Below are 118414 nucleotides of genomic sequence, written 5' to 3'. Positions count from 1 at the left end.
TTAATCCTATGTAACATCCAGAGCCACAAAGTCTGTTTTTAATCCAACAGTGCCAAAGTATTTATTGTTATAATGCATTAATTCAACCCTACAGTTTTATAATAACAGCAATCCCAGAATCACCAGCTGAACCAAAGCAGGTCATGACACATAAACAGATGCAGTATATTGAAAAACAAAAAAAATATTACTCAGCAGCTTTTAATCTTTAATGTGCTCAGATACCTCGTAACATTTAAACACTCCGAAAACAAAAACAGCAGTGTCAGTATTAAACTCCAGAAACAAGCTGCCTGTGTGAGACGTTACCTTCTGACTTATTTTCTTCTCGTGAGATTTGTGAAAAATAAGTAAAATATAGAATAAAAACAGGCTAACAACAACATATCTAACTTTTAGCGCACGTCACGTAGTAAACTAAATTTAGGTTTGTTAAAAAGCTACTAGAAATCAGTGTACACGCTGACTTGTGCTTTTATGCATCATTTATACAAGGCCTAAAATATAAACAGGTTTCAAAGCTATAACGTTGAATTGCACAGCAGACGTGTAAATTCATGACGTTAAATATTCCTCAGATTGTGTTCATGAGACGTCTCAGAAGTAAGAAACGACAGAAAGTTGATAAAGCTGAAGTTTGGTTTACATTTTTTATTTTTAAAAAATGCTAATCATTGGTTGCTGCTTCTGCTTTTACAGCTCGGCTTCATGTTTAACGCTGACTGACGTCTTCGCCCTCTGAGAGCAGAGTGAATATCTGTGGTGTGATTCAGGAGTGTTTTAATATTAGTGGCACTTCTTTATCTTTATTTATGTTCACCCGGCGAGGTGGAATAAATGAATGTAAACTGACAGGAACGCTCTGATTTATGAGCGTCAGAGCAGCTTCCCCTGTTTGACGTATTACACATGTGACGAAATTATCATGTTATAGATTATATCTTAAAGTCAAAGGGATCTGCACAATTTAGGCGTGAAAAATATGGAAGCCCAGAGGACACTTTATTAAAATGATAACGTAAACTTGAAAATTAAAATGCAATCCCACAATTTTCCACATTTGTCTGTGTTATTTTAGTAAAAATGAAAATCAAAATGTAATAATTCAATTTGCATTTTCACATCTGCGTATGGGCATTCTGTGAGTGCATTAAAATGAAAATGGAAAAAAAAAGTTTGACATTTAAGTTTTAAAGATTTCACTGCTGTACAGTCAACAATATATAAATGTTAAATTAAATTTTAAAAATTTAAAATGCACTATAAACAGTATAACCTGATTTTCTATTTATACGATTCTATTTGTAAATAATTTTTATAACAATTTGAAAATAGTATTGATTATAAAACTAACTGTAAGCATAATTTATTAAGTAATACAGAAAGTAAATGGGTGAAAAACAAACCACAACAATAAAGATAAAAAACAACAATAAAACGGTTGAGAGATGTTGACAGTTATCTGCCCTCAAGACTGCACTAAGGCAAATTAAATTATAAATTAAGGATAAAAGAATAAAATAACCCAATGACAATATAATATAACAACATTAATAATTAAATTAAACATGATGAAAATAAAACAGTGTGCTAAAATTAATACAATAGATAAAAAATGAAAATGGCATTTGACATTTAATTTTCATAAAGTTAACGTGCTGTACAGTCAGATACAACTCTGAAAATTACATGTCAAATAGCTTGTTCATTTTCATTTTAATATGGTCATAGAACGCCCAAACAAGAATGAAAATTAAAATTGGTTATTTTTTTTGCTAATATAAGATACATATGTAGAGAACTTTAATGCTACTGTGGAATCACGTTTTTTAATTTTCAAGTTTGACATTATCATTTAAACAACGTCCTTCATGGGCCTCCATACAAACTGAAGCATTAAAAGGGAAATCTGGTCTGAACAAGACGACGTGTCCGAAACACTCTGCAGCTCCTCAGCTCATTATTTAAGTCAGTGCTGATCCCCATCTCTCGTGTGTTCCCTGATCCAAATGGGTATTTAAAAGATATAATGAAGGAATCAGTGCTTTATTAAATGAGCTGGCTTTTATTCAAACATGTGTCGTCAATAATAAAACTTCTGTCATGTTTGAGATGTTTGTCTGTTATTTTAAACCCACTTTCTTTTTGGGTGAGTAATTAGATTATGTTTGTTGTTGTTTTTGTCTTATTTTCCATCATAATTGCATTAAACCTCATCTGGAGACCTTTAAGCACTGAACAGGGATCAGTATTAGTTTATCCTAATCCTGTTTGCCTCATGGGACGAGGTACAGTGGAGCTGACATAAGCTCAGCGCCTAATGAGGATATCGACATTTAGTTAGAGCAGAGGGAACAAGGGATACACGGGGAGTAATGTCAGAGACAAAACATATCGACAGCCACAATCAGCAATCTCTTATGTTCATTTATATCATATTTACATCTTGTCTGCATGATCTTGCAGTGCTTTAGTCTTATCATTAAGTGCACTGTGGTCATTATCATGTCTATGAATTATATAACACACTGTGGTTTATAGGAAATGTTAGGCTACAGTGTGTATTTGGGTTGGAGGTCTGATCCTGGAGGTTATTGTGCTCGATTTTTTAAATTATTTTTAAGAAAACAATCCAAATCAGACATGTAAAATACACACAGAAAGACGTCTGAAGAGAGTGAACATGAACGCACCATCAAAACACATCTAGATTATTCTGTGAGGCACATAATTATAATTATAGATGTGTTTAACAGTCCGTCTGAGGTGGTGACGGTTTAAAAAACTGCTGAAAAGGGAAACCTGTTGTTTTCTAACTTGGTATAACTCTTTCTCAAACAAGTTTGTATTGTAAAATCAAAGTGGGGAAACACAGATAACTGTTTATTTCCAGACATAAACAGTCACATGTAGAAATATTGAGACTGAAAATTCTGTTATCATCCACGAAAACACTCACCGTTTTTTCATCTTTAAAAAATGAGTTCAGGTTTGATTTTTAAAAGGTTTTTTTCTTATTTTTGTTCACTTGTAAACATAAAACATTTGCAGACATGTTGATGTGGAACGTGTTAAACAGTTGTGCATCCGGCAGACGTGGAACAACATCATCATTCAGTTTGTTGTTTCTGACCATCTGATGAGAGTAACTCCAATAATTACTCTCTGTTTATCACTGTGTTTGGACTCTATGACACGTCCAACAGGTCGGAGGCCAGTTGGAGCATATTTGAATATTTATATTATAAATGATAATGACAGCCTCAGCTGCAAGAGTGTGCAATATTTGATTTCTGATACAACTGTGTGTGATTTTTCCCAACAATCATAATTTTGGCAGTTAGACAAGTTTATATATTAAACCCTGAAATATGTGTTAATGAAGGAACATGAACCTTTTTCTCTCTGAGTTAAATCAGCTAAAATACATTTGATTCATCTGACATTAATATGAACAACACTGTGAAGAGTTGTTAATCCTCCACAGGAATAGAGCGATGCAGAAAGTGAAGTATACTTTAAGGATTTTATTGTTGTATTAATCCTTGTAGTTAAAGCGGGGAAACCGGAGCACCCGGAGAAAACCCGTTGCCACACGTAAGATCATATTCAGTCCTGACGGCTTTTGTTTCTGTCCGTCAGGACAGAAACAAAAGCCGTGTGTCTGTCAGGACTGAATACAAACCTACGTGCTGTCCTGTGGCGTGTCGTGGCCTGAGAATGTGATGTTTCATTCTCTGTTGGCCCTCTCCTTGTACTGGCGGAGGTGTTTCGGTGTCACGAACTTCTTGAACCTCCGCCACAGAGAAACTTCCAGCTGTTGTTCAGGCACATCCTGGGGAGCGTTGTCCTCTCTGCTGTCTCCTGCTGGCTGGAGGTGGTTGGAGAGCGGCTCATAGGTGATCTGAGACATCATCTCTTGCTGCAGAGCATGGTTTATTCTCTGCTGTGCCCTCGTGGCCTCCCTCTGTACGGTCAGTTCACAGGTCAGCTTGAGGTTGGAGCTGATCTGTTTCTGCAGCTGCTCCTTCAGCTCCTCAAGCTGAGCTGCAAACACCTCCTCCTTCTCTCTTTGCAGGCAGGTCACCTCCTTCATCTGCTGTTCTAGGGCTTGCTTATCTTCTCTAAGCCTTTCAACCAGCATCAGGTCTTTGGTGAGGGTGTCCTTCAGCTGACCCCTGACCTCCTGCAGTTTTGTCTGCAAGATGTCAGCCTGCTGCTTTTCTGCCTGAAGCTGGTCCGTCAGCTTGGTTATTTCAGCTGACTGGTCCAGCTCAGAGGGAGGTGCAGTGGAGGGCACACTTCTCAGTCTCTCTATCTCCTCCTCACACTTCAACCTCAAGCTGCGCTCCTCATGCAGCTTCCTCGTTGCCTCCAGCCCCTTCTGCCTCTCGAAGTGTCTCGCTCGGTCAGCCATGAATCTCATGCGTCTCTCCTGGTTGAGCGCGTAGTGTGCATGCTGCAGGCGCTGGTGAAGTGGCACAAACACAGGTGGTCCTCCTCTGAACATCACTGGACCATGAGGTGGAAATGGGGGTCTCCTTCGTGGAGCTCTCCTGACATTGTAAGGGAGCTCCAGACGGTCACCTGCCTCATTATGTTCCTCTGACTCTGGCTTAGTGTTGAGCTCCAGAGGGTCACCTGCTGACTCATGCTGTTCCATCTGCATCTCCACCTGATGGCTTGGTGGTGCCTCAGCCTCTGGCTCAGTGGCGACCTCCTTGCCTACCTTCTGCTGGTTGGTGGTCTCAAGGCAGCTCCCACTGAGCTTGGCCAACAGCTTCTGTCTCTCCATCCTGAGGGCTCTGACCTCTGTGTCAACCCTCAGGGCCCACGCCTCTGGACTTGAGACCTCGTCCGTTGGGATGTGATCTCTGTTTGCGTCCATCTCTGAGCTGAAAGGTAATTTCAGTAGTCTCTCTGAAGATGTCTGCTGTTATCCAACCGTATGGCTCCAAATAATATCCTTGAAGCGTGTGTGTGGATAACAGCTGAATTTACAGTCGACCAGGTCTATTTACCAACTCTGAGTTTTGATGCGTGATGTCACGCTTACATCACAGTACATTTTTGCCATTAATTTCTATGCATGGCCTAAATGTGGGCGGTGTCAAACGTTTGACTCCGCCCACATTGAGGTCTAAGTTCGAAAAAAAACACTTAACTGTTGTAATGCGCATGCGCATGTTCACCGCTCCAGCTTGGACTAGTTGAACAGTACAGACGTCCCGCGGCTCACCGGGACCTGCAGACCAAGGGGAAGGAGTTGACTGAAGAAACGCGAGTCGTCACGCTGCCTACAGACTGTGTGAGTACCTGTAGTGCCGTATTTTAACAAAGCAAACCGGAAATTAGCACTATTAGTTTGGTTTGATGCCGCTCGCTCCGCCGTTGTGTCAAGCTAGCTCGGTGTTAGCATGCTAGCTTGTAGCACCAACAGTAAACATAAACATGCTGCCAGACTGTTTAACTTACACCACATGTGTGTATTAATGGCTCGCTCATGTGACTGGTTTCATTGCCTGTTGCTGTAGCCTGTAAAATCATTTGTTAGGCAATTTAGCCTCAGAAATAAGCTTAATAAAGGGAGGGGAGGCTACATACAGGGCTTAATAATGACAAAGCAAAGTGATGTGGAAACAAGATGTTTGACAAACAACAACAAACAATACAGAGAATGGTGCTGTGTGATATATGTTTATCCTTAGTCATGTATTTCATACTGCAATTACAGAAATTAGTTGTGCTCAAAGATATACACTCACCGGCCACTTTATTAGGGACACCTTGCTAGTACCAGGTGGGACCTCCTTTTTAATTCTTGGTGTCACAGATTCAACAAGGTGCTGGAAACATTCCTCAGAGATGTTGATCCATATTGACATGATGACATCACACAGTTGCTGCAGATTTGTCAGCTGCACATCCATGATGAGAATCTCCCGTTCCAGCACACCCCACAGGTGCTCTATTGGACTGAGATCTGGTGACTGTGGAGGCCATTGGAGTACAGTGAACTCATTGTCATGTTTGAGATGATGTGAGCTTTGTGACCAGGGGTCCGTTTCAGAAAGGAGGTTCAACAAACTCTGAGCCTAACCCTGAACTTTGAGTTGAGTAACTCTGAGGTGAGGTGATTTCAATCGGTTCAGTCAACACAAGAGTTTGTTCACTATGAGTTAAGCGCATGCACCACGACTTTAAAAAGCCATCATCAATGGAGCCCCGATACCACGATTCACCATGGCAACAAGCTACAAGAAAAGGTCTGCTTTTTCTTTACTCCTCTGGAGTTGGATATTTTAATGCGCTCATACAGCTAATTTGAAGCTGTTTTCAGGAAGAAGAGTAACACGGCTGCAGCAGCGAAGGAACGGGAGTCAGCGTGGGAGAAAATTACTGCTCGAGTCAATGCGAAAGTTTAAATTATTTTAAACATTTATGCAATCACAATATTAGGCTACAGATGCAGAACAGGTGGAATGGTGTAAAAGCTAAAATTAAGTTCACTTACATGCAATCCCACCTAATTATTTTTAAAGTGAAAATGGCTTAAATACAAGTTACTTTTAGGTGTGATTTGTTTTGACTAGAAATGAGACATTTTGACTAGAAATAAGACACATATTCTTGGTATGATTTTGAGTTTTTGCAGTGTGATGCAGTCTGACATTTTGAGACAGTCAATCTACCTGCACATTAATGCTGTGAATGGACTTCATATTCACATAGTCTAAAAGAAATTAAAATGACTAATCCCTGTCTGAGGTTGCAGCATCATGTCGTTAACTGAATATGATTTATAATCATAAATTTTAACTGATTTCTACATCATTCACCTGCAGTCCTGTGGAACTTCTCCTTGATGACCCTCACAGGTTTATGTCCAGGGAACACAACAAAAGAGTTTAACAGACGTTTCAGAGCTAGGGACAGTTTCTCACGGCTCTGCAGACAGTGGCCTTACTGATATATTCTGCATCTCCGATATTATACAGAAAACTCCTGTTTGCAAAAAACGAAGAGCAACACAAAGAATCTGGGTAGATGAAAGTACACGTCCACGGTTGGTGACGTTGGTTATGTCACGACGGATGAGGTTATGGATATGAACGCTGGACTGTGATGTGAAACTGCACCGTTCAAAAAGAAAATGTTCTGGAAATGATAATACGTCAGTTCTGGGCCTGTGAATAATCTCCCGACGAATGCGTAACTCCCTCCTCAGTAACACTGCCTCTTTGTCCACAGGGTCCTCCAAGAACGGACATGCCATGGTCGGAAAAAGTAGATTTAGAACTATAACACACTTGAGGATCCAACTTTACCTTCAGGACAGATGATCAAACTCGCTGAAACCCGCGCGACACTTAACGAATGAATTAATAAATCACACTGCGTGTGTGGCGTAAGAGGGAGGAGACAGCTAGAAACTCGAGGTTCATTGAAGAAAACCTGCTCCCAACCAGGTTAGGTTCAGAGTCAGTTGCCATAGTAACTGACACCGAGCTTCAGTTACCTCTCTTTCTGAAACAGGCTGGAGTTACTCCGCTTTCTCTGGTTTAAGTTACCTCCCTTTCTGAAACGGAAAACCCAGAGTTGCCCTCATTTCAGTGTTAACAGACTCAGAGTTTTCACTAAACCTGCTTTGTGAAACGGACCCATGGTGCGTTATCCTGCTGGAAGTAGCCATCAGAAGATGGGTACACTGTGGTCATAAAGGGATGGACACAGTCAGCAACAATACTCAGGTAGGCTGTGGTGTTTAAACCATGCCATGACCTCTGACCTCTGGCATCAACAAGGCATTTTGGCTCACTGGATATTTTCTCTTTTTGGGACCATCCTCTGTAAACCCTAGAGATGGTTGTGCTGAAAATCCCAGTAAATACTCAGAGCAGCCCGTCTGGCACCAACAACCATGCCACGTTCAAAGTCACTTCAATCACCTTTCTTCATCATTCTGATGCTCCGTTTGAACTTCAGCAGCTCGTCTTCACCATGTCTACATGACTAAGAGGCCGTTTACACGTTGCCGGCTATTTTCATAAACGGACATTTCACCGTCTCCGTTTTCAAAAAGATCTTCGTTTACACTTACCCGTGTATATATACACAAGAGCATGCCAAACCTGTAGGTGGCAGTGTAACGAGAAGCTCAAGCCTTCCATGTATCCATTGTCACCATAGCAACATAGGTCGCACTTTTTACACAGGCGCAAGTTCCGGCGCATACTGTGACATCGGCTGCCTATAACTCCGTTTATCTCCGTTTATCTCAGTTTACATGCAAACGTGCAACCGGAGTTTTCCAAAATCTCCACTCTGGCCGGAGTTTTTAGAAAGACTTGTTTTCAGAGGAGAAATCTCCGTTTGCGTGTAAACGAAGGGCACAAACGAAGGAAGATGTCTCCGTTTATCAAAATCACCGTGTACGTGTAAACGGCCTCTAAATGCATTGACCTGCTGCCACGTGATTGGCTGATTAGATATTTGCGTTAACGAGCAGTTGAACAGGTGTACCTAATAAAGTGGCTGGTGAGTGTCTATCAAAGTCTTGATGGACATTCACCTTCCCTCAGTGAAATCATATTTCCATTACTACCTGTTTTATTTACAGGTTTCCATCACATCAGACTTCTTCCTGCAACCAGAGGGACCCTGCAACACTTATGTATTTTTCTGTTTCATTGTAACTGTGTTTAAAGAGCATTTTTCATGTTTTCTTAAATTGTTGCTTAATAAATACAAATGGACTGTAGCATGTGTCACATGTCTTTTTTGTCTTTTTAGTGGAGGCTGTAAATGTGTTAGTATGATGAAGTATGTAACTTGTATGTTGTATGGTCCCCCTGGGGGACTCTGAGGTGTTCCCAGGCCAGATGAAATATATAATCCCTCCAGTGTGTTCTGGGTCTGCCCCGGGGCCTCCTACCAGTGGGACGTGCCCAGGAGGATCCTGATCAGATGGTCGAAGCACCTCAGCTGAGCCCTTTGGATGCGAAGAAGTTTAACATGTTTGATCAAATTCTTAATGAACGATTGATCAGAGAAATTATCATACAGACCAAAAACAGTGAAACTGAGAGTTATTATTCAGTTATACTCATCAGATTATCAGAAACAAGAGTCAAACTGAATGATAATGTTTTTCCACTTCTGCTGGATGCACAACTGTTTAACATGTTGGTGTTGGGATGGAGACGGTCAGCAACAATACTCAGGTAGGCTGTGGTGTTTAAACCATGCTCAGTTGGTACTAAGAAAATCTCCCCCACACCATTACACCAGCAGCAGCAGCCTGAAGCGTTGATACAAGGCAGGATGGATCCATGCTTCCATCTGAATGTGGTTTTTCCAATCTTCTATTGTCCAGTTTTGGCGAGAAAACCCGTGTGAATTGTAGCCTCAGTTTCCTGTTGTTAGCTGACAGGAGTGGCACCTGGTGTGGTCTTCTGCTGCTGTAGCCCATCTGCTTCAAGGTTGGACAATGTGTTGTTGCTTCAGAGATGGTCTTCTGCACACCTTGGTTGGAACCAGTGCTTATTTGACTTCCTGTTGCCTTTCTATCATCTTGAACCAGTCTGGCCATTCTCCTCTGACCTCTGGCATCAACAAGGCATTTTCACACAATTTGTCCCTCCAGCCATTCCCAACTGTCCGTTATGTTAGTGTTACCATAACCACACACTGTAGGATATCTCGCATGATAAGACAAATAACATTAATGTCACAATGTCTGGCACCCTTGTGTCTAGGCACAGATCTGGGAAAGGTTCAGTGAAGGTTCCCAAGAGCACAGCTGCCTCCATGATCCTTTAATGGAGGAAGTTGAAACGACCAGGACTCATCCTAAAGCTGGCCGCCCTGCCAAACTGAGATCAGGGAACCAAGGGCCATCATGGTAAGAGAGGTGACCGTGACCTGGATGGTCCCTCTGGATGAGCTCTAGGGTTCCTGTGTGGAGATGGGAGAAACTTCCAGAAGGACAACTATCAGCTTTATAGCAGAGTGGCCAGATGGATGTGGAAGACACATGAAAGCAGATTCAGCAGTGCTTCCTGCCCTGTGTCCTCCAACACAGCTGAGTTAAATGATCAGCTCATTATCAAATAGCTTCAGGAGTTCGAGTCGATCGTTTGAACCAGCTGTGATGGAGCAGTGAGGGATCTAAACTGTGCAGGATAAAAGCTACTCAGGAGGAGAGGTCAGGGAAAGGCTGATCGAAAGGAAACTAGCACAAGAAACAAGATTCTCTGGTCTGGTTTAACAGTTTTGCCTCAGTTTTAAACGTCGTGTCAACGCACACCAAACGTGACAATATTCAGGAAAAAGCATGGCGCAAGTTATTTATCATAATCTGGTTTTACTTGGCCTATCGACACAATTTAAAACTGGTATATAGTTTGAAGTTCGCACTTTCGACACAAGTTGAAACGGAGACTCAGTGAGGCTGTCTTGCTGCTACGTCATCTTTAATCGGTCATGTGATTTGGACGCACCGAGGTGTCCGTGAACTGAAAATGCATTGTACTGTACATGTTTCTCTCCTGAATAATAATTTACCATATTTTAGCTTGTTAAATTTGCACAAATGATAAAGTGAATGATGCTGTTGTTTTTTTGTGGAAACCGTTTTCCAGTGTAATTAAACATAAAGATCCTGTGAGACATTATAATGAGAAACTCTGTCAAAATAACAAGAAACAATATCTCATTATTTCGAGAAAGTTTCCAATTAAAACTTACAGGATCCTGTTTTTGTTCATCTCACTGGTGGAAAAGGGGTTCTGCAGTTTGTGGAACAGTTTCGTGCAACTGTGATAACCATTTCTTTCAACCCAAGAAAAAAAAACAGACGGTGACTCCTGTTAATTGCATATTACATCTTTATTCATTGATGCCTTAACCCCAGCATTAAGATTTATTCAACGCTACAACAGCAAAGATCTATTATGTCCTAAAAATGGCCGACAGGTCAGTTTTGCCCCTCTGGTATTATTCCTTTAGTTCTACATCTTAAAAATGCAATAATCCAAACTGTAACATGTTTAAGAAAAGGCTCACATGAAAACATCTCACACATAATGCTACTGTTAGAGAGGAGGCAGAGGAGGAGCTGAGAGGGAAGGTCAAAGAGTGCGTTCTTTGAAATGTACTTTACCCACACAGACGTGACTGGGCCCTTTGTATTAACACTGATGATACTGTTTTTAATGGTATTTAAATTAAATATTTGAGAATCCTAGAGTTGAATAGTACACTGAATATTCTGGAAACATTAAGAAGTCCTTCCATGATTTTTGAACACTTAAATGGAAAATCTGTAAAACCTAAATGACTGCAGAGATTTATGGGGAGATGGTTTCTGGCATTTTGGTACAGTAGCCTCAGTTTTAGCATAATTTTGAAACAATAAGTTAAGAACTTAATTCAAAGGGCTCAAAGACAGAAACTGACATTTTGGGAAATACAATTATTTGTTCTCTTGTTGAGAATTAGATGAGAAGATCGACACCACTCACAAATCTGCCAGATAAATTTAAAGCTAGGGTCAGGAGGTAATTAGCTTAACTTAGCATAAAAAGTGGAAACAGGAGGAAACAGCTAGCTTAGCGTAATTACTGAAAACTGGAGAAACAACTAGTTTAGCTTAGCATAATGTCTGTTTTAAGCTATTTTAGCTTAGGTTAGCCTAAATACTGGACAAGGCAGAAGCTATCTTAGCTTAGCATAATGGCTGGAAACAGGGCAAAACAGCTATCTTAGCATAAAGACAGAAAACAGGGAAACAGCTATCTTAGGTTTGCATTAAGACTGAAAACAGGGGAAACGGCTAATTTAGCTCAGCATAGCAACTGGAAACAGTTAGCTTAGTTTAGCTAAGCATAAATACTGGAAACAGAAGGAAGTAGCTATCTTAGCTTAGCATAATGACTGGTAACGGGGGAAACAGCTATCTAAGCTTAGCATAATTACTGGAAACGGAATGTGCGAGCTTGGCTTAGCGTTATGACAGGAAATGGGGAAACAGCTAGCTTAGCATAATGACTGCAAACAGGGGAACAGCTATCTAAGCTTAGCATAATTACTAGAAACAGAGGGAAGTAGCAACCTAAGCTTAGCATAATGACTGGAGACGGATGGAAACAGCTAGCTTAGCTTAGCTTGGCATAAATACTGGAAACAGGGAAACAGCTGTCTTAGCCTGGCATAATGACTGGGAACGGGGGGAAAAAGCTATCTTAGCTTAGCATAACGACTGGAAACAGGGAGACAGCTAGCCTACTGTAGCATTATGACAGGAAATAGAGGGAACCATCTTTCTTAGCTTAGCATAATTACTGGAAATGGAAACAGCGAGCTTAGCTAAGCATTATGATAGGAAATAGTTGGGCAGGACTGAAAACAGGAGAAAGCTGCTATTTTAGCATTCAGACTGAAAAATGGGAAATAGCTAGATTAGCATAAAGTCCAAATAATGGTGAAACAGCTGGCTTGTCTTAGCATAAAGACTAAAAATGGGGAAACCGCTATCTTGCGTTAGCATAAAGACTGGAAACAGGGAAACAGCTGGCCTGGTCGATCATTAAACATCACTAAAGACAAATTATTTGCTCAGTAATGAACACAAGATTAAAGTAAATCAGTGAGCTCAAGACATCGTGATTTTTGTTCTTGTTGGTCAGAGCCAGGCTAGTGGTTTCCCCCTTTTTAGTCTTTATGCTAAGCTAAGCTAACTAACATGTAGCTGTAGCATCATATCTATCAAAAAGATATGAGTGGTCTCCATCTTCTCATCTAATTTTTGTCAAGCAGACACATTTCCCAAAATGTCCCTTTAAGATGGAGCTGTCAATTTCATAATTAAAAAAAAAAGTCTATAATAATTTAAGATTATACCAGCAATAAAACAAACAGCACCTGTAAGAGGAGAAATGTGCTGTACAATAAAATAAATAAAAAATGTGTTTTAATGAAAACAAGAAAAAGTGATGATGCATGTCATATGTACGCTGGTAAGATTTTAATATTGCTACTTCATTCATAGAAGATCAACTGTATTAAAGCCTGTTACTGTATTTTAATTTAAAAAGTTAAAGGATAGTCCTCTGTATTTTTTTTTACTATCAATAAATCCAATTTTTTAATACAAGGTATTTCTAAAGATTTTACTCTTGAAAGATGCCTTGTTGGTTTTGGTCTTTTCATAGGATTTGTCGACGGTAACAAAAATATAGAATATAATAGGCTTATGCTTTAAACAGTCGCATTATTCTGTTTTAATCACTTCCAGGTGAAGAAACAGAAGAGGATTTAACTGTAACCTGCACTGCATGTGGCCATTTTTCTATGATATATGAATTTATAATTAGTAATTTGACCAAAGTGGTGTCATTACTCAACCTAAAATACTCTAAATTACACTGAGTGCCACTCTGATTTATGTCATTCCTATTTAAAAAAAAAAAAAAAAAAAAACATAATGCAAAGAATTGGAAATTTCATAAAATTAAAAAAAACACGTATACATATTAACCATTCGCTAAAAGAAAAATAATAATCATCTGTAGTTTTCTAGATGAGATGAAATCAAACAGAAATCAAGATAAATAAGTGGAGTATATTTGACCTTCTGGCTACAATTCATGAAAACACAAGCTCCTCAAAATATAAAGTAAAAAAAAAAAAAAAAAAAAAAATAAGCTGTTAAATACTTTGACATGGAACAATAAAGAACAATATTTTGTGAGTGAGAAAAACGGACGTGTAGAAAACCTGCAAAGATCTACAATATACAGTTGGAGTGTAACAGTTCACCAAACGCATGGTCACACCAGGAGGCTGCTGTTGTGTTAGCATTAAACATAAAATGTGTGTGACGTGTGCAGCAGATGCCTTTGTTCATCTGTTAAAGGGATAGTTCGACATTTTGGGAAATATTTGCTTTCTTGCAGAGAGTTTGACAAGATAGATACCACTCTCATGTCTGTCTGTTACATATGAAGCTACAGCCAGCAGGCTATTAGCTTAGCTTAGTTTAGCTTAGCATAAAGACTGGAAACAGGGGAACAGTTAGCCTGGCTCTGTCCAAAGATAACATAATCCACCTGTATTGTCAGACTGGATGGTTCTGCACCAAACTGAGCTACTTTTTATTCTTTTGGGGACAGTTTTGTGATGATTTTCGAGATATTTGGTCCTCGTTTCTGCAATAAAAAGCTAACGTTGCGTTCATGTGGTGTCAGAATAATCGGAAAAATTAGTTCCTGACTGGGAAAATTCACATTAACGCCCCTTTAAGTTAGAAAACAACTCAAAGTTGGTCAAAATGTTGGTACGAGTTGCAGAAACATGGCGGACAAAAGTAAATACTCAGTTGATGGAAATAAACTTTACATTAATTCACATATTGCATGTCACATTTTTGCTCACATGCTATATATAATATGGTATTAGGTTGTAATTGTTAATTGCTGTCTGCGTAGTGTGACCTAGATCATCAGGGAGGTAAAGCAATATTTTAGTAGTTTTAGGGGACATACTGGTGCAGCAACAAGTCCATGACAAAATCATTTTGTGACATGAAGCTTCCAACCATTGCCGTGTTGTTAAAATGTTTGGAATGGTAAAATACAACATAGCCTCTTTATAGCATTCATGTTGTTCGAACATTACGACTCATGAACACGCGAAGTCGAAGATCGCACGTGAATGCAAACTAAGCTCTACACCAATAACTTTGCCTCCCATCTCCTCCAATGACACGACGACTGAAACTGACACGATGCTGAGATCGGCATGAGTGAGAAACTTACAACATTTCAGTTCATAACAACAAGACTTGAACTTGTTTAATAATTAAAATTATTGTTTGGTCATAGCTTTGTGATAAAAGCCTCATCAAAGTTTACGTCTGTTCAGAGAAGTGAGGACTCTGTGGTTTGGCTAAAACAGAGGCTTAATTTGACCTCTTTCCCTCGTAATTCAGACACAGAAATTTACATAATTCAATTTTGAATAAATGTCATTCACTGGGCCGACTGCCGGCAACTTTTAAGGTGGAACGTTAACTTGTAATGTTACTCAATGCATGAGTTGATGACGTGAATCCATCAGCACACCTTAAATTTCACTGTGACAACTTTGAGCATCACTTTAGTTTTTATATGACACACACTTTTAGTAATGACTTTAAAAATATAGATTAATTTGGAGCAGATTATGTGAAGGTCATATATTCTAATCCTCACTTCCTGTGGGCTACAGCAACACTAAACCCCTGAGCTTGCCTGAGAAGGACTAAATGCACAAAGCTGCTATTTTTAAATATCCCATGGAGAGAGACTCTCACTGCAGCCTGTTCTATTTTGTTGTGAAAATGTGGGCGTGCAGCCTCGTTCTGTGGACGATAAACCAGGTGCAGACTTCCATCTGTGTCACCGCTGATGAGGAAATACAGCGAGTGCTGGACGGAGCAGTGAGTGACAACAACCCCGCCCACATTTAAGAGGACTGTCTGAACACACCGAGGGTCTAGGTACCATGTCTGAAGGCTTACTGCTGGTTCCAGAGGGACTGGACTGAAAGGGTTAATGGGCTCAGCGCTTTCCCAATATAAGTATGTCACAGTGAAATTAAAGTGAAGTGAAAAAAAGCCAAATGGAAGTTAAAATTTCGGCTTCTTTTAAGACAATTTGCCGGTTCACAGCTCTCATAGCTTTGATGTCAATCTTCTTGTCTTGCGAGAAAGTGAAAAAGTTTCCCAAAATGTCGAACTATTCCTTTAAACCACCCTTTGATTTGCAACAGCAAGCCAATAAATATATTTACACAGTGCAGTGATACAGACAGTGAAGAATCTATACTGAAGTGAAAATAAAAGAGAAACTAGATAATCATGTGAGCCAGTCAAGGTTATGGAGAAACCGAAACTCCTTTAATTCTTGAGTCTATTTATATTACTATTTATGTTATAAACTTTAATATACATTGTTTTAAACAGCCAGAACAGGATATACTGTGGGCAGAAAAACTTCTACATGATAATCCAAATGTATTAAATATTAAAAAACACATTAAGGTTTAAAAAAAGCATGAAAACAGAGGGAAATTATTAATGTGACTAATTTCTGTTTTCTTATGTTATCTTTAAGTCTCTATGTTCAACACTAATACTGTGATCCAGTGTTAAGTCATGTTCTCTTGTAATTAAGACCCAACAGATGCCAACAGAACCATGAGTTTGGTAAACGATTACACCTCCACTAAACGACAGCAGACTGTGTGAGTGCTAATGGCTGAAATCAAATTCTACTTGAACAGAATATAATCTGTAATTTGCATCAAATAGCTCTCGCTGATTCAAAAAAAGGGCTCCGGGGCCTCGTAAGTAGAAGTATTGCTAAGTATCTAAGGACTAATTAAGAAAAACGCAGTATAAAAATGCAGAGCATTAACTACCACCTGCATGCTGTTGAAGCATTGGTCTATAGGTAATACAAAATGTACAAAAGAAATGTGCTGCAAAACAACCAGAATGTTTCATATACACATAAATAAAAGTACAGGCGTCTTCTGACAAGGCAGATAGACGGTAATCGAAATGTGATAAGTACCCCGTAAACCCCGCCCACCCCTGAACACGTAACCCCCTCCCACTTCCTCAGTATCGGAACAAAAGGGTACACATTCTGTTTCTAAGGCAATTTGTACACTAGCTAATGAGAAACACAAGTGTTACTGTACGTTTCCCTTTTCTTTCTTTTTTTTTGTTTCTCCACCCCGAGGATCAATATTTGAGCCACGGGTGAGCTGCGATGGAGGCTTTGCTGCGGTCCCCATAGTCGTAGAGCAACTCCTCGCCCTCATCGATGTCCCGAGAGGCGACGAGGATGAGGTGAGGGACCCCGTTGATGTCGTGGAGTTTGGTTTGGCAGTTTCCGTTTTTACTGTGATTTATCAACCTACCCATTCGACCAGTCTCTTTTGTGGCATCCACGCTGTCGGAACAAAAGCAAACACAGTCAGAAAATGCTCAACACACCAGAACAGCTTCTATTCATTAATTCAACAGGACATACAACTGTTTTCCTTCATGAGCTGGATCTAAAAAAGTTATAATTCTTAAAGAGGAATTAGACAACCTTTCCAAGTGGTATTATTGTTGGCACCACAGTTGCAAATATAACCAGATCGCCTTCCATTTTCCTCCAGTTTCCACAGTTACTCTTGCTCTTCCACTGTCCACCATTTCCACTCTGAGGGCAGTAACTCCAAAGAACTTGCACTGATGCTCTTTGGTAACTGGGAACAGCTACTCATAGCTACCGGAGAAAACTGAAGTGCTATCCTCTTCTGTTGTGGTTGCACAGTGCTTGACGCACTTCCTTTGTGCACTTCCTTTAATTTCCCGGGAGAATGTAATAGTGAAAGTGAGGCCTAGCGCTGATTGTGTCATTATTTCAGGCTATTACACCATGCAGTCAACATTTGCTTCATAATGATCAGCTGACCCTGTCAAATCTGGAGTGACATCACTTTTCTTGTGCTGCTTTCAGACGCCTTTGTCAAGCATTTGAACTTAAAGGATAACTTTGGTATTTTTCAACCTGGGCCCTATTTCCCCATGTGTATGTGTGCGTATGATTCATAGGTACGACTCGTTCTAAAATTGGTTCAGTACGCCATTCACTATCAGCATTTTTCTGCAACAGCCGTTCAAAGTATTTCCTTTTGGTGGTTTTCACTGTGGCGGAGTCCGCCATTCCTGCATTGGTTTTAAACTGATATGCACGAAACAATCCACCATCATTTTATCTTATTGATAAAACCTGTTCTGACCAGTATTATTTTTAACATTTGGTGAGAATGAACTGAACTGATAATGGTCTCTGGTGTAAAATCAGTTTGTATTTGTGAGATTTTGTAACCGTCAGACTGAATTCTTTGATATGAACTGTCAATATTTACCAGTTTTTTTTGTCTGCCTTTTAAATTTCTGGTAAATACTCAACAGCTACAGTATGTTGTTCAGTGATACATGTAACTGTTGTGTTAAATCATAAACAGTACATCGGTTCCTCATACCAGTAAGTCTTGCAGAGGAACTGGAAGTAGTACATGTAGCAGCCAGTGGCAGGGTTTTGAGCGTATTCTGCCTCCCTCTTCTTGGCGTCGGTGATCTGCAGCAGGTCTCCGTGGTACTCCACCACGTACTCGCCTTTCTGGAAACACCGAGTGGCGAACACCGCTCTCCCCTTTCCTTCTATGTGCTGCACCTACAAAAAACAGTAAGAGGAGGTTTTCAATCACGACATAAAACTTTACGTTAACTAAAGCAATTCAGAACAGAGTTGTTTCAGCCTATCTGCATTTATTCTGAACATCTGATGAGATGTTGAACCACTTTTTCTACTTTACATTTATCTATTGAAGATAAAAAAAATAGTAACCAATTGTAAGTACCAATAGATAAATAAATGTATTAAAAAAATAGGAATAAATAGATGAATATAGAAATAAACAAATTTATAAAAAATAAGGAATAAATAAATAAATGTACGAATAAATATGTGAATAAATAATGAAATATATAAAAGAATAAATAAATGCCTAAATAAATACAGAAATGCATGAACGCATTTATAAATAAAATAAATATTGAAAGTAATAAATAAGTAAATGAAAGTTTATCAAACAGGACATAAATAAATAAATGTATTAATAAATATGTGAATGAATAAACAAATGTAGTAATACAGAAATAACCAAATAAATAAGGATTAAATAAATGTAAAAATAAATGTGAATAAATAAATGTTCTAATAAAGACAGAAATGAATGAATGTATGAATAAATAAATATGGAAATAAATACATAAATAAAAACTTAATAATTAAACAGAACATGAATTAAAAAAAAATGTATTTTCTTCTACATTTTTATTCCTACATTTTTGCACTACTACATTTATTTATTTCTCTATTTCTGTCTCTGCATTTTGATGAGGAAGGAGGTCCTAACCTCTGTATTGATTTCTTTATTTATGTTTTTAGAATAGAATAGAATAGAATAGAATAGAAAAGAACTTTAACTTTATTCAAGGGAAATTCTAAAAAACAACGACCACACTTCCCCTCATCAACAACAACACAGTGGGTATTAAAAGAGACATAAAATGAAATAAGTTACAATAAATGCATACATAGAAATTAAAAATCAAATTAAAATTAAATTAAAATTGCAAAAAATATATCAGTGATATATCAATTTCCATATTTATTTCAGCATTAATTTAGTCTTTTATTTCTGTATCTATTTTCTTATTCATTTATTTATTTTTGTATATATCAGAATTTATTTTTTAGCTTAATTTATTCTTGTCTATAGCTTGCATTAATTTCAATACTTTTCTCAGCCCCAAAACACACAGCAGCAGAACGTCTTTCCTGCTCCACATTTGATTTCGTTTTGTCTCCATTTGGGCCAATATCATGTTCTCTAATCCACATTTATTAATCCCTTTTACACAGAATAAACACATTAGTTTGTTGTTACTTACACTTGTTAACTTCTTCTTGATAAGTCTAGAAAAACGCACAAACATGCGTACCTCCATTCCTTCTTCTATTCCATTTGTGATGAGATCATCGATGAGCTTCTTTTCTTCACACTGGGAACAAAATGAAACATGAGATGATGTTACTGACGAAGAGCAAATGGGATTTCCCTCTCTGACACACACACATATCCAAAACATCCACAACAGACAAACAATGTAAATTAATTGACCTGAATATAAAAGACGTGGATTAAGAAAAACTACCTATTCCTGCACCCACTCAACAAAAAACTTTCAGGAAAAAAATATTATCTTATATTCATGCAAATGCAGTGATATCTGCTCCAACTATTGTATGACAAAGATAAATTCATCTTACCTTCAGCTCCGTTTTACTTTTTCTCGAGCTCCGTCTTATCGGATAGTAGTCAGTAACTTTCCGGTTCTGAGAGTTTTTCCCGCCTGCACTGTGGTGTGAAAACAAAACCAACAACTGTGTAAATAACACACACACACACACACACACACATCATGTTGTATGATAAGATCTCTGTCTTTAAACGCGTGTCAATAATCAGGACGTGTGTACATTCTTCGCGTGGACTTCTTTCCTTTGACCTTGAGGCGCACTCCTCTCCTCTGGATGCTGTGGAGAGCGCCGCCGTTGTTGCTGGTGTGGAGGGGAGCGTGTGCCAAGCTGTTACCCAGCGGCAGGGGGAGCTCGGTGGAGGAACGAAGGCAGGTCTGAGTGCAGTGGAGCTGCGGAGGCGACGGCTGTTCATCTGACCAGCAGGGTGAACACTGGCTGTAGCTGCTCTCCATCTCTGGGAAACCAGTCTTTGAGTCTTTTGGTGTCATGCTGATGGCGTTTGTTCTCCTGCCTGCCAGGAAACAGCGAATCATAAAGCATGTTATTACTGTTTCTGCCTCTTCTCACTGCTCGCTGTGACATAATCTGGCGAGATATGAAAATAAAAAGTGGTGCTTGCTCTCCTGCGGGGTGTTTACACTCTGAAACTGCTCTCCTCAGCTGGAGATCACGCTGTAGAGCTGCAGAGAACACACTCACCCTCTCCCTGCCTCTGAGCATCATTCTGCTGGAAGCATATTGGCGAGCACCGTCCCTCCTGTGTCACCTTGATTTCATCGTGAACTGGTGATATTGACTTGGTGCAGCTTAAGACAGTGACTGGATGGCTGTTGCATACAATCTCCTGTGGACGCAAAGAGAAAATGGATTTAGGCCGTAGTTTGTGCTGTATGCATTTTTTATTGATGCTCTGTCCAATGTTGTATGCTGTAATTTTTTAGTTCCCCTTTCTATACTGAGTCTGATACCTGAACTTGTGTATTGACAGATAACAAGGAAAAAATCAGATTGATGAAGCAGCAAAATACCACGTTTTCGGCAATCAGCGTGAATTTTGTTTGTTATCTTTGCCACTTGTGGAATTGTTTGTGTCATAGGAAGGTAGGTTGCGTCCTGTATCACATACTTTATATACTTTATATATATATCAGTTATCTTGGAGATAAAAAAAAATGCCATTCGCTGAGGTCACAAGACACGGAGATCTACCTCTCAAAACTATGGCCTTGCAGACTGTACACATCGCCTTTTTACTGGCGGGACCTTCCTGTGTATGATACTGCCAAATTGTTGACGGTTATATTATTTAAATCAATTCTTCTTCACCACTCTAAAACAGTAGCCAGTCGCTGCATAGTGCAACTTACTGTGTAGGCTACTGTTTTAGAGCAGTGAAGAAAAATTTGTTTCCAGGAAAACTGCTGTTTTGTGAAACAATTGAACTAAAGTTTATTATTAAATGACATGGTGTCAGATCGGTGCATAGACTTGCAAACTCCCTGATACCTGATCCAGCATTTTAAATAGTATCAGAGGCATTTCCTGTGCTGGTATGGGATTGGGGGGGTGTATGGCTAGGTAAGCATGGTGCTTCTTCCTTCTCTTTTTAGGACATGAAATGTTAATCTATGTTTCTTATTGTAAGTCTTTTCATGATTTATTGTTTGTCTCTGTTTTGTGGGGTTAATTTTCCTACAATTTATTTATTTTTTTCTTTTTTAAATGTTCGAAATAATTAAATCAAATCAAATTCTATCACGTACAACTGAACACAAACCCACAAGAAAGCATAATGATAATAGTAAGGAGTGTGCAAGCTGACAAAACAAACATAATCAAGACGCATACCTAAAAAAGATAAATTAAGAAAGAAAAATAAAGTAAAAACTAAACACACAACCCAGAAGCCACTCTAAGCCAATCCTCTAAAAACTGCCACCACAAAAAAATTAGTAAACACTAGAAATAGTACAAACTTCTTCCAAAAAATAGCAGATAAACCAACTAAAACCAAACGATATTCGGTTTACTGTCATGACGGACGAAGAAAAGCAGCAAAGCTTCACATGTGAGAAGCTGGAAACAGAATTTTCTGCACTTTTGCTTTAAATATGACTAAACATGATCAAATCATTGCCTGTTGCATTTCTGTCAATCAATTAATCAGGCGTTTGAGCTCTCCTCACACATATAAACACAAATCCATTAGAGGTTTATCCCGTTTTAAACTGTTTTAAAAGGCTTTACAAAGAGAGGAAAGGCATTCAGCACATTTATTAAACCTCAAGGTTACACACAAGATGTTTTCTAAAGAGACGCTGTATTTATTAATTAGGAAACTCCAAAGGGAATCCTCTGATGTGTTTTTAGACAGCAGGCTTTAATCAGAAAGCCGATCACCACTGAGGCAGAGCAGTACTTGACTTAACTCAGACAAAACCTTGAATAGTCTTTAAATAAAGCAAATAAAAACAGACAATTATCTTAAATCTGTGCTGCTATTGTGAATAAATGGATAATTACATTTATTTATTTCTTGAGCAGTGATTCAAATAAAACCATCTGGTGGAAAATGTTTCTTTGATGGAAATAATAACAACTCATAGACTTCCGAAACATGACAAGACACCAGGCCCAAACAAAAGGCTGGAAACCACTGGTTTAATCTTTAATAATGTACTTTATAAACTTATTGTCTCCATTATTAGGCCTTAGCCTGGAGGGGATCATAAGTCTGGTCCTGTGTGTCAGTGTCAGTATGTGTCTGTCTGCAGTTAATCTCGCAAACTACTGGACCAATCAGCCTAATATTTTGTGTACACATTTATGACTGTATGCTCAGGGACCTCTTGTGGTTGTGGTGATTCACAATAGTTCAATGGCTCTGTGCGATGTGCTGTGGCGCTGTCAAAAACAGACAAGGTGCCTACTGTTGTTAGCTTCTGGGACACTTTTGAAATTTTTTAATAGAATTTTTAAGCACTGCGGAGAGACTATTTCTGGATTAGGGGAGGGGCACACAACTTTAAATGGTTTTATTTTGTATTTGTTTTACCAAAACAAAAGAAAACTTTGCACATCTGTTTCCAAACAGGTGCGTAGTAGAGGGACGAGCAGCAACTTGTAGAAAGACCTCCTGCACACTGTCTGACTTTCAAAAATAATGATTTTAATGCTGCAACATTTCGGTGACTACTCCTTCATCAGGCGAGCCCCATATTTGACCACCAATAAGGCATGTTTTCTTTAAAAATAGCAAAAAATTACACTATTTATCACAGCCAGACACTGTAAAGGCAGGAATAATTGTTGGATTTTGAAATTTCAAATGGTCCTTGGACACATCACGCACAACAAATACTTCTCTCAGACAAAAAAACATAATCAAACCCGAGCTAAAAATAGTGATATTTCATCAAAATCACTTTATTCTAAATCTAAATCAAAATTTGGCCAGAAATAAACCATTTGCACTACTTAACCAGCATGAAAACCAAAGCTTTTATCAACTCCAGTATTTCGTCTTTAACTTTTAACTTTCAAGCATCAAAGGGTAGCCTAAGTTTTAAAAATCTACTAACTAAAAACACGCACAGGGGCAGTCATTTATGTTTTCTGGGAGCAGAAAACTAAAACATTTTTGAGGGAAAGAGGTGCATGACCTGACTGTTAAGGTCTTGGTACGTAGACGCCATGTCTGCAAAGCAGATCAGCATAATATCATACATAGCAAAGAAGTGTGTTGTGCTCAACTGGAACCAGCAAAGACCCCAACATTCAATTTGTTCACACAAATATTGAATGGCACGGTGGTGCAGTGGTTAGCATTGTCACCTCACAACAAGAGGGTGCCTGGCTCAAGTCCCAGGGTGGGGGAGCCCTTCTGTGTGGAGTTTGCATGTTCTCCCTGTGTCAGCGTGGGTTTCCTCCAGGTGCTCCAGCTTCCTCCCACAGTCCAAAGACATGCAGGTTAATTGGTGACTCTAAATTGTCCGTAGGTGTGAATGTGAGTGTGAATGGTTGTCTGTCTCTATGTGTCAGCCCTGTGATAGTCTGGTGACCTGTCCAGGGTGAACCCTGCCTCTCACCCAGTGTCAGCTGGGATAGGCTCCAGCGACCTCTAACAGGATAAGCATTTACGGAAAATGAATGTATGAATACTGAACTGGAACAATGCACTCACATGTCAAAAAATAAGGGGGAAGTCCTCCTGAGAACATGGGAACCTCTTATGGATCTCTGAAACGAACCATTTCCACTGATCATTATTCTTTGAAATTTATTGATCTTATTTCTTTTCTTTGGTTTTCTTTTTATTATTTTCTCCCCATTAGTCATCACTATTATAATTTTATCTAGTCTTGACTGTCTGTGTACTCGTTCGGGGGTGTTTGTAAAATGTTAAAAACAAATAAATAAATAATTAATAACAGATTAAAAAATCTAGCAACTAATCTGAGGAAGTGGGAGGGTCATGCATTTTTTGCCAGTCACCCAGGAAGGCTCGAGAAAAACTATATGTAGTTTCAGGGAGGGTCAAAATGAATAAATAAATAAATAAATAACTAAAAAACAAGTCACACCACAGCCACCTCCCTCCTCTGATAAGTAACGAACAGTCCCTAACTCTGTCAGACAAATGTAGTGCTGTCAAAAGTACCATCTTCGTCTCTGAGATGAGGTGGAGTACAAATATAAAGTTGCACAAAGTGGAAATACTCAAGTACTTCGGTGGAGTACTTGAGTAGATGTCCTGTCTATCAGTGGAGTGGGTGGGGCCCTGAGGAGGGGACCATGCTGGCTCCACACCCACAGCAACTCTCACATCAGTCCCTTTAAACCCACAGGCCTCTCAGCTCGTTATCTACCGACCAAATCCACTTCAATTAAACACACTTGAGCTGCTGCTTTCAAACTGCAACACCACCTAAAAAACAGATTAATATAAGTGTATTTCAGTGCCATTAAATGTCATAGATAGTGTTTATGTCCTGAGCTAGCACGCACATGTAACCTGAAGCTAATGTTAGCAAAGCACTCTCCAACAAAAAGGCTCGTTTGTAGCTACTGTAACCAACTCACTGTAAGAAACACCAGCTCGTTTTAATAATCATTTTAATGCTACTGAATTAGCCTCGTTTATAAAGACAGTACCGTTAATAATCCGGTAATGTCGCCCTCCTGTCGGACACATTGACACGGTGGTGATGCCTCACAACAAGCAAACTTACCCCGTTCATGTCCGACTTGTTTTCGTGGCTCCCCGCTCGGCTCTCTCGGTTTCGAGGACAGAAAATAAATGAGTTTCTCCGCCGGTTCAGAGACTAACCTCGCCCTGCTCATGCGGCAGTGTCCCCGCTACACTGCGGCCCCCTTCCACGGTGACTGTGTGCCCGTCTGTTGTTGTTTAAACTGCCAGCAGCTCAACCGATGCAGCCTCCACAGCTCCGCGCCGCCATGTTTCTTCTCCGTGTAGATGAAGGAGACGGAGACGAGGCTGTGTCGCCCCCTGCAGGCCGACGGCGGCACTGCGTCTATAACCGCTCACTCCCTCTGTCAGCTCAAACACACAAAATATACAGAAATTATATATATTTTTTTAATTTTAATTTTTCGTTGTATGTTTTATTTCCTCATAGCAATAATTACAAAAATCTTTTTTTAATAGAGGGTTGAGAAGTCACTTCATGGTAACTGCAAAACAGAAAGAAAAAAATCAAAATGACATACTATGTACTGTTATAATACTTGAAATATGTGTGTATACCAACATGTCCTCCTGAGACCCTGTGTCCTCATATGAGGACATCACATTTTTGGGTTTGCTCTCATTCTTCTTAACTTAGACCTGTTGTTGATTTTGAGTGATTTGAGCTTTTTGCAAGTTATGTACTGCTGTGATTATAATTTATGTTATTATTATTATTACTATTATTTTAATTACTTATTCATTTATTCTATTCTACCTATTCTATCAGATTCAAAATACCAACATTGCATTTATACATACTGCACTGAACTATATGTTGATGATGGCAAGACCTTTGCAGATTTTTCATTCATGATATGTTCACAAATGTGACATTATTATGGAAAATTGTATATTGTAAATATTTCAGATTGTCTACTTTACTATTTTATTGTCTACTTTAATATTTTATTTTATTTTATTTTATTTTAATGTCTACTTTAATATTTTATTTTATTTCTTTCATTGTCTATTTTAGTATCTTATTTATATCTTCATCTTTATCTCTTGTTTCCATTCATGCTGTATTTCTATTTCTACTTTGCACGGAGCATTGGAACAAAAACAATTTCCTCCCGGGGATTAATAAAGTATTCTGAATCTGAATCTGAATCTGAAAAATGTGGTGTTGGGTTTCTTCAAAACCCCAAGAAAAGAAGACAGATATTTTTAAAATAAATTAGATAAATTATGTTGGCAAAATTATTTTTCATTTGTGTAAATTTATTAATTTATAAAAAACTTTTGTTGTTTTTCTGTAGGATGTTGACCATTATGTGAGACCATTTTCTGAACTACAACAACAAAAAGCCTTTAAAGATACTTAATACTTACTACTTACTTAATATTTTTGTCTAGTGTGACATATTCCTGCTTCTTTTGTTGTGGTTCTTTTAGTGTGCTATCTCCTGTATACTGAATCTGTAAACAAGCATTTAACTTTGTCATAATGGTCATATTTTGTTTTTACTTTTAAAACTTACTTACTTTTAAAAATCTCAAAAATGGCATCATGTATCATAGCAAGGAAATGTGAAATATGGCTATTTATGGTGAGGCTAGGGTCATGCATTTTTCCCCAGTTACTCAGGAAGACTCAGGTAAAATATTTGTAATCCTTGGGAGGGTCATGATTTTAAAGAAAGAAAGAAAGAAAGAAAGAAAGAAAGGAACAACGTCACACTCTACCTGCCAAATTTTGAATACTTTTTTACTGCTGGGTAGCTTGTGATATCACACCCGGGGATCAATAAAGTCTTATCTTAACCTGCACAAATACGTAATGATAAGGCTGACAAGATGTCCTGCAGAATTACTCATAAACATCACTCTGACAATCACTACATGCAACATTTAAAAACGACATATACACAAACTGCATTCAGAGACAATTTTACACCTGCTGTATTTTGGCATTGATAATTTCTTTAAAGACTTTATTATGTGGGAAAATGTGGTGTTTGATTCCTTCAAAAACCCAAGAAAAGAAGACTTTAAAAAAATACATTTGATGATAATATTAGATTTTTATTCATAAATTCATAAATGTAAATTTAGCAATCCTTAAAAAATGTTGTTTTTCTGAAGGATAATGAGGAATATGTGACACTACTTTCTAAACTGACTAACCAAAAGGCTAAATGTTATTATTACTTTTATTATTTATAATTTGCACTTAATATTTGTAGGTTCTGTGTGACTACATTTCCTATTGTACACCTTCGATATGAATTAATCTGCACAAAGATGTAAAATTGGACTTGTGGAGTGGGCTACGTGATGAATTGAAACAAAGCACAAATATAAATCAATTCAAAGAACTATACAAAATATATTTTAGCAGATGTATAGATGAGGAAAGGTTGTGTTAGGGGAGTGCATATTTATTTTGTCACACTGGGTGGTACCTGGACTGTAAATAAACTGGGTTTATTACTTGTTTATTTAACTGGGTGGTAAATAGATAGCTGTTTATTAGTTGTAAATAAATTTGGGAATTTGTTGAAATAATATAGGTTAAAAGAAGAAATCTCAGAAAGGAGTAGGAGCATATACGTTTTTTTTTTATGTTTTTTTTTTGTTTGAAATAACTTTTATATCCATTGATGCATTTAAAGGCATTATTAAGGATGCTGTGATGGAGGCATGTGGTTGTTTTTCTTGAGAGGCCACTATGTTAAATAACTGCTCTTTTTTATTGTGAATTTTTGTTTATCATGTTATGTGTTTCAGTATGTTGTGATTTTGCTGCCACCTTGGTCATGTATGTCTTGTAAAAGAGATATTTGATCTCAGTGGGACTTCCTGGTTAAAAAAAGGTATTATAATTTTTTTTAAAAAAAGTTTATAATATTTTTTGTGTAGTGTGATATACCACTGGCTATTTTTTTATTGTTTATTTGTATATTATGCTCTGTATCTGTATGATGTTGTTTTGTTTAATTACATAAAAAAGAAGGAAAAAGGAAGAGAACAACGAAGAAGAAACATTTCTCATCGTCACTTCCTCCCAAGATCTGGCTGGGTCACGTGATGTTGCATTAGCTCGCTGACTCTGCTATGTTTGTCGTTTGTGCTAACGTTTTGGAAATGCCAACTTTTTCGCTTTTGTGGGTTGATTACGGCGGAGGGACGCCCCGCGGCTGCTCGGAGACCCGTTTTCACCGACACCGTCCGAGGAGTTTGACTGCGAAAACGGGCCTTCGCGTCACGTGACCAGCATGCGGCTGAGCGTTTGATAAAAAAAGATGGCGTGAGCTCGGCAGAGCGAAGAGGACAACAAACTGCCGCCGACCAGGAGCCGAGAGTGGCCGTTGAACTGTCAAGTAAGTTGAAATCAGCGTGGGGAGCTGCTTTATTTAACACTACATCCCGCTTATTACAAACACTAACTTGTCATGGCGCGGTGACAAATCACGGCGGTATTATGAACGTTATTTCGATTTGAGGCAGTGACAGCTTCGTCTTCGTTTACTCCGCGTTGCTAATGTTAGCTTAGCAACAGCAATGACACAGAGCGCCGTCAACAACATCACAACAATGCGAGGGGGCTGTTAGCTGAACCCCGCCGCCGAGCCCCGCTGCTGCAGGTGGGGAAGGTTTGGGGAAGGACACCTGAGACTTTAGGTCACGGAGGTGTTTTTTACACCCGACATTAGTGAGCTGGCTAACGGCTTTTTATCAGCAGCTCCTCACCAACGTAACGTTAACGTTAACAAGCTAGCTAAAACAAGCTAGCTTCGGATTGCACCTTATCATCAACCTGTTAATTCTGTCTTTATTTAATTAAACAAAACAACATAACACAGACTTATCACACTGGGAATAGTTTCCAAATATAACAAAAACAAAAAAAGCAGATGTGGCGTTATATCACAGTACACAAAGATAAATTATACAGATATTAGTGTTTTGTAGCCTGTTTGTTAGTGGAATTGGAAAGTATGGATAGTTTCATTGCTCTATCCTTTAGGGAAACTTAACAAAAAAAGTTTTTATTGCTTAATTTCTAATCATGAATTTATAAAAGACAACGTTATTACAAATACTTGTTTTCTTTTCTTTTGGGTTTTTAAAGCAGCCAAACACCACATTTTTCCATTATAAATAGATATCTCGATAGATAGAAAAATATCTATCAATAGAAAAATAAACCTTACCATACCATGTAAGAATTAGATATATCTATAGATTATACATAGAACATACGAAGGAGAAAAATAGAGTAAATTAGTACACTCTAAGTAAAGTAAAGCTAAAATACAAATATTAAATTAGTAAATGCACCCATGGGAAACATACTACCAGTACGCACTTAAAACAAGTGTGTTAATATGTACAAGTTGTCTGAATTCAGTGAGGAGGAATATATAGTATATAATGATACAAAGTCTTTTAAGATATGCTCAGTGACAAATCTGCTAAAGTCTTGACATCATCAACTTACAGTAAAGTGTTGTATGCATGCAATATAATGTTTGTCAGTTGAATGTTTATATTTTGCACCTTACTGTTAACCAGTTATATTTATGGCTCTCGCAGTTAAACTGTTGAACCCAATGTGAGCTAAAAGTTAAAATAAAATGAGCAAATATTGGGTAATAAATGTGAAATGTTAGTGTGAGGTTACAGCGGATATAACGGTTAAAGCTAACTGATATTTGGGAGCATGTCTCTGTGGTGACTGTTAATATCTTACAACAGCTGTGAGAGTTTGGTCTTAAATTAGCAGTTTTTTCTACAGGGTTTGGCTTTAATGAGGTGCATGTTTGCACTGTCGTGTCACAGAATGAATGTGAAAGTGTCTTTGAGCTCAGTGTGTGTGTGTTAGCTTTCTGTTAGCACAGTTAAGCCGTGTCACCCTGGTTCAGCCAGGCCACTTTAGCTCCTGTGTCAGTGCGCCAGGCAGGGTTAGCTTGTGCCAAATTAGCAGCGTTAAACACTTAAATATGTCGGTGCTGTAAATGTCTCGTCATATTGTACATTATAGGTGATTGTTTGAATGAATAATTATTAACCGGAGGAGCTAACGAGGAGAGGGAAGCTCCGGTTGAGTCAGAGGGACCAGGAAGTTGATCGCACCGTTGCAGGGCATTGCAAACACGTGTCTTGTTTTGGGTCACTTTGGAACAAGTCGCGGACCTGACCTGCGTGCAGACTTCGCTGTGAGAAATGGCTAACTCTCCTTCTTCTGGCGTCAATCTCAATTTGTAGTCAATATAAATACATCGAGCTAGTGTTATATTTCAGTGTGTATTTCTTGCTGTTTTTCGGCGTGTTTTCCCGGAGGATTTACGGCGAGGTGAACATTTTAAAGATGTTGGATCGTTTGCTTACATTGGATTTAAATGACTTGTGCGCTAAACTTAAAAGTCAGAACATCAGTGTTTCTATGCCGACTGTAAAATTGTATTTCTAGTTTCTTTATCATTTGAAAACTAAGCTTTAAATTTGATTTTGTATCCTGTGTCTGAGTCCATGCCTGTGCTCTCTACATGTGGGTCCCAACATCCCTTATGTGATTCTTGGTTCATGCATTATTTTGGTCACATAACTGTGTTTCCTTGTAAGCTTGCACTGTTGCATCATTTCTCTCATGGCTGCTACAAGTAGAATTTAAACTATTTTTTACATTATTATCGATGTGCTTATGGCTGTTAGCCAGGTGTGGTTCATCCAGTAGGTCAAGGAGAGATTAGTCTTTTTGGCAATGTTTGATGACACGCTGTGGACAAAAAGTAACTTGATGTGGGGATCTCAGCTTTAAAGCTTAAACTCCTCGGGTGTTAAATTATGTTGTGAAAAGTTGTGAGTTTGGTGAAGATAGCATCAGATTTTAAACCTCTCTGTTGTAAATGTGCATTTAAATTTGCAATTGAGAGTTATGTCTGGGTGAAGTCATTTTTACATTACATTTTCCAGCCAGACATTTGTTTTTCTTGCTTTGTTGATGCCAATGTATTTTGTGTTGATCAACTAGTCAATTTACCAGACTGTTTCATCTCTAAACATTTTTGTTATGTTATTATTGTTTTTATTAGTGAACAAATGTCGTCAGCACTGTCTGTGAAAGACGTTAACATAAGGACAAATATATTTGTGTTGCAGATGGATCCTGGACAGGATTTACTCCTCGCCGCCCTGAGTGAGAGTGGCATTTGCCCAAATGATATTGGCCTATTTGATGTTGATTCTCAGGATGTTGCACAGCCCTCTACAACCCAGCAAGTAAGATGATCTCTGTTCTTATGAAGGAGGAGTGATTTGTTTATTAATGTTTTCATAACTGAATATTAATGTTCTTATTCCTGCTCCTCCTCCAGTCTATCTCCATCAGTGCCCTGGATGTCGGTGTGGGGACAGAGTCAGTGGAAGTCGTTCGACCTGAGCCTCCAGCTCCAGTCCCTATCGTTACTATCAGGGTGAGATTACAGAACATTAAGATTCCTTAATTAATTATTGAAGACACAGTGTTGTTTTGCAGCTGATGTTGTTTTGTCGCACCTTATTAAAAATCCCCTCTTCCCTCCGACAGCACAAACCTCAGCCATCAACCACCACGTTTGTCTTAAATCAGCTGAATCAGTTGCCGTCACTTGGAGCTGCTGTGACCAAACAATCAGTAACGAACCCGATCAAACACACCATAACTGTCACCAAAGTGGTCCATGTTGCTAATTCAGCCCTGCGAGGATCTTCGACACCCTCCTCCACAAGTATTCCTCCTTCAGTGTCCACAGTAGTGCCTTCTAACAGAGATCAGGTACGTTCATGGAAACCATGGATACCGTTGCAGTTCCACCAAGGTCGTAACAACACAGAGAAAAGCATTTCTTTTATGTCATGAGGCTGATTATATATATTTTTTTTTTTTCTTCTTTTTTTCAGCAGATTCAGTTGAAAGACCTCCTTCGGACCAGCAATGTGAAGACGACTGGTTTGAAGGGCAACAGTCTGATGGAGCTCATGAAGCTAAAGCCTCCACCTAACATCGCACCACCAGTAGCAACAGCAACAGCCACAGGTCATTTAAATCTGCAATTATATTTTTGTAAATACAGTGAACTAAACAGTCATGACCTATGATTTTAATCATCTCCTATTTTTAGAGGCTTTTAAGATGTTTAAAAAGGTTGTAACAGGGTTTGTACGGACATGAAAAACCTGGGAAAGCTATGAAACTTAAAAATCGCAATTTCCAGGTTTGGAGGTGTTTTGGAAAATAATTAAACTCAGGAAGTTTTGTATAAGTCATGAAAATTTGCTTCTCAAATGCCTGTATATTAGAGTATATTTAATATTCTGGCAGATCAGTAAATTCAGTCACGCCACTTGGAAGTCATGTTCTCTGTGTGCGTAACATCAGACTCCGACCTGAGTTGCAGCTTGCACTTCGACGAGATGTTAATTTGCACGCTGCCAGAGAAATGCCAAATGAATAATGTGTGGCTTTACTTGGACAAGTGTAAGGCATAGCTTGAGAAAGACCAGGACCCGAGACGTGCAAATGTGGACTGTAGAGAAAAACGTTCAACATTTTTAACATGGGTCAGCTGTGCTAAAGGAGCGATGACCGCTTTTATATCCGTGTATTATTTGGTTTTAAATATGTCTTAACATATTAAAGAAGTTCAAGATGATGTCTTACACTGTTTGTTTTGTCCAATCAAGAGGCCGTAACCTAAATATACTGACTAAACCATCAACATTAATCAAAATCTCACATTTAAGTGTCTGTTGATCAACTTATTGATTAACAGACCAATCATTGAAGCTTTAAATTGTGCTGTCATTAGTAAAAGGATAAGGTGATGGAATCACCAACCTGAGATCAGACAATACTCCCTCCCTACTACCTCCCAATACTTTGACGTTAACACTTGTCAGTATTTGAATTGTCACAGTAACACCTACTGTCTCTGTTTGTGTTTCAGGTGAAATAAACAATGGGATCAAGAAGGAAGTTTTGGGCAAAGATGCCGCCAGAAATTGGATTAATGACGACATTAAAGTGCAAACCTTCTCACATTCTCTGGTAAGCATTTTCATATTGATTTTAGAAAGCTGTTGAATGCTGCCAAATGTGTTGGTGTATTTAAGGCCCTATTGGAAAGTTAATATTTATGGTTGTGTCGATCTCTGTGTACAGAAAATCCCAGGGATGAAGGAGGAGGATGAGCCTGAGGAGGAAGAGGAGGAGGAGTTGGGTCATGCAGAGACTTATGCAGAGTACATGCCAATGAAATGTAAGTATAGCTGTTGTGTTGGTTTCAAATGTCAGTGCTATATTTCAGAATACTTTTTTAAAAACACACGTCTCTGAAAACGGTTAGTCAGGATAATTCAAAGAATACTAAACATTGACGTGTAGCCATTCTTGTCTCGGAGGCCTTCATTTATTGTGCAGTGCACCGTGTCGTCTGTGATCAAACAAAAGACATCCTGCTATTGTAAATCACTCGATCCACTGACGGGTGGGTTTGTCAATGCAGTAAAGATTGGCCTGCGGCATCCTGATCCTGTGGTGGAGACCAGTTCCCTGTCCAGTGTCAACCCTCCTGATGTGTGGTACAGACTGTCCATCCCAGAAGAAGTCATTGATAATGGCTGCCTGTCTGCTCTGCAGCTGGAGGCCATAACATACGCAGCTCAGGTGAGCAATGATCATTTTAGCAACTAACAAAAATATCCCTCAACAGCTTTTTTTTTTTTTTTTTAAATCCTAACACAAAATAAAAAGTCACCTTTGGAAATAAAGGTGTCTGCAAACAAATGAATATGTGAACGACAGACAAATAGAAAAGCAAACAACTGTTTTAGAAACACATCTTTATCTCCGCCAGGCGTAAAGGCCTTTGCACACTGAGTCCTTGCTTTTTCGGATGTGTTTTTTAATCTGTCACCCGCAAGAAATCGTGCACAGAAATCTTGCACACTGATTCAGATGCGTTTTATTGTTCTATTCGTTGTGAAAATTCGCAACATGTGACAAAATTAAAGACAAATTTCTTCCTTCAAGGACCTCTTCTGGTTGTGGTGATTCACAACTGTTGCAAAGCTGTTTTTATTTACTGTTTATACCGTCATTAATTGCTGACTCCTCACCCCTCTTCACCGGCCAGTAGGGGCCGCAAGTGATCAACAAAGTGACGTAGCAAAAGCACAGAGCAAAAGGCATTTCTGGAACTCGTCTTGGCTACAAACAACAAGCCCTACTGTCTGTTGCAGGCCACATCTTGACCTCCATCATGGGTCAAAAACTGACTCATTTTGAATCAGAGCATCTGCAGATAAATTACATTTTCGATATGTTATGATCCACTAACGTTAAGCACGCTATGAGATGGAAAAAAAAAACTTTATCTTATGTTATCTTTGCCGCCATTTTAACTGTAAGGAAGCCAGAAGGGACAATTCTACCAGTCGCAGGTGTGATGCGTGGCTGCGATCATCTCTGACGACTGCCTGTCTGATGGAGATCTGCCCTCTACTGAGTTCTCTAGTTTAAAAACTGTCATTTATTACATTTATCACATATATTCTGCGACTCTACTTATTTAGGTTCTTCTGTACTGATTTAATTTGACATGTAACGACAAACTTTTTGTACTTTGAGTAGCCTGAAAAACGTGCCCTATGAATAAAATATATTTTTTTCAAATTGTCTTGAAACTAGACTAAAATAAGCAATAATCAATTCACTAAAAAAACAACTTAAAGCTGACTTAAAATAAAAATATTTCTATAGAAAGAATGAGTCCAAATCAAAATCAGATGAAGTTAAGACCTGCCTTCTCTTTTCTTAAAATACAGTTTTGTGTGTCCATTTTGTTTAGAAAATTAAGATTGTGCCACTTTAATTGTGCATTTCTTGTCTTTCTGCTCCACAGCAACATGAGACATTCCTCCCCAGCGGTGATCGAGCTGCCTATTTGATTGGAGATGGAGCTGGTGTGGGGAAAGGCCGGACCATCGCAGGGATCATCTATGAGAATTATCTTTTAGGCAGGAAGAGATCACTTTGGTAAATACATCCTGAAATCTTTTACAGTATATATTTTTACACAGGGAATTACAAATTATGATCTTTCCAAGAAATGTTTTGCCAACAGAATGACCTCTTCATATATCTTTTCCTCTGTTGTTCAGGTTTAGTGTCTCAAACGACTTGAAGTATGATGCTGAGAGGGATCTACGGGACATAGGAGCTAAAAACATCCAGGTTCACTCACTGAATAAAGTAAGATACTTCTATGGTGCATACATGAAACTGATGACAAGTGTTTAGTGCCTTTATAATGTCAGATTGTGACTCAATAACACTTTTGCATTTTCAGTTCAAATATGGGAAAATCTCCTCAAAACACAATGGGAGTGTGAAGAAAGGTGTGATATTTGCCACCTACTCGTCCTTGATAGGAGAGAGCCAATCAGGAGGGAAGTACAAGACCAGATTTCAGCAGCTTCTCCACTGGTGTGGGGAGGACTTCGATGGCGTTGTATCCTTCTCAAGTGGACACCAGTTAGTGGAGTAGATGTTAGTTTCATGTGTGAAAAACTGAACTTGAGTGTATCAGAGTAATTTAAACAAGATAATGTGATGACTTTCCTTAACCAAATGTCCTCAGATTGTGTATGACGAGTGTCACAAAGCCAAAAATGTTTGTCCGATTGGATCGTCCAAACCTACAAAAACTGGGCTCGCAGTGTTGGAGCTGCAGAACAAACTCCCCAATGCTCGGGTTGTGTATGCAAGTGCTACAGGTCAGTAGACATAATCAAATTAAGTTCGCTTTTTTAATGGATTGGCAGTGTAAACTTGGGTGGAGGTGATGAATCTGCAGCCTAAGATGATGTTTTATTTGCTCTGGCAGACGCATCAGGTCCTCCTCTGTTTAGACAGTTTTCTAATGAAAATTGTTTATGGGGTGTGTTTCAGGCGATGAATGACAATTTGCGCTGTACGAAAAATTAGTGATGACGTCTTTTTTGGCCCATGCACCCTAAGGCTGAGGAGACGACAGCAAACATAAACCTAGCTTGGCAAAGAGGAGGCTGTTGAGATATTTTTGAAAACAAACAAGATGGTTGCAGCTGATATGGGACTTTCTGTTGAAGCAAAACCATCAAAGCTTATCTCTGCACGCAGTGGTCTATTAACATTTGTCCGTCGCTCAGCGTTATGTCACCTGTTTAGATGCTTTTATTGGTTGTAGGAATATTCACTTGCGTCCAGGAGCGTTGATCTAGAGCAGTTGACGGCATTTTAAGGAACTTCCGTATTCTAGTATTCGCATGAAATTATTACAGAGTGCTCACAAAAAAAACAAACGAAAGAACAGGAATGTAAATTGGCCAACAACGGAAAACAAGTGCAATTTTATTTATTTTTTTTATTAAGATTATTTATGTGGGCCTTTTTTTGCCTTTAATGACAGGACAGAGTGAAATGGGGAGACAGAGAGAGAGAGAGAGAGAGTGGGGACTGACATGCAGCAAAGGGCTGCGAGCCATATTCGAACCCGTGGCCGCTGTAGCGAGGCAATGCCTCTGTTCATGGGGTGTTGGCACTATCCACTACTCTACCGACGCCCCAAAATTAGTGCAATTTTCAATCAATTTACTGAACAACCAGGCGTCAATTCTTTTTTTTTTTAAATATATTTTTATGGGCATTTTTTGCCTTTTAATTGATAGGATAGTGAAGTGTGAAAGGGGGAGAGAGAGGGAGTGACATGCAGCAAAGGGCCACAGGCTGGAGTTGAACCCTGGCTGCTGCGGCAATAGCCTTGTACATGGGGCGCCTGCTCTACCACTAAGCCACCGACGCCCCACTAGGCGTAAATTCTGAAACTATAAATTCAAAGTTAACATGAGAAAAATAAGCAAACTGTCTCTGCCGTTACATAAGTGAGACACAGTGCCTCTGACTTTCTCTGAAGTCTCTCCACCTGGTCAGTTCAACATCTGCTCAGCTTGTAAGAGCTAGCATCCAATGCTGAGCCGTTTAAAAACTCACACCAAAACCAAAATTGCTCGACTCTGATGTTAAACCCGTTAGGGAACATTAGCCGTGTGATGCTATCAGTTAGTGTTCACCAACTGTTCCCACGTGTGGATCTCACACTCCTGCAGCAGTAGTCTCTTGAACAGAGAGAGACAGACAGTGAGTGAAGCAATACACTGAATGCAGCTCTGCGATAGAGTGAGATTTCACCCATTTTAAATAGTTAAAAAAATATATAAATAAAAGTCATAGTTACATGTGAGAGGTGGGACAGCAGTTACTCTGTACACTGGAACGAATACTGGCATCCAAATTGAGTATTTAAGTACTTATGCCCGTCCTTAGGTGATGTCTGACAATGTCCTTTTTCCTATTAGGTGCCTCTGAACCACGAAATATGGCCTATATGAATCGTCTGGGCATCTGGGGGCATAAAACACCCTTCAGAGAATTTGGCAACTTTATCCAAGCTGTTGAGCGCAGGTAAGTTTCTCTTTTTGCAAATTGTCTGGAGGCTTGACTGGTGGTGTGCGAAAAAATGTCCTAACATGTTTGTTTTTATAAATGTTTTTGAAACTCATTTTCAGAGGTGTTGGCGCCATGGAGATCGTAGCTATGGACATGAAGCTGAGAGGGATGTACATTGCGAGGCAGTTGAGTTTTACAGGTGTAACTTTTAAGATTGAGGAGGTTCCCCTGACTCCGCAATATATCAACATGTACAACAAATCTGTGAGGCTGGTAAGAACATAAAAGAATCACATTATTGTGTTTTATGTTTTTTGTGCTTGCAGTTAACTTGATTTCATTACGCTTCTCCGCAGTGGGTGGAGGCACGTGAGAAGTTCCAGCAGGCAGCAAACCTGATGGATGCTGAGCAGCGCATGAAGAAGTCCATGTGGGGACAGTTCTGGTCTGCTCACCAGAGGTTCTTCAAATACCTCTGCATCGCCTCCAAAGTCCGCAGAGTGGTGCAGCTGGCCAGAGAGGAGGTGCAAAACGGAAAGGTGAGACTACTCTTAAAATATAACAGTACTTAAATGAATTGAATTAAGATTTCGGTGAAAACTTAATTGGGAGACCCCAGTACCTGACCACTTCAGGGACTGCGTTAGCTAAAAGATCCTCTGGTCAGCACTGCAACACCAGAGATGCATGCTTTTAATAGGCAACAACTACTTAATGCCCTCTTGAAACAGTCCACGTTGTGCTGCCTGCTCTGACCTTGCACACCTTTCCTCTGCAGTGCGTGGTGATCGGTCTTCAGTCCACCGGAGAAGCCAGAACGCTCGAGGCCTTGGAGGAAGGAGGAGGAGAGCTCAACGACTTTGTGTCAACTGCAAAGTACGGGAAGACTTAATATGATCCTCACACAGTTTTATACAGAATAATGTTTGTAAGTGACTGTAATATAAAATGATGTTGTTGTTGTTGTTGTAGAGGTGTGCTGCAGTCCCTGATCGAGAAGCACTTTCCAGCTCCTGACAGACAGAAACTTTACAGCCTGTTGGGTATTGACCTCTCAGCTAAGAAGACCCCCTCTCCCAGTGAAACCACAGCAAAACCAGAACCCAAGGGCAAGAAAAGAAAAGGTGATAAAGACTGAAAGCTAATACTGATTTACTGACTCCTGTGGAGGACGAAAAATGACTTAAGTATCAGTAGATAAGTAAACGTAAAAATAAATACAGAAATAAGTAAATGAATGCGGAAATATATAAATAAATAACTGTAGTTGTACAAAAAAAGTAGGAATAAATCTCAGACATTTATTTATGTCTACTTAATTATTAACTTTATTGATTTATTTTTGTATTTATGTATACATTTATTGAATGTATTTATTTATTCCTGTGTGTTTAATAATTATTTATTCTTTTATTATTTATACATTTATTTATTTCATTTTCTACTTATGTATTCTTCATATATTTATATATTTATTCATTGCTTTATATATTTATAAATTTATTTATTTTTGTATTTATTTATGTTTATTTATTTGTTATTTTTTATATCTATTTTTCCTGTAAATAATTATTCATTTATTAACTTCTGTATTTTTCAAACATTTATTTATTTATTAATTTCTTTATTTATTTATTCTTGTGTTTATTATTAATTTATTTACTTTTGTATTTATTTATTCCTGTTTTTTGCATTTATTTATTTTTTAATTTCTGTATTTATTCCTGCATATATTCATTCATTTATTTATTTATCTATTTATTTATTTATGTATTAATTTCTATATGTATTTATTTATTCTTGTATATATTTAGTCATTTATTTTTTTCCTGTATTTATTTATGCATTTATTTATTTAAATCTTTTTTAATTATTTATTGATGCTTAAGCCTTTTTTCATCCTCCATACGCACCTGCTCAAAACACTCCCTGAAACAACGAAGATATGGCTTTGTCTTAAATATACGTTGCGTCTTAATTCTTGTGAGCAAAATTATGTGCTGTTCAAACATATTTAATTCTGAATTTATTTTTCCATCATTATCTTATTGTCTCTCCAGGGTCAGAGGTCAAAAAGCAGCCGAAAAAGAAGCCTCGCCAGCACGGTGGACTGTCTGGTACCAGCTCGGAGGAGAGTGATTCGGAGGAATCGGACAAAGAGTCCGGTAAAGAAAGTGACGACAGCTTCAAATCTGTCAGCTCAGGGGACGAAGACGACGATTTCAACCCATTCAGAGACGAGTCTGATGACGACGATGAAGATGGTGAGACTTCTGAGGCAGGTCTTGAAGGTTACATTTTTATGTCCAATCCAGTGCTTACAGTTATTCTTTATCCTGTTTTAGATCCATGGCTCATCAGAAAGGAACCAAAGAAAGGGAAAGAGAAGAAGAAGAAAAAAAAGAGGAGGAAGAGCATCGATCCAGACTCCATTCAAAGTGCCTTGTTAGCCTCTGGGCTGGGCTCCACCAGGCCCGCTTTCACTGCCCCTGTCATCCCCCCCAGCACACCTGCCATAGGTAAGCACGTTGCCACACGGCAAAGTTAGTGTTACAACTTATTCAGCCTTTCCAGGCTTAATGATTGTCTCATTTTTACCTGTTAAGTCAAGGCAGAGAGTCAGGATAGCTGCCTCACAAGTCAGGATGCAGTGGAACACGCCCAGCATATGAAGAAAGGATTGCTGGAAAGACTGGAAGATCTAGCCGAGGATCTACCTCCCAACACTCTGGACGAGCTCATAGATGAACTGGGAGGACCCGAAAACGTAGCTGAGGTATAAACATCTGTGTGACGTCTCTGCAGCCTTTAGTAGTGTTGTTGTAGTGTTTTTGTTTAATTGTTAAGTGTTTGGTTCTTATATGAACTCCTCTCACTGTTCCTTCAACTGTGCTTCAGATGACGGGACGCAAAGGTCGTGTGGTCAGTAACGACGATGGCAGCATCACGTATGAATCTCGCTCTGAGCTGGACGTCCCCGTGGAAATCCTCAATCTGACAGAGAAGCAGAGGTTCATGGACGGAGAGAAGGTAAAGTTATTGTAGAGATTTTTTTTTTTTTAAGTAATGAGAGGTTTTGGTGGTATAACTGAAGCTGCTTTCACACCTATAGTTGAGTTCATTTGGTCCAGATCAAGGGTAAAACAAAAAAAAAACCATACCGTGATGTCTTTTAGTTTTGGCCTGCACTGATTTATTAGAAACACACCAAGGATGTAAACATAAAGTTATACAGACCTTGGACGTGTCATGCTGCACTTTACTGGACCTTATGTGTTTATTTATGTTCTCTGGTGTCACCAAGAAATTATGAGCTGTATTGCTTGAGGCTACAGTTTAATCTCATGTTATAAATAATGACAAACAGGATGAAAAAGAGGTTTCTTATACTGTAATATTATGGGGAGTGGGGTGGTTACTGCATGGTCACTGGGTTCATTCACTTTTTAATTTAAAATTGTCAAAACACATGGAGTAGGACACAAGTAAAACACGTCTGTTTTTGCTCCCTTGGGAAAATCCTCACACTCACTTGATGACTCGCATACCTGTAACAATGTCAGGCCGTAGGTTGGGTGTCTGTCGCCCTAGTTTTTGCAAACCGTTGGCACTAGTTGGCCCTCGTCAGCAGCTTTTCATCTTATTCAGCATGTCAAAGTGGTGTTGGAGACTCTGATTGGCAGTTTAGCTCAGTGCATGAGAACAAAATGGAAGTGAGGAAAGTAAACAAAGAGCTAACATCAAGATGGAGTGAGATAAACTGAACTTGTTCGATAAAGTAAGATTCATTTGTAGCCATTGAGCTCTGCAGCAGAAATGTTTTGTAATTATTTTTGTTATGGTCACCACTGCACAGTAAATATGCTCTGTGCGAATAACGTCAGGTTGTGTTAATATGCTAACTGGATAACTACCGTCTTGAGTCCATCCTGACGGTCTTCCCGTTTCCTTTTTTTTTAATGTTGAATTCAGACTGTCGCCGCCTGCTGGTGTGGAGTTATTTCTTCTCACACAGGTGCTAGTTGGCTGTTGGCTGTAGTCTTTGCGGTGTGTTGTAGTACGACTTTTTGGCTGAGACACAGGTGACGCGAGGCAAGGCAACAGTGAACCCCCGACGCCGTTAGTTCTTTGATGTTGGTTTGATATGTTTGAGCCTTAACCTTTTTAATTCATGCCTGTGACACATATCTACTGTCCCAAAGTCCCGTGGTTGGTCTGCTTTGCTTCCACATAACAAACTTAAAGCACCAGAGTTCACTTGCAGCAGTTTCTCAGCTGGTCTCAGTCCGGTTGTTTAGTCCTCACCTGACCAGAGTGTGATTGTGAAAACTGTCAGACTCACCAGCGTTTCAGTGCAAAATCACCTTTAGTTTTCACAGACCTATTTGCTTCACTCAGTCATGCAGCTCGTAATGTCTGTGACTTGGTGCACTGCATGGTATAAACTTGCCTCAAAAATTGGAACCAGAAACAAAGCATTTCATTTTTGTATGTGAAATAAATATTGATTTTCTTTTCTTTTCTACCAGAACATCGCCATCATTTCTGAAGCTGCCAGCTCAGGTATATCCCTGCAGGCCGATCGTCGAGTGAAGAACAAGCGGCGGAGAGTCCACATGACACTAGAGTTACCGTGGAGTGCAGACAGAGCGATACAGCAGTTCGGTCAGTAGATATTAACCTCATGATAAAGCCACAATCAAGCCTAGTGACATCTTTTCAAAACTGGTCCGCCTGTGCCTGATAAATGTGAAATATAAATGTAGTTCAAACTTTCTTTGTTGTCTGTCTGGTCACAGGGAGAACTCACAGGTCAAACCAGGTCACAGCTCCAGAATATGTCTTCCTCATATCAGAGCTTGCAGGAGAGCAGAGATTCGCATCCATCGTTGCCAAAAGACTAGAGAGCCTGGTAAGGACTAATTCAATGAAAAATCAACACCGTCGCTCCTCAAAGGAAGTTTAACATTTATGCTAAATACCAACTGCATGTGTTAAATGTTCGTGACAGGGTGCTCTCACTCACGGAGACAGAAGAGCGACAGAAACCAGAGATCTCAGCAGGTTTAACTTTGACAACAAAGTAAGCACATCAAGCATCCGTCCCATTGAAGTTCTAGTCGTCTGTATTTGCCAGTGACTCACTCGTGTTTGTCTTGGCTACAGTACGGCAGAAACGCTCTGGAAATTGTGATGAAGTCGATCGTAAAGCTGGATGCTCCATTAGTGTCTCCACCCTCCAACTTTAAAGGAGATTTCTTCAAAGGTACTTTGACTTCACTGCTGTTTCAAACGATCTGTTGTGTTTGTTGTACAACTGGTTGATGTCTGTATTGATTTCTTTTTCATTTTTTTTATATTGATGGTTCTCCTCTGTGGCTGTGAGTAACAACAGTGTTTTCTTTGTGTAGAAATTCAGAGTGGATTGATAGGCGTGGGCCTCATAAATGTGGAGGACAGATCTGGTGCAATGTCACTGGACAAAGGTGATTTTAAATTGAATGACATTGCAGCTATTGTCTCTCTTTAATTTGGGCATCCCATGCATGTACAGTTTTTACATAAATCTAATGCATTTACTTTGTTACTGCTGCAGATTACAACAACATGGGGAAGTTCCTGAACCGTATTTTGGGCATGGAGGTCCAGCAGCAGAACGCCTTGTTCCAGTACTTCTCTGACACTCTGGCAGCAGTTATTCAGGAAGCCAAGAAGAACGGCAGATACGACATGGGCATTCTTGGTAGGACGGTCATCATTCTTCGTTTTTATGATTCAACCACCATCACAAATACAGAAGCAAAAGTGGGGCAGGAGGCGTTTTACTATGTTAAATTATTCAAAGAGCCTTTCCTCTATGTGAAAATCAGTTGAGTCACAATCATCCGTCGGCCCTGGAGGCTGGATTTCAGCGCCTCGTTGGATCTAAAAGGTATCAGACTCATTCTCCTCATGTCTTCTGTTAGATCTGGGCTCTGGTGATGAGAAGGTGAAGAAGGTGGACTGCAGGAAATTCTTAACACCGGGCTACACCACGTCAGGACATGTGGAACTCTTCACCGTATGTACATATATATATATATATATATATATATATATATATATATATATATATATATATATCTGCCCTCTCCTCGTATGGATGTGCTTAGATCGCAGTTACATTACCTGACTTTGGATCTGTGTGTCTCTTCACAGGTGAGTGTGGAGCGAGGGATGTCATGGGAGGAAGCAACGCATGCTTGGGCAGATCAGAATGGACCAGATGATGGTTTTTATGTTCAGGTATGAAAAGACTGAAGGCCTTTACAGATTTTATTTTTCATACGATTAATTTACTCATCAATATTAGATTTTTTTTAACTGTTTTTGTCTTGAGCACTTAAACACAGAAAGCGAATATTATAAATCAATGGAATTATTTTTGCAAAACGAGGATGATTTTTTCTGAGCTTTTCCATCGCAGATAAAGGCATCAACCAGTGATGTTACGCCTATACTCGGCCTATACTTAAGAGGATTATAAAACCATACAGATGCTCCATAGTCCGAACCAAGACGGCAAACTTTATTACTCCTTTCATTCTTGACAAAGGCAGCACACCAGATCCACGCCTTCCCTTTTTACCTTTCACAATAAAAGCCCTAGACATATACAGTGCATAACTGTTGACCAGGAGGAACTCAAAGTCACTAACCATGTTGTTAAAAGGAAACTAAATTAAAAAAAATGGCTAACAGTAGGACAGGCTGTACAACAACTTGCCTCACACCGGAATTCCACTGGATGCGTGTCCGTTACAGAACGGCAGCGCTTGTTATCCGCTGCGTGCTCCACCGTCCGTTAACACCCACCAGCTGTGTTTGCTGTGCGGAGCGGTGCAGCTCTGCCGGAGAGCAGGAGTCATGAGGACCCACAAAATCTCGCGAATTCACACATAATCGTGCGATATAACAAGATGTAGTTTCCACAAAACCAGGGGAGTAGTAGGAAGACATCTGGGTGCACCTCCATGATTAACATCTCCTCGTCCATGGTGTCAATGGGATGAAATGACGTCTGAAACCTCTGACCTGTTGACTTCAGGCCTGCCTCCGCCCATTATGACGTTTTCAAGGTGTAGTGCAGGGAAATATGATCCGCCGTGAACACTGTGCGTTTTATTGTGAAAATTAATCGGATTTTTTTTGTTGTTGCTGTTTCTGTGCACGACTTCCTGCCCCGCACGATCTGCTCTGTGCTGAATTGCTGCGTCGTGCTCCGGCGTCCGGAAAAATAGAAGTCTTGCATATCTGTTGCGGAGGGCTCCGGAGCGCCGCAGCTAAGACGGAGCCGGAACGCAGCACAGCCACAGCCCGTGGAAACACACACATTGACGCAACAAACACGCATCTGGTGGAATTTGGGGGTCAGACAGACGGCCTGACACTGCTCTTGGTCAATAGGAGCACGGTAGATGCCACAGAGTGTTGCAACTGTCGCAAATAGTCATCACTGCTGGTGTAAATGGTTTTGATTTGTTTAGCAGCTGATGTGACATTTGGACTTACTGGATTTAAGAATAATATTAAGATTTAAGTAGCAAAATCTGCATTATGATGATCAGTGTTGGTAGTGCACAAATGCATCAAGATGACCCTGCTGTGTAAAGGAAGCCTTGTGTACTACACACCAAGATGGAACAGGACTCTTTGTCCAGCAACAATAACAGAACGACATCTGCTCGCATTGAATGATGTAATAACTTGGCAGAGAATGAGCTCTGCAATAATGCAAATTAATGGGAAGAGCAGTGGAAGCTAGTCATCCATATTTATCATTTAGAAAAGATTCTTTTCTTGGAGAAACAAAACTAAACTGATTTATTTTCATGTTCTTAGATGTGTGATATAGTGCAGTAGTAGTACTCTACACAACATCTTATTTGATCCAGGTCATGGGAAATTAAATTTTGTTCTTCAATAAAGTTGGGGGACTTGTGAGAGACAGATTTATAAAAAGTGGTAAAAAAAATTAGCGGAGCAGGGGCAGAGATTTCCTGACGAGTGTGGGTCAAACTCCAAAAACACTGGACCACTACATTGCCCATAATGTAAGTCAGCGGCATCTTTCATCAGACCCTCCCTGACTGGTAAATGCCTGTGTCTTTGTTTGCAAAGTAGGAATTCTGTTAGTAATTTCACCTTCAGTTTGGAGACGACATTTTATATTTCTCAGACTTGACACATCTCCTCCATGTGCAGCAGAAGACATTATCCAACTGTTCTCACAAGCTGAGTGATAATCCCCAGAACAAGTCAACAGATCTGCATTTATAAAATCAATGGAGGACCCTCCTGTGAGCATAATGTGTATTTTGTTTTCAGATGAGGAACAACAAGAAAACAGCCATCCTGGTGAAAGAGGTGAACACCAAGAAGAGGCTGTTCCTGGTTTACAGGCCGAACACTGGCCGACAGCTCAAACTGGAGACGTACGCAGACATCAAGAAGAAGTTTAAGAAGGTGACACAACAGTTTCTTTTATTAAAGTTACTCACAGAAGAACGCTCGATTCTTTATTTGACAAATCATGATTTGTTTTGTTGTTGTTTTTGCCTTGTTAGGTTTTGTCAGAAGATGCCAAGCAGCACTGGACCGACCAGCACAAGTTGTCAGCAAAGATCTGCTCTCATGCATATTGGTATGTGCTTTAGGTTCAGAGGTTGAAGGTGAACTTCTTACTTCAAAGCCTGATAAATCTTCTTGCCAGTACTGAAGTTTTTATCTTCATTGGTAATATTGATCTGCCAACTGACAGTATGTTTGCTTCCCTCAACAGGAGAGGGAACTGTAAGAAAGCAGCGGTGGGTCTTCAGTGTGAAATTGGTCTCCGGTGTCGGACGTACTACGTCCTGTGTGGCTCGGTGCTCAGCGTGTGGAACGAGCTGGAGGAAGTGCTCACCCCGGTCAGTGGAACCAATGTCAAGGTGCAGATTGTCCGCCTCAGAACAGAAGATGGACAGAGGATAGTTGGTGAGTTGAAGGACTGTGACTTTTGGGAAATATAGCTTTCTTGGTGAGAGTTAGATGAGAAGATTGATGTTACCTCTAAATTGATATTGTCCTCTTTTGGACATGAGGCCACATTTAACGCCTTCCATCATTCCCTATTCAAGACAACATGTTCGGTTTTCTTGGTGGTCCTAAAAAGTCTGCACTGAATTCGGTTTCCTTAAAAAAGACTTTAGAAGGTATTAAAAAAGTCTTTAATGCACTTCAGTCTTAGGTATTTGACACATGGGCAGTATTTTTTTTATCTATAAACTAAAAGTGGGATTGTTTTGACAGTAGATTGTCGGCGCAGGAGCCTGCTCCTTCATCTCTTTGGTGGTGTTTCAGTCAGCACCATCAGATCTGGACTTGCAGATGTTGTGGAGTTGAGGAAACTGCATTCTGGGTCTTTCCCCAGTCGTGCCTTGATGCCCTTTAGGGTTTTTCCACTGGCACTTTTTGCCGTGTTGAGTCAAACCATGGCACGTTGATTTGTGTTTCCATTGCCAGTTAAACACATCACATTTAGTCAGATAGGCTACATCATCACTCAGACAATTTAGCACCAGTATTCAGTGGAGATTAGAGACATTTTTAAATTGCCTCTGCTGCTGTTGTCACACATAGCAGACACTTCATCCATTTCAACTTCCAAACAAAATCTTACAAACAGCCTGAAAATTCATGATGATAAATAGCGAGCTACCAACAACAATAGTAAACAGCACTAAGTTGAAATTTATACTTCTGCGTTGAATTGATGCCGTAGCTACGGTGTAGGCTCTGCATCGGTGTAGTACCTATGCCGTAGCCTGATGTGCACCTCCCCAGAAATGTGACGCAGACCTCCTGTCTGTCTCTGTAAGCTGAAACCATTTCCCTCAGTGGAAACAACGGTGTAACTGCAGAGTGACACAGACACACCACCACACAAGTGTAAATGTTCACAGCGGCGTAGGCCACATGTGTAGGGTCTGCTGCACAAGTATAAATCCCGCTTAAAGAGGGAGCTGCCTTTAAAGGTCACCAACTCAAGACATGCGTGTCATCATCAGTTAAAGACACACCTTCAAGCAGGTAGACCTGTTGTGGTCCCTGCCGTGCTGGGCTGCCGAGTCAAGTCAAGCCGACGTGTATAAAAAAGGCATTTTGTCCTCCTGTCACTGCCGATTAAGGTTGCTTGAGTATATGAAATTTTCCACAAATTTAAGTGGTGCTTATTCAAATTGAATATGGACACCACTCTCCTATCTGTCTGTTAAATAGCACAGAGACAAGTTAACAGCTAGCCTGAAATCCACCTAAAGATCACTAATTAAAATGTTATATCTTGCTCATTACTGAGCTTGAGGCGTTTTTGTATCTGGACAAAAAATCGAAGTGAAAAAAATGACCTGGTGTGGTTAAATGGTTTTATGGAGGGGTATGTGTGGGACCTGTTCTCAGCTTGTCCTGTCATCACCAAGACATCTTTAGCTTCATATTCACCGTACAGACATGAGTGTGGTATCAATCTTCTTACTGAACTCTCTCAAGAAAGTGAATAAGCGTATATCCCAAAATGTCAAACCCTTCCCTTTTAATATGTGCTATAAATGTCACCATCATTATTCCTACAGGCTCATAGTTCATTCTGTCTTTGTTTCCTTCACAGGACTGATCATTCCAGCAAACTGTGTGTCTCCATTATGTAACAAGCTCTCCACGTCGGACCAGTGCCAACAGCTCGCTGTGCAGGAGCTGCAGAAACGGCAGCAGCTCCACCCCCAAAGTCTCAGTCATGTGCCCAACACATAGTTCGGGGCGGCCCACATTAAAGCCCATCTCCACCCCTCGAGTTCACATCCCAGTTCTAAAGGGATCTGACCGGTCAGTCCCTGTCTCTGCAAGGCAGGCTCCAGGACCGCTGTCCCTTGTCCTGCGCCCTCACGCCCCCCACCCCCATTGTCTCTGAGGGTCGGAGCTGTGATGATTCTCAGATGTAAAGCAGTGGTTGTACAGAGAAAAGATTTCAGGGTCTTTCTTTTTTCTTTTTTTTAATCTCCAGAGACTTGTTTTCACCTAGAGAGATTTTGACGGGTGATGTTTTGTCCTCTGACATTCAGAGTGAAAAGATTTGTGATATATTGATCGAGGCAGAGTAGAAACCTAGAGGGCACGTTCACCTGTGGCTGTCGAGTTATCCACTCCTCACACATGCTTTAAGTTGTTCAGTCCAGACTACCTGGTGTGAGGTGAAGACTTTATCTTGGTTCAGACCAAAGGTGGATGAGACAAAGAGCACCACGTCTTTGAAAGGCACTTAATGCTAAACTACAATCCCATATTAGTTATCATCACTCCTCAGACAATATTCAGCACGGTGACAGAGCAGGAATTAGTTGTTTCAAGTATAAAAAGTGATGCAGAACATTATTTATGTGCTGATTTTCTGATGATCACAGGCCAGAGTCCAGTTGTGACGTAATCACAGACCAGTTTGTTCTGTCTTTGTTTTGCACATTAGTCTCAAATTGATCAATCTATCTTTGTTCCTCTTTGTCCACATCGTAAGTAAAATGATAGGTTCACAGTTTTTTCAAGTCTTAAAACTGAGAACAGCCGTGCATGAAATTATTGTTTTCAATGGTGTTGTCTCAACATCACAAGTTATTTTGTTCTCGGTGAGAAAGCTCGTTAAGCTTGAAAGCTTGATAATTTATCACAATAAAACAACTTGCCCTCTTGATCACAGGATAATTGAACAGCGGGCAAGTGAGCCTTTGTTTGCGTTTAATAATCCTGTGATCTTGAACACCAAAGTAGTTTTCTCGTGATGATTTATCTCACTATCTGGAGATAATTATTGGCAAAAAATGAACCTGTTATCACGAGATAATGAAATAATTCACATGTGATCTTAACATAACAGTGTTAAAACACTACTTGCAAGCATTAATGTTTTCGGCTTTCCGTCACATTAACATTGGAACAAGATCCGAGCTTTAATCATTCCTCCTTTTTATACCGGATGGTAAGAGATCGTTCCTAATGCGCTGTCAGAGTAGGTGATGAGGACAAAATCTGCAGCCCTCTTTTGTGCAAAATATTTTCAAAGTTTATCTGAAATGAATACGAGACTTCTTGGCACAAATTTCCCTCTTTATGTTGTTTAGCTGCAGCGGACAGACGGTAACAGAGAGGGGCTTTGGACAGGAAGATGCCCACTATATTTATCAAACCACGACTCCTGAAGCTTCATATTAACTTCAGATAAACTTTTGAATATGTTTTTGTACAAAAAGAGATCTGTGGAAGCAGTTCCACGGCCTCCAGAGCTGCATAGAGCAGGAGTAGAAGCTCACCGTAGTCCGACAGGGGCAGGTGACCCAGATCAAAATGTTAGAGATTGTCGTCAACATTGCGGAAGTCAGATATGGTGGCCTCCTCCCTGCTAACAGCATCCAGATTCAGGCAAACAATCAAGATTGATGAGAGCTCATGTAAAGAAGAGAGTTGACAAAGGTGTCACATCGAAGTCAGGTAGTCACGTCATAGGTAGGTGTGACTCTGTGACTGAAGTCATCTCCACGCTGTAAAGAAGCAGAAGTCCTCAGGAGATCTTTTGACAGCTGGTTAGAACAGGAGGAATGATTAAAGCAGCCAGTGCACCTGACTATTGTTTTAAAACTGACTCTTAAAGTAGTGAACCTGTAACAGCCGACAGTTATTCAAATGTGCCTTTGCTTCCACAGTCAGGCACCTTTACAAAGCACCAACAGGAGTTACTGGTGAAAGATTTTAGTGTCAGCTGGTCTGGTGATTTCTATTTATAGTGCATGAAAGTGAGAAAATATTTCCCAAAGATAACATAGAAACAGTAGTTTTATTCAGGAGTGAGTCGAGGTTGTGTCATCAGGAAACAGGCTTTATTTTCAGACTGGAGTCGACACAGTGTACTTGGCGTTTATAACCAGTGTTCAGACTATTATTAAATGGTTTATAGCACACTGTAATGTAGTTATGAACAGATACAAGGATATTTTCAACTATTAAAACCTCCTGTGAAGACATGTTTTATATTATTACTCCCAGTTGTGTAGTTAAAACAGCAGCCTCCAGTTTTGGGTGCCCACAGGAGGAGTTATAGCTGTTGATGCACGGCTACGTTTATAGTGTGTTACAGCCATTTATTAAATGTTTCTACTTCTGAATGCTGCTTATAAATGCTAAATATGGGTTGCAGGAAGGGTTACTGCTGTTTCAGTTGAGCAGTCGTGTTCACGTTTGAAGAACTCTGCTTTCTTTTCACCCGCCTACGAAAATACTTTTTCTTCTGTAGTTTGTATCGCAGGTTGTATATACGGAAGCCTAGAACGACCGTGCTTGCTTTAATTTATTTTTTTAGTGCTGTTATCTTGAGATTACGGGCTAAATGTATGTTAATGCTTGAGGAAACAGGAGGCTGATTTCTCAGAATACTGAATCACAAGAAAACGACTTGCTTCCTTTGATATTGGGCGATAATAATACGGATGACGGCTCGCATCAACACACTCTCACTCCGTCACATATCAACGTTTGGTCATGTACCCTGCGTGAGTTGGTTGTCCGCCTGCCCCAGTCAGACTTTGACTGCCTTAACTTTGGTCTTTGTCCCGCCGCATTTTACCCCATGACGCCGCCGGGCGCTGTTAAAATATAACAGCAACTGGCCGCGTATCATGCCGACGTTAAAGGACGCCTTCTGTTTTTTGTTGGTTTCTGACGCTGCACGTCACTGCCCAGGCGCCAGATTAACTACTTCAGAGTGAGATACAACTTGCTGTATAATTAATTTACGATCTTGAGGAAACAAGTCATTTTCTTGTGATTTAATTATCTTGAGAAATCAGCTTTTGTTTTCTCAAGAATCAGCATGAATTAACCTGAGAACACAAGCTTGGTTATCTTCAATCAAACTAAATAATCAACTCGTTATTTTGAAATAACTGCATTAAAAAACAGATGCAAGCACGGCCTGTCTCAGCCTCCATATGCACCACCTTTGGTCTTTACCTCGTCTTTGTCTCTAGGGTGATGTCAGCGGTACCTGTCTGGACTAACTCTCATTCAAAGGACAATAAATACATTAACAGCAACAATAATACAAGCAGCCAAGGACGTGTGAGAAATGTGAAATCCTTGACAAAGACCATCACGTTTTGATTTTTCTGACAGTCTCCAGCACTGTGCTTTGCTCATGTCTTTTTATTTTGTTGCCTTTTTTTTAAATGGACTTCTGCTCAGGGGTTAAACTCATACAAAGACCCTCTTTGGAAAAAAAACAGAAAACAAAGAAAATGTTCAGAGTTTTACAAAGTATCTGAAATGCATGACCATAACTCAAAATGCTCCTTGGACACCTCTACTTCAGTCATGTTCCTCTGTGGCTCCGTGGTTAGCTGTGTTCACAGCTCGTATCTTCACAGTTCATGTTTAAAAACACGTCTCTCTGATTCCTCTGCTGTCTTGAGCCGAGTCGTGATTAAAATGGACGACTGCTTTCTGTTGAATAGTGTACCTCCTCTGTTGTCCTATATTGCATTATATTAGATCTGCACTGGAAGGGACAGACCAAAGTCTGGATACACAAGCTGTCCTCATAGCTGAAGATAATTATAAAGATAGGATGTGTTTTCTATCGCAGTTTGCTCAGACACATCGGTAACCTGTGGATTAGTTAATGTTATTGACTGTGTATTCTCTTCTGTTCTTGATTGATGCATTTAAAAGCGAGCAAGATAGGAAGGAAGGAGTCTTTGTATCATACCAATGTGCATTTTGTACACTTTGTAAAAGGGTTAAATTCAGTTGGACAGAGGTGGGAGAGGCGTCACTGCAAAGCTCCGCTCTCTGATTGGAGGTCCAACTTGAATGTCCACCATATATAAGCCAACAACTCCTGTTTTTATTTCGTCTTTTCAGATGTATTATATACACGGGACGCTGACTCGGTAACATTCTTTTCGAATGCTGTCACGGCAGATCGGCTCCTCTGAAGTTCAAACACTTGAAGGACTCTCGTTTTGTTTTTCCTTTCATCCTTGCACGAGTTGCACTACTGACAGAGTTGTACAAAAATTCAACATGACCTGTACATGAATGAGTGTGATGCTCAATAAAGCTTGGTATACTTCTACCTCCTGGTGCTGTTTGTTGTTTTATACAGCTGCATCCTGTCGACAGATGTGTGCTGTGATCCCAGTGGAAAATACTGTAGAGAAGGTCGGGATTATTACTATTTAAAATTAGTTTAATCGGGACAAATCATCTTTTTATCACTGCTGCTTATATGTATCTGTGGCGCCTCTTCATTTGGGCTTGTTCTGTGAAACTGGTACCATCTCTAGTTTATTTTTGAAGTTTGTCAGGCTCTTTGGTGACTTCATGTCTAAAACCAGAGGTCAGATTCCTGTTTCACACATAAAAAGTCACTGTAATTTGCTATTTTGAATTTCTATGGTTCTCTTGCAGTGGATGAGCAGGAAAAAGAGGCAATAAAAACACTGAAAATACACTAAAAGTCCTACAATGAAAAGGTTAGTACAAATAAAAGTATGTACAGTTAAGTGTTATCAGAATACAGTGCTGAAAATACCCAGTGCACAATATTACTCCTGATGTATTTGTGTTTAATTATCATTTTATTGTTAAAGCTGGCTGAGATTGAGTTAATTTTAACAATTTACGTACAAGTGTTTAGATTATCTTATTCAAATGCATCATATTTTATCATCTTTTCATATGTTATATATGTAAAATCTTAATTTCTGATGTAGCTATAGTTAAAAATAAAAGTAGTGGAATAACAAGTACATTACATTCAACAAAATAATAACTCCCAGTTGGTCAAGGTCACTAAAAAACTACAGAATAAAGGAAAAACATTATATACATATACAATATATGTAATGTATAATAATATATCACCTGTAAAGATCAGTTTTTGCAGAACTACTGGTTTAACTTTACCTGGATATATGTATTCATCTGTAAATGGCAGTTTATTGTTGAAGCAGGTCAAAATTAGAGTTATTTTAAACATTTTAACTGTTTATACACTAGTGGTTATATTATTCTACAAGAATAGATCATATTTTTTTACTTCATTTTATGTATAAAATCCTAATTTCCAATGTAACTGGCTGACAGTTTGGAGTAGTGGAATAACAAGTATATGCCATATATCTTATTAAATCACCTGCAGAGGCCGAGTAAATACTTCTCCCACTACTGATACCTTAGTTACTCACAGTTGGACAAGACCAGTTAAAAAAAGTACAATTAGTACAAATTAAAATATATATATCACCTACGTTTGTGTACTATTGGAACTTTTTTGTGTTGTATCTGTGCTTGTACTTCAGTAGATGATCTAAGTACCTCTTCCACTACTGATATTTTAGCCAATAATAATATTAAATTTAATTTAAAAGGCAATTTCAAAACACCCAAGGTCACCTTACAGAGTAAAAAATAATGTGGATGTGAGTTGGGCACACACACACACACACACACACTGAAATACTACATATTGTGTGTGTATATCACAGTTATCCTGTGCAACTATCAGTCATGAACATCATGGACATACAGTGTCTGTATAAGTGAAAGGTGTATATGGTGTATTTGGATTTATTTCTATTTGATCTAATTTGTATTTTTGTAATATTTCATCCTTTTTAACACTCAATCTTTTTTTATTCTGCTTCTGGCTCTAAAGCTGCAGTAATGTTTAAATTTCCTTATCTTTTCTCAAATACATGTATTTTCACATCAAAATTCTTGAAACTAAGACAGTTTATTTCCCAGACGTGTCCTTAACTCAGAGCCTGTTCACCCACTATCATGTCCTCCTGAGTGGGGGCCATCCCACTGCTCCACTGGGGGTCACAGGTCATGACACTGGGCCAGGATTGGGCCAAACCTGGTGCTTGTGTCCAACCATGTGGTCAAGAGATGGGACACTGAGGAGCTTAAATCACTCCTCATCTGAAGGGAGGAAGAAGACACAGCTACATGCCTCCAGGATAACTGTGGACTCATTTTAATTCTACTTTTCTTTTTGCTTCATGTACAAACAGCCTCACACACACATATATATTTATATATAGGCTGTAGAGAGAGAGAGAGGAAACAATGGATGCGCCCCCACAGACAAAGACAGGTATCTGCAAACCGGCTCTCTTTTTCTCTTTTGACTGGAAAAGTGTTTAAATAGAACTGAAACAAAACATTTAACTCTCCTAACAGAGCTGGATTAGTGTAACCTATAAATAAATACATGTGCACAAAGTTGGCGGTGTTACTTTTTAAACACTGTGTTTTAACGCGCTGTAAAAACGTAAAAGACTTTAAAATGTGGAGTAAAAAGTCTAAAGACACTTCACACGTTCACTTTTTAAACCTCCTCTTTTTAAACAAAGTGCCGTCCAAGTGTTGTTTAAAGTGCACTTTCGGGTTAATGCCGGGTTAAACGTGTGTTAAAGCGGGTGAAACCGCGTCTGAAATCCGTCCTTTTCTCGTCGAAATCCCGTTTTAACCGTGTTTTTTTCCCTTGATAACCCGCAATGGATAGTAGCAGTGTTAGAAAGCATAGTGGGTGTCAATATAAAGTGACGGCCATATTTGCCGGTGCCGCTGTTGTAAACAAAAAGTGAGAGACAGACGCTTCACTGAATTTCGGGTCATTTTTATTTCTTTAATTTACAATGTCTTTGGGAATGTCTTATAAACCCAATGTCCATCAGCACATTCCGGGAACTTCTGGGAACCAGGGTAAGGAGAAAAAATGGCGGAAAATCAAAGTATCCGTCCGTTAAATCGAGTGTTAAATTCGGGGTCTCGGAGAATACCTGGAGAAAGACCGTGTCTGTAGTTTTTGTCCAGTTATATATATAGGGTCAGATCCTGGGAGCTAGGCTAATTCATATCCGCCATTATTACTAATGTAAAAGAGCGCCATCCGTGATAACAGTCGGCGGAGAAACGCGGTCGGGATGTGAAACGACACGGCGACGGTTCGTTAAATGTGATTGTCCGTCGTCCCGGGTCGCGGTCCCGCCGGGTGGGTGCCGTTACACGGTGACAAAAATGTATCAGTAGTGTCTTGTTGAGCCAGGCTGCCTTGTTCCGTTTCCTCCATGATGCTCCTCGGTCGGAGCTGCTGATTGATCTGCCTCGCGATGTTTCTGCGACGCTTCGAGGACACCTGGCGGCCGAAGCGGCGAACTGCAGCCGAACAAAGCGGCAGGGGAGCGGCCAGGGTGGAGGACAGACACCCGGCTAGAGCCAGGGCTGGAGAGAGGGAGCATTCATGTGTTTAAATATAAAGTAGTTTAATTTAAAAGTAACACCACAGTTTATAAATGCAGGAGTTTAGCTTTTAATGAAGCATCAAAAATAATACTTCAAGAAAATGTAAGTACTCTATATCAGTGATGGAGTTTTGGGATATTTATTTATGTAAAATATTCTTTTGCAGGTAAAACTGGAATTAACTATTGATGTTTTTACTTTAAAGTTGAAGTAGGGAAACCGGTTGTTTACAATTAAACTCCTGCATTCAAAATCGTACTGTATACGCACTCTATCAGGTGGAAGGAACTATTAACGTCTGCAATTTAAAGTTAAAGTAGTAATTGCCACCATTTAAAAATACTCTGTTAAATTTGTAACTATTGTATTCAAAAGCTAACTTCAAGAAAATGTAGAAGTATTCTCTGTCAGCGGTGCAATTAAGTATTAGATAATTTTATTTATGTAGCAGTAGTAATACCTGTTACAAGTAACATACATGCATTCAAAAGCTAACTTTAAAAATACTTTGTTACAAGTAACTAAAACTCCTGTATTCAAACTCTTACTTTAAGAAAATGTAAAAGTATTAAGATATTTTATTTTCAGAAAGGTAGTAATACCTCAATTTAAAAAATACTTTAACTCCTGTATTCAAACTCTTACTTTAAGAAAATGCAAAAGTATTAAGATATTTTATTTACAGAAAAGTAGTAATACCTCAATTTAAAAAATACTTTGTTACAAGTAACTAAAACTCCTGTATTCAAACTCTTACTTTAAGAAAATGTAAAAGTATTAAGATATTTTATTTTCAGAAAGGTAGTAATACCTCAATTTAAAAAATACTTTAACTCCTGTATTCAAACTCTTACTTTAAGAAAATGCAAAAGTATTAAGATATTTTATTTACAGAAAAGTAGTAATACCTCAATTTAAAAAATACTTTGTTACAAGTAACTAAAACTCCTGTATTCAAACTTTTACTTTAAGAAAATGTAAAAGTATTAAGATATTTTATTTACAGAAAAGTAGTAATACCTCAATTTAAAAAATACTTTAACTCCTGTATTCAAACTCTTACTTTAAGAAAATGCAAAAGTATTAAGATATTTTATTTACAGAAAAGTAGTAATACCTCAATTTAAAAAATACTTTGTTACAAGTAACTAAAACTCCTGTATTCAAACTTTTACTTTAAGAAAATGTAAAAGTATTAAGATATTTTATTTACAGAAAGGTAGTAATACCTCAATTTAAAAAATATTTTGTTATAAGTAACTAAAACTCCTGTATTCAAACTCTTACTTTAAGAAAATGCAAAGTATTAAGATATTTTATTTACAGAAAAGTAGTAATACCTCAATTTAAAAAATACTTTGTTATAAGTAACTAAAACTCCTGTATTCAAACTCTTACTTTAAGAAAATGCAAAGTATTAAGATATTTTATTTACAGAAAAGTAGTAATACCTCAATTTAAAAAATACTTTGTTATAAGTAACTAAAACTCCTGTATTCAAACTCTTACTTTAAGAAAATGCAAAGTATTAAGATATTTTATTTACAGAAAAGTAGTAATACCTCAATTTAAAACTCCTGTATTCAAACTCGTACTTTAAGAAAATGTAAAAGTACTCTGTATCACTGCTGTACTAACATATTTTATTTAAAGTAAAAGGAGTAATACCTCAGTAAAAGTAAAACTCCTGCATTCAGAGTCTTACTTTAAGAAAAGTAACAGTACTCTATCAGTGATGGAAGAAAGTAGTAATGTTTTTAATTTAAAGTAAAAGTATTAACACTGCAATCTGACAATACTACTAATATGAACATGTATAAGTACTCGCTATCAATGGTAGAGTTAAGTATTGCAATATTTTATTTATGTAAAAGTAGTAATATAACAACTAAAAATAAACTCCATTAAAGGTCAAGCTCCTGCATTCAAAATCTAACCTCAAGAAAAATGTAAAAGTACTTTCTATGAGTGGTGGAACTAGGAAATAGTAACATCTTTTATTCAAAGTAAAAGTAGTAATACCACAATTTAAAAATACTCTCTTAAAAGTAAAACACGTGCATTCAAAACCTTAAAATAGTAAAACCTCAGTTTACACGTAAAGTAAAACTACTGCATTAATAATCTTACTCAAGTAAAAGTACATTAGTACTATCAAGGAAATGTAAAAGTACTCTGTATCAGTGATGGAGTAAAGTAATAGGATATTTTAGTTATGTAAAAGTAGTAATACCTCATTTAAAAATACTCTGTTACAAGAAAAAGTATTTTCTATCAGTGGTGGAATGTAACTGAGTACTCTACATTCACTCAAGTACTGTACTTTTCAACAACTTTGAGGTACTTCTACTTTACTCGAGTTTTTACAGTGTAGTCTGCTGTTTACTCTTCAACATGTCAGAGGGAAATATTTTACGTTTGACTTCAATACATTTATCTGACACATTAATGTGTCAGTAATTGTAATCCAGTATTATCGTACATATTATTCTAAAATGGGCCGTTCTACAGGATGAGTACTTTTACTTTTTTTGAACCTAGTTTTGATGCAAATACTTTTGTAGGCTACTTTTACTTGAGTACAATTTTGAGTGCGGGTGTTTTACTTTGAAGAAAGTATTTTAACAATGTTATCTTTCTACTTTTACTTTACTGAATACTTCCTGCAGCCCTGCTCACTGCGCAGCCAAACTCTGCTCTGTCGTTATTAGATATAATACTATCAGATAAAATGAATGCAGTAACATGTAAGGTGCATAGTAGAACTAATTTTCTATAAATCTGGGTGGTTTAATTTACTCTTAAACCATAAACTTTTATTTTAATTGCTCGTTTCAGGTTTGTAAAATCGTCATCTGTGAATTAACTGCAGGCACCAACTGAATATAGTGTGTAGAGTGTAAAGTACATTGAAGTTTAATGGTGTAGAAATAGACAGCAGAATACAATTTAGTAAAAATTCAGGTAAAGTATGAGTACTTCAGAATTGTACTTAAGTTCAGGACTTGAGTAAATGTACCAAGTTACTTTCCACCGCTGACTAGACCCAGTATTTGTATTTTTGGAATTTAGGGGGGAATTTAATCTACAGTTAAGATGTTTTTATTTAAGATGATTCCAGCAATTTAAGACCGAATCTGCCCATTTTTAGGCCAGCAACATAAATAAATAAACTACAGCTGCAACGATTAATCGACTAGTTGACTGAAAGAAAATTAATCAGCAGCTATTGTTTAATTATCAGTTACTTTTCAAGCGAATTGTAGGAATTCTGTGGTTGCAGCTTCTCAAACGTGATGATTTGCTATTTTTACTCCTTTATATATAACTGAAATTTGAATATCCTTGAATCTGGAAACGTTTGGTCTCACAAAACAAGCAATTTGAATTCATTAACTTGGGTTCTGCAGAACTGTGAAGCTTTTTTACCTCTGTTTTCTAAAATTCTGCAACAGAAGAACCTCTGATACAACAGATATGGCTGTTTTTACTCTGTTATATATAATTATAAATTGAATATCCTTTGGTTTTTGACTGTTGGTCAAAACAAGCAATTTGAAGGTGTTACCTTGATTTCTGGGGAATTTTAAAGTTTTTTTCCCCAATATCTCCTAAAATTCTGCACCAGATATGGCTGTTTTTATTCTGTATATCTTTACTGACGCCATCTTGTTGTGTCTGAACAGTTGGAAGCCTCCAGTCTCCCTCAGCGGCTAACCTGGCCACATTGCAGTCCTACAGGCCCCTTCTGAGCGACTATGGACCTCCATCTCTGGGATTCTCACAGGTAACTGCAGTTAAACAGCTGATCTGACTGTCACAGACATTTTATCTCAGCTGTTTCCTGTTGAAATGATTGTACTGTACCTCCATAAAGTAGGAAGGACTTGCAAGAGACAAATTAAAAAAGTACTGTCTCAGTTGAAGCAGCAGAGGCTGAGATAAGGACACTAAAGCCTTCAGTTTGCAGCTGTTTATTTGTGTTTTCTTGGTGAACAATTGCAGATTACTCTTGTTTTCCTCACTGTGCTGTTCTCTGGCTGAAAAGGGGAAAAGTGGAAATGTGTTAAACCCAGCTTATCTTGCTGTGTTTGCTCTAACGTCAGGGCTCCAGTGGCAGCCAAGTGCCTCAGAACAAATATGCAGAGCTGCTGGCCATCATCGAAGAGCTTGGAAAGGAGATCAGGCCCACATATGCTGGTAGTAAGAGCGCAATGGAGAGACTGAAAAGAGGTAACTGCAAACCTTGATATGTGCAACTAAATACATTCACTCAAGTACAAATGTGAGGTACTTGTTTACTTGAATATTTCCATTTCATGCAACTTTTACTCCACTACAGCTTCAGTTACTTTTCAGAGTACAGTTTTTATTCAGTCAAAACCATGTATATGTTCAATGTTTGTGATAAACTGAAGCATGAAGTGTTCTGTTATGTGTTGGGAACGTTCTCCCCCTTCTTAAGCTGAATTAACTCTTTAAAAACCCTCTTGGATCAGCTGGAAAATTCATCGCCACAGAGCTGAAAACAGGCTGTTTTTATGACTTCCTAGAAATACATGATCCTCACAGGACAGCCATGCTACAGACACATGATGATCTCATAGAATATGATGCATTGCTGTAGATTAAACTACCCATCAGGATATAAAGGAGTTAAAATGAGACAACCTTAAACATCTACAGCAGGAAAATGACACATTAATGCAGCAGAAACATTACAGATTGCATAACACAATTCTTTACTTTAAAGGTCCAGTTAGGAGGATATATTAGCTAAAATAGAATATAATTTAATAAGTATGTTTTCTTTAGTGTTTAGTCAGCGGAAAATAAGAATTGTTGTGTTTTTGTCACCTTAGAATGAGCCGTTTATATCTACATAGGGAGCAGGTCCTCGTCTACAGGGACCTTATTTCTACAGAAGCCCAGAGCAGACAAAAACAAATACTGACTCTTGATAGCGCCATTTGTGTTTTCACATAAGCCACCATAGTTAACAGCCCCTCTGTGATGTGGGTGTCTGAAAAACGCATTTTTTTTTAACGTGAAACTGCTTTATTCAGTGTTTTTACCGGTTTAAATCACCCGGAGTCTCATTTATAAAACAGTGTGTAGGATCTATACTAAAAATGTACGTACTGACAAAAGCCAAAAATGGTGTGCACCAAAAAATATTCAACAATTTCTACAACCAGTCTTCCACCTCACCATCTGGGTCATCAATGTCTCGTCTTCAAAATGTTCGTAAGCAGTTTATTCGTCTCCCAGTGAAAACCTCCTGAAAGTCTGGATCTTAAGTTATCAGAGAAAAAAGATGAGCACACGTTAGCAGGTGCCAAACTGCATCGAAGAAACACTTATTTTTAACGTGAAACAGCTTTATTAAACGTTTTCACCAGCTTTAATCAACAGGGATCTCATTTGTAAAACAATGTGAAGGATTCATACTAAAAATGCATGTACTGACAAAAGCCAAAAATGTCGTGCCCCAAAAAATATTTGACAGTTTCCACAATCAGGCTTCCACCTCACCTCGTCTGGATCTTAAGTTATCAGAGAAAAATGATGAGCACTCATTAGCAGGTGCTGGGCTAGTGGTCTGTCTCTGACATGCCAAACTACATAGAAGAAACACTGATTTTTAACGTGAAACTGTAAATCACCTGGTGTGTTTGTTTTGGAGAGGAAGAGACCTCTGTGGATAATTCAGCTCCCGATAAAAACTTCTTGAACAATGAACACTGTAGAAATTCCAACCGGTAGAAGTTTCGCCTGGTTGCAATCTTTAATCCTCACCACTAGATAGACCAAATCCCCCTAAATCTGACACACGTAAGATTTTGTGGCGTGTTCTCACAGTAGCAAAGGATCTGACTTCCACCACTGGATTATACAGAATAATGCAAGTGCAAAACATACAGTACAGTAAAGTGTGTTAATCTAAACTGTATTTGTCTTTCTTCAAAGGAATAATTCACGCCAGAGGGCTGGTTCGTGAGTGCTTGGCTGAGACGGAGAGAAACGCGAGGTCCTAGCTACGAACACACATTCCTCCCTGCAAGAAGAACTAACAGTCTGAGTCTCATGAAAAAAAAAACAAACTTGCATGGCATTTCCTTCGAGAAGAGGAAGTAAATGAACAAAGGATGGGAAAAGCAAGCTCCTAGAGAGAAAAAAAAAATACAATTCATGACTCCTGAGGATTCTGGAGGATCATTTAAATCATGTGTGGGTTACTGGAATTCATATGAAGGGATATCATGTGTTTTTAACACCCAACTTTTGGGATCTTAATTTTGACTTCATATTTAAAACATTGATTTATGCATGCGAACGGGCCCGGGGGTTAACTGTAGACAGTGCATGGCTTGTACAGGGGTAGATGGAACAGACTTGTTTTTGATAGTATTTTGGTCTGATTTTCAGACCCTAATAACACATGACTGAGTGAATGAGTGAGGGGCAGAGATGTGCCAAATGCATCGGTTCATTCGTGTTGAGGTTGGTTTTGGTATAAAAAAAAGGAAAATGCTGTTACTTGCATCTTTGTATGTATTTATTACTCAGTGTAATAAATTGTATTTTCAATATAGTTGTCATTGTGTGATTCAGTGCATTTCAGAACCATCACTCTCTCTTTAAGTGGTAAAGATATAAAGTAAGGACAGATGTAGGTCACTGTGGTGCATGTGACCTGCTCCTTTATGGATGAAGGTGTTACATAAATGCAGTTAATTTTACAGAGAAAAGGTCGGTGTTTACAAAGAGTAGGGCCTACTGAGGAAGAAGTACTCAGACCCTAAGGAAGCAGAAATACTGTGGTATCAAATTTAAAAGTACTCATGTAGAATTCCTCCTTATAAACAGACCAAGCTGTCAGTCTGGGCAGGAAGGCCCGCCCAAAGCCAGTTGATTGACAGCCTGGTCCTCCAAGGAAAAGCAAAAGCAGTAGGGAAAATAATATTTTGAAAACAGGGATAGAAAAATAGATACATTATATTACATAAATTATAGAAAAAATAAGATAAATTATAAATGAATAAAATGTATAAATATATACAAAAAGTTAGAGAAATTCAACAAATAAACTATATTACATACAATTATTAAAAATAAATAAATAAATTATATTACATAAAAATTATTAAAAATAAAATAAATTATACATAAATAAATAAATAAAATGTATGAATATACAGCCCTAAAAGTTAGAGAAATTAAATAAATAAATATTATAAATATTACATAAAAATTATAGAAATAAAATAAATTACGAATAAATTAATAAAAAAAAATAAATATACACACACAAAGCTAGAGTAATCCTTATGCAAATAAAAATATCTTTTAAAAATATATAATCAATACATAAAAGAAATAAAAAATAATAAAAAAAAATAAGAAATGCAAATACATATATTCAGAATCAGATGAACAAATAAATGTGAAAATAAATTCAAATGCCTATAAGTATGATTTTGTCATTTGTGGTAATTTTTTTTGCATTTTTTATGCACTTATTTATTCCTTGTTACCGGAGGGTCGCCTGTCCAAGTCTCCATCCGGAACAAAATATGGAGCCTGGACTGGTAGCTGGAGAGGTGCCAGTTCACCTCCTGGGCACTGCCAAGGTGCCCTTAAGCAAGGCACCGAACCCCCCAGCCTGTCATGGGCAGCCCCACTCTGACATCTCTCCACTTAGTGCATGTATAGGTCCAGTTTGTGCATGTGTGTGTTCGGACCTGTGTGTAATGGACAACAGAATGAAAAAATTGAATTTCCCCTCGGGGATTAAAAAAGTATATAAAATTAAAATTAAAAATTTCCATATGTTTTTATATTCATATGTACCTGGAATCTGCTGGAGCCGCTCTCCCAGTTTGTGTGTCACAGCCCCCGGTGCTCCGATCACCACTGGTACCACTGTTGCCTTCACTGCTCCACTGAATTATCAGGTTTCTGCTGCCTGAGGTATTCACTCAGCAGTTCATCTTTGGGGGCCATCTTCCTGATGTATTCCTGGATCTTGGTTGTTTCAGCCCGGACAGAGGCTCTGACGCTCACCAGTCCTCGGCCCCCCTCGTTCTGCTTAGTGTACAGTCTCAGGGTGCTGGACTAAGTGTACGGTCTCAGGGTGCTGGACTAAGTGTACGGTCTCAGGGTGCTGGACTAAGTGTATGGTCTCAGGGTGCTGGACTAAGTGTACAGTCTCAGGTTGCTGGACTAAGTGTACAGTCTCAGGGTGCTGGACTAAGTGTACAGTCTCAGGTTGCTGGACTAAGTGTACGGTCTCAGGGTGCTGGACTAAGTGTACAGTCTCAGGATGCTGGACTAAGTGTACAGTCTCAGGGTGCTGGACTAGGTGTACGGTCTCAGGGTGCTGGACTAAGTGTACAGTCTCAGGGTGCTGGACTAAGTGTACGGTCTCAGGGTGCTGGACTAAGTGTACAGTCTCAGGATGCTGGACTAAGTGTACAGTCTCAGGGTGCTGGACTAGGTGTACGGTCTCAGGGTGCTGGACTTGGGATGAAATCTTCCATGCACTGTGAGAAGCTTCCTTGTCTTGATATCAGCGGCCTCTATCTCCTCCTTTGGCAGCTTATTAAACCAGCAGAGTATCTGATGACTGGCAGGGCGTACGTGTTGATGGCTCGGACCTTGTTCTTTCCGTTCAGCTGACTTTTCAGGACCTGCCTTACTCTGTGTAGGTATTTGTAACTGTGCTGAACATCTGCAAAGCTGCCTTCTGGCTCTTGAGTTGGCCTCCAGAGTTCTTGGTTAAGGCTCTTAGTGTCCTGTTGATGTTGTGCTTTTCCAAGAATTCCAGTATCTGTGTGTAGCATTGAGTCGTAGGCTTTCTTGTAGTCAATCCAAGTGGTGAACAGGTTGGTCTGCCTGGTCTTGGGTGACCGCTCTATCAGCCAGGAGCTGGTGCTTGTCTCCCCTGGTGTTATTATTATTATTGTGCCTATTCATCTTAGCCGCTATGATGTCTGACAGGAGCTTCCATGTTGTACAGTGGCATGTTATTAGCCAGTAGTTGGATGGGACTGTGCTCCTCTGGGGGTCCTTCATGATCAGGACTGTCCGTCCTTGGGTCAACCAAGCTGTATGGGTCCCATCTAGCAATGGTTGGTTCATTTGTGCTGCCAGGCCTTTATGGAGTGCAGTTAGTTGTAGTTCGTTATGCTCATGGTGTTCATCTTGTAGTCAAGCATTTTTAGGATCACTGTTGCTGTGGTGTATATCAGCCGTCTCAGGTAGGGTCCCAGTGGGGATAGTTCTTCAGAGGGTACTTTGTCACTTAGCCGTCATATTTCCATATATTGTCTGTTTTTTCTTTCAGATTTGTCATTTTTTTATGGCACTTCTGTGACTCCATATAAAAACCTATAGACTGGAAAGTCTCTCAACCAAGGCATAATTATAGCATCATATTTTACTTTCAGTTCTCTATAAATCCAAACCTGCTCATTAAATGCACCTAGGTGCCTTCCACCACTGTGATGGTAATTTGAGTGTATGAAGTGCAAAAGACAAACAGCTGGAGTTATAAAATAAATGTAATCAATAAATTATAAAGTCCCAAATTACAATAACAGAAAAGAGCAACATGCATCTGAGTGTGTGAGTAAGACAGAACAACAAACTGTCTGTGTGTCTGTTGATTTCCTCTTCGTCAGCTTTTGTCCCAACAGATGTGGACACCTCTTCCCCCCGAACAGCCAATAGAAACACAGAGTGAAAGTGACAGCCAATCACAGCGCAGTATTTTTGATTAGAGTTCGACCAATGGCGGCGCAGTGCTGCGAACGTTACAGCAGCCGGAGATCACTGCAGTGCAGCAGCCAACCAGCAAGCAGCTAGCCGAGGTGTCTACTCTCAGAGAAATATGGACGAGACGATGATACAAGTCAACGGGTACGTTAACTATTATTTACCGTATCTGCGCCATGATGTCTTCTCCAAGACTGTGTGTATCTAATGGTGTATGTGCGGTGTCATTTCCCGCGCGCTGTCCGGCTTGCCTACGCTGTGCTTACAAACCTGTAATAAACCAACTTAGCTCAACTTAGCTAGCTAGCTAACCAGCTGCTTACCAGTGTTAGGTAGTTGTAACAGTTAGCTTTCATGTTAGCTCGTTAACTGACCCAGGCTCCCGCGGAGTTGACAGGCAACTTTATCGGGCTGCAGCGTCGGTGGTTGCCTGCTGGCTGACACCGTAGCTAAAGATGCTAACGTAGCTGGTGTTGTTTAATTGTTCAAACCGCTGCACGGCTAATTATAGCTGTCTGTTGATTGTGTTAGAGGTGGTTAATTAGCTGTTGAGTCAAATATGGCCAGTTCAGACAAGCTGTCACACACACACACACACACACACACACACACAGGTCAGGACAGACAGAGGAGGATCACTGATGCTAATGCACCTCAATTACACATCATCTTCAATATGGGTGTTTATGTTTGTTTATGTTTTGATAACTCTGGGATGTTGATAGCAGGTGTAAGGCTGGAAATGTGACATGTATTGAGAGCTAATTCTCAGCTATGACAGCTGTGTAATAACCAGCTGCTTTTTATCCACTGTTGTGAACGTTATAGACAAGGCAAATATATTTATATAGCTCATATCATACCTAAAGTGCTTGACAGATTAGTCAAGTTAAATTCCATTGTTGCCCAATCACAAAGCATGCATCAAAGGACTATGAATATTAATTATAATTCAATCTCAATTTCAGTCCAATATCACAGCGACATCCCTCTGTCCTTGCTCCTTGCACCCTCAGTGGATGAGGAATAACTCCCCACAAAAAATTAGGGATGCAAAATAATATGCGTGTACATAACATATGTGTGCATGTTGTCAGTATCCACAGATATTGGCTTTAAAACAAAATGAATGAACTGTCAGAATCAGCCAGCATGCTTTTTCTTAATTTGCACAGTGAATAAATAATACATACATTAAGTTATGCATGTATAATATGATGTTAATTCCACTACAGAAGAGACTTAATGATCACTAACATTAGGTGGGGAAAAAGTGGATATATCGATATATCAGTATCGGATATCATCAGTCAAATGAGTTGTTACGTACCAGCATATTGGGGCGTCGGTGGCTTAGAGGTTAGATGTACAAAGGCTCCGTCCTTACTAGGGGTGTAAATCACCAGCTTCATCACGATACGATATTATATCGATTTGTTTGGATGACGATACGATGTTTGCCGATATCACAAAGTCTGTCACGATACGATTTTGATTTGATTCGATTCAAGAGCGTGTGACCGATATGACGCGATATCATATGCCCATCTAACACAATCATTTACATCAACTCACAAAAACAACTAGAATATGATTTGACCATTTTATTTCTGAGCTCTGTTTGTTGTTTGAGCGGAGGCGCACTTGCCCAGAAATGATGACACAGACGTGTTATGTGAATTTCAAAATAAATGTGTATCTTTAAGATGACGAAATGGATGGATGTTTTCATTTTGCATCGATATAAGCGGATCGTTAATCAATGAATCGATGTATCGATGTGGATCGATGTATCGTAACACCCCTAGTCCTTACTGCAGCAGCCCAGGTTCGATTCCAGCCTGTGGCCCTTTGCCACATTGGCATATCAGATATTGGCAAAAAAATCCATTGTTGTGTGTCCCTTAAAAAAAACTTTAAATGGAGGGGAAAAAATGAAATAAATGATCATATATTATATTTGATTATTAAATTATTAGTTAGATTAAGATTAGATTCAATTAATTCAGTGGTACAATGTAACAAGGTAATAATACTTCATTACAGTACTTAAATATCTTTTGAGAGCATCCTCATCTTACTTGAGTTTGTATATTTCTGTCAACTTTCACTTTTACTCCACTACATTTCCCTAAATAAGATGTATACTTTTACTCTTATACATTTCCCCTAAGCGTCTTAATCACTTACTACAAAATAGGGAAGTAAGGGAGGATGGAAGGAAGGAAGGGAGGAAGGGGTGGGCAGACGAATAAAGGAAAGGGAATTTTGTTCTGTAATCCCATAACTTGTTAAAAAGACTGTTTTTCTTCAAGTGTAATGTACGCTCCATTTTTAAGGTGGTGTTCAGGTTGCAGCAATATACCGGTTTTAAGGTATACTGTGATAAAAGTTGACGGTCATCATACCGCGTACATTTGCTTATCTGTGATATTGAAAGGAATGCAACTTGACGGGGAATCTCCCTTTTGTTTTAGTTGTTTCCTAAGGGGAGACTTTTTACACATACTTACATTAACAAAATGGTTTCACGTTTCAGTTAAAGTAATAAAATGTTTTTTTCAACTGACAATACCTGTTTGTTTTCATTCCTTTAAGGGTCAGTCTGACGGATAATAAAAATAATTCTGTTATACTGTGAAGCAGTGATATTTTCAGTTATACAGTTATACTGTGAAAAAATCATATCGTTGCAACCCTAGGTGGTGTACATTCGAAGAAGAAATAAATGTCATAACTCTCAAAATTCTGACCTCTTGCTGTTTTATTAACAGCATTTACTTGTACTTTTACTTTCAATACTTAATTACAGTTAACGTGATAAAATTACTTTTGATATGTCAGTACAGTAAATATATCAGATACTTTAAGACTTTTACTCAAATAACATTCTAGTAGGTGACTTTAACTGCTGCCAAAGTCATTTTCTGATAAGATATCTGTACTTTTACTTAAATATGGCTTTCAGGTACTTCATCCACCGCTGTTTAATTTTATTGACATTGCACAGGGTACAGGTACTGAGACAATAAGCAGAAGTGCAAAAAGCAGTGAAGTGCAGAATAATGTACAAAATAATATACAAAGTAAAATGCAGGATAAATAGAAAACAGTAAGGGATGTGAATGCACAAGATTTGCACAGTATGAACAATATTAAAAGTGTGTTTAAATATGATAAGACATACACAGTATGATCAGAATGAACAAGCACTGGGTGATGTTTGGATAATATATTGATATGATACTAGATATTGTCCCAGACTTTTCGTAACTGTTGTCTTTTTTTCTGGTTTTTAGAGGCTGTATTACAGTAAAGATGCAATTGTATGTATTGTATCGAGGTATTTGGTAAAAAATATCATGATATTTTACTTTCTTCATACCCCCCAGCCCTAATTTGAACACAGTGCAGTGCAGGTATATTTTAGTAAATATAGTAGTATATAGTTATATAGTATATTAATATAGCCTATTGTGCAGAGTATAGTTTTAAGTAATGCTAATAGTAGATGTATACAGAATAAACAGCTGGAGGTATGATATGAGTACACAAGTATAGATCTGTAAATGTATTGGTATCGAGTGTGTGTGCAGTAGTTGAGCGGTGCTGGCCAATACCTCCAGCTGTAACCTTGAACACCATATTACCACATGTCTGACTCTCGCCTCTTGTTCCCCTCCTCCTGGTTTCCAGCTGTCAGACTGACCCTCGCTGCATGGGCCCATAAACATGTCCACAGATGACAGTATCTCTGAGGATGTGTCCAGCTCGGGGGCTTTGAGCCATTGCCATGTCAGTGCTGACGGGGATGTGGGTAAGGAGAGCGAGACCTCTTTGGTGTCCTCTGAGGGGACGTCAGCCTCGGGGCTGGCTGTCTCCGAGGAGAGACACACGACCTCCCAGACAACAGGAGGCACTGTGGAGAGCAGGCCCATGGACATCACACCAGCATGCAACAAGATCAGGTGCGGTATCTGCAACACACTGCTTTTTACGGAATGTAAAAAGAGTTTGGAGAGTAGAGATAAAATGTGAAACAGTGACTAGTTGATCCGTCTTTTTTTTAGAAGGGTTTTTACATATTTATGTAGTATTCTGAATGTCCAAGAACTTCACAGAAAATAGATTCAAATTATCATTTTGTGGCATCCAGAATTTTGTGCAGCCATGTTGTAGTCTTAATATTTTATCCTGTGTGAATGTATATCATCTATATCTTGTACATATATTACAGTTCTTTGGCGCAGTATGTGACTTAACATGCTATGATTTATTGCAGGAGTCTGTGTCTGAGCACAGATGAAGCGTTCGAACAAGGGAAGAGCCTCCCATTCATCAACCCAAGCTCCCTCGAGACCCTTAGGGCCTTGGTGCAGGAGATCCAGAGCAGCGGAGAGACCGACCCGGAGATCTGGAAGGACTGTGAGGTGGGGAAATACCACACAGCCTGAGAGGCAGTAGTTATTGCAGAATGAGGAAGTGAGAGTGTAGATGCACGCTGATGATGTTGAAAGTGAAGTTGGGGTGAGCTGCTGTGGCAGTTGTTCCTGTGCACTGCATTTGGCAGCTGGCAGCCTCATTTCTGAGCTGTCACTTTTATTTTTTGTGCGGATCACACCTGACAGTAAGACAGACACACACATACACAAAGACCCCAACGCCCCACACACACACACACACACACACACACAGCACCACGCTGCAGCTGATCTTTTCAGACACAGTGTGATTTGCAGGGAACAGACAGTTCTGATGTGCTACGACACAAAGACACATCACTGCACAGTTCATCAGGCTCGAGGCCTTTGAGTGTACATACCTGATCATTTAATTATCTTTGGTTAATTATTTAATGGCCAAATCATTAGAGAGTTGTTGTTCCTCCGTTTATCACTTCTCTGTATGATGGGAGCCTGTATCACAGTCACAGTGGTGCACAGCTGCTTCCCCTCACACATACACACACATGTGTAAGAGCTGGCTAATTCACTCACTCAGTGTGTTTACCAGGGTGTAAATCAACAGTGTCGTCACGATACAATATAATATAGATTCGATACGAACGATACGATATTTTCTGATATTACAAAGTCTGCCACGATAAGATTTCGATTCATTGCCATTTAGGGGGCTGCCCATTTAACACAATCTGTCACAGAAGAAGCTGCTCCACCTTTCTTTTTTATTTTCAGCCCTAAAAGATAAAAACGACACGTAAATAATAAGTGCAGTAAAGTTGACGTTAAACTGACTCCACTAACAGACAGAAAACAGCACATAGGATAACCTTTGGGGCTTTCTGTCAGAGAGACCTTTCTGGAACAAATCTTTTCATTCAAACAAAACCGTCATCATTCATAAAACTTCAGGGTTATGTGACTGTCAGGGTGCATTGACCAAAAAAAAAAGTTTTCCCCTCATCTCTCATGATCAGCTTTAGCATATTTACATTGCATAAATTAGCAAACTTTTTCCCCTCTTCTCATAGCTTAACAAATTACATGTAACGTTATAATTATTCTTACTCACCATTGGTTTAAGTCACTGCATCTCCTGACAGAACAACACGGCTGAATTTCAGTCTGCATACATGTTTTTAATACAAATACAAAACAATACAAAAACAGGTCTGCACACCAGAAACTGCTCCTTTCGGAAATTTTAATCGTGTCACCACAAAGGACGTTTCGGTCACCAGCCCTTCATCAGACATGAACAAGATGAGGAGACTCACCTCCATATATACAACCAATGGTGGTCGCCCAACAGATCGTGTGATATCACATGAAGCTATACAGAAACTGAGTACAACTGGAGTGTTTCTCATTGGCAATAAAAACACACCATTTTCTCCACCATTTTTCTCCCAATTCCTTTTGAAGTTGTATGGAAAAGGTCATCTGTTCCAGAAAATGCAAGTGTTTAACGATATTAATAAAGAGGCAGCGGGTCAGAGTTTCTGGAGCCAGTATTTTGTAATGGCCTTTTTACTCGCCTCCAGCAGGATCTTTATTAGATCGATGTCATCTTGACTTAGTCCATCAGGGATGTGTCCAAGAAAAAGGGATGTGGATGTTGTAGTGATACTAAAACTCAGAAAGTTTTTCTAATGATTGTTGCTACTTCCTTCCAGAAAAACTGAATAGAAGACCAAAACCAGAAAAAACAGGCATGGTCGACCATGATTTCTTCACATTGCCTCCAGCAGCAGAGCTGGATGTCAGTTTGTTTAGACTTTTGTTTGGGTGTGATGAAAAAGCAAATCAGGTTTTTCCAGCAGAAGTCTCTCCAGGTCTGGGAGTTAGTGGAGGTCGACTGTGTTTTCCAGGCATTCAGCCACAAATTGTTCTCAGTTTTTTGAGTGTTAGTGTCGACAAGTCTAAGTTTAAACTTCCATTTAAACATCATGGAAGTGAGTCATCAGGAACATCCCTAATGTATACAGTATGTGTGGTGGGGAGGATGTAGGCTGTGCACATGCATCTGCTCTGTTAGTACCGTGTTGCATGTCTGCACACACAGACATGTTCACACATGTTAGGCTGCACACACACGGTCACACGGACCCTCATGGATGTGGATGGATGTGGGCGCAGATGATGAACCTCACATCATGTGGACCCCTGTGGCCTCGGGGATGCAGAAAGTGCAAATTGGTTTCATGTGAGCATGTGCAACACAAAGGCTTCAGACAGTGAAAGAACTGCAGTGACAGCAGAGAAGCAGTATCATTACACATGATGATGCAGCCTTGTATTCTCAATAACTCCATACAGAGTCTCAATAAAACTGACATGAAGTAACTTCTTGAAATCTAAGGTTCTCTACACCGCTCAACATTTGGCCGTCTGTAAAACTCAGACACATTCACATTGTTAAGCTGGAAGTTCACCTCCAGACATAGTCTAAGACACAGAAATGCTCTGCTAGGAATACTAATTTGTGTCTGTTAAAAAAAAAGTTGATTTACCTTGCCAAAAACGACAAATACTCTTTCTCTCCCATTGAAAAATCCAGAATCTACAAATACACAAATACTATTCACTTGAAAAGTTCACTAAAAAGTCTATTTTCAGTCTGTGTGCACTGAAGGTTTCAAGTGTCGATATCACTCTTGTGTAAGTTGCATACTGAACTGTGATTGGCTCGAAACTAGTTGTAATGTCACATCAGGCTTTTAGGTACATGTGTTAATGTCAGATTTAAGGTGGAGCTACAGGAATTAATTGATTTATTGTTAACTATTAAAGGTATACTATGCAGGATATGTCAGTTACTGTTTGTAAACATGCTCGCCAGTGAAAGTGAAAGCCAACCAGATTAACTCTTGTTTGGCATGTTGCTTCCCTTTAGTTGCAGTATTTTATTTGCAGATGACCATAAACTTCAGAACACAGGAAAAAATGCATGCAAGTGGCAGAGTCTCTGCAGAAAATACAGTGCCGCACACTGAAAGTGGGTCTTAAATGATGATTGAGAGGGATTACTTCTGTACGAGTCGTTTGTTTTTAGGAAAATCCTGCAGAGAATATCTTAAAATGAATCGCCAACTGTTTTGATAATTTATAAATTAGTTTTTTTCCCACTTAAATATTTATTAAAACAATTTTGTGACATTAACATGTCAGTTACAACAGCAAAATAAAATAATAGAAAAATAATAACAGCTTTAATGATCAATATATCTTTTGATTATTATTCCAGTCCAGCGTTGTCTTTTTGAGTCCTGTATAGAGTCCATTTCTCCCATTTTCTTTCTAGTTGTGCTTCTTGTAGTCTCAGTATGTGTCGATTTCTCTGTTAAAAAGATTTCTCCACAATTGTCAGCCAGTGGTCCTTCGTTGGGGGTGTTTCTTCACCCCAGTGTCTGGTGGGAGCTTTCTCGCTTGCTACTAGCAATATTTTGATCAAATATCTATCACTAGCAATAACATTTTATTTAGAAAATGTACATAGATAAAGACCAAACATCTGTTAGGAACCCCATATCCTAGTATGTGCTCAAGCTCTTTACATACCATTTCCCAAAATACAGATATTTTCTGACATTTCCAAAAACATGAGTGGTCTACATCAAGGTTTTAGTATTCTTTAAAGACAAAAAGTCAAAAGTCAAGTTATTTACACCAGTGTGACAATAAACTGAATATCTTTCCGTTGTGGACTAAATAAGACATTTGAGGACGTCATCTGAACATTTGTCACCGTTTTATGACATTTTATAGACCAAACAACTAACTGATTATTTGAGAAAACAATCCACTGATTAATCGACAAGGAAAGGAAGCGTTAGTTCCAGCCCTAATTTAAGTTGAGCTCAGAGAAACTTTCAGCATATTAATGTCAAAACAACCTTCTAGCGTCAAACTCTGCACATACATCATTCTACACAGTGAAGGTCAAACATCACAGTGAAGTTACTGTATGCAAAACACACTTAGGTGGAGGGGGACTTTGTCATTCTAAAATAAGGATGAGGGCTGGTGATGTGCTGCATGTTAGTCTGGATTTACAGTAACGTCCTGCTGTGAGTAATAATGCTGCATTATTGTTTTTTCTGCAACAGGGCCGATGGTTGCATCTGTTTCAGCTGGTTGAGAAGCAATACCAAGAGCAAATACTCGCTCAGCAAGAACAATACCAGTGCCAAATACAGGTGAGCCTGCATTTAGACACATCTTATCATATTTAAAAATACTTGTTCAAGCAGTGAAGTAATTATGTGTCTTTTTCCAGTTGATTCAGGATGAGATTAAGGCTCTGGTTCAGCTCCAGAACCGCCAGGCCAGCGTCCAGTTCTCTCCAGCGTCAGTGACAAAAACTCCCCCACACACAAAGGACTATATTTTCCCCCTCATCTCCAGTGACTGCACAGTCAAAAATGTGGCCAGTGACAATGACAGCCTGGCAGCCCCTGCCCACACCCCGTTTAGCTCCCCGTCACCGCCGCTCCAGAGATCAGAGACCGCCAACCAGGGGGAGGGGCGGGCGACCACGGTACTCAGCAGCGGGTACGGGACTCTGTCTGCTTGGGAAACAGGTCTGGAACCTGCTGGGTCTCTGGGGGACGATGAGGAAGGTGGTCAAGAGAGGGAGAAGGATCACTGGGCCCCGAACTTCCAGGAAGACACAGAGATGACTGTGATTGGGTGTCAGCAGGATTCTTCTCACGAGAGGACTCTCGGAGTGCATGGACCCAACCCATTAATCTACCAGCAGAGAAACTCTGGGTACGTCTGAGTTGATCCTAAGACTTCCTTATGATGGGGTATCTGCAGGTCTTGAAAAGTCTTATGTTGTGTTCACACTGGGAGCAAATAAAACAATTCACACGAGTAAATTACATTTAAAGTCAACGCAAAGATGTGATTAGATGCAAATATCTGCAAGGCAAAGCAAATTAAGCAGCACAAATGAAGCAAGTAGCGCAATTTCACGTCATACACTTATTCATGAGAGTTGAAAACTCTGAACTTTAGCAACCAATTTGCCAATTTAAGGGGTTTTTATATCATTCTTTAGCTTCCAATTCAAATTTTGGTCAAAGTACAAATGTTTTAGTATCAAAATATTATTTTCCCAAACACCTCTAAAAATGTTTTCCCACGTGAAGTGATGTAGGTTTTACATGATGACGTTGCTACATATAAACCCCCTTGTGTTTTATTCATCTTCCACATTAGCTATGTTCCTCTAACCAGCACAGAAGCTTAGCAACGTACTACTGTAAATGCCACGTTAGCTTGGATTCAAAATCATACATTTACCCAAAGAAACGAACAGATCAAGGCAGCAGTAAACCAATAATTCCCGTGTTCTGTGAGGTAAAATTACTGTTTTTGTTCAAGGAGTCCGGTGGCTTGGAAGAGAGCGATATAAGAGCTTCAGTTGCCTGTTAGAAAGGGCAGTCTAGTAGCAAGATAAAGTGGTGAAAATAATACACTGAAAATGAAAAGTACCTCACACAAGAGGTCGACTAATAGTGGAATTTTAAAGGCTTATATAATAACAATAGTTTGGAACAGGAAAAAGCTGATAGCTGATTAATCACCTGTTATCTGTCTCTTTTGACAGTGTCGGAAATTAATTAAACATCAAACTCAAAGTAAATAATGAATCAAAAACCCAAACTAATTCTCTTATTTGTTATTATCAGAGGTGTCAGGCAATTAAAACATTAATTAATTACATGCTCGGTAATTAATTAATCTTAATTAATCGCAGGCATCAGTTTTTTCTGTGAAAGTATTTTAAAAAATTCAGTTTAAATGACTGTTGTCAGATGTGTCGTAAAGCTGCTGGAATTTGGACACAGTTGTCCCCCTGTCCTTGACCACTGAAACTGGTCTGCAATCCATTCTGTAGAGGAGGTTGTTAGTCAATCACAGGTAGACTGACTCAGTCTGAACACAGCCACAGACTCAGAGTGTGGCTTGACGGGGCTGCCTGCTAGCGTTAGCATCGGAGGCTGTGCCAGCTCGAGCCTCCGGGTTTGCTGCTAAATGCTTTGTGTTGAGGTGATATTTCAGGCTTGAAATTCTCTGATGGTACGAAATTTCCTTCCTGCAGAACCTGCAGAGTGGTGCTCCTAGCAACAGTTCTGTTGGGGCATGGTTTAAATGTAAATGTTCCATTCACGAGGTCGAGCAGCGTCGTCTCGTCTGCCTCCATCATGTGACAAAGACACTGTGGCCTTTAATAACACACCATGGAATACACTTCATCAGCGTTAATGTTTTTATGCTTTTTTTTCCTGTGATGAATTATTTGAAATTGATGCTTTGTTTTGGCAGGCCTAATTATTATTATTATTATTATTATTATTATTATTATTATTTTTATTTTACTATCAGCGCTCTTACCTACATCACTGCTTTTTTGCTAAAGGCTGAGGGTGTTTCCACGTTTTCAAAATCTGCATAACAGCCCGTTTAAAAGCATTTATTTCAGTTTCCAGTTTCTCATGTTGTCATTCATTTGGACTCGTGTCTGTGTCCGCCAGATGGACATCAGTCTAGTATTCACTCTCTTTCACTGCTCTGTTTTTGGTCTCCACCAACTCCTGAGGGAAATATCTGTCTCTTCAGCTGCTAAATGCTCCACGATGTTCATTAGCTACTAGTCTCTTATTGTGTCTGTGCTGTTTGCTGCTGAGCAGGTAGTGTGCTGCAGCTGTTTACAGCGTTTTCTCTCAAAGCAATGCAGTGAGAGAACCAGGTAGACATTGAGCTGAAACTCACTTTAAAGATCCATAAAGCTGCTGATAGCTTTGATTCTTTGGCCAGTATAACTGCATTCTACTTTATATTAAAAATGTCTTAAAACGTCCAAACTTAAACTCGGTAAACTCAGGAGAAACTGTGTTAAGATTCAGTGAACATTTCATCAGGTGAATGATATTTCGACTCACCCTGACCTGTTCTGTTTGCAGCACCAGCCAGCTTTTGACCTCGTGGGCACAGATGCAGAAACTCAGGCCCAAGAAGAGCAAAGCAGGACAAGCTTCATCCCAAACCCCCGAGCACCAAGAGCAGCCGCGCAACCTCAGAGAACCCCACAAACAAATCCCCCCCGAGAGCTCAGACCTCCAGGACCAGGTACAACTCACCAAGTGTTTATCACTGCGCTGCATCTGCAGTGTTTTTGTTTTGGATGTATGTGTGAGTTGTGGTTGTACTGATTACATTCCCTCTGCTGAATCTAATCCACTCATCTCTATTGGGTTTCAGCAGCGAGCAGCCGGGCCGTCGTCCAGCTCTTTCCCCCTGAGGAGGAGTGACAGCCTGATGTCTGAGGCATCAGGTAACAACTCACTGACTCAGACGAAACACAGCACAGCAAGGCGAGGCTAGTGTAAAGACATCACTGACATAGTGACTGTGATAGAATATAAACAATACAGGATATTACATGTTTTTATGGAAGATGAAGACCTGTTGCAGTTACCTTGAGTGACAGTGAGATGGCACTGTTGTACCACGAGGGCGTCATCATGAGGAATAAGAGCAGCTCCCTTTTTCATCCTCCTGAAACATTCCAGTCTGAATCAACAGTGTGTCCTGTCCCATAGTTTATTACCACCACATCACCTTCTGACCCTAGCCTTCCTGTGTAACCAATCTACCATTTATCTTATTTTTGTATTTTATGTATCCTGCAGTAATCAGTGTGTAGTTGCTGACATGTTGAGGCAGAGGGTACTGTCTGTAGCTCTGGTTGAGGGTGAGAGGCTGTCAGCAGATAAACAGAGATCTGTGTGGGTACATGAGACCCTAAAACAGAGGCTGGATCATGGGGAGTACCACCAGTTGGTCCAGGAGCTTCTCCTCCATCATGGACGTTTCCAGGCATATTTTAGGATGACTCAGGGGCAGTTTGACAACCTGCTGTCTATCGCAAAAAAATGAATACTAACTACAGGGAGTCCACTGGTCCTGCCAAGCGACACAGCACCACCAGTTTTGGTCTTTTCATTGGGTTTATTGACAATAAGTAAAACACATCACTAGACGTCATCCTTTGAAATGGATTCATCAGGGTGACCATTGCTGCAAGAAATAAACACGATATGTTACATACAAACTAAATATTAAATAAATAAAAGATTAAACAATACTACTCTTTTCTCCGACTTAGGCCTCACTTATTGGCGTCTGAATGAGAGCGAACTGTATCACCCCCTGCCTGACAGCTTCGACAGTGGCGCCTACCTCCTTCTGCAAGAGGCGTCCATGAGTCTGGTGAGTAACTCCTGTAGTTCACTGTTGAAACTATTAAGAAAAATCACATAAATTGAATGAAATTTAAGACATAGACTATAAAGACAGAAAACTGAAGCAGCAAAAATATAGGAATTTAAATATATTATAAAATATAAAGTAAAATTTAACACTACACTAGCAGACTGTGACATAAATGAGTATAGGAATAAAAAAAATAAGAACGGTAATTAATAAGTAAATACATTTCTAAATAAATACAGGGGAAAATAAATAAATAAGTAAATCCATTAATAAATATAAAAGTGAATCAGTAAATCCATAAATAAGTACAGGAATAAAAAATATGGAAATAAATAAATAATTGCAAAAAAATAAATATAAATATTGACAATTAAACAGGACATAAATAAATAAATATCTTAAATTTATTGTTACATTTTTGTACAACTATATTTCTGGGTTTTTTGTTTGTTTTAAGATTATTTTTGGACCCCATACAATTATATTTCTGATTATTTTAGCATTTATTTATGCATTGATCTATGTCTGTATTTATTTCTCTTTTACACATTTGTTTATTTTTTCCATATTTATGTATTTTTATTCCTGTATTTATTCCTGTATTTATTTATTAACAGATTGTTTATTCCTGTATTTATTTATACATTTATTTATTTTTTTAGTGATACCTAAGTAATTTTTGATCCTTTATGTTCAGGAGCCTCGGCTGTCCCTCAAAGAGATCTACCAGAACAAGCAGAGAACAGACTGTAAGCGTTCAGACTGGGAAAGCTCTGTCACATCCAGTCCTTCGTCACCACAGGTACGTCACACGACTCGTTGGTGATCAGTTTAGTCCTCAGCCGAGTCTCTAACCTGTACTTTGTCACTTTAGATGCTGACCTTGGACCCAGCAGCGAACCAGCGTCAGTCTGATCGTACCTCTGGCTTCACTTCGCCCTCTCACTTCAGCAGTCCTTCATTCGCCGCACCTCAGCCCCACCTGTACCCCAGAGTAGGGACCCCTGTGACCCCCGACAGCATGGTGGAGTGCAGTCCCAACCCTGGAGACACTGACTGCATCTCTGATACCTCCAGTGTCTCAGCTGCCGGGCCTTCCCCGTCTAAGGTGCAGAGCTCGTGGGGAAACCAGGCAGCAGCAGCAGCAGCAGCAGCAGCAGTGTTTACCTCCCAGGATAAGACTCAGCCCTGCTCCCACACATCCAGCCAGCAACGCAGAGCCAGTGCCCCCTTAGCCAGTGAGGAGGAGGGCAGTCACACCCACACCAGCACCCTGAAGCCTTGCTCAGCCTCTGGTGCTTCGCTGCGGCCTGCAGTCAGTCCAAACATGGAGAGAGCTTCATCACTAGAGGACCCTGTCGTTCTTTCTCTGTGAGTGTAACACACACAGGTGGCAGTATTTGTTCACACTGGGGTGCTCCTGCTTTATGAAATATAACTTTATTTAGTCAGCACTGTTCAAACACACATTTATATTTTTTTTACAGTGAAACAAGGAAGAAAAGTGAATAAAATGAATGAAGCAGAACATTTTGTTTTAAGAAACAAGGGTTGAGGTTCCTTAGCTGCTGGAGGATTTCAAGCATCTATCAGGCTCATACTGAATTAGCAGATTACATAGAAGCAGCAGTCTGACAACGCAAAGCTTTAGAAATATTGTTTTTCATTAAAAGAAGTGGTCAGCATCTTAATTACTCGGTTTTGTTGAGTCCCCCAGACGTCATCCACTCTCCACAGTGTCATTCATCTTCCTCTTTCCCTGTGTTTTTTCTGCTCAGACTGCGGCAGAACCTGAGAGAGAAGCACTCTCGACATGTGGCTGATCTGAAAGCGTATTACGAGTCTGAGATCCAAATCCTGAGAGACAAACTGAAACTCAGAGATTTGCCTCCGGATTTAGAAAAGAGCAACCAGGTCCTCACAGAGAGGTGTGTATTGTTCTTTATTTACTCTTTATCCTTTAGTTTTATCTTTGTGTTACACTCACAGAGAAAGAACAAACATGATGTATCATGTGAAACATGGAAGTAGCTACATGCCCATTAGCCCACAGCGTCATTAACAGGCGGCTCGCTCAGTGTGTGACGTGCACTTGTAGATAAAATATAGGCCTATATTAATGAAGGTTCATTAGTACGGTTTGTATTTCTCTGTAATGTAGCACAGTGTTAACAATGTTACTGATACTATTCTTTCTCACACCTTCCCACATGTAGACATTAATGGCGTCCTCCTTAACTGAGCTGTAACGTTAGCTAGCTCTGTGGTGCTAGGTGAGCTAGCAGTAGATGCACGCTTCCTTCTGCACAGTGATACAGATGGCAGGTGTAGCTCAGTAGAAAGAAAATAGTTCCTACATGAAACTGCTCACAACAAGGTCTGTGGATTATCTTGAGTAACCAGGTCATGATTTCTGGACAGAGACATTGATGTTGAGTTTTTCAAATGAATTTTTTGGCACTTTGAGCTCCACAAGCTGAGTGACATCTAGATCCATTATATTGGAGAGAAGGCAGACTTACAGATGGAGTCCTGCAGGACATTTTCCCCAGCATGACATTGTTCTTCAGTTTTGGTTCATGTAATTTAGTTTTCTAACACTGTACTGTTGTGATTATTGTTTATCCACAGGTGTAAGCACCTGGAGAAAGCTCTGGCTGAGGCCACCAGTCGCATTCAAGAACTAGAGGCAACAAATGGCTTACTGGAGAAAAAACTGGTAACTTATCTAGATTTGTTTTTATATTATTTATTTATTCATTCTTAAATTAATCAGGTTTGTTCCATTGACATAAAAGATCTCTTTTGCAAGGGAGACCTGGCCTAGAATAGCAGCAACAGAGTTTCAACAACAAATAAAATTTACATATAGATTTGAGTGATATAGAATGATTAGATAAAACAGTTGCACACTGACAGCCTGGACTCAGTAGATGTCACCGAGGTTTTAAACTCATTCAAGGGCACCATGTGTTGAAGCTTGAGATCATTTTACAGATTGTTCCAGGCTGTAGGTGCAGAGAACATAAAAGCTTTTTTTTAACCCAATTCAGTTCTGACTTTGGGCACAACAAGATTCAAAAAGTTTATATTCAAAATGGAAGATAAGTATGTAGGAATATTACCAACTATAGGTTTATAAGTAAAAACATACCAGTGCCTGAGGCAGCGTGCACATAAAGCAGGCCAATTCACTTTTGAGTATAAAGCACAGTAGTGAGTAAAAGATCCACTGTATGTGATGAATCTCAGAGCCCCATGTAGGGTTGCAACGGTATGAGATTTTCATGGTATAATAACCAGGTCAGAAAATATCGGGGTCTCACAGTATCATGGTATTACAGAATTTATAATCAGTCAGATCAGTTATTTTTGGTTGAACAAACATTTTATTACAGAAACTTGAAACATGTTTGTTAATGGAAGTTTGTGTAAAAAGTCTCCCCTTAGAAAAACACTAAAATAAAGTTGAGATTATCCGCCCAGTTACATTTCTTTTTTAATATTGTAGATAAGCAAATGTACACGGTATGATTACCTTCAACTTTTATATCACGGTATACCTCAAAACTGGTATATCACTGTAACCCTAGCCCAATGATGTCCTAATATAGCAAACATCATCTGTTATGCTTGTGTGTATGTCTCCGTAGGGATGAAAGTAATTTGTTCTTTTAAATTTATAGTTTTTGCAGGGAAATCTTGTTATTTACAAAAATATTAGGCTGCTGTCAGCCCTAGAGTGGTCTCCTTTGGTCTGAATCAGGGACTCATGTTGTTCCAAAGTTGTATAATTGCCTAGAGTTGGTTGGTGTTCTCATGGCAGCATTTACAAGAGGACCAGATCAAATGCCTTGTGTGAGAAAGCTGCTCTTGATTGTCCAGGAAGTAAAGCAAACGTTGAAGAAGAGTACACTTGCAAGATAAATGTGACACTTTCTAATGTCACAATGGAGGGACAACTACGCAGGTTGATTTTAGCGCTGCTCATCGTGGACTATATTGCTGTCATTGTTCATTTTAGTCAAAGCATACAGTTTGAAAACGAGGCGCGGCTCCAACTAGAAAACAATGTTTTGATGCATTGGATGTGCTGAATGTGCATATTAAGGCAGTACAGGAGGAGGTGCACATCAATAATCCTCCAGGACTGTAACATGCTCATGTTTAACCCAAACAATGTGTCATGTGACTGCAGTTGCTTCACATCCAGGTCGGAACAGTGGCCTTTAAATCTTTAAACCCAACTCTCTGATATCTGCCTGTAATTAACCCAGTGGGAAAAGCCTGCTGATGACAGATTAATATTTTATAACTTTGACGTTACATAAAAAAAAAAAAAAAAAAAAAAAAAAAGATTTTGTCTCCTTTTGCTTTTTAATCTGACACATCAAGGACATTTTCCTCGAGTCACTTTTAATCTATCAAACATATGCATAACATTAATATTACCCTGACTTTCTGTTGGTAGGCAGAATGGCCGGAGCGGTATGCCGTAGCAGGTGCTACTGTGAAATCGTTGCAGCAGCGCCTAGAAGAAAGCAAACGCTCGGGCAAAGAGAAGGACGCCTCGGCAGCACGTTTGAAGTCCCACATACGGCAGCTGGAGGAGTCGGTGGAGAAAGCCTGCAGGGAGGCCGACGAGAGTGAGGCGAAGAGGGAGAGGGAGTACAAGATGCTGCAAGATGTGAGTCTGAGTGAGATGTGTGACAGAATATAATCAGGATATTATATAACATCTAAAGTTCACCTTTTCACTGCAACCTTGCTACTTGACAAATACTTGAAGCAACCAGAGTAAAAAATCACTACAGAGCAGTTTAGCTCAGCTGGTTGGTTTTGGTTTGTGAGGTAAACAAAGAAACAGAGAGCTTGTTAATCACAGCAGCACAGTGCTCTTTGTCAAGAAGTGACATGCTACAGTTACAACTTTGTGTTAACAATCCCAAAGCATTAACATACAGAGAGGAACTGCAGATGTTAAAGTAGGAAAATATAGAGCACTGGTGTCAGATCAGTGCTCTGTGTTGGTAAATATCCCACACTTAGGCATCATGTCAGGATAGAGAAAAAGATGACCGGTTCATCCTTATTCCATTTGACATAACTCTGTGTCAACACTAATGTTGTTGTTGATGATTGAGGTGTCTGTTGTTTTGTTTCCTCAGCTGCTCGGAGAATATGACTCTCTGCTGAAGGAGCACGAGGGCCTGAAGGTAATGGATCTGATGTATTACGTTCTGTTTGATTATTTGATTATCATTGAAACATGTCAGACCGTTTCAGCAGTGACAAACAGAATCAGTTTTCTTCTTGACATGCCTTCATCTCTCTGTGTATCTACAGAACAACGTGGTGTCAACAGAGAACAAGCTTGTCGATGCAAATGATCAGATATTGGACCTGAAGAGGTGAGTGGATTGATTGCCGAGTGTAACACGACACTAACTGCCAATTAGGTTTGGATAATTTTATAAATTCAAATTTCTGTCCAGTGTTTTATTTTAGTTTGTTTCCAACTCTCATTTACAGTTGTTGTTATCCCCTAAATATTATATGTCGTAGTGTCTCTGGTATCTGATGACGCACATCTACCAAAAAAGTGTCTCAATCAAAGGTCACAAAGTGCAACTGTTCGCCTGTTAGCTCTTTGTGACCCTCAATGAAATCACATTTTTAATACCCACTCTTGTCTGAAGGTCACAGACTTTAAAATAGTTAAACATTTCAGGATATACACTAGGCCTAGGACGATCAGCGATCAGATCGTATATTGGCGATTGGAGGGTTGCCAGGCGATTTGCTAGATATCAAGGCGATTTTGGAAAAAAACAAACAACAACAAAAAAAAAACAGTGCTCTACTGTGCATTAAGAGATGTTTTTTGGGGGAAATGCATGACTGTCAGAGAAGCCCCGTTTACAAACAGACCTACAATCCACCTCCTCTCCTCTCCTCTCCTCTCCTCTCCTCTCCTCTCCCCTCTCTCTTCTCAGCGGAGGGTGCCTTATCAGCCCTGCGCTGACAGTGACAGGGCGCATCTCTTTGATCCGAAGTGACACAGCCTGTTTGCTCACACTTCGGGGTCGTTCAATAGAGTAATTGCAAATAAATATTGTTTTAATGTGTAACTACTGAAATGTTCACAAGGGCTTTCATAAATTCTTACAATGTTGCGGCACTGCCGCCTTTGCAGGTTAAAAGTTAATGACAGCGACTTGAAGTGAGGAGGAGCAACATGTCTCCCGCTTGTTGACACCGCTGCGCTGACAAGTCGGAGACGCTCACTTTTGCATGTGATGCAAAATATTAAAATAACGTGGTAGTGATCGACTTAAGACACGTGCCAAGGACGTAGCCCCCATGTGCCAAGGAAACTGCACCCCCCCGATCTTCTCATCTGACACTCGGCAAGAAAGTTCAAGTTCTTTACTATGATCATATACAAAACAGTCACATAGAAGCAGTCGTAGGGAATAAAAATTTTGGATCTCAGGCTCTCTTCAATAATACTAATTAAATGTGTAAAAGAAAAACAAGAAAAACAAAAGAAAATCAGAAAGTGAAAAGACCAAGAAAAAGAAAGTTAAATTGGGACAAGAAAAGAAAATCAAGAGAAAATAAGAAAAAGAAAAGATATAAAAAAAAAGTAAAATCAGAAAAAGAAAAGATAATCAAGAAAAAAAAACAGAAAATTTAATCAAAAATAGAAAAGAAAATTAAGAAAAAGAAAAGAAAATCAAGAAAAAAGAAAAGATCAGAAAAACAAAAAAAAATTAGAAAAAGAAAATCAGCAAAAATAAATTCAAGAAACAGCAAAAAATCAGAAAAAAAGAAAATTGAAAAAGAAAAGATAATCAGAAAGAGAAAAGGAAATCAAGAAAAAACAAAATAAAATAGAAAGAAAGGAAAATTTTAAAAAATCAAGAAAAGAAAAAGTCAGAAAAACAAAAACAATCTAGAAAAAACAAGAAAATCGAGAAAAAATTAAATTAAAAAAAGAAAGAAAAATTTAAAAAATGAAGAAAAAAGAAGACAGTCAAAAAACAAAAGCAATCTAGAAAAAAAATCGAGAAAAAGAAAATCAGCAAAAGAAAACAAGAAACAGAAAAGAAAATCAAAAAAAGAAGATAATCAGAAAAAGACAAGAAACTCAGACAAAGAAAAGAAAATCAAAAAAATGAAATATCAAAGAAATGTAATCAAAAATAGAAAGGAAAATCAAGAAAAATTTAAGAAAAAATCTAGAAAAACCAAAATAAAATCAAGAAAATAAAATCCGGAGCTTGAGAAACAGCGGCCATCCTCTGCAACATCTTCCTAACTATGATGATAATTCTCAAAAATGAGAATGATATTGAACACAAACTACTCTAGAAGAGCTTGTAGCAGAGATGTGACATCACAGCTGTAGTGAGGTTATTATTATCGTCATCGTCTGGCTCCAGCAGTTTAGTAAAAGAGTTGCAGTGAAGGTTTGTAGACGGCCAGGCAATCAAGATAGAGAGGATTAATCAATAGAGCCTAATGACGGTCTCTGAACGTAGATAACACCATCAGCTGACACTATGCAGCAACTTTCCATCGCAGTCTCAGCTCTGCCTGCAAATTGGCACCAGCAGAGACAGCGCCATGGACTCTGCTCTGATGAAGTGTGTCCAGTCGATTCAGCAGATTCACGGACAGATAGCAAGCCGCAGCTCGCACAACATCAATATGTGTGTCATAGGAGGGCTTTAGTACAGAAACAAATTAGCTGCAGGGAGAGCCAAGAATAAAGAGTAGATGGAGAGGTCTGCGAAACTGAAGGTGGCCTTTTATAAAGAGGGAAACCAGGAGAGGCTGCAGCGTTAAAGCAAACCGGAATATGCATCCATTTCAATAAGAATGTATTACATTTAGCCGACTTTAAAGCTCAGACACAATCCAGGAAGGATGCACAAATTAGGACGTGACATGAGGATCCTTCCAGGCTCTCTATCAGTCAAAGAGTCAAACACAGAGTCAATGTTACACCATCAGAATGTAAACCACAGTAAGGTATGTGAGACCTTTCCAGCTTCAGGGTCTGATAGAGTCGCTGCAGGAGATGTGTAAGGACTGTCACTAAGGCCTGTCACATTAAAACAGGAGACACAAATTAGAGGCAGATCATGACAGCAGAGGGAAGGTATAATAATCCACAGGAGACAGAGTGCGGAGCTTTGGGGTCATTTTTCTCCTCTGTAGAGAGAGGAAGGTTTTCAGTGAGGCAACATTGACTTATGAGTGAGAACACCTCAGGATGATTTGAGCACACAGATCTGTGCTGTATTTTTATACCTGTATATTGTATTTTTACAGCACAAACTTTAATGTCAGACTAAACTGAACCTAAAAAGAAAGACAAAGAAAAAAAAATTACACATAAATCGTGAGAATAATAGATAAAAATTTACATGAGGTCATGCAGAGACAGATACTTCTCACACATGCAGTCAGTCGCTACTTTATTAGCAAGCAAGCCAAAATGTATTCATGTAGCACGTTTAATTTCAGTTGGAAGCACAATGTGCTGCACAATGCGTGAGCTACCACAGAAGTTGCAGCCAAAAACACCATGTGGATATTGGAAAGCTACATTAGGTACATCCCTGCTGTGTCACTTTTCATTTCTTTGTTTGTGTCTCTATAATTCTTACATTATGTTGAATTAGTTCATCTTTTTGACTACCACGTATATAAAGAACATTAAGTCACCTGTCTCTCTGTAGCTGTAAATCATGTGGCCATGTGTCATCTCTGTCTGTCCCCCTCAGAATAATCTCCAAACTGGAGTCTCAGGTGAAGCAGCTGGAGCACGAGAACCAGGCCAGGGCGCGTTATTCTTCCCACAGTAACACACAACCTTCCGGGGCTGGGTAAGCATCTCATATCTACACTAGGTGTTATAGGCTGATTATATTTGTGGCTTATGCATGTTAGATACATACAGTGTCTAATCTGTACATCACATATCCTGTGTTCTCCTTTGAGTAAAAAAGAAAAAAAGAAATCAGGTACAAGAATGAAGAAACTAATATTTAATATTTTGTAGTTTAATGATTGCTCCCACAGTTTCTTATTATTCCGTTGGAAACCTGTTTAAAGTCACTGTTTTATCACAGGCAGATGTTTAAAACTGACTAACAGCCAGGCAGCAGCAGCCATCAGCTACACAACACAAGATCCACAGACTTTGAACAACAAAGCACACAAGCTTCCCTGCTACAGTTTCCTTCTTATCTGACGAACAAACATGAACACATGTCTTTTCCTAAACCAATTAAACACTCACAGGGGAAAAGTGCTCTGCTGACGCCGTTTTGTAGGCTAGATAGCTAATTAGCTGTTCAGCTACAGCACATTAAACTATGGAGAATGGAGGCTGCCAAAATCAAAAATAAATACATATATAGAAGACTTGACAAATAAATTAATATGCTATTTAATTTATAAAATATTTTAAAAAAATAAATGAAGACATTTATTTTGATGAAATGAAATGTGAGATAAGTTAATATTTCTGTTATAATTTTCTCCTTTATTTATTTATTTAGCGTTATATTGATTCCCCAAGTTATTTACTATCGTATAAAATTTTCTATTTATTTTTATTAATTTTTTAATTGATTTATTTTTGCATTTATTTATTTATTTTTTTACATTTATTTTTACATTTTTCTTAAATTTGTATTTAAATTTATTTATTTATTTATATATTATGTATTATTTCCCCCTTCTGTTTGTCCTCTTATTAATTTTCCCGAACTTACTTATTCATGTATTATTTACTTATTTTCCTCTATTATTATTATATATTAATAGGGGAATTAAAACAAAGATAAATAAATTAAGAAGCAAAGTAACACTGAAATATGAATTTATGTCACATTTTATCAGTTAATCAATGCCTACATTTATTTTTTAATTTTATTCTTATTTTTTGGTATGGCTTGTTGAGACATTTATATGTTTTTGATTCTTCTTGCATATGTCACTGTGTCTGTTAATTCTGGTGTGGTCTTTATTCTTAAATACTACTAACAACACGCTGTCTGCACGACATGAAGGCTACAAACTCGTTCTCCAGCCACTGATCGTAAAATTAAAAAAAAAACAACTATTAACTATTTATTTTGACTGCAGAAATGGATGCTCAAATGTAGATCTGCTCTTAACACGTCCACAGTCTTTTCCACCATCCCGACCTGCTGCTGTCGCCCAGTAAAGGCAAAGTAGAGCCTGACGTCACCCGCAGGAAGTCCCCTTGTCCTCCATCTGACCAGCTGAGCAGCGGCAGAAAATCCCCATTCCCTCAAACCAACCAGTCGAGTCTCCACAAGAAGTCCCAGTATCCATCAAATGATAAGTCATCAGGAACTGGGAGCTCTGTGGACACGTCTTCAGCTGGTGGGAGCTGGAGGTACGTCTTTTTGTTGTTGTTGATGTTTACTTAACCAAACTTAGTGAAGATTTCAGGTGACTTAACCGAGATCCTGTTCTGCTCTGCAGGTGTGCGTCTCCACCAGAGTGTGAACAGTCTCTGCCTCAGCACAGGCACCAGGAGCAGAGCCAGCGGGAGGCCGCTCGTAGAGACGGGTCATGTTCCCTGACGCCCATGATGAGGGCCCTGATAGAGCTGGAGGAGACCAGAGCCACAGAGAGCCGGGCCCCCTGTAAGAACAGCCCCACCACCCACAGTATGACTCACACTCACTCACTGGTTAATGCTTAAAACTCATGTCTCATCTTCTTTCCTCCAACTTTTTACGTGAACATGTAACAATGAGATAACAAAACACTTGAAATAATACGCCAACATTCTGTAAAAGAAATCCCAATTTGAACAAACAACTTTCCCGAAGTCTGCACACCGTGACTTATGCAGGAAATATGAATTAACTCACTGATGCTTTGGACCGAGCCCCTCCTTTTCATCAGACTTTACTACATAAGACTAATTAATAAAACAACCAGTGAGTTCAGGAGAAGCTGTTCAAACTTTTACAATAGCAGCACAAGAAAATTCACAATCAATAAAAAAGTTTGCCCCAGAAACTTCACCAAAAACATATCAAGGAAAAACCCTCATTTAAACCACCAGAATATATATATTAAAAAAAAAAAAGAAAATCAATCCACAGTCTGCCTCCACGTTTGGACATATTGACCACCTCTTTGCCCAAGTATTGATTTTTAAGTTCTTTATTTCAGCCAACTTTTGGTTAGAACCCAAAGTTTAAGTTTGCAGTTTTTTGCAAACGTTTTGAGACAAGAATTTAGATGAAAATTAAAAGTGAACGCTGGTATTTTTCAACCTGGACTGTATATTCCAATGTTTTAGTGTCTGAGTGACGAATGGGAGCAACATTTTTTTTAAGTTAGTCCAGTGTTGAGAGAGAGCGCTGCAGCTGACAGCAGCAAAACAGGCTGCAGTGTGACCACCTGGAGCAGGTACACCCCGTCAATTTGGCACTGAGAGGCTCAGATTGTTTTTATGAGTGGAAAAGACACCACAGAGAAGTGAAAGGTTATTCCGTACCTTTTGTTTGTTGCCTTCTGTTTTGTGTCCATTTAGATTAGCGTAATATTGGGGCGTCGGTGGCTTAGTTTAGATGTGCCGAGCTGCACTAGAGATGGACCCTCTCAGGAGTAGGTCCAAAAGCCGTCCTCAAGCAGGTAGCGGTGGCGTTTCGCCCACTGCAGCCAACCCCCAACAACCCCACTTCTTCCTAAAAAAAAGTTGTGAGACTCTCCTCCCCACTGTCTGCAGGAGACCAGAGAGAAAGGTGTCTTTAAAAGTCTCTGGGCCGAATTCACAAAGAATGAACTGCGGCCGCTGATAGCACCTTGAATTGCACTTCACTTGCACCCGCAGTTTGCTCCGTCTTAACGTCCTGTTAACAAAGGATATTGCGCTAATGATATACCAGCGCAAACACGGCCACAAAGTTTGGCAGCTGAGTGCAGTTTGCCCCTGATTTCCCCCTGATGGCAATAAGCCCCATGGCATGGCATGGTAAGTGTTTGGCAAAGTACTGAATACTGTATACCCTCATAGTGATGTCTGCTGGTGAGTCAGTCTAACAGTGTCGGATGGGTTGAGGCTGTGGATTTGACCAAGTTTGACCACTTTATCACTATTTCCTCTCACTTGTAGCTGTTTTTTCGTTATCTTTTGAATTTAATATGAATTATGGAACCGTTTTTGTTCACGTTTGTTTCCCCTGTTTCGTAAAATAAATTATTGAAAGTTGCTTTTGAAGTGCGTGACAGAAGTGCGTTTTGAGAACGACGGCAGACTGTCACCTGTTCAACGCATCAGTATCTTCGGATGCCATTAAAGTAATAATGATTATAATAATAATGTCAAAGTATTATTTACAGACTGATTTAACAGACGATCGCTGCTGCCACGATCACTGGAAAGTCTGGGCGAGAGGTTTCCACAGAGGAGCGCCCAGTTTGCACCAGCTTTCTAAAGACGTTATTTACTTCACTCAAACTGCGTGTGGCTGTTAGCGCTGGTGTTAGTGAATTAGACATTGTTTATCAATGAGGCTCATTTGCATAGAAAGGGACGATTTTTGCGCCAAATATATGCATATTACCTCATTTAAATACACGCAAATAACACCATTTCACCCTCTGCGCGTGCTTTGTGAATTAGACGGTATCTGTTTGCTCCATTTTTACCGGTTTAGCGGCCGCAAAACCCACGCAATCCTTTTGTGAATTCGGCCCTCTGTGTGTTCAGCTCTCAGTACGTCTGTGGCTTCTAACTGAATCTCTGTGGTTTGGAGTTTAGTTTCTCTCCTGTGTCCTATTTTTGCTTTGTTTTACCAGCCAGGGACTGCGTTGTAGTTGCTGATGTAAAGTGCAGGCTGCAGCTTGCAGAGCAGAAATGGCGGCTTCTGACGCAACAAGCGCTAACTCTAATGTTAGCTGAATAAACACAGCAATAAGTGAAGTTATTGTAGAAATAGAGCCAATAACAACAATTTAACAAGAACAAGAGTATACACCCAGGGGCGTCGGTGGCTTAGTGGTTAGAGCAGGTGCCCCGTTTACAGCGGCTGTGTCCTCGCTGCAGCGGCCCAAGTTCGATTGTGGCTTGCAGCCCTTTGCTGCATGTCATTCCCCGCCCCCTCTCTCTCTACCCCCTTCACACTTAACTGTCCTGTCGGTTAAAGGCAAAAAGCTGGAAAAAATTATCTTAACTCTGCACCCTTGGAGTTTCTTTGAGGAAAAGACGGTTTCCTTGTTCTTTCCACTGGATTTGGCAAAAGCTTGATTTTATCAACTGGCTCTGTTGGTGAAGAAGTAGATGTTCCCTGGTGTTAGTTACACCAATTGGCTGAAGGAGTTTGTCTGTCAAGACGAGTACTCTCGCCCACTGAAAGTGTTTGGGGTGGTCCCAAGTCCAGACTGATGGAGAGAGCAAGAGAGTGTTGAGCTCACATCATCAGAGTGGTCTTACCAGGTTAAGATATGCCTTTTGTACTCAAACACCACAGACTATTTCTGGCACTCCTGTCTCCAGCTCTCACCAATGTGTCCACAAGTCACCTCTCATGAGTTTTCAGAACGAGACTTCTCGTTAGCGAGACTTTGACACGTAACAGACCAAAAAACAGTTAGAGGTTAAAAAAAATAATTTCTCTGTAGTGTCCTCAAAATAACAATCTGAGCCTATTAGAGGCAACAACAAACACTTTTATTGGACGTAAATTGACGGGGTGAACCTACTCCACGTGGGTACATTGCAGCCTGTTTCTCTGCTGCTGGCTGCAGCTCTCTCTCAATACTGGACCAATTTTTAAAAACTGTTCGCATTAGTCACTTAGCACCAAAAACATTGGAAGTAGGGTTCAGGTTGAAAAACGCTGAATTTACCCTTTGAACAAAAGTATTTGCCACTGAGGCCACTGAAATGAAACCGCCTGGGTGTCATGGAGGTCGTTCAAAGAGGGGGGAAGTGACCGACTGTTCCCTGCAGCACCAGCAGGAGAAGAAGGGAACAACGGCTGCAATCAGTTTCACAGTGTGTGACTTTTGTGAAGTTCCAATCAGGACTTATTCTACATTTGTCAATCACAGCAAAGTCTGACATGTTTCTTGGTCTAACTGAGGGAACAGTTACGTTTAAAAAGAGACAACGACAGTAACGACCGACTAACAGTCAAAACGTAAAAGAAATTAAAATTATTATCGCATAAGACAAAGAAAAATAGTGAAGTCCTTACAACTGACAGGCTCTGATTGGTCTAATTCTATTTTTCTTTTCTTTATTGTTTGTATTGTTTTGATGAATTGGGATTAAATAATAAAGCATCACAGGATCAACAGAAAATCAGTTATTGTCTGATTGTAATTATAGGCTGATCAAACACCCTGATTACTAAAATCTTTGTGATTTTTTTTTTTTTATACAGCACACACAAGGACTTGATCCTGATTCTGTCCATGTGCTGCACGTTTCTGAGCTGGACCTCATCACGTCCGTGTGCTTTCTCTCTGCAGGGGTCGGCAATCAGAGGACCACGGTCGGGTTTGTGGAGCGGAAACACAAAGAGGTGATTCAGGAGCGAGCAGGGCTGCAGGCGGACAGGGAGGCGGTTAAACATGGAGGAGTCGTCATGGCACGAGCTGAGCGAGGAGGAGGAGGAGGAGGAGGAGGAGGAGGAGGGGTGAAAAAAGCTGCAGCTCTGCTGAGAGCTCAGAGGAGTCTGTCTCCAGAGGGCCACAGATCCTCCTCACTGCCTCCTCCAGAACATCGAAACAGACCCACCACGACACCCAGTATGTCCTCACTGGCTACACACACTCACCTGTCGACCAAGTCTTTAATGTACATGGTGTTTGGCTCAGTCATGGTTTCAATGTGAACTGTAAACGTTTCAGAAGTAAAATGGCAGCATGTCATCATTGGCAGTTGTGACAGAGCCAGATGCTGTGTACATGAACCATAACTCTACTTCTCTGTAAATTAATTAAAGGCCTTTTTTACTGGATGAACAAAGCTGATTGAAACCAACTGCAGATGTGCTGTCAGATCTGTGACATGTTTCTTCTTTACATTTTGGACAGACGAAACACAAGAATTGAAAATTAATGACGAACGATACACACAGACGGCGCCACAGATTTTCATATAATGATATTAGTAAACTCTTAGCCAACTAACTCCACGGCATCAAGTTGTGATTCATACTTAGCAAAAAATCCACTATATATATTTATATAGAGAGACTTAGACTGTAAATAATTTAACCCAACCCAATAACTTCTTAACCTTTTAATAAAAGCAAGATGATTATATATTTCTACATCACTGTAACTCTCTGGAGAATGTAGTTTTTAATTAATGTTGCCTCAGTGTATTAAAGTTTTAATTAATGATGTTCTATTCTCTTCCATCCAGCAAAGAGAGGAACTTTAATCATGCCCATGTCTGCAAAGTCCAGTCCGAAACGCTGCCCCACTGAGAACTACTCCACCGCTTTTGGTCACATGATGCCCAGAGAGGAACACCTGCACAAAAGGTGAGCGACACACGAGGAATAATTCCACACCAAGGGACTTAATCGCTTTGTTTACGAGAGTTAGACGAGAAGATGGATACCACTCTCATGTCTGTGCAGTGAGCATGGAGTTAGTCAGGAGACAATTAGCTTAGCTTAGCATAAAGACTGGAAGCAGGGGGAACAGTTAGCCTGGCTCTGTCTGAAGTATAACTATCCCTCCAGCTGCTTTGGCTGCAACCAGGATCCTAGAAAAAGTAAGTAGCTTCTCTTCTCCTAGCTTGTTAAAATTCAGTCTAAGCATGAACTGAACTATAAACAGCACAGCGAGGCAGAACTGCAGCTTTATCTACATTACGTTGGAGAAAATGGTTTACAAAATCACATTTTGTCTGTCTACAGGATCGATGGACAAGTTGACCAGAGGCGTCATTCGTTCCACAGCAGCAGTCCCCGGAAGAAACTCCACTTTACGTCCGCAGACAGAGAAGATGGTAAGATATTCAAGCTCTAACAAATGTGTAAGGGTTAATGCCCGACGAGGTGTCCATTATCAGGAATTAATGGACGACGCAGGAGGCTTGCGTTGGACAGTTGCTTCCGCGAAGTCCATTAATTCCTGATAATGGACACCTCGAAGGACATTAACCCGCTTATACCATGGTCACTTACCAAAGAAATGAATATTTAATCAATTATTTATGCTTTAATGTGTTTTACAGTTAAAATCAAGAGTTTTTCACAAGCCACAGCTGAGCGGACTATTTAATCTCTGTAGTTCACAGGTGTTGCCATGGAAACCCGCTGTGGCCGCAGCATAGAGAGCATAGCGACTCTGATCAGTGAAGGGAAGTGAGATGATGGCTAAACGTTACGTGATATTATTCAGAAGATGATTATTTCAGAAAGCCAGTGCACTTCTTACTGCTCGTGTGTTACAGATACTGGTGGTCAGAGGATGACGTGCAAAAAAACCTTGAGATATTACTTTCATGATTCATTGGCGTTCATTTATAGGCCCAAGAAAATTTGTTTCAAATAATCATCATCCAAATAGTAGGCTAGTCAAAATCGTTTTAAATTGCAATAAATAATTCATGAGCATATAGTAGTCGAGATTAAATCATATAAACACATTAACAAATTAACGATTGTTTTCTATTTAAAATTAAATGCTACATTACCATTAATAGTGACATTTTAAAGTGATATGGGTATGTCCATCATAGTGGCATTTGAAGGACGGAGATTGACAGATTGAGCACTGCTTGTTGGGACATTTGGAGACGACAACATGTTGCTCCAGTCTTGTCTCTCCTGCGCTGACGGAGCCCAGTAAGCCTGCAGGCTGCTCTCACACCGATGCCTGGTCATGATCTGACGAGTTTCCAGGTGTCTCATCTTCTAAATTATTTAATTCTTCTGGTGTCACCTCCTTGTGCCGTTTCTTCCTTTTCTTTTCATTCTCTATCCTCTCTTCTTCTGCATCCCAGTCATCAAATTTATCAAATTCACCAAATAAATTAAATGAAACGATAAAATCACTCATGATGCCCGTTGTAATCCATTGCCTCTGCTCTGAGTCTCCGTTGCTATAGTTACAAACTAGCAGTTAAGCCAGCGCAATAATTTAGAACCTGTCATCAGGCAATTTGACCGGAACGTCTTTTTAGCTGTCCTATAACACCTTTTAACGGACACCCTGCAGCCAATCAGAATTGAGTATTCACCCAGACCATGGTATAAATATCAGTTCTTCACCCTGTGTTACCTTGAATTCATGAAGAAAACTCTTATTCTTGCACGACTCCATGGTGAACAAACTGCTTTATCCAAAGGTGTTTCTAATATTTTGCCCCCCTTTCATCTACATACAGTACAGGCCAAAAGTTTGGACACACCTTCTCATTCAATGCGTTTTCTTTATTTTCATGACTATTTACATTGTAGATTCTCACTGAAGGCATCAAAACTATGAATGAACACATGTGGAGTTATGTACTTAACAAAAAAAGGTGAAATAACTGAAAACATGTTTTATATTCTAGTTTCTTCAAAATAGCCACCCTTTGCTCTGATTACTGCTTTGCACACTCTTGGCATTCTCTCCATGAGCTTCAAGAGGTAGTCACCTGAAATGGTTTCCACTTCACAGGTGTGCCTTATCAGGGTTAATTAGTGGAATTTCTTGCTTTATCAATGGGGTTGGGACCATCAGTTGTGTTGTGCAGAAGTCAGGTTAATACACAGCCGACAGCCCTATTGGACAACTGTTAAAATTCATATTATGGCAAGAACCAATCAGCTAACTAAAGAAAAACGAGTGGCCATCATTACTTTAAGAAATGAAGGTCAGTCAGTCCGGAAAATTGCAAAAACTTTAAATGTGTCCCCAAGTGGAGTCGCAAAAACCATCAAGCGCTACAACGAAACTGGCACACATGAGGACCGACCCAGGAAAGGAAGACCAAGAGTCACCTCTGCTTCTGAGGATAAGTTCATCCGAGTCACCAGCCTCAGAAATGGCAAGTTAACAGCAGCTCAGATCAGAGACCAGATGAATGCCACACAGAGTTCTAGCAGCAGACCCATCTCTAGAACAACTGTTAAGAGGAGACTGCGCCAATCAGGCCTTCATGGTCAAATAGCTGCTAGGAAACCACTGCTAAGGAGAGGCAACAAGCAGAAGAGATTTGTTTGGGCCAAGAAACACAAGGAATGGACATTAGACCAGTGGAAATCTGTGCTTTGGTCTGATGAGTCCAAATTTGAGATCTTTGGTTCCAACCGCCGTGTCTTTGTGAGACGCAGAAAAGGTGAACGGATGGATTCCACATGCCTGGTTCCCACTGTGAAGCATGGAGGAGGAGGTGTGATGGTGTGGGGGTGTTTTGCTGGTGACACTGTTGGGGATTTATTCAAAATTGAAGGCACACTGAACCAGCATGGCTACCACAGCATCCTGCAGCGACATGCCATCCCATCCAGTTTGCGTTTAGTTGGACCATCATTTATTTTTCAACAGGACAATGACCCCAAACACACCTCCAGGCTGTGTAAGGGCTATTTGACCAAGAAGGAGAGTGATGGAGTGCTGCGGCAGATGACCTGGCCTCCACAGTCACCGGACCTGAACCCAATCCAGATGGTCTGGGGTGAGCTGGACCGCAGAGTGAAGGCAAAGGGGCCAACAAGTGCTAAACACCTCTGGGAACTCCTTCAAGACTGTTGGAAAACCATTTCAGGTGACTACCTCTTGAAGCTCATGGAGAGAATGCCAAGAGTGTGCAAAGCAGTAATCAGAGCAAAGGGTGGCTATTTTGAAGAAACTAGAATATAAAACATGTTTTCAGTTATTTCACCTTTTTTTGTTAAGTACATAACTCCACATGTGTTCATTCATAGTTTTGATGCCTTCAGTGAGAATCTACAATGTAAATAGTCATGAAAATAAAGAAAACGCATTGAATGAGAAGGTGTGTCCAAACTTTTGGCCTGTATTGTATATGTGGTGGAAGAGAAGGTGCATCTAACAAAGCGGCCACTGAGTGTAAAGGTAGATTCATACTTGTGCGTCAGCTCTATGCAGAGCCTACGCTGTTTTGAGCATTTATACTTGTGCGGTGGTGTGTCTGTGTCACTCTGCAGTTACACCTCCAAACACTAGTTGGCGGCGGAGTTTCTGTGAAGTGCTGTAAAGTTTAGTTGATTCTAAACACACATTAAACACACATTAAACATGGCTTGATAGAGACCATTTCAAACACAAATCAGCTTCACTATAACTCGCAGCATTCACAGACAAACACTTTTTCCCCACAAATACAACATGCTAACGTTATTAGCACAAGCCTATGGCATTTTACATTGTATAAATTAGCCTAGCAGCTAACAGAGATTTCCTCTGCTCATATGAAGCCAGGATAAATCACACACAAGACTTAAAATGCTATTTTAGTGGAGGCTTTATTGTCTTCACAATTTATTGTTTCTTATCTGTGAAATTAAAGTAAATCAAAGCTTTGTTTCCACTGAGGGAAATGGTTTCAGCTTACAGAGACAGACAGGAGGTCTGCGTCACTGTGATGTGTAGTTACATTTCTGGGGAGGTGCACGTCAGGCTACAGTGTAATGTACGGTGTCGATTTGACACAGAAGCATAAATCCAGCTTAAGTGTCCTACATGAGACTCTTACGTCTTCCTCTCCCTCAGACCTCCAGCAGCCAGAGTCCACGGGCAGTGTGAACCCTCTGGAGGGAAACTCCCAGCTGGGCTGGGAGGAGCAGGGAGCCTGCAGTGGAGCTGAGCTGCAGGACTCGTGTGAGGACTCGGCTCCACTTCTCCTGGACAGACTCCACTCGCTGGCTGAAGCCGAGAAACTGTTTGACGAGCTGACGCAGGAGAAACTGCAGGTGAGTGTGTGTGAGACGAGCTGACTCGTCACATCACACACTGCGTCGTTTCCACCTGTCAACCAGGACATTTCTTATTCACTCAGCAGAGGACATTTAGTGTTTAAGGAGGCGCGTACCTCCGACACTCGGGCCACAGCAGTACGACTGTAATCCCCACCTGACCTCTTATGTAACTCAGACTTCATTGTTTTTATGCTGCTTCTAAATGACTTCTATTTTTAGGACGTCCATGTCCACATCCCCCTTAACCCCTCCCTCTGCCCTGGTCATACAGGGACATCTGCCTCCCCATTTACACACACACACACACACTAATCTGATGAGTTCAGTCAAAGTGTTTCAACCAGTCATGTGCTGGTCGTTGCATCAATGTAATTTTTGTTGTTAATAAATGATTAACCTTTATTTGTGTGTGTGTGTGTGTGTGTGTGTGTGTGTGTGTGTGTGTGTCTGTCTGTCTGTCTGTGTGTGTCAGATTGAGGCAGCTTTGAGCCGGATGCCTGGAGCAGGCGGCAGAGTGACTCTACAGACCAGGTTAGATGAGGTAAGACATAAGATATTGATCATGTTCATATCATTTTTTTCCATGTTCATTTGTGATTACAGCTGAAATATTAGTAGATTATTTGTAATATTTTAAGCAAAAACACCCAAATTTCACTTGTTCCAGTTTCTCTAATGTGAAGATTTGCTGCTCCCACTCAGGCAGCAAGGATTACTTTCAGTTGTGATTAATGTGGTCAGGGGAACTACAAAGTCAGTAGGATTCATCCTCTGGGGATCATGAATATCTGATCCAAATATTACTTCAGTCCACTTAATAAGTGTTGAAATATGTTCAGTCTAGCCCAAAGTGAGGGACTGACCAACTCAGCTTTATTTAGTTATGCAATTATTTAGCCAAATGAAAACAACACAGAAAAAAAATAAAGAAAATAAAAAATACTATAAATTATACATAAAAACATTTAAATACATTGAGCAAAACTATAAATGACAACAATAAGATAATAAAATGTTAAAATTCAATTAACCTTGCACCGATTTATCAGCAGTGCTCGGAATCGGGCCGGTTTTCACGTGATCGGCCATGACCTGCGACCAGCCGGTCAGTCTAAAATATGCCGATTTAAAACGCCGGTCAAATTCCCGCCGCACCGCATGATTGACATCGTGTAACATCAGCAGCGCACACACACGCACATGTGCAACTCACGGCTTGGGTGATGTGAGGAAGTGAAACACGGGCGGCTTATCACCTTAAACATTTCACGCACACACATCAAAAGAGAGAAAGTTGTTAATTGTCCGTGTTAAACTGAACGGTGGAGCTCTCACTGCTGCACTGTGCCGCTTGAAGGCGCGTGTCTGTGCGCTTACTGGCGGGCGTGTCCTAAAGACCTGTGTGAATTTTCCACAGGAGATATTTTTACTTTTTTGTCTATTCAAGAAATTACCCACAAACGCTCTACACCAAGAAATATTATTTTATTTATCCATGTTTTTATTTATGTATGCCTTTCTTACTTATTTATTTTAATACTGTACCTGAAGTTATATTTGGGCAAAAAGGAAAATGTTTCTTAACCTGTGTCACTGTTTTTGGTTTGTTTGTTTGTTTGTTTGTTTGTTTGTTTGAGATGATGATTGAAAAGCTGGTTGTATCTTGGTTAAAAATGTTCTAATAAAGACAAGATATAAAATATTGCAATATCTTGTGTGCTGTAAAGTGGTTTGAAACAAATGAAATTGGAATCGGCTGTCCAAACACTCGGAAATCGGGATCGGCCCAAAAAATTGTAATCGGTGCAAGTCTAAATTCAATAAATAAAAGTCAATACATTTAAATATACATTAGGGATGAAAATATAGTTTAAAAAAATAATGATTAAACTCAAAAAACTAACGCTGAAGTGCAGCCTGCAACGAGCTGCCGTGTAGTGACTGGAAAGGTGCAGCGGCTGCAACCGTTAGATCCATTCATTCTCATTCAGGGCGCCCTATTTAAACTGCTGTGGCCTGCCTCCTGTTGGTGCTTCCTCTGCAGGCCACTGTGCAACCTGCCTCCACCCCAGCTCCTCCTTTTCATGCTGTGTCTGACTTAATGTCATTTCTGTTTGTCATTGATGCTGCTCTGTTCTGTTCCTGGGGGGTCTTTGCTCCTGCTCTCCCTGCCTTAGGCTTTCCATGTAGGCGCATGGAAGGGCAGAGAGGTTTGTTTTCTGCCTTGAGGCTTTCCATGTAGGCGCATGGAAGAGACTTTCCGCGTAGGCCCAAGGAAAGGCAGAGGCCCCAGAACAGAGCCATACTACCAAATATAATATTGCAAATGGAAATAAAGTTTTCTTTGACTAAAGTGTTCCTGACTGAAATGTAATTATCGTGGTGAGCTGCATTTTGCTTCTGCTTGGTGTGTTTTTTGCATTAAGTCTGTAACATTACTCCAAAAAAAAAACAAAACATATTTAAAAGATAGGTCTTTACTTTCCCTTTAAAAACTGGAAAGAATGCTAGTGTGGCTAAAAAGCAGCAAATCTTCACATTTGAGAAGCTGGAATCAGAGAATTTTGGACTTTTTTTGCTTCATAAATGAATGAAATAATTATTACAGTAGTTTCCAGTTAATGTCCTGCCCTTGTGTCCTGCTCAGGTGGCCTTAGAGAATCGTCTGGAGAGACTGAATCGTGAGCTGGGATCCATCCGCATGACTCTGAAGAGATTCCACGTCCTCCGCTCCTCTGCCAACATATAGCAATGTCTGTCTTTTTACATCACAGTGTAGATGCTACAACTTTAGTGTCTTGGTTTTATACACTGCACTGATTGTCTCTCTGTGCCATGAGTCCATCTGTACAGTAACTCATCTTTTTATACGTATTACTCTGGGATATTTTTTATATGTCTGAAAGATATTGCAATTTTATGAGTCTATTTTTAGAAATACACAGATTTGTAAAGTCATTTACTTTTTTAGTCACAGAAATATTAATATGATATGTTTTACTCGCCATATTCAGGTGCAGATTTTTAAAATCTGCTATGTGAATGATCAAAAAGATTTTCCAGCAGAGACATTCATCCACTTGGGAAATATCACTGCCATTTTTGTTCATGTGTTGATGGATATTTTTTAACATGACTTCAAATGTATTTATTTTATGTTTTTATATGTATTTTACACTTTTATTTCTTTCACAAATTTTTTTTTGTATTTGTTTTGGGCCAAATTTATCGAACTTGAAGGAAATGTTTGTTTACTTGAATCAAATCGCCTTTTTTCCTTCGTTTACTTTCCATTACTGCTCGTCACTTTCTTTGCTTTACGTTCCATATTCGCTAACAGGACTGGACGCTCCGGATCAGAGCCACTTGTAAAATCCAAACCAGCACACTTTTTCAGCAAACACACACATTTTCAAACAGCCGGTTGTTTCTCCTTCAGCGATGCTTGTGCATGGAATTTCTTGCACTGCTTCCTTTTGCCATGCAGTTTTACTACCAGACATGATCTTCACTGGAACTATAATGTTGTTGTTGCACAATAAATGAAGCTTTTTTTTTTTGATAACTAGAAGTGTTGCTCCTCTTATTATGAATGACTGGTTGATTATTCCCACAGTAAAACAGTCCAGGGATTCTGACGAAACATGTCACACATTAATAGGTGAATTCTTTTGGTCAAAAATTAAGCTATAACTATAAAGGAATTACATTGTAAAATAATTTGTTTTATAGGATTAAATGTGTATACTGATTCTATAAAACACCTTGTCCTGAACCAAGTTTGATAACTTAAAAGTTGATTAAAAATCGTATTGTTAATGTAGACATTTTTATATGTATACACTCTCTGGCCACTTCATTAGGTACATACATACAACACAACATATTCCACCTTTACAAAGTTTAAAGTGGCCAACTTTTGTTGACACTGTCTTAGTTATGTTAATTCAACAATTTGTTTCTTTCTGAGGTGTTTCTGATATTCTTCTGGCTTCATGTTTGTAAATGAGTCAGGTGAAACATCAGGAACACTCCTTATTATAAGACAGTCCAGTTCAACCCCACTGCAGACTATAACCCTAAGAAAAATGATTAAATTAATGCCTCCTATTGTCTTGACTTAGGCAGAATTACTGACCAAACTATTGTAGTGGATGTATTAGATTTTTTTCAGGTGTACCTAATAAAGTGGCCAATGTGTAATACTGAAACTGATAAACTTTAGATGTAAAAAAACAGAAAAGAAAAAAGAAAATTACTTAAAAGTAATTGTGTCTGGGCTTTCACTGCCATCTGATAATATCAGAAGACCATGAGGTTGGCAGGAAAAAAAATTTTAAAAATAATTTTAATAACTAAAAATTGTGGAAAAATGCTATAAAGCTGATCCCAAATAGCTAGGAGAAATTAGGAGGATATAAAGTAATTAAAATAAGCCTCACCTTTACCAACTGCAACATTAAAGTGATGAACACATTAATGCATCAATAAGCCACTGATGTTATACATTATTCTGAAATGGGCCATTTTGCATAATGAGTACTTTTACCTCTGGTACTGTTTTGATGCTTTTGTACTTTGACTTACGTTAAACTTTGGATGCAGGACTTTTACCGGTGACAGAGTATTTTTACACTTTAATATTGCTACTTTTTTTTTTTGAGATTATTGAGATGAGATTCATGACAATACAGAATTAAGGGCATGACAGGTATACATCCTCTTTTCCAACCCATTCCCTAACTAATACAGAACAGAACACGCTCAAAAAAAGAGAATAAATAAAATAAAATAAAAATAAATATATATATGAAAAAAAGAAAAAAGACAAACAAATATTAAAACAGACACAACTAAACAAACAAACAACAACAACAAAAAAAATGAGTAAAGGTTCACAGCATGACAGTTCTCAGGGGTAATAGGTATGTTGAAGGAGATGGAGATGATACAGTCCCCTCCTGAGGGCCCCGGGCCCCATCATTTCCAATGTAGTCCAGAAAAGTATCGCTACCTTTACTTTACCCTTTCACTTTCATGCATACAGGGGACAGTTAGTTAAAGCCATTTTCCTGTATATGCATGGGTTTTGATGCTATAGAGTGGATCCCTGTTTATAAAATGAACCTCCATTTTTTGGTTTTTCATGTCTAAAGAGGAATATAAACACTTAGGGGGAAAAAGCAGTCATAATCCATGCATGAAAGGGTTAAATAAAAGCTTCCTCCACCACTGATAACAGTATTTTTCTGCAGGAATCTCAATGCTTAACGCCTGTATGCGGCTGTTCACCGCTGGGGGGCGCCTTTCTCCCTTGGTGTCCGACAGCAGGATGTCCTGTCTTCTGATGTAACCGCTAACCTGGATATATCATCAGCTACCGGCAGCACACCGACGCTGAGACACCGGACAGGACGTGTTGTTGGATGATGGAGGAGCAGCGGTGAGATCCGTCCACAGCAGCGGGACTCACCAGGCGGACACACCGAGGACTGAACGCTCCGTGCGGGGGACAACAGCACACAGCCACCGCTGACCCTCCACTGCTGAACATAAACACCATCAGGCTGCTCTCCACCGCACTCCGGGAAAATACACCTTTAACTGGCAGCTATGATGCGTTCAGGCTCCGTGTGGACATCCAGCTGAAGAACCGGGACTGCAGATAAACTCCGGGCTGCAGGTGAGTCGCTGATGATGGATGTGTTGTGTACCTGATAACACAGCGTCACCACTAATTAACGCTCAGGTCTGTCATTAATCAGGCACATTGACACCGTGCAAATGTTAATTAATTCCCTGCGTTATTTTGGCAGAGTGAGCTGCAGTGGTCAGGTGGTCTCCATCAGTGTAGCTTTGCTTTGACCAGAGCAGCCGATCAATATGATCCATACATCTGATTCTAATGGCTGAGAATATTATGGTGTGTTTGTGGGCTAAGTTTCATGTATTACTTCCAAGCAGTAAAATTACAGGCTGCATAAACCTCACAGAACACCATGTACAGTTGGTAAAACACATGCAGATCTATCTCTGCATATACCCAGTTTGCATGGGTTTTAAATGGCTGTACTTTTAGTGTGCGTGTCTGTGAGTGACTCCCCTACTAACATACCTCTGTGCACTGTGTATGTACCCTCAAGTTTCCATTGAATATAGTGCACATGTCAAATTATTTTTATTAATTATTTATAAAGCCCAATATCACAAATCACTATTTGCCTCAGAGGCTTTACAGCATATGACATCCCCTCTGTCCTTGGACCCTCACAGTGGCTAAGGGAAAGACTCCCCCAAAAAATCCCTTCAATGGGCCTCAGTTCGTCAACATCTGATTAAATGCACCTTATTTAGGAATATGCACGATTGTGAGCTCAGTAAAATCAGAAAACATTCACAACCACAACCTGGATTACTCTACGCGACAGGGTCACAACATGGAGGACACACAGTGGTTGATTTTGCTCTTAATTGATGCAAATTTCCTTGTAATCAAAACACCAACAACACCATTAGTCGACAGCCGTGTTAGCACTTCTGTGAAGGCGGCCTGTGCTGTAAGATAAATGCTAATGTTTGCATGAAACTAGACCAAACACTGGACGTGCTTGTAATTTGCAAAAGTGCTCAGGGCTGCAACGAACGATTAATCTGTTGTATTTTTTTGTTTTTGATTAATTGTTTAGTCTGGAAAATGTTACAACTAATGAAAGATGCTTGTCACAATCATCCAAAACTTGAGATGACACCTTCAAATTGCTCGTTTCGTCTGGTCGGTAGTCCAAAAACATAAATAAATTCAATTTAGAGTCACAGAAGACAAAGAAAAGTGTTCCTATTTAAGGAGCTGGAAGCAAGAATGGACAAATATTTTTTGGTATTTTTTAATAATAAAAGCAGACCTAATCAAAATCATTTCCTGGTGATTGAGCAAAGGTGTATTTTTTTCATATTATATTTAATTTTCATCTAAAACAATTACATTTACAAACAAACATGCTCGACCCACATACAAAAAAACAAAAACAAAAAAAAAAAACAAAGGAAGCCAGACTTGACCAAAATAAATACAACGCTCAGCCTGTTTTATGAACAGAAAGGAAAAATGGTTTTGTTTTAACTTTTTGGGGAGTGCTCATTCGAAACGGGATTTGAGGGTTCTGCTAGAAAATGTTAACCATCAAAAACTTAATTTTCTGCATTCTGGTAAATTTTTCTGCACCATTTTGTGCCTTTTTTTGCATCAATTTATGGTGTAAATGTCTTTAATTTTGTCAGAATTAAAGTCCTCTGTTACTTTGATGGTTTTAGTGGAGCAACAAATGCACATGCTCGAAATATTTAGGGGAACATGTCCCAAAATCGACTTCTGTGACTACAGAAGTAATTGCCTAATTGCTTCTGCTTGAAATGAGTCTGTCTTTTTTAGGTTATATTTCCCTGAAATGACGCCTTTGTCCCGGTCATCTTGCCTTTGTTTTTCACCTTTCTCTCCTCCCCCTCCTGTAAAGAACAACACAAGCACATCTCACTTGCTCACTCAGTTGATATACTGTACAGAACCTGACATGTCCTTGCTACAAATGTCCTGTACATCCTGCTAACAATGCAGGCATCAGAGCTGCAGCTATTCTTAGTCAGCGAAGGTTAAAACACTAAAGAGGCACTGTTGTGCGTGTGATCCACACCGAGCCTGTAACTTATTTAGACGGATGCAGCAGGGGAGCCAAAACTTTCTAGGAAGAACACTTTAAACCTGGAAAGAGTTTCTCTGCCTGCCTGTCGCCACAGGGCTTTAAATAAGCTCTGCCAGCACATGTTTGCTGAGCAGTACAGTAAAAAATATATGAATCTTACTGTAGATATCCAAGCGTGTGTGTGCAGGTATGATAACTCACTTTATTTGGTGATTTCTTTTAACAGCAAATATGCATTTTAATGAGAGTATATGCAGGAATGAACACAAGACTAAAGCGTGGTTCAAAGTCAAATGGCCTTGAATTCTTGGAGATAAATAGCCACCACACTGAGGAACGAAGAGGCTTTTTGCTGCAGGATGTGGAAGAACATGAGATTGCTGTAAAAGAAAGCGTGTCGACCCGGGGGGACACAGCAGTTTAAAATAATTTAAATGAGGACAGACTCGTGAAAGAAAAAAATATTTATTTACTTGTGAAAAGTCTTTGACGGTTAGACCCCATCATGATGGCATCTATTCCAGGAGGTGGTAAAGATGTCTAGACCCATGTAGAGTCTAAATGCTGGTGTAGATGATGAGATGAGGTGAAGCGGGAGCTGAGGATCTGGATGTGAAGAGGAGTGGGCTTTTGGTGAGCTTGTCCTGGGCTCTGGATAAGGTGACTGGAGGTGAATGGGGTGGAGGAGGGCACAACGATTCCATCTAAGATGACAGCTGTTGGGAGCAGAGAGTAGAACAGATTTAAAGTGTGGCAGCAGCAACATGAATGGCTGAAGGAGATCGTGGCAAAGTTTGATTTGATAACCAGGAGAGGGAACGCGCATAATCAGCTGATTTAGTTGAAGCGGTGGGAGTGAGACAAAGAGAGAGAACTGTGAATGAATATAGCATAAAGGAAGTCTTCCTGATTGAACTTTCGCTGAACTTCATTTCAACTTGAAGGCAATGTGCTCTCCCAGGCGAGGCTTTTCCAGCTCCTTCTAGGGGATCCCGAGGCGTCTCCAGGCCAGATGGGATATTTAGTCCCTCCAGCATGTTCTGGGTCTGTCACAGGGCCTCCTACCAGTGGGAAGTGCTTGGAAAACCTCTAATGGGAGGCGCCCAGGAGGATCCTGATCAGATGCCTAACCCACCTTAACTGGCTCCTTTTGATGCGGCTCTACTTTGAGCTCCCTCCCGATGTTCGAGCTCTTCACCCTATCTCTAAGGCTGAGCCCAGACACCCTACAGAGGAAACTCATTTCGGCCGCTTGCATCTGCGATCTCATTCTTTTGGTCACTACCCAGAGCTCATGACCATAGGTGAGGGTTGGGACGTAGATGGACCAGTAAATCGAAAGCTTCGCCTTTCAGCTCAGCTCCCTCCTCCTCATGACAGCATCACACACCAAACAACCTGTCCATCTCATGCTTCATTTTACTCTCACTTGAGATGCTTGAAGTCCTTCACTTGGGGTGATGAATCTCTCCCAAGCCAGAGGAGGCAATCCACCGTTTTCCTGCAGAGAACCATGGCCTCAGATTTGGACGTGCTGACTCTCATCCTGGCTGCTTCACACTCAAACCACCCCAGTGCATGCTGGAGGTCACGGATTGATGAAGCCAACAGAAGCACATCATCTGCAAAGAGCAGAGATGCAGTTCTCAGGTCCCAATTAATGGGATATTTACATTTAAATAAACTAAAAATAGCATGTTTGTGCATTGAGTCCTTGTAGAGCAGCAGTGTTGTAGACTGCAGTATTTCTAGCTCCACCTTTTAGTATCATATCAGTGCGCTGGGGGTGATGAAAAAACAGGACAGAATGGAGCGGTTCTATCGGTACCATCCACAACTTTTGACGATGGAAACACAAAAATAACTGCTCTAATGTATGACGAACTGAACCGGACTGCTTGGTGGAAACAAGGTTTAAGATATTGAGATATTAGAGCCCAGTCTCATGGCAAAGTTGTCGAAATCCGGCGCTTGGGCAGTGACTTGCGGCGTCAGAAACCAACAAAAAAAGGTGTCCCTTAATGTTGGCATGATACATGGCCGCTTGCCGTTATAGTTCAACAGCACCCGATGGTGTCAGGGGGAAACGTGGTGGGACAAGGACGACAGTTAAGGTGCCGAAAGTCTGAGTGGGGCAGGCGGGAGGGGTGGTGGATGGGTCCAAGAAACAGCGACTTTCACCTGAGAGAGTGGTGTTTGTGTCTCGTAAGATTCTAAAGCCAAGCCCTGTTCTTTTTTCCTAAACCCAACCATCGTGTTTGTTGTTGAAGGAAAAAACGCCAATTAGCGGTGTTGTACCAACATAGTGCTTTTATTTTGAAAGAGACTGTATGTAAACGTTAAATATCCTGTGAAAACAGATAGAAGACAATGCATGCAACAGGCAGAACTTGACATGGCTGCCCAGAATATTAACAACCAACACACCCAGGGTACCTTGCACATCGTATGTGGATGTCGAAAGTCCATGACCAAATGTCGATATGTGACGGAGTGAGAATGTGTTGGATATTTCACAGGATAAGAGAAAAGTTTGAGCTGCGATGGTGCTAAAGAAAAAGTCAGTAGATCATTACAGTAATTCAGATTCATCCTCTGGGGAACATGAATGTTTGTACAAAATTTAACGGCAGTCCATTTAATAGTTGTTGAGATTTTTCAGTCTAGATCAAAGTGGTGGATGATCAACAGTGCGCCCTTCGTGACTGAAAATCTGTTGGTTATCTACAGAGTTCACCTGCTGATTGAAGCCGTGTTGCTGCAGCTTCGCTATCACCCCAACCATCAGATCCACTGCCTAATGTACTGGTCCTGTTTCCTCCCATTTCAGGTTGAGCGTGCATGATTTTAATGTGTGTGGTGGTTTGGGAGTGGAAGAAGATGGAGCCTCACAGGATCTGATTATCGGGCCAAAATGATTAGGTTTGCTTTTAATGAATGCTGTTAGGAAGTGGCCACCGCAGAAAGAATGACTCATGGTATTGATTGCCGTCCCCTCCTTCACTTGCTCCTTCTCCCCTGCCTCCTCCCCACCCTTCCCCCCATCTCTGTCTTGTCCATCCATCCCTCTCTTTTTTCCTTGAAATTCATCTTGCCACCTCCTCTGTGCCAGAGTTTTTTCTCCAAAGACACGTCAGACAGGATTGTGAGGAGAGGTGGCATGCAGCCGGGCTGAGGGTTGCATACCAATAACTGCATGACTAGCTTGGCGGTACAGTCTGGATGAGAGAGGAGGGAGGAGGGTGGCGGCGGTGGCGGTGGGGAGCTGAGGAGGAAAGGAGGAGGAGGAGGAGGGGGGTCTTGTCACGAGATGCCACGTCATCGCAGTGTGTGGAATCTATTTTTAGCAGGGTAAACAGAGGGATTCCAGCCCACTGATCATGGCTTCACAGTTGGGACTGTGTGGTGGGAGGCTGCAGACGCTCTGCAGTGTGCCGCTCGGATGTGAATGAACAACTACTTTCTGTTTAGTCCTGGCTGTCTGCGTCCGCCGTCACGCCGGTCCCCTCCCACCGCCTCAGCCTGTCAGGGAGAAACACTGCGCCACAAATAGACCGACGAGCTCCCTGTCTGACGCTTTCTCCTCCTCACTCTGCTCAGGAACATATGCACTGTGTCTCTCATGCGAGGAACTGTAGCATGTCTACCAGTGGTGGGAAGGAACCGTTTGTTGGTGCTCTAGGGCTGCGACTAATGATCATTTCTTTATTGACCAATCTGCCACTTATTTTCCTGATTAAATAATTTATCGTTTTTACAATAAAGTGTCAGAAAATAGTGAAACATGCAACCAACAATCCAAAAATCCAACGCTACTCAGGTTATTGGCATGTGTGGCAAAGACAAGCATCAAATTCTCACATTTAAGAAACCAGCAAATGCTTGGCTTTTTCATTTTACTTAATTCCACTGCAGCTATCGTTTTTTTTAACACTTTATTTTTATTGTTTTTTACAAAATGTCATAAAAAGGAAGAGATGAAAACAGAATACAAACAAACATCTCCCTGTCTCTCAAGAACGATTCATCCCTGTAACAAAGTCAGTTACTACTCTAATTCTCTCATCTTGTCATTGACATGCAAACTCTATCCATTTCTCTCGACATCGCTCCTCTTGAGTCCTCGTCCTGTATTTTAACAGTTCCATATCGTATATATTGTTCATCTTGTGTTGGTGGCTCTGCCTTGTACCATCTCTTCAAGACGGCCTTTTTACAGGTTGCCAACAAGATTTTCAGTCGGTATCTGTCTTCCCTTAACACACTTTCTCCTGCCGAGGTACAATACCATGCATGATCCAAAATACTTGAGTATGGTCCACATTTATTGCCCCACATCTTCTCCAACATGGTTGTGCTATCCACCTTCTTCCTGAGGGCACAACTGTAGAAACTTCCTGTGAGATAGAGGAAGTAGCAGTGAGCTAGTTAGTCCCATAGACTGTCTGTGGTTAGTCCCAGTGGCTACTCCTGGTGGCTAACCGCCAACGCTGGTTCTTTTCCAAAGTCATTTGCCTTCAGTTCATCAAATACTGATTTATTTCTTAACAAATATTTAACTAATGTTAACTTAGCATTTTCTAAAATGTCTCTGCGGAGCTCTGGCACCTGTTGCACTGTCCGTGTCTGTAACGACTAACAACCAGTCTGAGCTACATCTTTGTCTTCAGCAACTGTGTGTTGAACATGTGACCAGAACAAACAAGGATTGTTCCTGTTGCCATGGTTACCGTTGATATGAGAAATAGAACCACGAGAGTTTAAATCAGAGATAGCAGAAGAGAATGACACGTAGACTGACAGGTCCGTCACTCAGCGTCAGTACATGATATCTCTGTCTGACTTCAGTCTCAACCTACGTTAGAAAATAAACTGTGAAATATGTGTTTAGTCATCAGGGCTGAGAATGTGTCACTGATTTACTGCACTTGCTATATATCATATAAGACAATAAGTCTGCTGCTAAATTCAGCTTCATGTTTCACTCAGAACAGTTTGTAATAAATCAGAAGTTATAAAAATGTGTAAACTGCGTGGTTAACGCAGACGAGTGGAGGATTAGCTGGAAACATCACATTTATTCACTTTACATGGAGCTACAGTTAATCAGTTCATCAGAAATCATAAATCATCTTTAGAAGGAGCAGATTTTACCTTAAGCTAGCTCGGGACATATATAACAGTATTTTAACGGAGCAAGACTAGCTAATTGTTAGCGTGCTAACTGTTAGCATGCTAATTGCTGGCATGCTCGGTTGCTCTGAGATGGCTGTCAGAGATGGCAGAGGAATGATCACATGATCCAGTTTGAGCTATAACAGGTGGTGTGTTCCACGTTTTATTTCCCAGTTGCTCTTGGAGAGAAGAACAGAGGACTGTAAACAAACATTGGACAAACACTGGAAATCAATGGTTTCGGGTCAATGCCGGAAGTTGCGCCCATAATTTACGCAAGGTATCATGGGGGCTAGGAAACATTGATAAAGTGTAGATATTATTTTGTATTTCACTGATTTGTAAATGCCAATTATGGCTTTAATTTTTCCATTTTCATCCAAATTTACAGTATGTTTTATTTCTCTGTTGAAAACTCATCACATTCCCATCCTTTACTATTGTGCAGGGCGCTGTTAAGACATTTGGAATCCATTTTTTTAACCTTTAGTCAAGTGTACCCGGGATGAAATGTTTGTGATAGACTATCCAGGTTTCTAGGACTCAATTACAATTTATACAATATCTATAAGAAAACACTATCAAAGAAAGCATCTTATAGTTTTGGTTCTTTGCTGAAAATACTCCTGTTCTTTTACACAAACAGACTTTTACTTGTAATTTTATATATTTATATTGTTAAGGCTTTGACTTCTTCTTCCACCACTGATGCAAACAGAACAAACTGTTTATAGACTCACAGCCATCGGTCAGGTGGTGCTCTTGCAAGAACGCTTTAAATATAGACCCATACCTACATGACGTCACCTGTTGCTCCTGGGGTGGGGGGGGGGGGGGTCATGTGAGACCGAGGTGAGGGAGTGGGATTATTCTGAGAGTCTAAAGCTGTCATGTTCGGCCACGTTTGCGGTGCTCGAACAGTGTGTTTGAGCACTCACTCTAATTAACAATCCCCGGGCTTTGTTCAGGTCCAGCGAGGCGTTGTGTCCTCATCAAATATTCAGACACACACACATGTTCAGTGGTATGGATGAGGTACAGCGGCCTGCTTACCTGATACTTAGAGCGTCACTCTGTTAGTTAAAAGTAGTCTCTGTGCATCTGTTTCCTCACGGATCGGATTGATTGATTGACACGCTGCGAGGCAACAGTGGAGCTTTGAGCTGAATGCTAACATGCTTTCAAAGACAATGCTAACACGCTGATAGGAAAAAGGGCCCTATAGTGCATTGTCTAAAGCAGTGGTTCCCAGCTGGTGGGTCATGGTCCAAAAATAGGTTGCGGACCCATACTGAATGGACCGCAAGTGACTCGTAAATATGTCAAGATTATAAAAAAACATTATTTGCCGTTATTTGCTGTGGAGAGAGTGACTAATAGACAGCTGCTTGACAAAGACAGCAAACTAGCTCAAAGACATGGCCAAACGCAAGTATAAAGCCAAATATCTTAAACTGCGGGACCTCAAACTATTGACTAAGGAGAAATCTGGACCTCGTGGCTGGACCAGTTGGGAACCACTGGTCTGGAGTTGAATTTAGTGCCTTAATTCAACATTTAAGTAGCAAAACTAAAAACTTCATCTGTAAGCTTGACAGAGGAAACAGACCTAAACGTTTAGCCTCTGAAATAATCTGTAAAGTGACGCTGCTCCTCATGTGTAAATGTGCACAGAGCCTCTTTTAGTGTGGTGACAGACAGCAACTCTGCTCTGATCTCTGCTATGTTCATATTTAAGAGAATGTCATTAATATTTCGTCATTAATAATCTATTATTTCATCCACCTGCAACCGATCCATGATGTCACTGTGTGTTACAAGCAGAGTGCACACATGCTGTAACCCTGCCTATGTACAGTGACAATGGTTTGAGTTGAAGGTGTGAGAAAGAATAGTATCAGTAACATTGTTAACACTGTGCTACATTACAGAGAAATACAAAACCGTACTAATGAACCTTCATTAATATAGGCCTATATTTTATCTCCAAGTGCACGTCACACACTGAGCGAGCCGCCTGTTAATGACGCTGTGGGCTAATGGGCATGTAGCTACTTCCATGTTTCAGATGATACGTCATGTTTGTAGTCGACCAATGAAGATGAGTTTACATATCACCTTGGGTTCGTCCTTCACCTTCTCAAAATGATCCCACACTTTGGATTTCCTGCCCGACATGTTATTAACTAGCCTGTGGAATAACCGCAGGTACCAGCCCTGGAAATTAACCTGACGAGGACACTTCCTGTGTCTGTCCTTTCAAAGTAAAGTCACACATGGTCCAGTCATAGAGGTTCAGATTTATTCTGACAAGGCGCAGCTCCTGATAGAGTTTTGTTTGTTTGTTTTTTCTGCGACTGAGCGACTGATGAAATCTTGCTGACTAATGACCTTTCTGGTCGACTATTAGGGGACAGCAATCGAAATAATAGTAGGGTGTTACATAAGTAGTCCTACATAAATGAAAATGCATATGAAAATCAAGATAAACCTGGGTATGAACATACAGAAAAACAAGGTATATTTAGTCAGAGCATTTGAGGAATAAAGTTGCAGAATTTTCCATAATTTATGGATGTATTGTTATCGGCCAAATAAGTTGTTCTATATCAGCATATCAGATATCGGCAAAATCATGGGTCTCTATTTAATCTCTCTAAAAGCCACAGACATCAACCTGCTGGTGGCGCCAGAGGAAAAGTTGAAAGATCATTAAAGTCATGAGTAATCATCCTCTGGGGAACATGAATAGTTGTTGAGATATTTCCGTCTGGATCAAAGTGTTGGACTGACACAACACTGCCGTCAGCGTGGCTAAAAACGGTCCAGTAACATCTGCGTAATGATTTTGTGAGTGAGTGATACATCTTCCCTCCGCAGAAACTCTTCTACAGTCAGACATTATGAATGTGAGTAATCAAGGGGTGGATCTGTAGTCCTAATAGATGCTTAATCTCCGTGACAAATGAAAGTGTGTGAAAGGACCGGGTGTCCTGAGAGTGTGTCACTCGCACTACTCCGGCTGTATATTAGCCAGCCTTGGAGGCCTGGAGCCCGGCCAAACAGTAATGGTATTGGCCCGAGGAGGAGTGGAACTTCCCCTCCTTTTATCTCGGTGCCTTCAAATCTTCTCGGCTAAATTAACAACTTCCTCTGCTGTCCTGCTGTTTCCTTGTCTGGATGTCACTAACAGCAGACTCCCCTCTCTACCTCCACTTCCACCTGCCGACCCTCGGTATGTGCATGCTCAGGTGTCACGTCTCAAATTTAAAAACCCAAGCCGTCATTTTCCAGCCTTCTCATTTTCTCTACCTCCACTTCTCTGCAGTTCCTCCTGACAGCGAAGGTGAAGGTATAAACGCAGGAGAAAAGATGTGTTGACAGAGTTAATTGTGAGCTGTTGGAAGCAGCAGCAGCAGCAGCAGCAGCAGCAGTAGCAGTTAGTAGGTGCTGATGCTGCTCCTCTGATCTCAACAGTCGGCTGCTTTTCTCTCCTGGAACATGTCACAGTGATTATTTGAAAGAATAGTTCGACATCTCAGGCTTGTTTTCTGTCTCGCTGGGAGTTAGATGAGAGGATCAATAGCACTCTGGTACAGTATCTGTTAATGACCGTAAGCTTTTTGTGGCTGTGATTGTCGCTCACCACCTGCTTTCAAAACCAAAGGATGGGCGACTGTACATCTCTGTTCTCCCAAATCCCAAAAGCTTGTCAGGAAATGATTTCATCTTCAGGGGTCGTGACCTTATGTTCAGTAAAAACGAAATTTCAACAGTCAGATGAACAAACTATGATCCAATGAGCTGGTGGTTAAACTATGTATTTCCTGACATGCAGGGGCAAAGATGAAACTGAGGTCACAGAGCTTTGATATTTATCGTCTGTTGGTTTGTGGTTATTTGGAGCGAGCAAAAAAACATCATAAAACCTGATATAAGTTAAAGATTAATATGTGAAAGTATATTAAATGACTTTAAATGAGTCAAAGCTTTAAAACAAGAGTTAGGTCTTTTATGAAAATCTGAACCAAGCAGACTTAAATTAGGAAAATAAATCAGTGTATTCTTTTTTTCCTCATTCCTCAATTTTGTTTTTTTTAACAAGTGCATTTCTGATTTTTTTTTTTATTTTATTTTTTTAAGTACAACTTTGACAGTTCACTGTATAAACACATGCTGGACTATTAGACATCTCGCTCTACCCCCGCTCATGATAACATCAGAGGGAATCCAACTCAAACCGTGTCATAATGATAAAGGAAAAAATAGAAATAAAAACAAATAATGTAAAATAACTGTATTTAAAGAAAAAAAATTAACATACATGTACGAATAACATGAAGTAATCATAGTTAAAGAAAAATAAATAAACCTAAATGTACAAATATGGTAAAAATAACCATAGTTAAAGAACAAATAAATAAATAATTTAGATAAATAAATAAACAAATATTGTGAGGTACTCATTGTTGAAAAATACATAAATAAATTAACATAAATATACAAAAAAAAAATAAAAAAAGTATTGTAAGAAATAAATTAAAATAACAGATACACACATATTGTAAAATGAAAATAATAAATAAACAAATATTGTGAGGTACTTAAATAAGTCAAATAAATAAACATAAATATCATATATCATGTAAAAATGGTTAGAGAAAAAAATACATGCACAAATGAACATAATAATACAAAAAATGTAAATTAATCATAGTTAAAGGAAAATAAATAAACACAAATATACAATTAATATTAAATAATCATAGTTACAGAAAAAATAAATATTACTAAATATAAATATAAATATAAATATTATAAAATAACCATAGTTAAAAAATGTATTAATTAAAATAAATATACAAGAAATAAATTAAAATAAATTAGAATAAATGCATTTAAAAATAAATGAACATAAATACACAAATATTGTAAAATAGCCATAGTTTAAAAATATAAACATAAATATACAAATAATTTAAGATAATCATTGTTTAAGAAAAAACATACAAATAAGGTAAAATAAGGATAGTTAAAAAATAAATTGCATAACATAAATAAACAAATAATATAAAATAATCATACTAAAAGAAACATAGAATAACAAATAGTTAATGATAAGGTTTTGGGGATGTAGAGCAGTGCAGCTTATTATTGAACACTGACATGCATTAAAAACAAGCAGAAACACTTTAACACTAAGACGTATCAGGAATCATTACCAGTGCTTCATTTCCATCATTACCAAAGACTGTACTGAGCCATAAAGTCATCAGAGCCTAAAGAATCAACATGGTTAAGGAAAGGTTGCCATATTAATGTAAACTTGTCCTCCTGATAGTACGCCTTTATCTTCTCTGACTTAATTAACATATCAAATGTTTGTTTATAGATGCACAAAGAGACCGAGGGCCCAGATGATGGGTGTGAGCGGTGATTAGCTGAGCTCTCCCCTCCGTCCTCAGACACTGATGCATCGCTGTCAGTTACCACAACGCAGGAAAGCATCACAACTAACCCCTGCTAGCAGCAACACCACCATCACACTGCTCCCTGCACCCACCCACCCAACCTCCCCCTCCACCTCCATCTCCACCACCGCCACCCTGAGCTAAAAATAGCTCGTCCTCTCTCTCATCACCCAGCCATCACGTCAGGGCCGCGTTCTCTCTCATTTGCTGCCCACGCCTCTTTTATGTTGTGGTGTCAGCTGATCACATGAGCTGTAGGTCAACATGTTTGGCATCCATCCAGGATTTTATACACAGAAATCAGTTCTTAATAAGGTGAAGTTCATATTGTGCTTTATTTTTATTCTACTCTGTGTCAGCACTGTTGCGTTTCTCAGCCTGGATTGAGGAAGGAAATTGTTTCGAAACATGACTCGTGAGTGTGAAATCTCTTCAGCACACTCTTTCATAGAGCTGCCCATTAGTTCTTAAGCTCTTAATCCGTGTTACTGTGCACGCCTTGTTAAATTAACATTAGCAGGACTCTTATCTCGGCTGTTTCTCATCCACAGGAAGAAGGAGTGGGAACCATGACTGGAGATGGACTGCAGGTCAGTGACAGCGTCTCATATCTGTAGTTTGGATGCAACAAACATTTTCTGTCAGCTGAGCAGCGGTGGAAGAAGAATCAGGTCCTTTACTTAAACTAAAGTGTCAGTACAACAATGTAGAACAATGACTGATGCATCAACAGCTCTTCCTACACAGAGATCACACTATAGCGCCGCAGTGAAGTCCCTTCTTTATGCTGCCTTTGCATTTTAACACAAAATCAAACTGTGTGAGATTTTAATTGTACATCTCAGAACGGTTTCACAATATAAGATATTACGCTATTCTTCTTCTTCTTATCTGTTATGATGACCCTTAAAGGACTGAAAACAGAAGTGTTCTGGTTTGGGGGCCAGAACCGGCTCTCCAAAGGGTCAAACTCAGCCCACTAGATGACTTTGCACACCTGATGTTGATGCACATATGAAGGCTGAGGGCTTTCAGAATAGCCTAGATACTTGTCTGTCTCAGAGGCTTTTCCACCCTGAGCAGAACACAGCTCTCCGAAATAACAGAGGATACTTTCTGTGGTCGTGTTTAAACCTACTGAACATTGCGCAACATATTGTCAACCAGCAGCTCAAGAACAAAAGTATCAGACTTCTATCTTAAGATAATATTAGCTGAACCCTGCTGCTGCTGAGACACTGACAAATCTTCAGATTGTAGGTGGTTTGAAAGGCAGCGGACGACTTAACCTGCTTCTTCAACAGCTTCTGCTTTAGTGGAAAATTATACAAAAACATGCAGATGTCATGACAGTGAGAAGTAGACTAACTGAATGTGGAAAAAATGGGACATACTGCTGAATTTGCTCATAATTCTTCTGAGGATATCACAGGCTGTTCGTCATTTGTTCTGTAAATGGATGAACATTTTCAGAATGAACGTCTTCAGACTAAAAAAAGGGAAAATTTGAAGGGGTTGTTGTTTATAGGTTAATTATGCAGTGGCTTTACTC

The 118414-nt window shown here is 39.6% G+C and overlaps 4 protein-coding genes across 9 annotated transcripts; 3 read left to right on the top strand and 1 right to left on the bottom strand.

Moving 5' to 3' along the window:
- Positions 1-16756: 16756 nt before the first annotated feature.
- Positions 16757-25404, bottom strand: kmt5aa (lysine methyltransferase 5Aa). Of its 2 annotated transcripts, none has more exons than XM_033646296.2 (7): positions 25166-25404; positions 20634-20778; positions 20154-20445; positions 19944-20031; positions 19616-19675; positions 18091-18281; positions 16757-17003 (listed from the first exon to the last, which is right to left on the bottom strand). In XM_033646296.2, the coding sequence occupies exons 1-7, from the start codon at positions 25172-25174 to the stop codon at positions 16793-16795; spliced, it is 996 nt and encodes a 331-aa protein (XP_033502187.1). In that variant the 5' UTR covers positions 25175-25404; the 3' UTR covers positions 16757-16792. The 2 variants fall into 2 exon arrangements, with proteins under 2 accessions (XP_033502187.1, XP_033502188.1); XM_033646297.2 differs by having other exon boundaries at positions 25264-25399.
- A 2794-nt stretch (positions 25405-28198) lies between these two features.
- sbno1 (strawberry notch homolog 1 (Drosophila)) lies at positions 28199-52850 on the top strand. 2 transcript variants are annotated; one of them, XM_033646647.2, is made up of 33 exons: positions 28199-28508; positions 31291-31410; positions 31506-31604; positions 31718-31945; positions 32074-32206; positions 33117-33217; positions 33332-33428; positions 33675-33835; positions 35073-35206; positions 35332-35422; positions 35520-35681; positions 35811-35946; positions 37567-37672; positions 37777-37930; positions 38014-38196; positions 38436-38533; positions 38630-38781; positions 39718-39921; positions 40003-40176; positions 40264-40433; positions 40556-40687; positions 42187-42322; positions 42457-42569; positions 42669-42740; positions 42824-42923; positions 43069-43143; positions 43254-43400; positions 43624-43718; positions 43856-43942; positions 46025-46162; positions 46264-46340; positions 46479-46672; positions 48345-52850. In XM_033646647.2, the coding sequence occupies exons 2-33, from the start codon at positions 31291-31293 to the stop codon at positions 48485-48487; spliced, it is 4212 nt and encodes a 1403-aa protein (XP_033502538.1). In that variant the 5' UTR covers positions 28199-28508; the 3' UTR covers positions 48488-52850. The 2 variants fall into 2 exon arrangements, with proteins under 2 accessions (XP_033502538.1, XP_033502537.1); XM_033646646.2 differs by having other exon boundaries at positions 32071-32206.
- Positions 52851-54692: 1842 nt separating this feature from the next.
- Positions 54693-62620, top strand: cdk2ap1 (cyclin dependent kinase 2 associated protein 1). 2 transcript variants are annotated; one of them, XM_033646520.2, is made up of 4 exons: positions 54693-54878; positions 59716-59816; positions 60136-60262; positions 62000-62620. In XM_033646520.2, exons 1-4 carry the CDS (start codon positions 54851-54853, stop codon positions 62065-62067), a joined length of 324 nt encoding a protein of 107 aa, XP_033502411.1. In that variant the 5' UTR covers positions 54693-54850; the 3' UTR covers positions 62068-62620. The 2 variants fall into 2 exon arrangements, with proteins under 2 accessions (XP_033502411.1, XP_033502409.1); XM_033646518.2 differs by lacking the exon at positions 54693-54878 and adding an exon at positions 55331-55489.
- A 3208-nt stretch (positions 62621-65828) lies between these two features.
- On the top strand, positions 65829-102093 carry mphosph9 (M-phase phosphoprotein 9). 3 transcript variants are annotated; one of them, XM_033647092.2, is made up of 24 exons: positions 65829-65953; positions 69506-69777; positions 70092-70239; positions 74379-74468; positions 74549-75042; positions 77244-77409; positions 77545-77614; positions 78449-78552; positions 79253-79357; positions 79430-79926; positions 80334-80483; positions 81187-81274; positions 83027-83242; positions 83724-83771; positions 83902-83966; positions 87354-87455; positions 88766-88999; positions 89089-89276; positions 93100-93378; positions 94001-94121; positions 94503-94594; positions 98314-98513; positions 98992-99060; positions 101167-102093. In XM_033647092.2, exons 2-24 carry the CDS (start codon positions 69542-69544, stop codon positions 101266-101268), a joined length of 3864 nt encoding a protein of 1287 aa, XP_033502983.2. In that variant the 5' UTR covers positions 65829-65953; positions 69506-69541; the 3' UTR covers positions 101269-102093. The 3 variants fall into 3 exon arrangements, with proteins under 3 accessions (XP_033502983.2, XP_033502984.2, XP_033502982.2); XM_033647093.2 differs by having other exon boundaries at positions 77542-77614; positions 89089-89252; XM_033647091.2 differs by having other exon boundaries at positions 77542-77614.
- The last annotated feature ends 16321 nt before the right edge of the window (positions 102094-118414 follow it).

The sequence above is a fragment of the Epinephelus lanceolatus genome, chromosome 19 (assembly GCF_041903045.1).
Source record: "Epinephelus lanceolatus isolate andai-2023 chromosome 19, ASM4190304v1, whole genome shotgun sequence".
Lineage (NCBI taxonomy): Eukaryota > Metazoa > Chordata > Actinopteri > Perciformes > Serranidae > Epinephelus > Epinephelus lanceolatus.
Note: the sequence above shows the minus strand (reverse complement) of the source record. Positions and strands in the feature narration are given on the sequence as shown.

What these genes read in the sequence shown, in the direction of transcription:
- cdk2ap1 (XM_033646518.2), top strand. Translation starts at nt 55,423, where the DNA reads ATGTCTTTGGGAATGTCTTATAAACCCAATGTCCATCAGCACATTCCG. An exon ending in GGGAACTTCTGGGAACCAGG is followed by an intron (nt 55,490 to 59,715) that starts GTAAGGAGAAAA and finishes GTGTCTGAACAG; the next exon opens with TTGGAAGCCTCCAGTCTCCC. An exon ending in CATCTCTGGGATTCTCACAG is followed by an intron (nt 59,817 to 60,135) that starts GTAACTGCAGTT and finishes CTCTAACGTCAG; the next exon opens with GGCTCCAGTGGCAGCCAAGT.
- kmt5aa (XM_033646296.2), bottom strand. An exon ending in AAGAAGTCCACGCGAAGAAT is followed by an intron (nt 20,032 to 20,153) that starts GTACACACGTCC and finishes TTCACACCACAG; the next exon opens with TGCAGGCGGGAAAAACTCTC. An exon ending in AAAGTAAAACGGAGCTGAAG is followed by an intron (nt 19,676 to 19,943) that starts GTAAGATGAATT and finishes TTTTGTTCCCAG; the next exon opens with TGTGAAGAAAAGAAGCTCAT.
- sbno1 (XM_033646646.2), top strand. Translation starts at nt 31,291, where the DNA reads ATGGATCCTGGACAGGATTTACTCCTCGCCGCCCTGAGTGAGAGTGGC. An exon ending in CCATAACATACGCAGCTCAG is followed by an intron (nt 33,836 to 35,072) that starts GTGAGCAATGAT and finishes TCTGCTCCACAG; the next exon opens with CAACATGAGACATTCCTCCC. An exon ending in TCAAGAAGAAGTTTAAGAAG is followed by an intron (nt 46,163 to 46,263) that starts GTGACACAACAG and finishes TTGCCTTGTTAG; the next exon opens with GTTTTGTCAGAAGATGCCAA.
- mphosph9 (XM_033647091.2), top strand. Translation starts at nt 69,542, where the DNA reads ATGTCCACAGATGACAGTATCTCTGAGGATGTGTCCAGCTCGGGGGCT. An exon ending in AATACCAGTGCCAAATACAG is followed by an intron (nt 74,469 to 74,548) that starts GTGAGCCTGCAT and finishes GTCTTTTTCCAG; the next exon opens with TTGATTCAGGATGAGATTAA. An exon ending in ACACAACCTTCCGGGGCTGG is followed by an intron (nt 87,456 to 88,765) that starts GTAAGCATCTCA and finishes ACACGTCCACAG; the next exon opens with TCTTTTCCACCATCCCGACC.